This window comes from Pantherophis guttatus, chromosome 1, assembly GCF_059756535.1.
Source record: "Pantherophis guttatus breed Tessera chromosome 1, ASM5975653v1, whole genome shotgun sequence".
Taxonomy (NCBI): Eukaryota; Metazoa; Chordata; class Lepidosauria; order Squamata; family Colubridae; genus Pantherophis; species Pantherophis guttatus.
In genome coordinates this window covers 39,139,223-39,283,401 of record NC_142063.1, presented here as the reverse complement: position 1 = coordinate 39,283,401, position 144,179 = coordinate 39,139,223, and the positions used below count along the sequence as shown (strand labels likewise).

General features: G+C 38.6%; 1 protein-coding gene across 4 annotated transcripts; it reads left to right on the top strand.

The window, feature by feature from the left end:
* The first annotated feature begins 58,370 nt into the window (after positions 1-58,370).
* On the top strand, positions 58,371-143,855 carry TRAF3 (TNF receptor associated factor 3). Of its 4 annotated transcripts, none has more exons than XM_034418522.3 (13): positions 58,371-58,831; positions 60,245-60,299; positions 107,945-108,060; positions 116,260-116,518; positions 119,016-119,067; positions 121,977-122,081; positions 122,789-122,956; positions 124,181-124,261; positions 127,543-127,617; positions 130,365-130,457; positions 133,671-133,811; positions 137,343-137,517; positions 139,728-143,855. In XM_034418522.3, the coding sequence occupies exons 4-13, from the start codon at positions 116,277-116,279 to the stop codon at positions 140,297-140,299; spliced, it is 1,704 nt and encodes a 567-aa protein (XP_034274413.1). In that variant the 5' UTR covers positions 58,371-58,831; positions 60,245-60,299; positions 107,945-108,060; positions 116,260-116,276; the 3' UTR covers positions 140,300-143,855. The 4 variants fall into 4 exon arrangements, with proteins under 4 accessions (XP_034274413.1, XP_034274414.1, XP_034274412.1 ...); XM_034418523.3 differs by having other exon boundaries at positions 58,434-58,764; XM_034418521.3 differs by having other exon boundaries at positions 58,469-59,439.
* Positions 143,856-144,179: the final 324 nt, after the last annotated feature.

The following is a 144,179-nucleotide window of genomic DNA, read 5'->3' as shown; positions in this document are numbered from 1 at the left end:
AAGCTGATCATCTGAAATACCTCAGTTTGTACAGGTAAACTGCAGAGAAGGGCTATTACTGTTCAGTTCAACATGGGGATGTTCCATGTTGTACTTCTAGATGTAACAAGTTGCCATTATATGTCACACAATATAGTATTGGCCTGATTTATCTTGGCTCATATTCTTAGATGCCAGGACAGAGGTGGGTTTCAGCAGGTTCTGACCAGTTCTGGACAACCGGTAGCAGAAATTTTGAGTAGTTTGGAGAACCAGTAAAAACCACCTCTGACTGGCTCCGCCCCCATCTATTCTCTGCCTCCCGAGTCCCAGCTGATCAGGAGGAAATAGGGATTTTGCAGTATCCTTCCCCTGCCACGCTCACCAAACCACACCCACCAAGCAATGCCATGCCTACCAAGTCGCACCCACAGAACCAGTAGTAAAAATTTTTGAAACCCACCACTGTGCCAGGATTAGAATCTGGGTTTTTCTACATACAGAGTATGTGCTCTATCATTGAGTTGTGATCTTTATACATACTTTTTTAATTAATGGTTTTAATTACAATAGTAAAAATGAATATAAATTAAACTTTAAAAAATAGTAAGAAAAATATATAGTAAAATGCAATAAAAAGAATATGGTAAAGAAAAAGAAAAGAAATATATAAAGAAGAGACTTCCAAATTTCATTACGTGTATACAGACATTTAGTAACTCTTTCCCCATTAAGGTTATAAAACAATCTCTCTTCCCTTTAGAGATAAGCTATAAAACACCAATTTTTTAATCTCAGCACCAGCAGAAAGACCATAAAGGGCTGCCAGAACTTTGCAAATAAATATATTATTTTAACCTTGATCAAAGAAATCAACTTTATTTTCCTTTCATTTTTAACTGTCTTAAATTCTAGTTCATTTAATATTGTCATAGAAGTTGATTTCTCTACAATTCTTCTTTATCTCACAATATAGACTTCTTCAAGGATTTAGCAGGTGTCAATCCCCAAGCTCAAAGCAACAAAATGAAATCCAGTTGAGTTCAATCCTTTATGTCCTTGCTCTTAATGGATAAATTCTTGCCAACCTAAAGCTATAACCCAGCAGGCCCCAACCTTTTTGGCTCCAGGGACTTGTTCAATGTAGAGAGTTTTTTTCCGTGGACCAGGGAGTGTGGGGTTGTACAGATGGGGCTTCATTTGTTTGTGTGACCCAGTTTCTGGCACACTGCGGATTGGTAGTGGTCCCTGGCCCAGGGGTTGGAGACCTCCTGTTCTAATCTACTAATTATATCCTAAGAGATTCTAGGGTGTGGCTTCCCTAAACTTCTTCCTCATTCCCTCATTTAGCTTTGGACTGTGCAGTCTCTTAATCTGAGCCTCTTTCTGATTAGATTTACTGCTTCCTTGCTGGGAAACTTCTGTGCTGCCAAAACTCCTAACCACTGATTCTCCAGGTGTACATTCTGTCACATCAAGACTTTTTTGTAGATCCAATCAGAAACCATTTCCAGGTCATTCTTTTGGTTTGTCATTGGTACTTCCCCTTTAATTTTTAAAACTTAAGCTAGTTTCTTTTATGTTTCCAATGCTGTAACATCTTGAGTCATTTTGTAAATCTCACTTAGCCAATATGAAAAGCTGATTTGTATTTTTTTCTTTCTACTTAGAATATTTAGTATTCTCTTCAGTATTCCCAGTTTCTAAAATAATAAATTCAATTGTTATGAGCCAGGATAGCCAAAATAACTCCATAAGAAGCATTTATTTTTCATAGTTAATTCCAAAATCTTATTGTAAAAGTCAATATTCCAAATTTAACTGGACCCTTAATTCATTTGCAATTTCTTTAGTTCAAAATCTTAGCTTGTTGTTTACTTCAAATTCTTTAAGTTCTTCAGTTTAACTTAATTCATTAATTAATTTTCCTTTGTTCAGAGTTGAAGCTAAACTCACCCATGGTTTTTCAAACTTGTCGTTCCAAAGGTCTCTAATAGTTTTTAAATGGTTATAGGCAGTAGTGGGTTTCAATTTCATTCGCTACCAGTTCGGTCATGGACGTGTGGGTGTGTGCACTGCTTCTGCGCATGCACAGAGACTTCCAGGAGGGTGGGCAGAGCCTCCCGCCACCACCACTACCAGTTTGCCCGATCCAGGGTGAACCAGTAGCAACCCACCACTGGTTATAGGCAATTTCCAAAAGTGATCAGAAAGTGAAGCTTTGAAAGACTTAGGGTCTTTTAAAAAGCTCTGCCATGGTTGCAAGCAATGTGGCTGATTGCATCATCTCCTGGCACTCAAACCCACAGAAAAACCACTGTGCTTTGGTCTCCTCATGAGGAGCTGCTGTTCAGAACACATATGAACCATTTCCCCTCCTCTTCTTGTCTGGAAAAGTTCTGAAGAGCCAGTGTACTCACTAGTCCTTTGGTCTTTGCCACGGTTTTTTGGCTGTACTTTCATGGAGATATCTTCATTCATTCTGTCCAGACTTGCTAGAATAATGTGGATCTGCAAGTTCCACAACCTGATACCAGTCTAAAAATACCACAGAAAGAGTTAATAATACAATGATTTAGTGATCTTACTACTGCCATGGCTTGTTATCCATATCTTTTTGCATAATCCTCCTTCCTGTTTTCAAGAATGACTGTTTTACAAAGTAGAAAATGTTATGAGTGAAGATGCCCCAAGATAGAAAATAGCATTTCTATCCAATTCAGGCTTTAAAGGACCCTCCCCACCCAAAAAAAAACAGTTGATCTGGGTTTGTGGCAAAAACCAGTGAACTGCTGCTTAGCTGACATTTTAAGAAATTGAGTTTGAAATAAGACCCATCCTATAAATGATTGTGTTAATTTCATTTTCATGCAGAAAAAATTCATGTGAGTGGACAGCGAAAACATTACAGATCATTGCAAATATAGACTAATGACTTGCAAGTTGTATTATTCCTCTTCACAGTATTTTTAAGTCACTGAAATTGGACTGCATTAATGGTCCAGTTATTGAATGTAAGCAAATGTAATTCTACAAAAGAAAAAAAAACTGATGAAACAATTTCCAGCCAGAAAGGCATGAAATGTACTGCTAGATTCTCCTCCCTTTGGACATTTTGGTAATCCATTTATACTTTTTTGCAGTTTTGCAGCCAATCCTGGTCTGAAGGATTTCCTGATCTCAAGAACTTCCACGGGGATGGTTAAAAAATAAAAGTCAAGATGGTAACCACAACATGGGACTGATGTTTTGCCCAAGAGAGAGACTTACCTGATTTCCTAAACAGAGAATCTCTCTAAGGAGGAGGCTGACTGCCAATGCCATTTTCTGGACTGGATATAAGTAAGAAAGTGGAGAATGTCTCATGTTTATTTCTGGATTTATCAGCAGTAAAGCAGGATGCAATGGACAAGCTCTATGATTGCTCTCTTTATTTATTTTTCCAATCCAAAGAAATGCTAGAAAGAAATTGCATGAAGAAGCTCAGTACTCCATTCATCTGTGCGTCTTTCATTCCGAGTCTCCCCACTTTTCCTTCCTGGTCGTATGTAGGGAACAGAACTGTTACTATTAGAATTCCAAATGCAATGCTCCTTATGCCTTCCCTAATTTCTTTTAAATTAATTTTGGGGAGGCAGTCAAAGACTTACAGGGTGAAGAGATGATGCAGCAATCTCATCCCTTCATGCAGGTGGTCAAGAATTTCCAGGACAGGAAATGATATGTTATGAAGGGATTGATTCCTTGGATGTAGTGAACTTTTAAAAAGCTTGACTATGTTGCCTTTCTACATCCACTTCCTTTGGAGGTGGGAAATTGTTCCTTTACGTCTTGGCATTTTGCTGCAAACATATCGAAACATGTTTTCCAAGTGGGGAATGGACTGAAGAGGCTCTCAGCCTGGAGGTTGCTCCTTCCTATATGGGGACTTTGTGCATAGAGTCTGTGCACAAATATAATTTTGAGGTTGCTATTTTTGGAGTATGATCAGAGAGGTTTTCACTCTGGGTTTTCAAATTCATGAGAAAGTGGTGAGGGTAAAAGAACATATTGCTGAAGCATTATGGATTATCACTACTAAAATAGTGATGCGGGTATTTAGGGGAACAGAGCAGAGGTGGGTTTCAGCAGGTTCTGACCAGATCTGGAGAACTGGTAGTGGAAATTTTGAGTAGTTCGGAAAACCGATAGTAAAAATTCTGACTGGCCCCACCCCAGTCTATTCTCTGTCTCCCAAGTCCCAGGTGATTGGGTAGAAATGGGAATTTTGCAGTATCCTTCCCCTGGAGTGGAGTGTGAAAGGAGATTCTACAGTATCTTTCCCCTGCCATGCCCACCAAGCCATGCCACACCTACCAAGCCACACCGACAGAACCAGTAGTAAAAAAAATTGAAACCCACCACTGGAACAGAGACAGATAGGGCTGTAAATACATAAATGAAATCTTCTCAAAGCTGCTGAATCAAATATATGCTTCAAATATTGACTGGGATCTGACCTCCATCTTGGAGAAGGCTGTCAAAGAAACTTTGCATTAGAGCTGTTCCCTGCTATTCATGCTATCTACCATCACCTGGATGGCCATCATGGAGGCTTAGATTGCCAATGCTAATTTTAAAGCTGTTCAGCTCTGAACCAAATTGACTTTGACATATTGATTTTTCAGCAAAACAGTGAAATTGATATTGATATCTTGCAAGACAACAACACAGAGAGGTGATTTCTTCATAAATAGGCCCCAATCTTCTAAAAATCAGAGGTTATATGTCCATGGGGTTGTGCTATTAATCAGAGCCAAAGCCCATTAAATTTAGTATAATTTCTCTAAAGTGAACGTACTGATAAATCAAGAAAACAAGTCAAGAAAACAAAATTGTTTATCTTTGTTTGGGGAAGGAGTCTTTCTCAGTCCTGTTTCTTCCAAAATAATACTCTGTATTCACAAATCAAAATGATCATTTTCATATCCGAATGGTTGATATATAAGATGCCCACTATGGATTTCTCTGAGACTTGAAGGCAGAATAAAATAGACTTCAAAACAGTAGTTGCACAGCAGCATCGAACAGAATCTACTAACATTTATCTCTGGTTGAAAAAAAAATTACATATCTACATTTGTTGATGAAATATGCATCTGAAAAGAGTGAAAGCAGGATTGAAGGGGGAAAAAAATAAACTAGTTATTTTTTTACAAGCCTGCATGGCAGAACATTACATTAAAGAGATTGTTATCAGGAAATGTCTTAAAACAAAGACATCTTGTTTACATTAAAGCTGTATTTATTAGGAGAGAGCCAGCTTGGTAGTGGTTAGAGCAGTAGGCTAGAAAATGAGATCTGGAATTCTGGTCCCACTTTAGGCACAAAACCAACTGGGTGACCTTGGGCCAGTCACTCTCTCAATTTTAAGAAGAAGGTCAAAGCAAACCACTTCTGAATCTTGCCAACAAAATTGCAGGGACTTGTCGAGACAATTGCCAGGAACCAAGGAGGGAGGGAGGGAGGGAGGGAGGGAAGGACGGAAGGAAGGAAGGAAGGGAAGGAAGGAGGGGGGGAGGGAGGGAGGGAGGGAAGGAAGGAAGGAAGGAAGAAAGGAAGGAAGGAAGGAAGGAAGGGAAGGAGGGAGGGAGGGAGGGAGGGAAGGAGGGAAGGACGGAAGGAAGGAAGGAAGGAAGGAAGGAAGGAAGGAAGGAAGGAAGGAAGGACAAGCATAGAAAGATTTTGCACATTAGGAAAAGTTGTGAATGAGAGCAAATGCAGATTTGTGTTTTAACATCCATTGGAAAAATAATAGACTAAGATAATACTTAGTGACATCTGTATGGAAGAGACCAGAATAAAAAAAAATTGCAATGTGTGGGTAATGATGCAAGACATACCCCTTTCGAATGGGGGTACAATATCAATGCATGTACAAAATGGACTAAGTTTGCATTGCAACACTTTGTCCATCACTGTACTGATTTTGTCACCCTCTGATTCTGCTGATAATGTCTTACTGGGCAACATTAGTTTTATCCTGATCCGGATATCTCTAACCGTAAATTACAGCAAATATTATGAATACTTACCTGCCGTGCCATTCTGTTATGAAATTGAAGGTTATGACTTGAGCAGATTGGGTAGCATTTTCACCTTTTCTCAAATCACAAATGAACGTACAGTAGGAGAAAACCCGATGGATGAAGCTGCTTAATGCCTGTGACGAAGCATCAAGGTTATCAGAATTTAAATCAATTAAACACCTGTGCCAAGGAAAGATACATGCTATTTATTTAATTGTCATTTAATTTATTCAGTTATTAGCTGGAGCTGAAGCAAAAAACAAAAAACCAAAAGCACTGTAGGCTGGCACTAAAACCCAGGAGAGCAAACCTACAGAAACAATTGTTCAGGAGCTAAAAAGCTTAGGTAGAGCTTGAGTAGAAGTGCTTCAAGTAACTTCCATAAACCTCAGCAGATCTTTTTCTTTCTTTCTTTCTTTCTTTCTTTCTTTCTTTCTTTCTTTCTTTCTTTCTTTCTTTCTTTCTTCTTTTCTTTCTTCTACTTTCCTACCTCATTAAGTTACTATGTAAAATATATTAAAATATGAATGTATATATTATATAATAAAATGTAAAAAACCAAGCTTTGAGGATTAAGAAAGATAACACATCAGAACAAGATCCATATAAAAGTAGAAGAAGAATCTGTATATGTTTACTGTATTCTTAATTTTAATTTATATTTCCCTCTTTTTTTTTGTATTCTGTATTTTACTGCATATTACTGCATTGTTAAAACTGAGTACATGTTTGAAAAGACAAGCAGGATTTGCATGGAATAAAATAGAAAAAGCATGCAGTCTTAACTCTGGGTTCAAACTAGCATTAGGGGAATATAACGTTTCATTGCCAGAGAAATGTAACCATGATTTATAAAATAAACCATATTTTGCTAGGTTTCCATAACACACAAAGGCATACTTCAATTTATAAACTGCAGTGGCTAGATTTACACCAGTGGTGGGTTGCTACTGGTTTGCCCCAGATCAGGCGAACTGGTAGCGGCGGCGGTGAGAGGCTCCGCCCACCTGCCCAGACGTCTCTGCGCATGCACAGAAGCGTCGTGCACAAGAGAGCGTCCACGCCACAATCAAACTGGTAGTGGCCAAAATTGAAACCCACTACTGATTTACACAACAAATTATTAAAACTAAAAAAAAAACCATTATGGCAACATACTAAGCCAGTGTTTTTAGGCCTTTAATTACAGCTCACAAACTGACATTTAGGCTATAATCATATGATATACTAAGCCATCAAATTCACTTAATGCTATCCTAAGCCACCTCCATCCACTACCAATCTTGCATAGCTCTTTGATCACAGAGTCATACTTACTATGTCTCTTTAATTGGAATTTGAAGTGGAGACATATAAGAGATTTCCATATAATTTTCCATAAATACCAAATGGTAGCTGCACGGCATGATAACCTTCAGATTCTTATGAAACAAGCCTTTTTGGTTGCCGATATTTAGATACACAGCCTTTGGTGGCGAGCCTTAGATTGACTGAAGTGTTGTGATTCCAGCTTGGGTTTAAATACCCGACAGAAATCTAGAGCATTGTGCAGAGCCAGGCTCAGCAAAAACGAAGCTACAGGTAGCCCTCGCTTACTAATTGATAGTTGGGACCAGGAAGTCTGTCACTAAATCAGGGGTCACCAACCTTTCGAACCTCAGGGACCACTAAATTCATAATTTTAAATGCCGCGGATCACTAATATGATCTGCATAATGACTAGCTGGGTGGGCATGGCCAGCTCCTCGCCTCCCCCATGGGCTCCTTAGGGCCCCAACAGGAAGCAGTTGTTGGAGCTAAGCAGCCGCCACCAGAAAGAGTTGGCAAAACAGCTCAGTTCAAATTGGATCTGACCGAGAAGGAGGCTCAGCAGAAGCACCTCACTGAGGACTACGAGCATAGGCTTTCCAAATAGAGGGAAGACCTGCGGGAGTGCAAGGCCAGGTACCAGCACCCTGAGATGGTCAGCCAGTTCCAGGCCATGATGCTCTCCCACTGGAACAAGGTCCTCCGGCTCTTTGCCACCAGCGACACTTCCCTCCAGCCTTTGCCCAAAGCCCCGCACTAGGAGGCCGAAGCAGACCCCAAGTCAGAATTTCTGCCCCGCTCCAACCAACACAAAAAGACCTCAAAGGGGGAGACTCTCTGTAGCAACACAAATGTTCATTGCACGTATCCATCCCAGGGGCTGTAGTTTGAGGACCGCTGATTTAGTGCAATGTTAAAAATGCAAATAATTTTTCTGTGGACCACCAAAATTTTCTCGCGGACCACCAGTGGTCTATGGACCACCAGTTGGTGACTGCTGCACTAAATGATATAGTTTTAAGGTATGATGTCAGATGACTGCACCAATGTATGGCAGCAGTTCCAGCAGTCCCATTCGCTGTGGTTAGGCAACTCCCATATGGATGCAGCACCCAATAGTCACATGATTGTCATTTGTGATCCCCTGTCCATTTTCACATTCACTTTGCTTGTTGGAACTTGGCAATGAAGGTTGTAAATTGGTGATCATGTGACGGTGGGGCACTGTGATGTTGTAATTGCAAGCTGGTCGCCAAGTACCCAAATCGCAATCACAAGACCAAGGGACACCGTGATGGCTACAACTACGAGGACCTATTGTAAGTAGCCCTTGAACTTTGAATGTTCAAGTTCTGGCAAGAATGGATGTGGAATTTGAAAGTTGCCAAGGTTGAGAATCATTTATCTAGATTTGCATATTGCATTGAGCTTGTGAATCCAGCCAATGGGGTTTATAAATCATAGTCTTTGATTAGTCAACCAAACATAGTTTCTTCTGTTATGCAAATAACAGAAGCATTGTAGCAGTGATTTTCTGTTCTGAAAGAAAGCATCTCCCCTGCATCTCAGACAGAGCTCTTCTTTCTTAGACGTATGCAGTGATGAAATATAAAATTTGTTACTACCAGTTCTGTGGGCGTGGCTTGGTGGTGGTGGTGGTAATGTGATTGATGGGCGTGGCCAACTTTTTGTTAAAAAAACTTTTAAAACCATTTTTTTTACAACCTCTTTGGCTGAAGAGGTTGTAAAAAATGCCTTTAAAAGCCTCTGACGATCCCAGCTGAGTTGCCTGATTGTCAGAGGCTTTTTTTTCTTTTAAAAACATTTTTTCTACAAAAATGCTTTTAAAAGCCTCTGACGATCCCAGCTGAGTTGCCTGATTGTCAGAGGCTTTTTTTTCTTTTAAAAACATTTTTTCTACAAAAATGCTTTTAAAAGCCTCTGACGATCCCAGCTGAGTTGCCTGATCGTCAGAGACTTTTTTTTCTTTTAAAAAGATTTTTTCTACAAAAATGCTTTTAAAAGCCTCTGACGATCCCAGCTGAGCCGCGCGATCATCAGAGGCTTTTTTTTTTACTTTTAAAAGCATTTTTTCGGCAAAAAAGGTTGCAGAAAAAATGCTTTTAAAAATAAATAAAAAAGTCTCTGATGATTGCGCGGCTCAGCTGGGCATGGGAGGGGGGCAGGGATTTTTGCTACCGGTTCTCCAAACCACCCGTTGCCATTGCTACCGGATCGGGCGATCCGGTCCAAACTGGGAGCATTTCACCCCTGGATGTATGTTACCTTTGGACTGAAAACATCCAGCACTGGATTTGACATACTGTATAAACACGACTTTCTCACATCATGGTATTGATATTGGGGCCATGTTCACAGGATTCAGTTGGCTATAAAATCTCAACTAGAGAACATGTGCATGCTACCACTTTTCCATACAGAAATCTAACACGTCAGGTTTGCTGTTTCATGGAGTATGTTGAAACTCTAATGACCTCTATCTTGGATTCCTTTTCCTTGGGTTTTTCTTGCAACTCACAAACCCGAGGGGGTCACTCCTATGCATTCAATAAACAAAGCATTTAAAATAAATTTGCTTAGAGTATTGTAGAAGTTGCTTGGTTACTGTTATTTTCCCCCAGTATCTTTACATTGGATTCGCTGTGTGTGGATGGTGAAGATTAGGACTATTGCTAAGAATGGTGACATTTTCTGCTCACATGTAGAAAAGAAGCTTTGTCACTGTAACTCTTTTTTCTAAATAGCAAAAAACTGTGAACAGCATATTTAATTTCCATAAGCAGCTTTGAAAATATAAAGGGCAGTTTATTTGTTTCTGATTAAAATGATTAATCGGAACAGCCTGAAGCATGAAATAAAGCAATGGAGCTTCTTTTCTAAACAATGCAAACAATTCCATCATTCATGCATTGATTCACTGTGGATAAGGCTGAATGCAACAAAATGTTGGTAGACTCAAATATATAGATACAGGAATTAATTAGTAACCACACAGCAGAAGAATCCTATGGAAGCAAATGAAAAGTATGCACATTGGGACAAAATATTACACACACACACACACAAACACACACACACACAATTCGTGTATACACAACTCTACAGACCTTTTTTTTCCAGTGCAAGGAGATGTTTCCCATAAGTGTCTCAAGGCTGACAACATTGGGGAGATTGCAGTTAAGGGGAATAGGACTGAATTTGTCATTTTTGGGGGGCATTCACAATCACAGGCGTCTATAACTAATTTACAGTGGCATCAAAATGACAATCGTGGCATTCATGAAGTCATGGCACATATGATCCAATCATGTGCTTTAAACAGAAAATCTGGTTGAAAAACATAAGTTGCATCTTTTGCATGATGATATCACGGTGCACATGTATGGGTAGTATTTTGCTCCCTCCCCCTTGCCATTCTATAGATGATGATGAACCCCTGCTTTCTACTAAACAGGCAGATCTCATCATATTGCCATCACAAACACACTTGTCTGTCTCCAGCAACTGAATTTCCAAGAGCTCTCACCTTCTGTGGTGTATCCTTGGCATGGGAAGACAGCCAAGTTCACACTCTGTAGAACAGGCATCGGTAACAAGCTGCAATGACATCAAAATGATGACACAGGCATCATGGTATCATTGCTCACATAATGCAAGTGCGTCCCGGTGTCCTAACATTTGAAACAACCACATAAAAGTAAAGCATGATATGTCCCAAAGGTCCTTTTTCAAGAGGCAACTGGACTTTCTTGTTTTGCTTTGAAGATATTTTGCTTCTCATCCAAGAAGCTTCTTCAGCTCTGACCAGATGGTGGGGAGAGCTGAAGAAACTTCTTGGATGAGAAATGAAACGTCTTCAGAGCAAAACAAGAAAGCCCAGTTGCCTCTTGAAAAAGCACCTTTGGGACAACCATGACCTGGTTGACTGAGAATCTCCATAGACATAAAGCATGACATATGCCACCATTTGTTTCCCCTTCTTCTTCTTTCCCTATGGCATTCTGTGCTTTAATCATATTGTGCTTTGTTTAGTTTGGGCTTAATTGTGTTGTGAAAACCAAAGTAACTGTAACTGTTAGTATGTAAATCATAGCTTAATATGTCGTGTTAGCTGCGGCTTATTCAGTAAAATCATAAAATTAGCTATAACGTAGCACAATGTCTAAACTCAAGACATTTCCACCGAAGTCTGTTCAGCTAATCCAAAATCAGTATCAGATTGGCGTGACTGGTGTATAATCATATCTCATTGACTTTATTTGCAACTGAGCTGATTTATTTCTGGATAAGCTGCAATGCGTCTCAAACAGAACTTTAAGCCATTCTCCTTTTGAAATGCTGAAGGTTGAACAGGATGTGGGAGGGCCAGCTTTCGATTGGCAGGAGCTCTCCTATCACTTTGCCCCCAGGGCTCTTAGTCCTCCACTGAAGAAGAGCCATCAAAGCATCACAGATGACTTGAAAGAGAGAAGAAAGTGTCTGTACAGCTTTGCAGCTCTTCCTCTATAATAACCTTTCTAACTTGGGGGTGGGGAGAGAATAAAGCCCACAGTATGATCTAAAAACTTGACAAGGGTGAAGGACTCTGAATGTTGTTTCTTCCCTCTCCTATTGGTCAGCTGCAGGGAACACTGATTGAGCTGCCTTCAGGATTTAGGAGACTGAATTGTCCAAGAAACAATGAAGATGATCAAGATTGCTTCTGGGGAACTGGGAAGCTGAAATGGGGATAGCGTAAAACTACCTCCAGCCAACATCTGAGATTTTAAGATCTAATATAATTCTACACAGTTCATTCTGTACTCTGAAATAGGACTCCTGTTGCTGATTTTGCTATAAATGTTCTTGACATCATCTGTTCCAGTGGTGAAATCCAAATTTTTTTACTACTGGTTCTGTGGGCGTGGCTTGGTGGGCATGATGTGGCTTGGTGGGTGTGGCAGGGAAGGATACTGCAAAATCCCCATTCCCTCCCCACTCCTGGGGGAAGGATATTGCAAAATCTCCAATCCGACCCCACTCTGGGGCCAGCCAGAAGTGGCATTTGCCAGTTCTCCAAACTACTCAAAATTTCCGCTACCGGTTCTTCGAACTGCTCATAATTTCTGCTACCAGTTCTCCAGAACCTGTCAGAACCTGCTGGATTTCACCCCTGATCTGTTCCTTTCACTTTTTCTATGATCATTTTATGAAAAAACATGTCACTGGAATTAACCTTCTTTATTACAGTTTAGGAGGGTTCTCATTCACTTAGGCCTTTTCATGTTTTCATGTTATTGTTTCAGTTTTTAGTATTTTATATTTTCTTGTTGTTAGTGCACTTCACCACCCCCTTATTTTAATAAAACATCCAGCACCATTAAACCAATAGGGGGTGCATACACTTTTCTAAATCCAATCAATGGGAATTAAACAGGGGGCCCCTTTTCCATCTTCCCAGGAACAACTGCTTCCAGAAATGGCTGATCTTTGCAATCTCTCTCAGAAGGTGGAAGTAGGATATGGCTAACATATTCCTTGCCCATTTCAGCAGTTCCATATTAAGTGTGCTTCAAAAGAATCAGATTTGTATTTAGCTTCTGACTTGCAAGCAAATGTATTGCATACTAGACAATATGCTATGTTAACAACCACGTGGCCCTGTGACTTTTCTCTTTTGTAGCTAATTTTTATTTCTTTTTCAGGGGCTATGTCAGCCCATCTATGGTATGGAATAGAGAAAAATCACCTGTTGTCCTACTTTCCACCTCTCCTCTGCTGCATTTATCTAGACTTGCAATATTCGAACTGGTTTCTCTGGAACCCCAAGGTTGTGGGAAAATCATTCAGAGGTTCATTATGACAATTGCTGTGTTTGTTGTACCATACAAAATATATTATTGCCACATTGATTGTAACATTTTGTTCAAATAAAATGTATTACATTTTCAGACAACAGCTGAAACTTGCCAAGGTTGACAAACACTGATTTAAGTGGAACCTGGCTTGATAAGAAGCAATGCTACAGTTCATCTTGGCTAAAAAATCAAGTAGCATTTTCCTAGGTTTTGAAAACCATCCTGTGTTCAAAGTAAGCATTGTGATAGTTTGCTCATATAGTCTGTCAGAATCTAAAATCTCATTTTCACAAGAAGATTTTGTGTGTGTGTGTGTGCTACGAGCGCAATCTGACTAAGGCTAACGGAAGAGCTACCATTATGGATTTAAGCTGATTAATGAATTGGTAGGAAGCTAGTTTCTCATGGTTATGCAGTTCAGTAATAAATCAGGGTTTCTGGGAATACAGTACTTACTTTTCTTTCTCCCCTGAAGCTCAGAGAAGATTCTAAACAGCCATGTTATTACTGGGAGGCTGGAGGTGAATGAATAAAATCTGCTGCAGAATTCCCACAACCCTGCAGCAGAGATTGCTCTGCCTGCCTCCTGTGCCTTTTCTGATTCAGCGCTTTTCCCTCCTATAGCTCTAAACTTGGCAGCAATGAGGTGTGATTAGAATAAACAGGGCTGCTTTTGGAACAGCATTTCAGAGCATGATTTTCCCTTCATAAAAGCTGCTGCAGAATGATGAGATTGATGGACAACATCGTCTCCGACACCCTATGTTGCGTTCAGCCTTCAAAAGCAGGCTACGAATGGCAAGAACCTTCTCAAAAATTCTTGAATGTTATCAGCTCCCCCTGACAAAGCGAATGTTCTTGGTGGTACTTATTGTGCTTTTATTAAATTTTACAAAACGATAGCCTAGCTGTACGATGAAGCTATGTTAGGGAGGCAATCCATCTCAGCTTTTGAGTCTTACCATATGGAGAACAGAATGTTGTCTCTATGTGTTCTTCGTTCTTTCTCTATTAATACTGTTTGCATAGCAGGATAACCACCAGGCAACCTTCTGTTTTACCCTAGAGCAACAAACGCGGCGTGCTAAAATGAAAATCAACATTTCATCTTTGTCAGTGAAAGGAAATGGCACTGATGTTGCTCAGCCAACTGTTATACGGTTGCCTTAAAATTATCATGAATGGTTGGAAGTTGTCAATGAATGCCATGTTGATGTTATGGCACAGGATATGCTTGTACTGAAAAATCTGATGATGATGCTATTTAGCTCACTTGCTGCTTGGTGCTTGTTCTGGTATACCACCTTCCGCTCAGGTTCAGTACATGTATGAATAGTAGAAATGGCGTGCTTCCAAAATGTTTCGTGCTCCAAGGACTGAACTTAAAGCTTTTTGCAGGCAAAGCTTATGCTCTGCTTCTGAGCAAGGTGTTCTTCTTTTCAGTATAGCACTGAATATTGTCCAAAATTAAACCATCATCACACTGAAGGGCCAGTAACAGAGTATATCATTGTAAAGCCAGTAGTTTTATTTTTCCAATTTGTAGTTTTTTCTAGGTTTGGAGTGTTCATTAATCCAGTGGTTACCAACTGGTGGTCCATTAGAAAATGTTGGTGGTCCGCAGAAAAATTATTTGCATTTTTTTAGATTGCACTAAATACTATTTATCTTTTTTAAAAAATCATATTAGTGGTCCGCGGGATTTAAAATTATGAATTTAGTGGTCCCTGAGGTCCGAAAGGTTGGTGACCCCTGCGGCTAATCTACCATTGGATGGGGCATTATTTTGGAAGGAAACGCGGGGGGGGTGTATGTGTGTGTGTTTAAAAAATTCCCTTCTCACCCCTATGGGTGGTATGTGTCTTCGTCAACCTTGTGTCCTCTACCAGAGGGCTGGGAGTTTGAGGATTCTGCACAGTATCTTAGCCGTTCCTAGCACTGCACTCTTCTGGACAGAGAGCTCTGACATTGTTCCTGGGATTTGTTGGCGCCACTCTTCTAGTTTATGAGTCAATCCCCAAGTGCTTTTTCTACCATTGGGATCTTTACTTCCCACATCCTCTCTAGTTCCTCTGTCAGGCCCTGGCACTTCTCCTGCTTCTCATATTCCTCCCTGATTGTTTTTTTATCAGGGCAACATGGTTTATCCAAATATGGGACGGAGCATACTGCTTCCGCTTGATTGATAAGAAGCAATGCTCATCATTCCTCCCTGATGTTGCTTCACTTGGTACTGCAACTTCCATCACCGCCACTGACTTCTGGTTCTTGTCTATTATCACAATGTCTAGTTGTTTGGCCAGTATTTGTCTGTCTGTCTGGATCTGGAAGTCCCATTGTCAACTTGCAAAGCTTTCAAGTTGCCATGAGCAGGAGGGATTTTATTATTCTCCACAATCTTCTGCAGAATCTACCATCTGGGCCTGCAGAGTCTAGTCCATTTCCTATGCAGATGTTTCTGTATGCAATGCCAGCTACTTAGTTGTGCCATTCAGAGTTGTGCCATTCTGTTCCTGCTTACATCTTATACCATGCCACTATCATATAAGGCTCCAAATAAAAAGCCTTTGGACTGTCTACCACAGCTCCTGTGGAAACGGTTTTAAATACCAAATCTCAGGTCATTTAATTTGAAAGCATCTCTCGGCTATCCTGACAATGTGTAGGCTTTGCTGCTGTTATATCTTGAACGGAGCATGCATGATCACTGATGCACTGGCAGCGGGGGAAATATTGGAAGTTTCTTGCTAATGTCCTGGCCCATTGGAATTCACAAACATAAGCTGAATGTTAAGTTAGAGAAAAATGAATGCATTTATTCTGTTCAAATCCCAGGATTAAGAATGAATTCATCAGCGTTCATCTGAAACATAGTTAGATAATGACAGCCTCAATATCCGGGAAAGAATTATAATGATTCTGATTCAGGAAGATTCCAGAAGATTAGTTGGACTATACAGTGTGGCTGAAATTTGGATTGAAGAGCTGCAAGCATTTCATCTTTTCCACTGTTTGAGGAAACAGGTTTAGTGTTGTGGGAGAGATGGGGGCAAGGAGGTGGACGAGGAAAATAGTTTAGTTGTAAAGAGATAATATAGTCCAGAGGTGAGAGCCACATGACAGCCATTTTAGAGATTCTGTCCCACTAACTCACCATGTAATGAGGAATTTACTTTGACAGGATTAAAGATTATGTTTTTACTTCAGACTAACATTAAAGGCATCTTTCTGAAATTATGGTCCTTGTTTCTTTGGTTTATCAGCTACATGGGGCATGACAAAGGTTGCATCTGGACAGCTTTCTTAATCAGTCTCCCCCCCAAAAGCCATCACTTCGATATGTGTTGGACTACATCTTCCTTCTTCCCAACCTGCACAGAAATGCAGTTCTAAGCAGTAACCACTGTATTTAATTCAGGTTTCATTGGAGGTAATCTCACCACTGCTTTCTTCTAGCTAATAGGAATTTATCCTTGCCTGAAGGAAGCAGTAATAAGGGCTGCGCAGTCCTTTGGATTAAATCTCAAGGAGGTTTTTGGCATGATTTAGCAACCATATCATTTCCCCCCAGGTATACATGGAATCTACCATGTGATTGTGTTACCACTGAAACACCTTTATGAGACCAAACTACTAAGACCTGCCCAGCCTTAGAAGTATTAATCTCTGCTGTTCATACTGTATATGAGCTATTTATGACTTATTTCGCAGGTCAGAGATCAAGAGGTGAAATTTACTGGTAATTCTCCAAGTAGCTGGTTCAGGGTATGTTGGTATGTTCATCTACAATGACATACTTAAATAGCATTCTAGTTACGTCCATTAAAATAATAGTGTCCTTGCTCACACCGACACTAGTAATTTTATTTGCAAAGTATCCAGAAGAATTCTGCATTTTGGTCTTTCCTCACCACTCCACTATTTTCATCGAAAGGCTGAATCTTTGCCTTTGCTGTGTCTCTCTTTAATCAGGGCCCAGCCTTTCCTTATCCTGCCATGCTTAAATTTTCCTGCAGCCCTTCTATAGCCCTTCCTCTTTCACAAAAGAGGGAAATTTATTCTCATCACAAGTCTTTTGACATTTGCTCTTGTCTTTCATTGCTGCCATACTTCTAGGATGGGGTCAGGCGCATTTTGGAAGGGACTAAATTAAGTGCCTGGGTCATTGTGCCATTCCAAGGGAACATCAGAGCCTGCTAATCAAATTGGACATCTAAAACCGTAACATCCAGGAAAAGCATGCCAGAAAGCACATTGCAAACAAGCAAGCAGCCTTTGTGTAAGTTTTCATGCAGATTGTTTAAAAGCCAGTGAGTACTGATGAAATGGAATTATAACATTGTGAATGAGCAAAACACAAATGTAGCATGAATAATTCATACACAAAGTTATTTGTTAATCTTTTCTTGATCACTGATTGAATTAAACTAGCCAGGTATGATGGACAGGGCCTTTATCCATAGGCCATCAGTCTCTCCTGTCTATTTCAGTACCTAATTAAATTAATAAAACAATAACTACAATAATATTTTCTGCGGCTTCGTTTACACGTGGTCTCAGGGAATTTATAGAGTATAAAATTAAAAATATAGACAGAAATAAAAAAAAATATTCATTACCATTACTGAAAAAGCACTGGGTATTATATCCTGTGACAAAATTGACTTCAGTGTTAATTGCAAATATTCAGTAGTTTAACCTTAGTAAAGATGTGTTAATTTTCATAGGTGAGAAAAATTGTTCACATATGTATGCCTCCAAATATTCCTCAGAGCTATTGAGTAACTTGGGAATTTGCTCCTGTGAACCTTGTAGAAATCTAGAATTCCATCAGCCTTGTATACAACCCAAAATTTCTAAAGTAGGATAGTGGAGAATTCAGCAGCCATGGATGGACTCTCCTCATAGTGATCTGGCTGTACAAAATGTTATATATCAGAGAAGTGTCTGGGTTGAAGCTGGACTTGATTTTGGACTGGAGAAGTGGGCCAGAGGATGTGCCATGCCTGTGGACCCAATAGAGATTCTGAAAGTAGCCCATCTGTTCTGTCTTTGGGGAGGGGGGATTGGGGCAAGCCAAAGTATTATGAGGGTGATAGGCATGGCTGATGTCTTATACTGGTTTTCCATTCCAGCTGAGTTTTGGGCCAAGATCACTACATGTAATATGTTACACTACATGTAATAACACTTCATGTAATATGGTATCTAAAGTATCTACAATTTGTTATTAGCAACTCCTTCCCTCTGTGAGGGAGATGGGCAGTTTCTAAATTTGATAAACACACCAACGAACAAACAAATAAAATGCTTCAAAGTCTTTTCTATTTGAATCAATTGGTTCTTTTCTTTATATCTCTAAAATCTGTAATGCTGGAAGCACCTGCTTGTATTGGCAAACAAGAGGTATAGCTATCACTTCACTTCTTGCAAAACTTGCTGTTATTGAATCTTTACTAGACTTGTTAATATTGGGGGGGGGGACTTTTGTTATTTGGCAAATGCTGCTTTAAGTAACAAAATATGTTTTTCCAGTGATTGCATGTTATTTGATTAATACATTATGATATGGTGCTATAATGCTGATTCCTTGGAAACAGAAATTGTCTGCTGACAAATAAAGTATTGCCACAGTGGCGCAGTGGTTAGAGTGCAGTACTGCAGGTCAGGGGTGGTATTCACTTACCTTCGCTACTGGTTCGCAAATGTGAAGGCTCGCACATGACACCTCTGCACATGTGCAGGACCTTCTGCACATGCGCAGAGTGTCAAAAACAGGACGTGATGATGGCTGGGTGGGTGGGTGGAGCCTCCTACAGCCTCTGCTACCGCTTCACCTGAACTGGATAGAACTGGCTGAATACCATCACTGCTGCTGGTTACTTCTGCTGCCTGCCGGCTGCCTGCAATTTGGCAGTTCAAATCTCACTAGGTTCAAGGTTGATTCAGCCTTCCATCCTTCCGAGGTGGGCAAAATGGGGACCCAAATTGTTGGGGGCAATATGCTGACTCTGTAAACTGCTTAGAGGGCTGTAAAGCACTGTAAAGCGATATATAAGTCTAAGTGCTATTGCTATTGCTGAATTTTACCTTCTAATTTTGCGTGTGTGTGTGTGTGGGAGAAATGTAATTTATCTAATTTCTCTTGGAAAACTCTTTTTCCCCCCTACAACTATTCTCTTGCTTTGCCTCTCCAACTTCTGATACTAACCCAGCGATCCTCAATCCATATCATTTGACTTACGTAAATTGCATAAAAAGGTTATTTCTGACTTAAACTCTTCCACTGTGCTGAAAGATGCTGCATACCATTGTGCAACTCTAGTTATTTCTTTGTCAGCGCTATTGCTACTTTGCACTAATTAATAGCAAGTTGTACAACAAGGTGATAGAATTTCATCTTCAATAATTTTCAAAAGTCAGTGGAGGCTTTTAGGGAGTTTGGTACTGATAGAATAGCACCTGCTTGCTTTACTGGTGATTGGAGGGTGATAAAATGCTCCCGCATGCAGAGTAGAGAATGTAAATCACTATGGTGACAGATGTGTAGTAATCAGAGGTTATAATGACACTGGACCTGGGCCTAGGGAAGGGGAAAGGTACTTCCCACCTTGCTTCTTTATTGCTGGCTTTGGGCTGTAATCAGAGGTAGATCCTGTCACTGCCCCCTGTACAGAGCTTCTAGTCTACCTGAGGTGGCCTGAGCAGGTGGGGGAATCAAACCTATCACAGTAAGACTAGGGTGAAAACATGCTCTATCTGCTCCTACCGCCATCACAGCTCTGCCTTGCAACAGCTTGAACAGCCTGGCTCAGTGCCCAGGCAGGGCAGGGCGAGTGGTGATTGCACAGTTAATCCTGCCTTGAGATGTTGACATGGCTTGGGCCATGTCCTGCTCCCATTGCCACTGCTATAAATCCTCTTTGCTACAGAGAAGTACAGCTTTGTGCTCAGGTGACATGCTGAATGCGCCAAGTCAGAGCCTTGATGCGCCGGGAGCCTGTCAGCTTATCTGCCTCGCTTGGGTCCTTTGGGTTGTTTCATTTCCATCCTGCTATTGTATGAGTTGTTGGAAAACTACTGTGGGTACTTTCCAGTTTAGTGGAAAACATATTTCCAGTTGATCCCTGCATCCGGATCAGAGCAAATTCAACTACACAATTAGACCTGATGGTTACTTATTAACATCAGGCAAATAATCAAGTAGAAAACACCCTAATCAAGGAGTTAGGAAGGACAAAACTGTACCCTCACCAACACTGGCAGGGAAAGCTATTATATATAAATAGGGAGCAAACCCCACACCCACTTGCACTGACGATCTAGTTGTGTAAAAAAACATCTGCAAGTAAATAACTCAATTCAGAGAGCACCAAGGACTCCACAGTTCCTAAGCTATATATATTCTCTTTTATTTGGTTACTTATTAAATTTCAGTAAAGATCACAACAAAAGTCAACAAAGGATAAAAGATGGGCAAACCATGTCTTGGGTGGGGGAAGAGATCTATCTATCTATCTATCCAGTGGTGGGATTCAAATAATTTAACAACCGGTTCTCTGCCCTAATGATTTCTTCCAACAACCAGTTCACCAAACTGTTCAGAAAGTTAACAACCGGTTCTCCCGAAGTGGTGCGAACTGGCTGAATCCCACCACTGTATCTATCTATCTATCTATCTATCTATCTATCTATCTATCTATCTATCTTCTCTCTCTCTTTCTTTCTCTCTCATCTATCAATCAATCAATCAATCTATCATTTATCCATCTCTCCTATCTCTCTCTCTCTCACATCTTCATCTATTCATCTCTCTCCTTCCTTCCTTCCTTTCTATCTATCTATCTATCTATCTATCTATCTATCTATCTATCATCTCTTCTATCCATCTCCTATCTATCTATCTATCTATCTATCTATCTATCTATCTATCTATCATCTCTCTCTTTCTCTTTCTCTCTCTCTCATCAATCAATCAATCAATCAATCTATCATCTATCCATCTCTCCTATCTCTTTCTCTATCATCTATCCATCTCCTCTCTCCTTCCTTCCTTCTTCCTTCCTTCCTTCCTCCTTCCTTCCTTCCTATCTATCTATCTATCTATCTATCTATCTATCTATCTATCTACCATCTCTCTTTCTCTTTCTCTCATCTATAAATCAATCAATCTATCTATCATCTATCCATCTCTCCTATCTCTCTCTCTCTATCATCTATCCATCTCCTCTCTCCTTCCTTCCCTCTTCCTTCCTATCTATCTATCTATCTATCTATCTATCTATCTATCTATCTATCATCTCTTCTATCCATCTCTCATCTATCTATCTATCTATCTATCTATCTATCTATCTATCTATCCATCCATCCATCCATCCATCCATCCATCCATAAAAATATAAAAAGTAGTATAAAAGCATAAATAAAAGCAGAGTTAAAACTGGTTTAAGAACAAAGTTAAAACTGCTTGCTCTCTTTGACTCTATGCACTACAACTATCTCCCTCAATATACATGATACAATATATTATCTCATCCTTATTTTTGTACCAATGACTGTATTTACTGCACTTACATGTATATTTCCTCTTTCAAAGGCTCTTTCACTCCATTATGCTACTATTTTCCCCTCCGTTGTTGCCAGAACGTTTGCAGCGTAGTGTATATGGAGATTCTCAAACATCCAGGTCATGGTCGTCCCAAAGATGCTTTTCAAAGGCAACTACACTTTCTTTCTTTCTTTCCCCTTGAAAACATTTTGCTTCTTATCCAAGAAGCTTCTTCCGTTCTTCAATCAAAACTGAAAGAGCTATTGGATGAGAAGTGAATGTTTTCAAGGATAAAAACCAAGAAAGTCTAGTTGCTTTTAGAAAAGCACCTTTGGGATATTTTGCAGCATAGCTACAAATCTTTTTACTCTGATATAAGAGCTTCCACTGCCATTTTCTTTATGTTTGTTTCCCATTGTTTTTATATGGACATTAATCCAACCTATTTTGTTTTTGTACATGACTTGCATTCTCTCTTTCTGCAGTTTTTCTAGTTTTTCCTTTCCTTTCCTTCCCTTCCTCCTTTCCTTCCCTTCCTCCTTCCCTTCCTCCTTTCCCTTCCTCTCCTCTCCTCTCCTCTCTCCCCTCTCTTTTCCTTTCCTTTCCTTTCCTTTCCTTTCCTTTCCTTTCCTTTCCTTTCCTTTCCTTTCCTTTCCTTTCCTTTCCTCTCCTCTCCTCTCCTCTCCTCTCCTCTTTTCTTTCCTTTCACCCCAAAATTCAATTTTGATACTACCAAGACATAGAGTGCCCTACATTCAGAACCTTTCACCACCTTTATATCCCCCCACAAATCCCTTCTATCTAATTCTTTGATTGCCACCATTCACTGGAATGTAGCAAGTATTTATCACCAATCTATATCCTTACCTTCAAATACATCTTCAACAACCCTAGATGATACCATTTCATACTTCCTGACATACATTTTAGCTTTATCTATAATTAAATGTATACCATTACTTCCCTGCTGATATTCCTGAATTCTGTAAGTTCAGACCAACTTAATTCTGCTCTATCATAACTTTCCCCTTTTTCTTAGTTTCATAGACACACACAATCACTGTTCCCCCCCATCATTTCAGTTAATAATCATGCGTTTTACATTTTATTCCTCTTACATTCCAAGTTACGAAGTTCCATACACTATGACAGTTACCAGATGGTCCTACATGTAATCAGAATATTCCTCAAACGTTTTCAGAACAGAAGAAAAAACATCAAAGGCGCATACACATCCAACAGTGTTTGAACATATACTCAAAACAGTGTTTAGGTGGGTTTTTTTTTTTTTTTTTTTTTTTTAGTGACATGAAATGGAGATTAATGACAAGGACTGATGTTCCTTCTGGTATTTTCAAGCTGAAACAGTTGCTTCTTATTGTGTTCTACAAACAATGACCCTGCTGAATTCCAAAGTTTTGTGACATTGTAGGCATGAAATATCTGCCTTTTTGCCTTTTTGCACACTTTTGACCTCCCTCCCTCCTCCCTCCCTTCCTTCATGTTACCTTTTATTTTGTTTGGCATTCATCTTTGCCCGTTGTTTAAAAGAAGAGAAGGCAAATTACCTTTGCTTGATAATGCTATTGATAGAATTGCCACAAATGAGTCTGTATGCTTCCCAGCTCATTAAAGCTGCATTGTTCTTTGCTTTTGTGTTTTCACTGTAGACTGATTTCTGAAAAGCTTGATTGAAAGAAAAAGCAGTATTAGGCTAACATGCTATGAATAACCTTTTATCCAAGATGGAGGGGAGGGAGGTGTCTGAAAATAATAATATCATTTCATTTAGACTGTTGCAAAAACAAAATATTCAAGTTGTAGAATATAGCATTTGAAAAAAAAAAGGTGTTCTTTTATTTTTGGGGGGTTCTCTTACATCATCATCCATTTATATCATTGTGGCAAAGGAACCCCTTAATTGCCCTAAAAACCCCCCAGAAAAGTCCCTCCCATTCATATGTGCCCCACCTTAGGTGTATTGTGTCATAAAGCAAAATCAGATCCAACATATCTAAGGGTTCTAGCTATCTGCTGGATCTTCCCCAATATTAACTTTCTGCCTGTATTTCTTTAAACAGTAAAAACTCTTTTATTAGTCTTTCTGGTCCCTGAGACAACTAATAGATATCCAAAAGCACTGAACAATAAATATTCTGGAAAATCCAAAGAAGAAATGTGGCCATTACCGTCTAGTGCTTCCTGCAAGATGTCCAGATATATTTATTTATTTATTTAGAAAATTTATATTGCTGCCTACTCACTATGTCGCTACTGATTGCTGGAAACAGGATTTTGTATTATCCAGTTGCCATCCCTTCAAGGTAGGCAAGGTTAAAAACGACTAGAACTTTTCACGTATCATATCACAGGGCTGTTAAACTCACAGTCCATGGACTGGATGCATCACATGCTGGCCACGCCCATGCCCAGTTTAGCGAAGGGGGGGAAAGCCGTGATACGTCACGTGATGACGCCATGACAATGCTACTTTGACACCCCTGTCATATCACATCATCATATATCATCGTATTTCTTATCATCATATCACATCACATCATCATATATCATATCATCATAGCATACCACATCATATCATATACCAGGAGTGGGCAACTGTGGCCCTTTTACAACCTGTGGACTTCAACTCCCAGAATTCCTGAGACAGCCAAACTGGCTCAAGAATTCTGGGAGTTGAAGTCCACAGGTCATAAAGAGGCCATATTTGCCCACCCCTGTCATATGATATGATGTGGTATGCTATGATGATATGATATATGATGATGTGATGTGATATGATGATAAGAAATACGATGATATATGATGATGTGATATGACAGGGGTGTCAAAGTAGCATTGTCATGGCGTCATCACGTGACGTATCACGGCTTTCCCCCCCTTCGCTAAACTCCTCCTCCAGGGGAGGAGACGGGGGCAGGTCTTGAGAGCGTTATCTGGGAAGAGTTTGACTCTGTGGCTCCTGAGGACGTGGACAGGATTCTGGGCAAGCTTAATGCTGCCACATGTTTATTGGACCCGTGTCCCTCCTGGTTGGTACTGGCCTCCCGGGAGGTTACACGAGGCTGGCTCCAGGGGATTATAAATGCTTCTCTGAGTGAGGGTGTCTTTCCCGCCACCTTGAAAGAGGCGGTTGTGAAGCCCCTCCTCAAGAAGCCTTCCCTGGACCCGGCTATATTATCAAATTATCGTCCAGTCTCCAATCTTCGCTTTGTTGCGAAGGTTGTTGAGAGTGTGGTGGCGCGACAACTACCCCGATACCTGGATGAAGTTGTCTATCTGGATCCGTTCCAGTCGGGTTTCAGGTCACGATACAGCACGGAAAGGCATTGGTCGCATTGGTGGATGATCTCTGGAGGGCTCAGGACAGAGGTTGCTCCTCTATCCTGGTCCTATTAGAACTCTCAGCGGCTTTTGATACCATCGACCATGGTATCTTACTGCACCGGCTGGAGGGGTTAGGAATAGGGGGCACCGTGCTTCGGTGGTTCTCCTCCTTCCTCTCTGACCGTTTGCAGTTTGTGTTGGCAGGGGGGCAGAGGTCGACCTCGAGGCACCTTATTTGTGGGGTGCCGCAAGGGTCAGTCCTCTCACCCCTTCTGTTCAACATTTATGTAAAACCGCTAGGCGAGATCATCCGTGGTTTTGGGGTGAGTGTTCATCAGTATGCTGATGACACACAGCTATACATCTCCACCCCAGACCACCCCAATGATGCCCTTGCTGTGATGTCCCGTTGCCTGGAGGCCGTGCGGATCTGGATGGGGAGAAACAAGCTCAGACTCAACCCCTCCAAGACCGAGTGGCTGTGGCTTCTGGCGTCCTGGTATAGTCAGCTAGTACCATCACTGACAATAGGGGATGAGATCTTGCTCCCCACAGAGAGGGCCCGCAACTTGGGTGTCCTCCTGGATTCACGGTTATTTTTGGAAGATCATTTGATGGCCGTGGCCAGGGGTGCCTTTTATCAGGTTCGCCTGATCCGCCAGTTGCGTCCCTTTCTGGATCGGGATGCCTTGCGCATGGTCACTCATGCCCTAGTTACTTCCCGTATGGACTACTGTAATGCTCTCTACATGGGGCTCCCCTTGAAAAGCACCCAGAGGCTCCAACTGGTCCAGAACGTAGCCGCGCGGGTGATTATGGGCGCAGTTCATTACGCCCATGTAACACCTCTCCTACGCGAGCTGCACTGGCTCCCGGTGGTCTTCCGGGTGCGATTCAAGGTGTTAGTTATCACCTTTAAAGCGCTCCATGGCTTAGGACCTGGGTACCTACGAGACCGTCTTTTGCCACCAATAGCCTCCCACCGACCAGTTCGTTCTCACAGGGAGGGACTACTCAGGGTACCGTCAGTCAAATTATGTTGACTGGCGACTCCCAGGGGGAGGGCCTTCTCTGTGGGGGCTCCAACCCTTTGGAATGAACTGCCCCCGGAAATACGGAATATCCCTGATCTCCGTGCTTTCCGCCGTGCCCTCAAGACCCTGATGTTCCAACAGGCGGGGCTAAACATACGAACATGTGAATGATTTTTTAAATGTTATCTAATTCTGGGTTTTATTTAATTGACCAAACTAAGTAATAATTTTAATTAGCAATTTTATGATGTTTGTGTGTCTATATTTTTCTTGACTGTACACCGCCTTGAGTCCTACGGGAGAAAGGCGGTATAGAAATATAATAAATAAATAAATAAATAAATAAAATATACTATCATATCATATTGCTATAGGCTAAAATAGCAAAATATTGAAAAAATCAACAGAATTGTCCTCTCTCTCTCTTTCATACCTGAAGGTATCAAGGCAGGGTCACTTTCTATCTTTTTCTGTCCTGGGCTTAAATCATGTTTTGTTAACTGCCACTACATACCTTCTCCAAAGTAATCTTTGTGCTCTTTACACCAATCTCTTAATGCTTCATTGGTGCTTCCCCAGATATAATGGACATCAACTTCTTTAAATCTTATTTGGGCTGGCGCACCACGGGAACTGAAATATAGCAACACATCTGGAAGAGGGTTGGGAAGTCTGTTTTCATCCTTAGTGAGGGAAGGAGCCTTTGGAAATGGGCTAAATGCAGTGGTGGGATGCAACCGGTTTAACAACCAATTCGGTGAGCGTGCGCTTTGCATGCTTGTGCGCGGTGTTCAAAATACAGCAATTTGAAGCTCAGCTGCTTACCTTCTAAGGCAGCCCCTGTAAGTAGAACAGCGGAGACGTGGAAATCAGCTGTGCCACGCGAATCAGCAGAGCCAGAAAGAAGGAAATATAGGACAGGATAGTGCGGTGGCAGGTGGGTGGGGCCAGCTGATCGTCAAAACTACCGGTTTATCCGAACTGGTCCGAACTGGCTGAATCCCACCCCTGACTAAATGATATTTGACATGATAGGTTCGTCTCTCCCTTTCTCTTTTTCTCCCTCTGCTAGGAATCTAAAGGGAGAAAATTATGAGTGAAAGCCCTAGTTGAATCAAATGGCATTACAAATAGGTTCAATGAAGGAAAATCCCTATCTTAATGACAAAGTCTGTCCTTAGTCTTTTCTTCTGAATCCTCTGGGATGCATCAAACAAAAGTCAGAGATGTACTGGACGTGCTTCATTCCTAAGCATTTCTGGGAATTCAATGTCCCTCTCAAAAGTTGTTTCAGATACAGCTAAGATTATTGATTTTCCTGCTGCATGAGTAAAAACCAAACAACAGCTTTCTAATTTGGGGAAGAAGTTAAAGGATGTTGTATACTAGAAGTAATGAGCACAGAAGGGCTGCATAGACTAAAGTTAAAGTGAATTAATTGCCAGCTTTTTTAATCTAACTGAGATGTATCTACTGGCTCAGATGCCTGTCCAAGAGCGCATTTATCACTGCATTACTATCAAACCTTCTGCAAGTATTCTTGGATATGGATAGAGATTTGTAGTTTTGCAGAACAATGGGAAATTCCTTCCGCTATTTTTTTTTTACGTTTTTCCAGCTGTCCACCCTTCTGACCAACTGTAGCTCTATTCATTCTAATTCAGTGTGCAATTTGAGGAGCCTTCTGAACTCAGAACTCCTGCTTGAAGAGGTGGGGGTCTGTAGCATTGTGTTTATTTGTGTGTACGCAGATTCAGCTTATGCACCAACTGCGCCTATTTCTGAATTGAGCGGTCTTGCTCATATGACTCATGCCTTAATCACCTCCCCCTTGTGCAACACCTTTCTGACATTCATGAGGGATGTGAGCATGATGACAGACCTCTCTATGACAATTTCCCCATAAACTCCTTTGTGGAAGTCTTTTCTCAGCAGAGGTCAAAGTAGTCCCTATTTTGTTACATTTTCGTGGTACTCTTTCTCTTTAATGGTTCATAAGTGAGAGAATTCACCTTGACATTTTATATTTTGCGTGTTGTGCATCATTTTATTTTATATTTTTAATAGGTAGATAGACTTTATTTTTTATTTCATTTTATTTTATTTCTGATGGCTTCCCAGGGCATTCTTGCCAACAGAATTGTAGTCCATTTCTTTCAATATATATACAGAAGAGCAATTCATGAATGGTTTTGCAGACGAATCTAAATCTAGTCCATGGCATGACTGCATGTATTGACTGTATTCTGTTCCCTCAGCAAGTCTTCTTGCTTTCTTTTAAAGTCATGAAAATCCATTTCCTTTCAGCTGAAACTTGTTAACACATATCTTTTATATATATGTATGCAAGTCATTTTAATCAATTCAGTTTCATTTGCAACTTCTCTCAGTTTTTAATACAGCTACACAATTGGCTGTATGTACCTGCATCTAATTGTTTTCTCAAATAATTAACCTTTAAAATGGGAATGTTTCTTAGGATAGTGGAGAATATACAACTGGAGGCAGAAAAGTGGGGGTTTCTAATCTTCCTTTAACAGAAGTTGCCCTAAATTTGGGGTTACTCTCTTTTTGGGTAAACAGAATATGTTCTTTTTTTTATTGACAAAGCTGTCCATGATACATATATTTAAAACGTAATTGTAATAAACCTCTTTATACACAACTTTCCTCAGTCTAAAATGTTTTGTATGACTTTTAACTGAAAACGACGTCCCCTAGATTGGTTGTGAATGTATTTACATGGGCTTGATTTATTTTGACCTAAGTTTGCTTGGGGTTAGCATTTGCAATACAGCCTGTCTGGCTAGTTTAAAATGTAGCACAGTTTTCAAATCCAGAAAATGATTTGGATTCAATTCAATAATCTGGTTAAGGTTTGCATGAAAGCAGTCACTGCCAACTGGGGGAAAAGGTGTGGATACTTTTAAAAAATGGCAATACTTTGGCATTCCTTGCCTGGAAGATGGGAACAAAGAATCCAACAAGTCAGAGGTGGTATTCAGCAGGTTCTGACCAGTTCTGGAGAACCGGTAGCGGAAATTTTGAGTAGTTCGGAGAACTGATAAATACCACTTCTGACTGGTCCCGCCCCCATCTATTCTCTGCCTCCCAAGTCTCAGCTGATCAGGAGGAAATGGAGATTTTGCAGTAACCTTCCCTTGGAGTGGGGTGGGAATGGAGATTTTACAGTATCCTTTCCCTGCCACGCCCACCAAGCCACGCCCACCAAGCCATGCCATGCCCACCAAGCCATGCCCACAGAACTGATAGTAAAAAGTTTTGAAACCCACCACTGCAACAAGTGTATCCATGGGCTATGTAGAGGATGCCAGAAGCCTTAGGGGTGATCTCCTGAGACATCTAAAAATGGTTACCAAACTGTGTTGTAACAGAAGAAGAAAACCATTTGAATTATTTTCAGTAAGAAAATAAATCTTACACTTAACACCAAAAAAACTAAAGAACTTATAATTGACTTCAGGAGGAAGAGAGGTGTACATTTACCATTGTACATAAATAGTGAGGAGGTGGAGAGGGTGGGTAGTTTTAGATTCTGGGCATTTATATCTCGGAGGACCTCTCATGGACTATGAATGCTAACATGCTTGTGAAGAAGGCACAGAAGAGGATGTACTTTTTCCCCCCCGGTTTCTCAGTTACCACACAGATAGGGGGAGGATAGAGTTTTGGAATGCTATGCTACGAGGTGCTAGACATAACATAGGCAAAGGCTGGTAAAGCCAAGGTCATCTCAACAAGGGCTGAGCACGAAAGGAGGGGAGTGCCTGAAGAGTTTGCCATTTATCCAGTTGGGCAATGTGATCTGTGACACTTGGGGGAGGGAATCATTTACTCTTTAATTATAGTGAACCACAGGAAATATTTAGAGTTGGCTTCACATCTGAACGTGCGGATATGATGTACTCAATAAGGAGAATCTTTGAGAGTGGAAATGATACTTCGACATCATGCAACATTGCAGAAAAGATATTAGGACAGGGATGTCAAAGTCGCTTCATCACGTGACATAACCCATCGCTAAACTAGGCCTGGGTGTGGCTGGCATGTGATGCATCCAGCCTGCGGGCCACAAGTTTGACAGCCCTCTATTAGGAGGTTCATGTTAAGACCGCCACTCATTGTATTGAGATTGATTTGAATAGAAATAGATAATGCTAGAATTCTAGGGGTTGAAGTCCCCACATCTTAAAGTTGCTGAGGTTGAGAAACACCGTACAGTACTAGACTGAGAGCACAATAAAAAAAGGGAAAGGCTGCAGCTTAGTGATAATGTGTGCACTTTCCACACAGAGAAAAAAAGATTCAGTCTTTAAGAACTTTAAGTGTGACTAGAAAGATTCACTCCCGGTCAGTACAAAATATTAAACTGTGTAGAGCAATGATTGCAGGAGATTAAGTGAATTTCTTCTTATTTTTTTTTGTCACTAGCATCCTAGCATTTTTTTGTTCTTTGTGATTGCTCCAAGAAGAAATGCAGGCTCAGGTAAGGTGTTTCAACTGAGTGATTTGGAGCCAAATTCAAATTTATTTATTTATTTATTTATTTGTTTAAATTTCTATACCGCCCTTCTCCAATATAGGACTCAGGGCGGTGAACAGCCAAAATAAAAACAAGACATACATACAAAACATACAAAATCTAAAAACTGATTAAAATAATTAAATCTTTTGGCCGTAATTAAAACAATTCCAATTTAAAATCAGTTTAAAATTTGACTCAAGCCAGCCCAGCTAGTTGAAATAAATGGGTTTTCAGGGCCCAACGAAAAATCCGGAGGTCTGTTATTGTACGTAACTCTAATACTCAAATAAAAATGATTCCCTCCCCCAAGTGTCACAGATCACATTGCCCAACTGGATAAATGGCAAACTCTTCAGGCACTCCCCTCCTTTCGTGCTCAGCCCTTGTTGAGACGACCTTGGCTTTACCAGCCTTTGCCTATGTTATGTTTAGCACCTCGTAGCATAGCATTCCAAAACTCTATCCTCCCCCCATCTGTGTGGTAACTGAGAAACCGGGAAAAAAATGCCTCAGCCATTTTGAAAGTTGACATCCACCTACTATGAGTGATTTAGGAAAAATTTATAAAATTTGGCAGGTTTGGGATAAAAAGAAATTTTTAAAGAATGGCCTGATCAAAATGTTGTCCAACTCTGGATTAGAAGACAGAAATGCCAGTTATTAAATCCATTTTCTGCTTCAGTATTTCCCAAATAAGAAAAGTAAATACGTGTTTTGGTTCTGTTTTGTTTAGAGCACACAGCAGTTTCCTTTCCGCTGCTCCTGAAGCTTAAGGAAGATTCAGTTTTAGTTCTGATTCCTTCAGGGAAAAAAAAACAGAGCCAATGGGTCTTACCAAATAATCAAATTGGATTCACAGTATTATGAGGTCTGGCACTTATGTTTAATTATAGCACTGGATATGCATCAATAAAATATAAGACAGGTTTTATAGCCTGACTAGGTCCTCTTTCCTTTGCAAGTTGAATCAAATATACAAGATAAGAATGTTTCAACATTCCCGAATTAAGCCTTCTTTAACGTATAATTTGTGGGACTCTGATTTAGAATCTGGAATTTGCTATTGTAATGTTGGGCCAGGCCGGTTTGTTATGGTACAGAGTTAACTTTGGACAGCTAAACTGGAAAAACACAGTCTGGATTTATCAATAGGAAATGTTCAAGAATGACAGGGAAGCTGTAGCTTACTGTCTTCTGGGAAAAACAACATAGCCAGTCATAGAAGAAGCTGCAGGGAACGTTTCTTCTTTTCTCTTGGTTTTTACTATTTTATTTTATTTTATTTTATTTTATTTTATTTTATTTTATTTTATTTTATTTTATTTTATTTTATTTTATTTATTTTATTTTATTTTAGTATCTATGTATGTATGTATTTATTGGCCACTCTTCTTACCACTCTTCTTCTGGGTGGCTTATAAATTAATTCATAAATTAAAATCACATACATTAAAATCTAAGGACCTGTGGGGATGGTGGGGACGGAGTGGAAGGGAGAGATGGTATCTGTTGTTAGTCAATCAACCACCTCCACTGTGCTGTTGCCCCACTGGGGCCTTAAGCCAATTGACAGCATCATGTCTTTAGGCCCTTATGAAAGGATAGGAGGCTGGGGGCCAACCTCCCAATGGGAGAGGCAAGATGTTCCAGTATGTTATTGGCTTAATGGGGCACTAGATTAAGGGTGCTTGCTTTATTTTGATGTTCCTTGAAATGATGGCAAGATCATTCACAAAAGATCCAGTGTTGAATAGTAGTTAAAGAGCCTTGGTGGTGCAGTGGTTAGAATGCAGTATTGCAAGCAAATTCTGCCCACAGCCTAGAGTTGGATCCTAACAGGACTCAAAGTTGACTCAGCCTTTCATCCTTCCGAGATCAATAAAATGAAGATCCAGATTGTTGGGGGAAACATGCCGACATTGTAAACCGCCTAATACTGTAAAGCACTACAGGGAGGTATATAAATCTAAGTGCTGTTGCTAAATGCTAATGCTATTAATGAACCAGGACTCATGAGAAAATCCATCCTCAGCCATTGAAGTTTATAGGAAGATTTTGAGTCAACCACTGTCTCATCCCAAACGTCTACACAAGATTGTTGCTGAAGTGGGAGGTGAAATGAACAACAGCAACAAATGTTGCGAATATAAGATAGCAATCTTTTAGAAAATAACATTGAAGGGTGTTTAGCGCTCTGCATGTATATCTGCCTGTTCGGGAGAGCTCTCCTGATTTTGTGTCGCCTATTTTTTATGAGATCTCATAATTTGAACCAGAAAGTTCTGATTTCTGAAATTCTAAATTGAGATTTTGCTTAATAGCATAACCATGTATATTGTATTCTATATGGTATTACAGTACAGGCAGTCCTCGACTTATGACCACAATTGAGCCCAACATTTCTGTTGCTAAGCGAGACAGTTGCTAAGCGAATTTTGCCCCATTTCCCAGCTTGTCTTGCCACGTTTCTTATAAGTGAATCACTGCAGTTACTCAGTTAGTAACACGGTTGTTGAATCTGGCTTCCCCATTGAGTTTGCTTATCAGAAGGTTGCAAAAGGTGGTCACATGACCCTGGGACACAGCAATCATCATAAATATGAGTCAGTTGCCAGGTGTCTGAATTTTGATCATATGATCACAGGGACACTGCAAGGGTCATAAGTGTGAAACACAGTCACAAGTCACTTTTTTCAGTGCCATTGTAACTTCAAATGGTCACTCAACGAACTGCTGTAAGTTGAGAACTCGACGTATACAATATTTTAAGTGACAATACATGACACAGTTACTAGTGCATTCTGCTGGGCTTTGTGGACTTGCTTTTAGCCATGTACAGATTTTTTTAAAAAAATTTGATTTATATGCCGCCCTTCTCCGGAGACTCAGGGCGGCTTACAATGCGTTAAGCAATAGCCTTCATACTTTTGTATATTTTATACAAAGTCAGCTTATTGCCCCCACAAACTGGGTCCTCAATTTACCTACCTTAGAAAGGATGGAAGGCTGAGTCAACCTTGAGCCTGGTGAGATTTGAATTTACAGTAATTGCAGACAGCTGGTGTTAATCGCAATGCTATCAGTCTGCTGATCCACCAGGCCCTGTATTTTACTGTGGATGTTCTTCCTTCGGAAGGTAGGAGAGGTGCATTTGACTTGGATGCAGTGGTGAAATGTAAAATTTGTTACTACCAGTTCTGTGGGCATGGCTTGGTGGTGGTGGGGGTAATATGACTAAGTGGGTGTGGCCAACTTTTTTTTTGTTACTTTACTTTTAAAACCATTTTTTCTACAACCTCTTCGGCTGAAGAGGTTGTAAAAAAAAGGCTTTTAAAGCCTCTGACGATCCCAGCTGACTTGCCTGATCGGCAGAGGCTTTTTTTCCTTTTAAAAACATTTTTTTCTATAACCTCTTCGGCCGAAGAGGTTGTAGAAAAAATGCTTTTAAAAGCCTCTGATGATCCCAGCTGAGCTGCGCGATCATCAGAGACTTTTTTTTTACTTTTAAAAGCATTTTTCTGGCCAAAGAGGTTGTAGAAAAAATGCTTTTAAAAATTAAAAAAAGCCTCTGATGATTGCGTGGCTCAGGTGGGCAATGGGGGGGAGGGATTTTTGCTACCAGTTCTCTGAACCACCCGCCTCCATCTCTACCGGATCGGGCAATCCAGTCCAAACCGATAGCATTTCACCCCTGCTTGGATGCTATTTGCATCAGATAATTCATCACTTAAATTGCGTATTTATTACCATAATTAGTTATTATAGTAACTAATAAAATAGCAACGCTAATATTTTACAGCTGTGTCTTGACCTGCTGCAATGTGAGTAAAAAACATGTCGTAGAGTGACAGCAAGCAGTGAATAAGGAGCGTTTTTAATATTGTTGGGTTCTACCAGTGACCTTTCGTCAAAGAAGCTTGCTTATTCCTCTCTCCTGCTCACATCAAAGCAAGTGCATCTATTTTGTGAAATGCTAGAGGTCGTGGATATTTGTTTATTTTTAAGCAGACTTAGAGGCACCCAGACACTGTCAGGGGTCTCTATATAAACTTGCAGCCTTTTTTTCTTTCTTGTAAATTCTATGAATTACTTCATGAAATCAAAGCTAGTATTGTGAAAAGCAAGAACAGTAAAATCAGTAAATAATTATACACCCAAACTGGCCAATTAAGAAAAAGTAACAAATATAAGAACAGTTTGATTTATAAACAGTTCAAGTTGAGCCTTCCTTTTCATATACAGATGATGAAATCAGGCTAAGATAGGAACTTAATATACTATTATCCCCTTCATGAAATATTTATATATATAAAATTATTTTTGGATTGTCTAGTCTGGTGCCACTTAGCAATTAATTTAAGCTTAGCCAAGCAGGACAGCTTCCTATACATAGAATGGCAGTATAAACATTACAGTTAAAATTAAATATGAATCTGCATTGCAGTTTAACATAGCTGCATCTGGCGAGGCAGGATTAATACTTCTCACACTGTATTATGAGATGGCTGAATATGTATTGATATGTATAATCTGAAAACAAGAAATATTTAACCATGTGTTTTATAACAATGACTCTTGGTAGAATATAGATGGTTAACATCAAAAAAAGGCAGGCTGTCACAAAGAAGAGGGATCAACCTATTCTCTAGAGCAACTGAGGGCAGGACAAGAAGTACTGTAACAGATGGGAATTTATTAAGGAGAGATCCAACCTACAAATAATGAGAAATTTCCTGACAGTGAGAACAATTAACCAGTGGAATGGCTTACCTCCAGAAATTGTGGGTGCTCCATCACTGGAGGTTTTTGAGGAGACGTTGGACAGCTATTTTCTGAAATGGTATAGGATTGTGATGGCGAACTTACGGCATGTGTGCCACAGGTGGCACACGTAGCCATATCAGTGGGCACGCAAGCTCAGCTCCGGTGCACATGCGCGCGCCAGCCAGCTGATTTTCGGGCCTTCTGGGCCCATCAAAAGTAGAGAAACAGGCTGTTTCCTGCCTCCGGAGGGCCTGGTGGGTGGTGGGGAAGGCCTGTTTTTCTCTCTCACCTGGCTCCAGAGCCTCTATAGGAGTCTCTGGAGGCTGGGGACAGCAAAAAAGTCACTTCCTGTCCAACTGGAAGTTGGGAAACAGGCCATTTCTGATCTCTGGAGGGCCTCCGGGGTGGGTGGGGAAGCCTGTTTTCGCCCTCCCCAGACTCATAAAGAGGCTCTGGAGCCAGGTGAGAGAGAAAAACAGGCCTACCAGGCCATCGCGTGCCAAGAGCGAGGGGGCGCGCGCATGCATGCGTGGGGCGCATAGAATTATGGGTGTGGGCATGTGTGTGCACAACCCCCCCTCCTGGCCCATGATGGCAAATAAGTTAGCCATCACTGGTATAGGATCTCCTGCTTAAGCAGGGGGTTGGACTAGAAGACCTCGAAGATCCCTTCCAACTCTGTTATTCTGTATTCTGTAAATAAACATCCAAAATGTCAAGCCCAGTGTAAGAATGATGTAGAACAATCCAGCCAAAGTACAGTTCTTTTTTGCTTACAGCAAATAGGCAAAATCTTGTCAGACTAAACCTTTACTAAACCTTTAATCTTCACTCCAACAGATGTACCCTGGGAGATCCTAACTCTCTTCCTCTATGTCTGATCCAGCTCTGGGCTGTGTTGTTTCTTGTCTTGCCCCCACTTGGAAGGTGCTCCCTCCTTTCCATCATATCACCTGCCCATCGGTAGACATCACCCTCACACAAAATAGGAACACACAGTAACATACACCGGAGGTTTAAAAATCATCCCATTTTCAGTTAGAAAAGACAGAGCCCAATTCTTAGTCCAAATGCCTCCAAGTGCATCTGAGTTTACAATGCCTTACCGAAAACAAAAAAAGCTGGGGCCATCTCAAGTGCACACTGTTCCATAGTGCGAGACCTGCAATAGAGAAGGCATGACTCCTAGTTTCCACTAAAGGACATTTTCTAATAAAAGAGACCTGGACATGTCAACCCTGCCAATTCTGATGGAGCAAGCAGAAATGATAGAAACAGGCAGGCCCACATATATTGTGGCTTTGTGCCCTGTAGGGCATTATAGGTGACAAGCAGCAGCTTGGAAGTCCATTGGGAGACTCTGCAGCTTGTAAAGTAGAGGTGACAAGAGGATGCATTGCAGAGCATCCAATATTGCCCATCCTATTGCATTTGGGATGAATTGCAGCTTCCAAAGGCTCTTCGAGAACAGTCGTAGGTACAACCCATTACAATGATCCAACTGGATGGTGACATGAGTTATTGTGCTTAAGGTAGTTACAAGTTTAGTTGTAGTAGAACAAGACTTATAACCTTCTTTGAATATTAACTTTGCCTTTGCATAGCATATGAGGGGCCATAATTTAAAAAGAAGAGAGTGCAGCTAGACAAATTTGAATTTTTGTTGTACTGACATTTAAATTTAACTAAGGCTGTACAGCGATGTAGATAGATATAGATACATATTCAATCAGGCATTTAATAATTTTCTCAGTATGTCACATTAAAAATGTTAGGTTGGCAACAATTTTTGGAATTGTTCAAGAGCTTTTTTGTTCAGCTGTGCTGCTTTTAAATGATTCAGCAGTCTGAAATTGTAAATTTTACACATTATATAATGTGATGGTTTAATGGATGCTTACTATAAGCTTCTTTGAGTAAAAAAATAGCAAGGAACAAAAGGGAATATTCAGAGGTGCACAAATTGAGGCCACATCTGGCTCCTGAAATGTTTTGGTGTTGCTAAGTATAAGGAAAGTATTAGAGTAGAAAGTATTCATTACAATCCTGGTGTTGGAGAAAACTCCTTGGACAGGCAAGAAAACAAACAATTCAACCTAGAGCTCTGATTCAAGCCACAAATGTCCAGACTCAAATTATTCTACTTCAGACACATGCAAATATGCAGCTCCCTGGAGAAAGCTCTGATGCTAGGAAAAGTGGAAGGAAAGAGAAGAGAATGACTAGCAGCAAAGTGGATGGATTCAGGTCAGGTCTTCCCCATTGGAAGACCTGAAAGACCAGCTTAGAAATAGTTCATCATGGAGAAAATATTTCTATGTGTTCATTAGAAGTCAAAAATGATTTGATGGCACTTAATCACTCCTTCAATCATTACAAGCCCTAATTCAATTCTGCCCAGTTTCTGCTTCTATCTACGTATTTAAAAACAAATACCATGCTCACATTTATTACTAAATGTACAATATTTCATAATTTGCCATATTTATATGCCATTTTAACCAAGAATTATCATGAAGTTGAATAAGAAGACAAAGGATAACTTTGATTTGATCTGCTTGGTTTCAGTGTGTGCATGTTTCTGTATGTATGTTATTATATAGATAGTACAAATAAAAAAGAAAAGCAAAAGATAATTAAAGAAGCAACTTCCAATCTTCTTTACCCCAGCTACAGACCAAGTTATTATTCCTTCACCCTCTTTAAGATTACATCACACAGCTCCTCTGTATCCTGTTTTCAACCTTTTTAATCAGCAAATCCAAAAATTACCATTTCATTTCCTCACATTTTTAGTAAAAAGTCCATGAAACACTAGTCTTTGGGAAAAGTACTTGTGGTTCTGATATAATAAAGTTAAATTACTTTGCCTAAAATGTGGATTCTGTTGAATTCTGCTCCATTTGTGTTATGGAATATCACATTATATTTTATGTGCTGTAGATGGATATCAACATCTCTTTGGTAAGAGAACAGCAGCACTTTAACCTATTTATTAGTGGAAGTAGTATTTTTATTTTAAACAGTACTATAGAAGGAGCATAGGTGAAAACTATATGAAAAGTATGGTGGTGAAATGGCATCTATGATAAAGAGATAAACACAATATCTATTGTAAAAAGGAAATGTGTCACCCCAAAAAGAAGTGAAAGGAAGATACATATCTGAATAAAATATGCACCCACTAAGTGATGGCTATAGATATAAATAGGGAAATTATTTGAATATTTTAATCAGAAAACAATAAAGCAGAGGTTTTTGACCTGCTGACATGTGTGCCCTAGCAGTGGTGGGTTGCTCCCGGTTCAGACTGGTTCGCAAGAACCAGTAGTAAAACTGGTGAGAGGCTCTGCCCAGTGACCCGGATGTCATCAAAGTTGATCTGCACATGTGCAGAAGAGTGCGCGCGTGAGCGAGCGAAGCGACCATGCGCGCAGGGGCGTGATGCGAACTGGTAGTAAAGGTAAGTAGAACCCACCCCTGTGCCCTAGGGTTGATTTTTCAGTCAAGGTGTTAATTATTCATGTACAATTTCAAAACCCCTGCTTTCCCTCCTAATGGTCTTTTAAATCATTAAGTTTGACTTGGATTGGGACCCCTTCCAAATGAGAATATTTTAAACAGAGAACTGCCCTCTGCTAAGTACTACATGTGTCCAGCCTATGGCAAACATGGTCTTTTCAAGTATTTTTGCATCATTGTTTTGCATCACACTTGCACGAGACATGTTCATCTCGGGATGGATATAAGGACATACAAGGGCACAAATTATTTCCCCTCCCCTATTGTGAATAAAAGTAATAGGCATGGAGAAATAGGCAGAGTGAACCCAAGACAAGGTTACTCTAAAATTGCTGCACTGAGTTAAACTTGTGCTGATTCCAGACAGTTGGAATGGAGAGAGCATTTGGCAGAGGTACAACTTATCCAAAGCTTATCCCCATAAGATTGAGCTTGTGAGTCTCACTCTTCCTATTGCATCCCAGCCTTCCATCCTTGTAGTCCTCTGCCCATTAGTGGGTTCACTTCTGTATTGGGAGCCTTTTCTTCTAATATAGTCTTATGGCATGATTTTCTTTGGATCCTGGAGTCCAACAATACCCCTGAGGCTGAAAAGCTTGTCGTATTGGTGAAGAGAAATGTAGTTTCCAAGGCAACAACAGAACTATAGACCTCTAAGATGACTGAATAACAGTATTACCAGGTTTGTCATTACTGAGCCTGAATCCAAATGGAGACCAGTGTCTGCAGCTTCCAGGCCTGAGCTCAGTAACAACCACCAAGGGCTACAGAACATAGACAGCCTGCCCAGGATAAGCTCAACAACAACAACAACAACAACAACAACAACAACTTTTATTGTCATTGTACGTGTATACACAGTATATCCATACAACGAAATTCCCCTAACACAAAGACCAGGTCCAACACACATAACAATCCCCAAACACACTCCCACCCCCACAATTCCCCACCCCTAAACCACCCAAACATCCACACAACAGACCAAGTAATGCTGTCCAACAGCTCACTGATGGTGGCCCTTTAGTTCATTGTTGAGTGCAATTATAATTCTGGGATAAAAACTATTCAGAAAATGTGTGGTCCGAGTTTTAATTGTTTTAATTGTTCTGTATCTTCTGCCAGAAGGCAACAGTCCAAAAAGATTGTAAGCAGGATGGGAAGAGTCTCTGAGAATGTTATGCAACTTCCTCAAGCAGCGAGATTCGAAGATGTCGTAATAATCATTATTGCATACCAAGCCCTTGATTAATTGACACATTTTATATATTCTCCATGTTTCCATTAACAATTGTATGTCTGACGGTTTTCATTTCTCAGGAAACGGGTGGAGGCTGGGAAGGATGGTCAGGCTCAAGAAGCATAGAAGAGCTCAGTTCAAAAAGAGGCTGGGATTGGAATAAATTGCTGCTGCCTTGCCTCTGTCCAGGGTCCTGAAAAATTTGCAAATGCCCACTTATCTATTGTATCATCTTCATTTGTCCCTAGCTATATACTAGATTTGTACCTTTCTGCCATTTGGTTCTTCATTACAGATTGGGGAATGATTGATTGAAGAGCTGAGCCTTGACTGGGCAAATTCAAATTCAAGTCAGCCTCTAAAAATGAAAGCTCATTTGGTGACTTTGAGCCAATCAGTATCTCTCAGCAAAACCTTTAGCATAAGTTTATTGGTCTGGGGGAAATAAGAGGCTATAAATCGAATAAATAACGGAATGCAGAGTATCTAACTCTTCACTTGAAACATTCAGCCATCAATATGTGGAAGACACTGGTTTGGGGTGATGAAGGGACCATAGAGCAAAAAGTTTCAATGGAGAAACTTTTTACATGTAAGCTCAACTATGCACTCATATATCAATGTTCAGATTTGTGCATGCAACAGAAGAAGAATTGATTTTAAAAAATCCTAGAATGTGCCGAGATGGATAAATTAACAAAAGAGCTCAAAGAAAAGGAAGATACGGAATATTACATAATCTGGCACAAATGGTATAAATTGTTATAGAAATAATGAATAATAAAAATAGGGGAAAGTTGAAAATGGAAAGAATGAATATGATAATGTATAGAATGTATAAAATCAATATGATTGTTAAGAAGTACAATGTAATTAAAAGAGAAAGGGACAAGAAGAAAATGGAATAGTATAAAGGGAAACAGGGGAGAATGATTCTTGAGCTGAAAATTTTGCCCATCCCTGGACTATATTTTTTTAAAATGATACAGTCCTGCCATTTTAAAACATACGCCTGTGGTGTGTAGATCCACTTCAAAAGAAGTGAGCCTTAGATCATGTCTCCCTATCTATACTGAACAACCAGGGAATTGCAAATGCCTATATACTTATTTACATGCAATATTAGCTTCCTTCAACATGGCTTACCACAGTAGCATGACAATCTAGCCACAGTATAATACAGTTTTAGCATAATAATAAAGCATTAATGAAGTCCATAAATAGCACAGTTAAATCATTTGCTTCATTCTTAAAATTAGACCTATAACAGTTTAAAAACTTAGAACAGAGTAATAAACCTGTTCAAGAAAGACTCAATACTTCCCCAGTATCAACCAGTTCATACACCCAAGCCTGCCAGGAAGGCTGCCTAGATATAAAACCTATGTTCACAGGCTGATTCATCATATAAAACAGTAGCCATGAGTTAGACCTTCTTGGAAGAAGCAGCCCAACTATAGATCTCCCATTTAAGGGAAAAAGCTATGTTCTCTTAGATAACATTTATGTTCATTCAGGCATTTGTAGAATAACAATTTATTCCAAGATCAAACTATCTTTTAGATGATGATGTTGATGATGATGATGTGGTGGTGATGAAGATGACGATTCCTCCCCTTTTGCATTTATTGATAATTTTGCTTTTTTATTTTATTTATTAAACAAATTTATTTTAGTTAAATTATGTTGTTTTATAAATTCATCTGGACTTCACCAGGAGTCATAGGAGTGGTGTAAAAAATAATTGAGCAAACAGACAGACAGATAGATGATAGCGATAGATAGATAACAGACAGAAAGGCAGGTAGATAGAAAGAAGAAATTTTAATAAAAAACAGAGGGAATAAGGCATTACAGAATTAAGTATAACTTTTTTAAAGAAAATGAGACAAAGAAGGAAAATTTTAAAATAGTAGGAACATGCTGCACTTGTAAAATTGTACAGTTATCTTAATCATGTGCAGAATTAATGTGCAGTGTAAATATCTAAAGCTGACTAGTTGCTGGCCTAAAGAGAAGCAGCTTTAACTAAAAGCAGGCTTCATTTTCTATGCATTAAAGTGTTTTCTCTCTGTCAGTTGTGTGCAGATATAACCATAACCCAGTTGTTCAGTCCCACCTACTAAATATTCCAGGAAAAAAAAGAGAGAAGGGATATAGATGGCACTATAGGAAGTTTAACATTCAGAAAACAGCACTGAGGTGAGATATGGCTGAGCTATTTATGGAGTCCACAAAAGAAGACCATGACCTTTTCTCTATTACCCACAATGTAGGATTTGAAATAATGGATTTAAGTTACAGGAAGGGACATTGCCGTTGGTGATAGTGGGAAACTGCTCACACCAAGGTCAAGACACAAGGAAAACCAAACAACCTTCAGCCCTGTAAAAGGGGTGAGTGCAGGCCTTTAACTGAAAAAAAAAAAGCAGGCAAAACATTCATAGGGAAAGACCTGAAGGTTTGAAATTTCAAAACCGCACCTCCTCCGTGTCTTGCAAGCTGCAGGAGGAAGCTACCTGCCAATTGCTGAAAACAACTAACAGAGCTTTGAAATAAGGGAGACACAGAACAGCGACTTTGGAGGACATTGCAAGAGACCTATTACACTTTGGGTGGGGAACCTACTTAAATGGATATGAAAATCAAAATAATTTAAATAATTTTTTTAAAAAAATTAAAAAGTGTTTTTTAAAATTTCAACAGTAAGAATGATACAAACATTGGAAAAATGTCTCAGAATTAATGCCTTTTTCTTACAGAAGGTGCTCAAACTGTCTGGTTATTGCATTTAGAATAGAAACTATACTAGTGAAAGGCCTGTGAGTGGCAAAATTTAAAAGACCACTAGAGGGCAGCACATTAGAGTTGCCTGTATTTCTGCAGTTATCTATTGCAGCCTGTGTCTGGCAGCCCTACTCCATAGCCTAAATGTCCTTCCTAACTATTCTATCACTACTAACTCTAGATTCTATTACTATAATCAAGGTTATTAGATAATCTTTCACATTTTTCTTCTGGGAGGGCTATCTATGATGCATCTGCTCAAGGTGTTTCTGGTTTATTGTTTTTCTTATTTGATATCTCTCTAGATACAGCCCCAGTTTGGGGGCTAAATCTTATTTTTTTGTTACCCTGTTACATGGTGGTGTTCTAAGCTTGTTAAAATTCAACTGTTACATATCTTGTTGACATACATACTAAAAAGCAAATACCAAATTAAAGTGACTTATTATGCCTGCTGTGAATACCAGTCCAAATGCAAAAGTTTACAACTCTCATGTGAAGTGGATAGACTCAGATTCTGTTAGAAGATTTATTCGGGAAGGTGATTTGATGACTGCAGGGGCAGCTGCTGAGCACCTTCAGGCAGTTTTCATTATTGATCTCTTGTAAGAGATTCTTTGAAACAGTGTTAAGAGAGCAGGGAAAGTAGAGATAGGAGCAAAATAGGAGAACTTCTGAACATATTGATAAGTGTTTTTCATGATTGAGCTTCTCTTGTTTTATGAATGCAAAACACCGATCATTATCCACGTCAACTAAGTATTCAAAATGTAAGTAAAAAGAGTGTAAGCACTTATACTTTAGTTCAGGGCTGTCAAACTCCCAGCCCACGGGCCGGATGCATCACATTCTGGCCACTCCCACGTCCGGTTTAGCAAAGGGGAAAAAAGTGCCCATATGTCATGTGACACCACCGTGATGACATGAGTTTGACACCCCTGCTTCATTTTCTGTGTGATTGGAATGGCACTGAGACAATAGCAGGGTTGGCTCAGGTTTCCCCCACCTGTTTCAAATATTTTGTTTGTTTGTTTACATTGTTCAGTGCCATTCATGTTTACAATAAGATCAATTTGCAGAACCCTTTCCCCTCCTTGTAATTTATTTATTTGTTTGTTTGTTTGTCAAACATGTACAAGGTAACAAGTATACGTATGAACATAAACATGAACTAAGGAAGTAAATCCCGATAAATGGGGACAGTAAGACAGGAACGGTAGGCACACGGGTGCGCTTATGCACGCCTCCTTTAAGGACCTCTTAAAAATGCAGTGAGGTCCATGATAGACAGTTTGAGATTGAAGCTGTGAAGGGTTGAGACTGTAACAATGGAGTTGGGTAGGGCGTTCCAGGCATTGACCACTCTGTTGCTGAAGTTGTATTTTCTGCAATTGAGTTTGGAGTGGCTACTCTCTACTCTATTTTTTACTCTTTTTTTTTTTGTTAATTTTTGCAGTCTCTAGCTTGTCTTCACTGAGTGAGCATTATAGCCCAGAATGTGGCCTTTGTCTCTGGGCTATCACCTGTCCTTAGGTAAATACTTAAGAACATGAAAACTTAAGCAGTGCCCTGCTGGATTGGACCCTTGGCTGGCCAAGTTCAGCAGTCTGTTCTCACAATGACCAGGCAACTGTATAAGGAAGCTCACTAGTCTCCTAGCAGATGGCCTTCAAAGCAGTAATACTGACATCTAGGCTAATAGTCATTGACTCCCATGATTGCCTTGAACATTTTTTTTTTAAGCCAGCCAACCCTGATAGCTAACACCTCATCTTGAGAGAGACAGCAAAATGGATAATTTCTTGTTAAAGTCAGGCCCTGTATCTCTAGATATTAATGCTGTATTAGCCTTTTTCCAGCTGTCAGGAATCCTAATATTTTTTAAAAATAAAAGTTGTAAAGGTTCATTTTCAAACATTTATAGTAAGAGTTCAATAGACCATCTGGACCAGGGATTTCCCTGTTTTAGTCTTTTTAAAAAAGCTTCTCTTAATGTTATAGGTCCAACTTTCAAAATTTGTCTCTGACTCTCTGTAATATTCAGTAAATTCTGCTTATGTAAATATTGACCACTTTTTCCAAAGAAATTTCCGGACCCTTGTGCAAAGGGTGAAACACTTTTTGCTTATTTACATTTTTTGTTATTACAGTTATTACAGTTATTACTGTTCCTTCTTGGAACTTTAGCATCACTTTCTTTTCTTTTCCTTTTCACAATTTATATGCCAATCATTTCCCTCGTTTATTTGCCCATTCAAAACTTCTTGGTTTTGCATAATTCATCTTTATTTCCATCTCTCTCACTGCTAACATAGATAATTGCTTTTATAGAAGTTTAATTTGGTGGGTAATGGTTGTCCTCTATTAAACTCTTCTTCCTTTTCAAATCTCATCAAAATAACTTGTGTTTTCTCTTGCCCTTTCTTTTAAAATTCACTGCTACATGTTGTATAAGATATCCTCTTATAAAAGCGTTGCTTGTATCACAAACCATTTTTACTTCTGTGACTTTATTAAGATTATTCTCAAAAAATTCCAACTTCTTTTTGCAGTCCTTCACTAATGTTTCCTTTTGCAACAACATCTCATTCAATCTCCATTTGAAAAAAGCCATTTTTCCTTTTAGAAGTTAAAGTAAAGCGGTGTGAGAAAATCTTTAAGAATATATCCACTCTATGTATTATTAATAGCCAAATTCTTAGATATCAAAATTGTATCTATTCTTGAAAAAGGTCCATGTCTTTTAGAAAAATCAGTATATTATTTTGAATTACCATTTTTCTATCTCCATACCAGAGGTGGGTTGCTCCCGGTTCGCACCGGTTCACAAGAACCGGTAGTAAAAAAATTTAGTAGTTCGGAGAACCGGTAATAAGATTGGCTGGCCACGCCCCCGAACCGGTTCCCGGCCCGGTCGCCGCTCACTTACCCCGTCCACTGTCATTGCCCACATGCAGCCCCGGGACTCCGCCCTTTGCCAGCCAGGAGCGCTGCCGCCAGTCACTCCCATGCACCCTTCTGCCTGCCTGCCTGCCTGCCTCATCACCGCCACCATGAGGAAAGGCCCCAAAGTTGTACTGCCTGGGATCCACGCCACAGGAAAAAGCCAGGTATGGCTGGGGGGACCCTGCTCGGAGCTGAGCTCGAGGCTGGCAGGAGGAGGAACATTGCCTCTTAGCCGGCTCAAACTGTCTGCTGCCGAAGCCTGCCGCCATCCCCTCGTGGTAAGGTGCGGTAAGAAATGCGTGAGCCAGGAAGCGGTTATGCTCCCTGGCCGGAGAGGGTTGCACGTTCACTCCAGCAAAGGTTTGTGCAACCCTCTCTGGCCAGGGAGCATAACCGTTTCCTGGCTCATGCATTTCTTACCGCGCCTACTTCCCCACCGGTAGATCTCCATGAGTGAGAAGCTGCGCTCTCCTCCGATCCTCCTGGTGCAGCTCGCCTCCCCACTGGCAGCTTCTCCTTCTCCTGGCTGCTCCAGGAGCAGCCTGTCTGTTACCTGGCAAGAACGGCCTGCCACCACAGCCTGCCCTGCCCTCTCTGACCCAGCAGTTGCTCCTGGTGCTGCCGGAGAAGCGGCAGCATGAGAACCGCTCTTGCTGGGGGCAAGGTGTGGCGGCGGCAGGAGCAGCAGGCCAGGGCTTCCCTCCCTCCCTCCCTCCCTCCCTCCCTCCCTCCAGAGGCCTGGGGCTATCTTTAGCTTCGCTCAGCTGGCGTGGGAGGAAAGGGTCCTGGCGGATCCCCGGGGGAGGGATGGAAGGAAGGAGGCCTGATTGGCTGACAAAAGTGTCCATGGAGGAGTGGAGGATGTGCCTATCCCTGACCCCGCTTAGTGCCTTTTTTCTTCCTAAAACCAGGGACCACTCCGCTCTCGCAAGGTGCAGGGACTTCCCATCCCACTCTCTCCGTTGGGACTGAGGAAGACGCACCAAACTTCTCTTCGAGGGGTTGCTAAGGGGGGGAGAAGGGCGGCTGACAGAAAGAGCGCCTTGGGGGGGCATAGGATGTGGGGGTTCACCTCGGCGCCTTGACACCCTCGGTCCCAGACAAGCGCTTCCATCACAGCGGCTATGGAGCTTGGGAGGGAAGGCCGGCTGGGGTTTCCATTCGATGCTCACCAAGAGCTGAGTGAGCTTCCTTTCAGTACACAAACTCAGGGCACCAGATAAAAGGCAGGCTGGCAGCTCTGGCGCTGCTTTGATGGAGCCGGGTAAACCGAGGGGAGAAAGGAGAAGGAACTGATGGGCAGGCTAGAGTAGCTCGCTTTCCCCTCAGCGGGGCTTCCCTGTCGGAGCAGCAGCAGCAGGAGGAGGAGGAAGCGGCAGGAGAGGCTTTGCTGGCTGCCCGGCCGGGACCCAGAGGCGCTGGGTACGCAGAGGGGGGAGAAAGAAGGGCAGGCGATTAAATGTCTTCTGAGTGTATCTATGGATTTTTTTTGCATTTTTTTCTGCAACCTCTTAAGGTTGTAGAAAAAAATGCTTTTAAAAGTAAAAAAAAAAGTTGGCCACGCCCACCCAGTCACATTATCCCCACAAGCCATGCCCACAAAATAAGCCACGCCCACAGAAACGGTAGTAAAAAAATTTAGAACCCACCCCTGCTCCATACATTAGTAAATTCCAAATTCTCCATTAATGGAGTGGCGCAGTGGTTAGAGTGCTGTACCGCAGGCAACATCAGCTGACTGCTAGCTGCAGTTCGGCAGTTCAAATCTCACTGGCTCAAGGTTGACTCACCTTTCCATCCTTCCAAGGTGGATAAAATGAGGACCCAGATTGTTGGGGGCAATACGCTAACTCTGTAAACCGCTTAGAGAGGGCTGTAAAAGCACTATGAAGTGGTATAGAAGTCTGCTATTGCTATTGCTAAATCAAAGAAAACCTTTGGTAGTTTGCCTTGGGTATTTTTAACATTTTTCTCAGACATTCTATCCATTTGTGGGAAATTCCACCATTACAATCTTCCAGGAGACACCAATTTTCACAGAGAAAGCCCAATCGTTAATCCACGATTGGATTAACTGTTTTTAGTTTCATTTTTTCATTCAATTTCATTCCTAAAGTCTTTACCCTTCAGCCAAATTTTTGTGACTCAAATATTTTATATCCTTTTTCCTAATGTTTTTCATGTAAGCAAATCACATTTTAACTTTTTCAAATATCAGAACTCCCCCCCCCTATTTTGAGGACCATTTGCACCATTTATACTTCCTGTTAATCTTTTATAATCAATAGTTATGCCAAAATTAGAGAAAATTGAATATCTGTAGCAGGGGTGGGTTCTACTTACCTTTACTACCAGTTTGCAATGGGGCTGTGCGCATGCGGTTGCTTCGCTCGTGCGCACCCTCTTCTGCCCAAGCGCAGAAGATTTTCATGACATCAGGGTCAGTGGGCGGGGCCTCACGCTAGTTTTACTACTGGTTCTATAGAACCGGTGTGAACTGGGGGCAACCCACCACTGATCTGTAGCATCCATAGTGGTAGCATCTTCACTGTCCTGCTGTATCTATTGTGGCATTTGTTTAGTTACATCTTTATTGTGACTTTCCTTTGCATTTCCTCTAATTCTTCTTAAAAATTTCCCAACAAATATCTTGCTTTCTTCAGTTTGAATCTCTACTGCTGAAAAGTAAAAATTACCCTTCCAAATAGATAGAATCCCATCTAAATAGAATTATTTCTGTTTTAAGTTTGTGGGGAAAAACCCACCCTATTTTTTCTTGTGCACTATTTCATTTGGAATTTCCTTAAGTACAATTTATATTATCTATATTATCAATCCTCAGTTTAGTATTAAAATGCTGCTGCAAAATCTGTTCTCTAGTCTTCTTGCAGATGGAATGCAGAAGGACATCCTTTGGAATATTTCTTAATTTTGCAAATTGAGGATTCATCCCAATCCAAAAATTAGACAGACACTTAAAAATCTTTTCTCCGATATCTTCCTCTTGATCATTTAATTGTTCCAAAAATCTAGAATTGCTCAAAAATCTTAAACATTTTCTCTCTCTCTCAGTAATACCAAGTTATCCAAATATTTATTCATCTCTTTATTATAAATTCTATCTTACTTTCAAAAACGTTCATTTGATCATTAATTTGTTTAACTTTTCTAGCCAATTGTCCTACAGATTCTTCAACCTTCTTAACTTCTTTCATATTTTATCCCTGCAAAACCTTCTTCCATTTCTTTTTAAAAGTTTCCAAAGTATTGGCAACTATTTCAGTCACTCTCTTACCAAATTCTTCAAACATTTTCTGCAATAAATCTAGTGATGTCCTTCTGTATGTTTTTCTAGTATTGCCTCTTTTCTTTTCCCATTTTTACTGCTTTTTTGTGTGATTACCACTGTAATAAATTATACACATTTCTATTACTAGGGTGAAAGTAAAAGTCAAGCTTCTCTTTTTTTTACCTATTTTGCTTTTCTTTGTCTAATACCTTAATCCCAGTCAGTTGTCCATAGCTACATTCACACAGTCTGTTTACTTATTTTGTAAAATCCGCCAATTATCTATTTTCCTTAATAATAAATAATTGAAATTTCCACAAAGGTCTGGTCTGTTTGTCTAGTTAATTTTACTACTTTCAAGGGAACCTTTATAAAATTATTTTTTCCGTTTTCTAAAATTGTCCCTTTACACATTTAAAACTTTCTTAAATCATAATATTGTGAAGCTTTTTGCTTGTAAGTCAAAATCCATTATGATAGTATTTTTTCTGTTCTTTTTTAAAAAGAAGGCAACTCAAGTTCTTTCCTGCTGATTGGAAAATCACTCTTAAATTGTAAATTAATTGTACCTAAAAATGTTTTAACAGAGTGTGTCTTTTATAAGCCATGTATCCATAAATGCTGCACAGCAGTTTTGATGGATGGATAATCCCTCAGCATCTAAGACACCGAATTCATGATTGACTGCAAGAAATTCAATTCCTGTGGTCTTATCACAAGGTGCAGCTATCCAGAGCACAAGTGAGCAATATCCCAATTTTTCCTTCTCTGGAGAGAATTTGATGCCTGGCTGCTGATTTTTGCTGTGATGTTGTATCTGCACATGGAGATCCTTACAGATAATTCTAACCAATAGGTCCTCACCTGGAAGTCCTGAATGGAAGAAACTTAAGCTGCCTGTGCAACTAAATTGGGCAACGCTTGATAAGGGGAATGTGTGCTCCAAGATGAGGAAGATGTTGTGACCCAGGCCCAAGTAGGTAGTAGTCAATGCAAACAGTTCCAAAACAAACAGATTTTATTAGAACAGCTGAGAATTAACTTATTCTCAGTGTAGTCCAAACTAAATCAAAACAAACTCTTCATAACACAAATTCTTCAGTCTAATCACCAACCTTGGTATAATTAGGCAAACTGCCAAAGGCTTCTCTTGGCAAAAGCCGACCAGAGATAAGTGCAGCAAGATAAGAACAAGTCTATCAACGTTGTTTTCTGACAAAGAGCCCAAGAGCCATTGCTGGTCTTTTCAGCCTTATGGGAGGGCCCCATCTCTGCCTCCGACACAGAGCCCTCATCTGGGCCTTCCCCAGCCTCCAGGACTGGCCCATGTTCTTCCTCAGCCTCATCGCTGTCTGACTCCACAGGCTGCTGACAGACCACAACAGAAGACTAGAACTCCACTCCAATATACACTATATATAAGTACATACGTGCTGTCTTGGGGTCCCATTAATTTGTCATTTATGCATCATACTATTATGTTATGCAAAGACTAGCACTTTGGTTTTTCGTACAATGTTATTTTAGGCAATAGGAAGCCAATGTCCTCAATGCCCTTCTCTGACAAAATGTACTACATCAACCACATATAGCAAAGCTGGAATTGCATAATGTTGTAACGTTGGAGAGTGATAATGATCAGATGAAAGAGACTGAATTATTGAATTAATGGACATATGAAAAGGGGCTAGAATCCATCCTTGCCTCACCCTACTCAAAGAAGATGCCCCCCGGGAAGCACCTGACTCTCAATGAATAGCAATAGCAATAGCACTTAGACTTATATACTGCTTCACAGTGCTTTACAGCCCTCTCTAAGTGGTTTACAGAGTCAAGATATTGCCCCCAACAATCTGGGTCCTCATTTTACCCACCTCAGAAGGATGGAAGGCTGAGTCAACCTTGTGAGATTCAACCTGCCAAACTGCTGGCAGCCAGTGATCAGCAGAAGTAGCCTGCAATACTGCACTCTAACCACTGCACCACCATGGCTCTTTATGTTAGAATAAACAGTCTGGATATGTACAAAGGAGCAAATTTGTCCATTGAGGATTCCTGCAGTTTCTCCCATAGTTCTTTCTTGGAATCAGACTAAAAGATGATTTGAAATCCATAAATGTTGCCAAAAGGTGGCTTTGGACAGTAAGGCATATTTTTCAGCTAAATGGTATAGGACTGGACAATGGTCTAGAGTTGAACTGTCCCCTCTAAATCCTGGTTGTTTTTAAACATGACTATTTTCATTTTGGACTCAATTCTATAGTTGTAAGTAAAGATATTTTACATATAGCTGATTGTACTAAGCAAGCTAATAGGTCTGTAATTAGCAAGGTGAAGTCTATTTCTTGGATTCTTACGGAGAGGGATAACTAAGGCCTCCTTCCCTCAAATGGAAAATATGTTGTGCTGTTAATATAGGTAAAGGGAGCAGCCAGCATTGCACCAATTGCCCACCAATCTTTATTTTTTAAAAGATAAAATAAAAACATTTCCAGAAGCTTTCCCAGATTTCAGTTGAACAAAGAAATCTTAGCCTCAGCTATAGAAGCAAGAGGGCATGTAGGAGGAGTCATCACTGAGTAGATGACCACTTGATTATTTGATCGTTCTGTGTTGAAAATCTTTTGAAAGTAATTCTCCCAAATATCTGCAGGTATTTGGCAGACAGAACCTAAGCAACTACCCATAGGAGAGCAGATAAGTGGGCTCCAGAACCCAGCAGGGTCCTTAAAATTAGGCTGCTGCAAATAATTGACACTGACATCAGTTAGAAAGTAATGCAGAGAAAAGCAGGGATGAGGTATAGAGAAATAACAACTGAGGTTTTTTAGTAGTGAACACTAGAGAGAAATAGCAATAGCAATAGCACTTAGACTTATATACCGCTTCACAGTGCTTTACAGCCCTCTGTAAAGTGTTTACAGAGTCAGCATATTGCCTCCAATAATCTGGGTCCTCATTTTACCAACCTTGGAAGATGGAAAGCTGAGTCAACATTGAGCTGAATTGAACTGCCGAATTGCTGGCAGCCGGCAGTTAGAAGAAGTAGCCTGCAGTACTGCATTCTAACCATTGTGCCACCACGGATCATGAAATAGTATTAATGATATAATTTGTTAACACCTGGTGATGTCACAGATTTGCTAATACCTCAAATATGTGCTACAATAATTGCTTCAATCAGCCATTGAGTTGAGTTAAAATGGTATCTGTGCAAGAAAAGGGAGAAAATCCGAACACTTTTTTGACTGATGAATGTAACTTTACTCTGTGCTGATATGAGATATATAACTGTTTTTAATAGCATATGTACATATACATATATAAATACATGTGTTTGGGGGTGGGAGTTGTGGGTTTATCTAAATTGCTTTGTGTTTATATTTTATCCTTTTATTTTCTTCTTAGGGATTATTCTAATGATAAGTGATTTGGAAATATATTAAAGTAAGCAATTAAATGGATATGGTTACTTTCTGAATGGCCTATTCCAGACAAGACAATTTATTATTTGTGTGTGTGTATGCATGTGTATGTGCGCTATGCATACCTGTCAGTTAAACTAAGGGAATTGCTAGAGAATATTAATAAACCCACTAAACCATCATTAAACCAGAGTGCGGAGAGCACTGAAGCTTGCAGCAGACCTTACTAAAGCATCTGAGGGTAGATTCTCACTCCTGACCAACATTGACTAGTTTTGATTTCTTAGGAAGGAAGCATACTGTGTTATCCCCTCCAATTCCTGGAGTCAATTCAGAAGAATACCATGATTGATGGCTGTGAAAGTCACTGAGAAGTCAAGGAGAGCCAGGATGTGAAAGTCACTGAGAGGTCAAGGAAAGCCAGGATTTACATTACTGATTACATTGTGAATTTAATTGTTGCTTTCTTTGTTCTTTAACTTTTCTCTGCTTCAGTGTGTGATTTGAGGCAAATCTGCCCTCAATAGTTCCTTGTTTTTCCTCTTAGCTAGAAACATTATTTAACCCAACACATTAATTTATATTTCCCTGGGCATTCTCTGAATTTTTCTTCTTTCTTTTTATTTAAAATCCCAGTTTTAACAGCTGGGATCATCAATATAATATTTTATTATTCTGGGTAGCAGAATACAATGTAGGTTTGGGTATGAGCTTAGCTTTGAATTCATTGTGCACCACCACCTGAAATTGAAGAGGGAGGAAGTTTGATATAGACTATACATATAATTTTTGATATACAAGTTACTCTGGGCTGAAATCAGATTGTCTCAGATGGAATGAAGCTTTCATTTAGATAATATCTTTGATTATTCTAATCTAAGCCAATTTAAAACAATTCACACATAGTGATATTTCAGGCCAGTCTTTAATACATCTGGGGTGTAGAGCGGAGATTAAATTCCCAGAATAATTACAATTTTCAAAATTCTGAACTAGCCTCCATGATCTGATGTCTTTCAAACATGCATACTTTTAGCTAAATGTCTGTGGAGATTCTCAGTCATCCAGGTCATGGTTGTCCCAAAGGTGCTTTTTCAAGAGGCAACTGGACTTTCTGGGTTTTTTTTTTTTTTAAAGAAGTTTCACTTCTTATCCAAGAAGCTTCTTTAACTCTGAAAGTCCAGTTACCTCTTGAAAAAAAAAACTTTGGGATATGCATACTTTTAGTTTCTATCATACTCTATCAGTGCAGATTATGACAATTTGGTTGGGATTATTACAGTATTTTTTTCTAATTAGTGGACAGTATTGCATGACATTGCACCAAAAAAATAATAATGCAAAGAAGAATGAAAAATTATTTACAATCCTGCAAAGTATTGCACATGAGCAATAAAGCCACATAACACTTCAGGGTTCCCATCTTAAATTTAAATTATGGGAATTACAAGTTTGGAGGTATTTTGTTTAATAACTTGTTTAATCTGAGAGTTTCATTAACTTTATATGCCAGCTAAATGTGCCACATTGCTTACCTTCTTGATTATAGAAATCTTACACCTTAGGAACATGACATATTATAGGAAAAAGTGATCTAACTATAAACTCAACAGTTTCTTCTATTAGCTATTATTCATTTCACAAGCCTCCCTGCATTCAATTCATACCTCTTTCTTAACCTCATGAATTAAGAAGTCCCATCTTGATCATGCTGTAATTATCTTTTTCTTGCCTCAAGTCTTGAATGATAGATTCCTAGTTGTAGGATCATATTTTTCTTAATTTCTAACTAGTATGATTACCAGTTCTTCAATTGTCTCCGACCACCAATAAAAGCTAAATTGCAAAACAGTGACTAATCATTCCATTTTACAATACCAATTCAGTCAATCTCCATTGACTGAATGGAGTTGACTCATTGACTCATAAACCAGAGCACAACACTATATGATTTTTCTCTTCCATAGATTATCAATTTAAAATAAACAATTTCAACTGACAATATTCATGTCACTATCCATGGTTTACTTATCTAGAACTTGTTTATATTTGATGGCATTTTCCATTGAGAAAATCAATAGATATAATAAACAAGGTTTGGAGTAAATTTTTTTACAATAAATATTAGCATATTATTAATATAATTTAGTATTATAGTTTTATTAGTATTAGCATTTCACTTGGCTAAAATAGACTAGATTTGTATTTTCTAGCTTCTTGCTGACCTATTCTGCCCTTTAGCTGAGCCAAGTTTGGATTTATGCTCAGCTCTGTTATATTTCTCACAAATAATTTTAAAATAACCCAGCAGTCCATTTTTCCCTCTAGGAAATTATTTTGGGCCCATAAAAAATGTAATGTATCTTTGCCCTTCCCATCCCCACACCACTTCTTTCCTTCAATTTTCATCAAAGGGGTGAACTACTTCTATATTTTGTAATCTTGCCATAACTGTGTGTTTTATACTACTTGAACAAATATGCTCTTCAGCATGATCCATATTGTATATTAAATGATAAGTTAATAATTTACAGAATCAAATTTATAATAATGTATAAACATGCATATTACTCACTATCGTTTTCCTAGTCTTGGCTATTGCTATATAAAGGTTCTAGAAACATTTGTGAATTGTGAAATTTACAATGGCAATAGCAACTTTAGGCAAAATAGTTGTTACTGGTTCTTTTTTAATAATGAGAAGGTCAATGGATAGAATCAGATTGTTTCTTGGCCATTAAATGCCACTGACAATAAGAGATAAGAAGACATAAATGGCATAAAAGTACCAAGCTTAATTTTCACTCATTGTAGGAAACAACTGGAGAGACGCAAGTCCTGACTGACTAGACTTCACATATCAGAAAAACAGCACCTGTAGCATCACATAAACCATATTAAAGCTGTTTCATATAGATAGCTTGTCATGCTAAGAAAACTGCAAGAAGCAGAATTTAGGCATTTAAAAGAAAATATAGGCTTTGGCAGCTCTCCAAGAAATGGGAATTCGTAAACTGGAATCCTGACAACCAATTTGGTGTAGCTGTTAAAGTTGCCAGGCTAAAAATTGGGAGACTATGAGTTCTAGTACTGCCTTAGACATGAAATCAGCTGGGTGAATTTGGGCCAGTCACTTCCTAAAATGTTGCCAGAAAACTCCTAGGAATTGTACAGGCAGTGACTAGGATTTAAGATTGACCAGAGGGCACCATAAATAGATAACCTAACTATCACACATACCCCAAAGCAAACCTCCGCATAATCACTCCACGTTTGAATCCTAAAGCAGTTTCAAATAATGGTTTGCAATCATTTTGGGATTAGCTCCAAACCAGATTGATTTCATGCTATCATTTATTTTCAGATGCAAAATTGTTTTGTTCTGAGTCTAATCCAAATTCTTTGGAATCATTACAAAACTAATATTTTACATAGAATTGCTTAACACTGTAAATCTCGTGAGTGGTTCATTTTCTCATTGGCTGGAATCCTCTCCTCACCCTGCTTCCTAGAATTTAACTTACACTAGACCTCCAAGGTCCCTTCTAGTCCTATCATTCTATGATTCCACCCCCCACCCCACATAAACACTTTTTAAATTCAGCATCTTGTTCTCAGAGCTTGACTTTTCCTGTATGTATCATTTAAAATTTCTTATTTTCCCCAGTCCAGCAAAGGTAACCATGGTCACAGTTGTAAGGAAAAGTATCCACTTGAACAATTGCCAAGACAGTGAGGTTTTTCAGTGCTTTGAGGCTGGTAGAAGTAATAACATTTATTGGTTGGACTTGGAATCACACTGCTTTATGAGGGATTAAAGGGGTGGAAACACTGATGCTGTGGAAGTGACTCTAATTCGCATGAGAGCTTCTTTCTTCCTGACAGGCTTTGCCATGGCTGCCAGTCTCTAACAGCATGCTCAATTGTATGATCAACATGGATTGTGTTGGATAAGCATCTCGGTTGCACCAAATTATCCAGATGTGGCAAAGATCTGGTAAGAAGAGACAACCTCTCAAAGGGATAAACTAGGATCCAGTTATTTGCTTGCTTTTTCAGCTGGAGAAGGGGTTTGTCATAGCCTAAATATGAGCATTTCTTCAAAATGATTTTAAGTATTTATTCTTCCTTTGTAGACATTTCAGAATAAAGAGCTATAACCATAAAGCAGCTTTAATGTGGGTCTAATGACTTTCAAACGTACCAGTTTAATTCTATTTCTCTGATCTCTAATATCACCCAAAACATGCAAATGACATTTTCTAAGTATGCACTCCTAGAATAACCTTAAGATAAAAATAGTTTTTTCTATGAATTAACTTATGATGGCAAATAGATAATATTTGCTAAGAGTGAATATGAATACACCTATGTTGCCTCTGTTGGCTGGGTTTTGATAGCTCCCACAAATCTTGGGCTCTGAATGTTTTCTTGCCATCTGAAGTTGTGTTTTACATTTTGTTTATTCTTATTCTTCACATCGATTTGACCCTTGACTTTGGAGTGAAATGAGCTTACTTTCTTGAATTGGTTATTTGGCCTTGTGATGACTCTTGATTTCCCTTCATTTTCACTTGTCATGTTGTTTCTTTTCCTTCTTCATTCTCTGCTTCTCTAGTGATTTCACACAAGGCTGACTGAAAACCTCTTTACGTGAGAAGTGTGTTCTTTGGTAGCAGAGACAGTTGCTTGGCTGTGTCCAAAGCAGCCTTCCCCAATTTGATGCCCTCACCAGTGCCATCCCAACACATCTGGAAGGCATCATGTTAAGAAAAGATTTATAGGGAGCCAGGCTTTTAATTCTTTTTACCCGTTTCCCTGTGTATTTTGTTTTAGAAATACTGCACCTCATAATTACAAACACCGAATGGGGTGAGGTGACCATCTTGTCTCATGCTTTTATTTCAACGGTGTATGTTTTTTTAATATTGTGTCCTGTACATACCAAAAGATCTGACTTGTGCAGTTTTCCCCGTGACATGGAACTGAAAGTTGGACTTTGAAGAAGCAGAATAGAGAGAGTATAGATGCTTTTGAAGTTTGGTGTTGAAGAATGCCTTTATGACTTTTTTTTTTAAAAAAAAAACATTATATATTTGTGGAAATTCTTAATTTGTAACTTGCATTAAAATGCTTTTAATGAATTATTCTGTTTTAAAACCGTGTCAGATACATTTCAGCACCAGTGAAATGGAGGGGGGTACTGATCTTCTCCATAAATTTTTTAAAACTATGAAATAATTATGAATGCTATCTTGCCCTACTGTGAAAATCATAAAGGGCCCTTCTATAAAGGAAAAGGGCGACCCCTGACAAAACGATTTAAGCAAAATGCTCCTTCCCTCCCCACCAACTGTGGAAAATCGAAGTTTTAATTCCCTATGAACTTTATGATGGAAGTCAGCGCTCGCACAGATACGGGACTTAGAAGTGGAAGGAGAGGACAGCCCTCAGCCCATGCTCAGAGAGAGAGAGAGAGACTTCATTTAATCATTTCACCACACGAACAAGTGCTAGAATTCCAGCGGGACTCCCGATATAAGCGCAACCCCAATTACGCACGAATGAAAGAGCGCCATCTCTGTCACTTCTTCCTCAGAACTACGGCTAGGGGTCGGTCGTTCCTTTTTTCCTCCTGAATGAAATGTGTGCGGAAATAGCGCCCCCCCCCACAACCCCCGCTTTTTCCTCTTTTCCGTTCGGCCACGCAAGGAGAGCCAACCAGCCTGCGGCTGGCGAATGAGCGGGGCGGGGACTGAGCTCCGCGGAGGCCCGTCCCTCGTTCAACCCGCCTCGCCTGTGCCGAGAAGCCAGTCTGGAGGCGCGCTTGGTGGTGGTGGTGGTGGTGGTGGTGGTGGTGTGCTGGTTGTAAGAAAGAGCCCGGCAGCGCGCGAGCGAGCGAGCGAGCGACGAGCGCGAGCAAAGAAAGGAACGCGGCGGGGATTTCCAGACTGGGCTCGAGGGCGGGAGAGGAAGTGCCGGGCGGGCGGGGAAAGAAAAAGAAAAAAAAAAAAAAAAAGAACCAGCCGGGGCAGCGTACCAGGGACTTTCCAGCCGGGGCAAGGCAAAGACGTTTGGCTGAACTGCTGCAAGAAACAGCAGCGGGTCGGTAGTGCTGGTGGCCGCGGTTCTTTTGCCCCCCCCACCCCTCCTTCTTTTCCTCAGGCGCAGAGTAAGTAGTACGGGGAAGAACCGGAGAAGGTTGGCCGGCCGTTGCTCGCCTCCAGGCAAGAGGCGGAATCCGGAGCTGGTGGGGAGGAAGAGGGAGCGTTTCCCAAAGCCCGAGGCAGAGCCGGTCGGTCTCTCTCCCCCCCTCCCCCCCCCACACGTTCCTGCTGCTTTGCTAAGTCAGGGGCGGTGTAGCTGGCTGGAAGGGAAAGCCGTCGTGTGCCGTGAGGTCCCCCTTCGGAAGAGCCCACCGAGGGGCGGCTGCCCGAACCGTGGACCTGCTGTGGGGATTGGGCTGGCGCCGCGGCTAGTCGGAGGGAAAGGCGGGAGAGGTCCGCCGCTGCTCAGTTAAGCGCGTGTCTCGAGTGGTGGGAGCTCGCCTAGAACTGGGTAGGGGGCTGCATCTCCCCGCTCCCCCGAGCTGTTGCTTCGCTCTCTGGCCTCTTTTGTTGTTTTTTTTGTTTTTCCCAATTAAGGCAGCCGCCCGGAAAGAAGGCTGCTGCTTGGGGAGTATGCGGGGAGTCTGTTGGTGCCGCCGCCGCCACTGCTGCTGCTGCTTGCCCGGAGGCATTCGGATTCAGCCTCCATGCGCCTCAAAACTGCCTCTCCGAGGTAGATTTGTTCTGCTGTTCTTGCTGCTGCTGCTGCTGCCGCCAAGAATCACTACTGGCTGCTTTGCTCGCACATTCATCACCCTTCAAGCTGTTGCTGCTATTGTTGCTCCTCTCCCTCCTCCTCCTTTTCCCTCCTGCTCCTCCTCCTCCCACTATATGGCTTTGGAAGAAGAGAGAGGTGGTGTGTCTGGCTGCTTTAAGAGACGCGGTGTGCCTTTTCACCCCCCTTTTTTTCTGCCCTGAAGCTTGTGGCGAGGCCGAAACCTCTTGTAACGTTTCAGGATCGGATCAGCAGGACGCGGGGTCTGATAGCTGCCGGCGGGGAAGAAAAGCATGCCGGTTTTCTTTTCCCTTCGGCCGCTGCTGCTGCTGCTGCGCTATAAAGGTGTCTGCCTGCATGCATTTGATGTGTGTGAATGCAGAACGCTCTCTTAATTCCTGGCTCCCTCCATATGCAGTCGATGTGGGCGGACCGAAGGGTTTTTCAAAGGGGAAAGCGTCTGCCTTGGTAAAAAACGGGGGTGGGGGGAATGCTGCTTTTAATTCACTTGTGGCAAACTCTGGTTGTACGTACCAACTTTGTATCTTCCCCGAACACTTGTTTTGCTTGATCACTTTGCAGTCAGTCACTGAAGGATGCTCAGGCAGCTGCATTTTGAATTTGTATCAGTAGTAGTAGTCATGCAGGATTAAGGACTGTTGCAGGTGCAACTGAAGAGGAGGGAGGACACTTGTAAAAGATGTGGGATGAATGAAATGTGATGGAGATTTCTTTATTGTGTGCTTTTGTTTTTGTTTTATAGGGATAGCTTTATAGCAAGTGCAGAAGAAGGAGCAGTTAAAGGATACAACATGAAGGTATTACGGGCGTTGGGTTACAAATTGTTTTGCTGTTGTCACCACAGTAGTACTTTAAACGTGCCTCTATTTTAAGAAGTAGAAAAGCTTGAATTATACAAGATTACGTCATTTTATAGTGCCGTGAAGAATTTGCTTAAAAGTTTATACTGAGTCATGCCTCTGCAGATAAATCTTACTGATTTTTAAAGCTGATTGTAATGCTTTTTATTGGTTTGTCTGTTTTAAATGAGGAAGGGAAGTTGGCAACAAATCAGTTTACAAAATGTGTATTAGAAAAAGATAGGATTTAATTTAAGAAAATCATAGTTGCATTTGTCAGTCTAGTCATGTCTACATAGTGTTTTACTAAGATGATGTTGAAATATTCAGATGTTATTGTCAATAGCATGGGTTTCTGTCCTTTCAGTCATCTAAATGTATTTTGGAAAGCTTTGTTCTTTATATTATGTTGTGCTAGAAAATTAAACAGATGTGGATTGTAGGACCTTGTGGGTTTTTATATGTGCTGACAATGGGAGGAGTAACCCTCAAGCTAGTAAGGATGAATGTTCTGCATTTTGATCAAAGATTGTAAAAAAGGATGCATGTTAAAGATTTTATGGATAAATGTAATATTTTTTAGAGCTCAATTCTCCCACTTATTGAACTCGATGACTAAACATGTCTCTGAGATCAGGACTGCACCAGTAGTACTGTATGCTTCAGGCATGTCTGTGGAGAGAAGCAGTCTGCTCTAGCCTATGCAATCGAATGCTATAATGTGAATGACTTTGACTTTTTAATTGATCTCTATATAGGCTATTTAGAAAAATGCATTATTACAATTGTTACGGGCTGCATGTAGTAAATAAATTATAACATTCTGACATTTTTAGTCCATATACTATCTTGTTTTTCTTTTTTAATCTTTCCATTCTAATTTGCTGAAGGCTAATGGTTGGTTTTGAAACTGCATGTATTTGGCTATCTAAAATAATAGAAGATAGATTTATGAAACCATAGTCGGGTTTAAAATATTTGGGAAGCAAAAGCTGGATTTTAGTGTTTATAGCAAAGATGTTCCATGTATGAAAGAATTGTTTTTAGTATATGGTAGTGAGATTGTAGGGTCATTTTGGGAAACGGCTTTTATTAGCGAGGAATGAAAAGAGTGTTAGGTTAAACAAATGAAATAATATTTGCATGTGTCCTTAAAAATAAGTTGTGTTGTTATATATATTCCTTATGTACAATTACAAGGATCTAATCCCAAATCAATGAAGGTGTTAAGAAAATTGTAAACCATGCTTTTTCTAGAATCTATAAGTAAGAAACAAATATTTATGACAGTTTGTCATTTAGATTTAGCGGTGAAGAGCAGACAATTTTGACATTCTAAAGAAAACATTAGACTAACTTATTGCATATGTACATTATTTTTGTCTGCAGTGGACATATGCAGCATTCCATGAAGCTAAAATCAGGAATTATGACATTTCTCGAAATGTAAAGTGTATACTTAAGAACATGACTGACCTGCTGGATCAGACCAAAGTCCTCCCTAATGTGGCATCCTGTTTCCTGTAGTAGCCAAGCAGCTGTCCCTGGGAAGCCTGCAAGTAGGATGTAAGAATCATAACCCGATATTGCTGTTCTCCAGCAACTGGTATTCAGGTTCATGCTGCTTTTCATATTAGAGATAATACGTAGTTATCACAATTGCTGCCCATTGATGCCTATGTTCTGCCTATGGTCATTAATAAGGAATAGCTTCAGTGAATTTCCAATGTTTCAGAGGGTTCAGAGAATGAGGTTTCCATGCTGATAAGAATTCTTAATTCTTGGTTTCATGTCAGTTCTGCACAAAGATCTCTGCTTTTAAATAATATTTACACAAGTATGTTTCAAGATGGAAAGAAACTACATATAATTTGGAGATGATGAAATGAAATAATTGAAGTATGTATATGATACTGGCTAGCATAATATGCTGTACAGTTGCTTTTTTTTTCTTCCTATTTTATTCTGAACTTGGATTCCATCTATAAAATCAATGGAAGTCTACATAAGAAATAAACAGTTCATTTTATAACTCTCTTCTGAAACTTTCGATACAGTCTTTTCTTAAAATGACTCAGTGGGGCAATACAGCAAGATAGCCATCTAGTTCTCTTGACAAGTTTGCTCAGTTTTTCAGAAAATGAAAAATTAGTTTATATTCTAAATATTCATTTCAAGTGAATGGATCAGAAAGATATAAATAGGATAGAAGCAAGATGATGCTTGTCCTCCAGTGGCCATTGAGATCTGGGTACACTATTTCCATAGCCGTGGATAAAGAGCAATGCATGCAGTTCTGTTTTGTGCAGTCATGAGGAATTTCATAAACATCACATTGCCAATATTTAGTGGACACAAAAATATGACTGAACCCCCCAACTACAGAGTTACTTTTGTATGCTGAAATAAATTTGGACAGCCCAAAACTTACAGCAGAACTTATTTTTGCAGTGGAGGAAGCTACATTTTTTGATGTTTGCATTTGCTACCAGCTTTCAATGGCATGGAATAGTGTGTTTGTGTGTGTGCATTCAGAAAGTATTCAGACCCCATCACTTCTGTTATGCTGCAGCCTGATTCTACAGTAGTTGATTTTTTTCCTCATTAATCTACACTCGCTACCCCATAATGACAAAGTGAAAAACAGAAGTTTACAAATATCTGTAAATTTAAAAAGGAAAAAAAAACACCCCTGAAATATCACATTAACATAATAAGTATTCAGACCCTTTGCGACAACACTTGATGCCTCCCATTTCTCTTGATTATTGCTGACATGTTTCTACACCTTGATTGGAGTCTACATTTGGAAAATTACATTGATGGGACATGATTTGGAAAGGCACACAACTCTCTATAGAAGGCCTCACACCTGATAATGCACACTGTAGCAGAGCAAAAGCCATGAGGTTGAAGGAACTACTTGCAGAGCTCAGAGACAGAATTATTGCAAGGCACAGATCTGGGGAAGGGTACAATAAAATTTCTGCTGCACTGAAGTTTCCTAAGAGTACAGTGGCCTCCATAATTCTCAAATGGAAGATTTGGCATAACCAGGACTCTTCCAATAAATGGTTGCCCAGTAAAACTGAGCAATTGGGGGAGAAGGGCCTTAATAAGAGAGGTGACCAAGAACCCAATGGTCACTGACTGAGCTCCAGACATCTTGTGTAGATGGGACAGAATTCCAGAAGGACAACCATCACAGCAGTTTTCCACTGATCTGGGCTTTAGGGCAGAGTGGCTAGATGGAAACCTCTCCTCAGTGTAAAACACATAAAAGCCTACTTGGAGTTTGCGCAAAAGCACCTGAAGAACCCTCAGACTGTGAGGAACAAGATTGTCTGGTCTGATGAAACCAAGATTGAACTGCTTGGCCTCAATTTTAAATGTTATGTCTGGAGGAAACCAGACACCACCGATCACCTGCCCAATATCATCCCAACAGTGAAGCATGGTGGTGGCAGAATCATGCTGTGGGGTTGTTTTTCAGCAGCAGGAACTGGGAGATTGGTCAGGGTTGAGTGGAAACTGAATGGAGTAAAGTACAGAGATATCCTCAATGAAAACCTGTTCTACAGTGTCCAGGACCTCGGACTGGACCGAAGGTTCACTTTGCAACATGACAACGATCCTAAGACAAGACAACACAGGAGTGGCTTAGGGACAACTCTGTGAATGTCCTAGAGTGGCCCAGCCAGAGCCCTGATTTGAACCCTATTGAACATCTCTGGAGGGATCTGAAAATGGCTGTCTATTGATGGTCGCCATCCAACTTGATTGAGCTTGAGAGGATTTGCAAGGAAGAATGGCAGAAAATCTCCCAATCCAGTCATACCCAAAAAGACTCAAGGCTGTAAGTGCTGCCAAAGGTGCTTCAACAAAGTAGTGAATGAAGGGTATGAATATCCTATTTGATATTTCAGTTTTTTCTTTTTAATAAATTTACATATATTTCTAAATTTCTGTTTTCACTTTGTCATTATGGGGTACTGAGTGTAGATTAATAAGAAAAATGAATTTCAACAACTGTAGAATCAGTCTGAGGCATAACAAAATTGACTAAAGTGAAGGGTTTTTTTCTGATATGTGTGTGTGTATGTATGTATGCATGTATATATATTCACACACAATATACAATAAATACAATACAATATAATATATATATATATATAAAATACACACACACACACGTTTCAATCAGAAAAATAATAAGCCCTTAATCTCTTTTAATGGGTAATATGACATACCAGCAGAAACATTTGTTATCACTGTAGATCCAGTTAACACATTTGAATGAAATAGACGGATTTTATCATTTGAATTAAATTTAAGTATCTGTGGCCCAAAAACTTTATTAAGATATAAAGAAGCAACTTTTAGAATAATTTGTATAATAACTTAGTAAATATTTACTAAAGCAAAAATAATCACACTAATTTTCCTTTCCCTCCTCTTCCTATCCTTCTCTAGCTACCAAACTAGATGAAATAAAATGCTCTATGGTACTTAAATATTGTAGGGTCTTCAAAAGAGAAACATTCCACAATTCTAGATATGTCTGGACTACTGTAATGTGTTCTACAAGGGGTTGCCCTTGAAGATATCCAGAAGCTTCAGTTGGTTCCGAATGCAGCAGCCTGAACAATTTTGTGCAAGCCTAGATTTGTGCACCTCTTTTGCTGGAGCTTTTACTGGCTGCCAGTTTTGTTTCCAGGTACAATTAAAGGTGCATGGTTGTCACCTTTAAAAGCCCACATGACCTTACCCTGTTTCATCCCATTTGCCCAATAGTCAGGGTATGTTGTGGATGCCATCTATTAAGGAATGTACATCTGGTGAGATCATAAAAAGGGTCTTCTCAGTGGTTGTCTCTTTGGAACATTTCCCTTGAAGTATGATTGGCCCCTATCTTGTTGCCTTTCCAAAAGAGTCTGACAACAGGATTTTCTCAGTGGGTCTGGGGACCACAAATGGAGCCGATCAACTGTTGCTGCTGCCATGGGGGATGGTGGGGGATGTTGTTGGATTTTAATATTGTGGATTTTTAATATAATCTGTCCAGAGTCATCTTTGTGTAAGTTGGCTGGCTGGCAATATAAATTTGGCTATATAAATCAATAAATAAATTGAAATGTTTTGTTGCTGATGCAAATATCCTCCCCTACAACCTACAGGTGGAGATAGTAATCCAGAATTGGTATGGGCAGAGCAATTGCAATATGAGCAATAGCAATGTTGCTAAATAGATTTTTTTACAAAAGCTAAATATGAAGCAGCATCTTCTCAGTCTAGAACTGATTCAAAAACGTACTAGCTATTCCTCAGTGTGAAAATGGAATCTGGATCCAAGTACACTGTAATACTCTACTCAGAGAATCTGACAGAAAATATGTGCAATGGCAGCATGGAATACATAATAATCAGTCTCTTAAGAATTGCATAGACTAAGGTGAGCCATTCCTGCAACAGAATGGGAAATGCATTTGGGTGCTTTCTGCATCCCAATGGCTCTCTTTTATTTATATAAGCAATATTTATATCTTCCTTCCAAGCAAATCTAGGCATACCTATAACTTTTCCAAAAGTATTTGTAAAACATTAATCTTTAAGTTGTTTCCTAAATCCATAAGCAATTAAACTAGATAACTGGTTTTTATAAAAGGAAGAACCTCAGAACCACAACTGAAAAGGCTCTTCTTTTATTGATAAATTTTATAGTTATGCTATTCTTCCTCTGTTTACATTTCTGACTCATTCAGTGCCTTTTCATACATTTCAAACCGCAAAGGAAGGAGAAGGTGAAAAACTGCAGAATCCATGCTTTCAAAGGAATATCTTCCAAAAATGGCTATTGCTTTTCATAGATTATTGTTTAGAATTAATAGAAGCAAACCTGTTTTAGAAGTCTTAATAGAGATAGTCCTTGACTTGAGACAGGTCACTTTGCAACCATTTGATGTTCCAGAGGATCTACTTATGACCAGCTTTGAAATTCCAACAGTCATGACCCCCATGGTTATGTGTGACGGTACTTGGGGCACTCAGTAACTGGCCCATGATTGTAGTGTCCTGCAATAATGTGATCATGTTTTATGACAGTTTTGCTAAAAATTGGCATTTGCTTCTGAATTTTGGCAAAACTATACCCATAGCCAACTATTGGTTTGCTTAATGAATGTGGCATTCGCTTAGTGACAGTGGTGATTCATTTAATGATTGCCACAATAAAGTCATAAATCGGGAGATCATATGACCTCATTTTATGAGTTACAACCATGATAGGCAGGCTCCATTATGTTTGGAACACAAGAACAATCTGTAAATACACTCAGTAAATGGGATTTACAACTTAAATGAGCTATTGTACAGCTTACATTTTTAATGTAAGAATTTTTAATGAGGTTACCAGATACAAAGATAAAAAACCAATACAAACTAAGAAAGTACAAACAGTAAAAAATGTGAGAAAAAACACAATAAAATATTAGTAAAGAAAAGATATATATATATGGCTTCTTCATCAAGAAAGTACAAACCACTTCAATAACTTATCACCTTCTCTGATAATTACTATAAATCATATCTACTTCCTGTATCTCATCTCTTATCTATAAACAAAAATCTCAACATTCAGTCCCAATCAGCAAAAATCCATTAAGAATTACCAGAAACAACAACATACACATTTTAACTTTAAATAAACCAACTTTATATTCCTTCCCTTTGTTTTTAAGAATCTTTAATTCCTTTAAATAGTGTTCCAAAAGATGATTTCATTTTCTCTTTGTTGCTTCTCAGAAACTCCTTCATAAGTTTAACATGTCTCTTTTGTAAATCTAAAATAAAGTTATTCAAGTTACTTTTCTGGTTTGTTATATATATATTCCTTCTAATTAGCAAAACAAGTGGTTTCATTTGTAAATTCAGTGTAACATCTTTTTCCATATCATTCTTGTAACTGTCATTTTTACAAAACATCCTCTTCTATCACCTCTTAAATCTTAAGATTTAAGATTTTACCTCTTAATTTTTATGATAGCGTCAATTTATTAAAGTAATGCGAGTTCATTGCTCCTAAATAACATTGGATTCTTCCAAAGTTAGAATACATTGATCCATTCTATACTAATGGATCACTTCTCTTTTAATTATAATCTTTCGGTTTCTCTAATGTCCAACCTTTAAAGTCCCTTCTTATCCTTTTTTGAATGAACAGCATTTTCCATGGGAGGATACTTACATTAAATTTCAAAATGTTCATACTTCATAAAGGAAGCAAGAAACCCAGTGTCCTTTTGAAGGTGCTAAATCATGGCTTGGGTAAAGATGGCGGTTCCTCCAGAGCTCTAAAATGAGCCAATGACCATTGTTTTACTATCTTCTAGATTGAGCACTTGTGGGCTCCATCTTCTCCCCTTGAGCAGAGAGAAATTCTGAGAGCCAGTCTACTTGTCAGCTCCTTGTTCCATTATTCATTGGCTCTGGTCTCAGTGTAACTTGCTGGGAAATCGATTTAAAATTGAGATTCAGATGGCAACTAGGAGAAAATTCCAAGCATGGAGTATCTGTTATTTTTGGAGGTATGCCTTTGAATCAGTGTTGACTCCTGGCAACTGGACTAGTCCCTGAAGTTTTTTGGCAAGGTTTCACAATCAATCTTGTAATTTGCCATTGTCTCCTTTCAAGTCCTGAGGGAAAATGATTGGCTTAAGGTCACCGATGGTTTAAGGTCACCCAGCTGTCTTTGTACCTATGACAGGCCTAGGACTCATGATCTCCCAGTTTCTAGTCTCCTACCTTAACTATACCAAGCTGTCTCTCAGTAATTTAGTGATTTAGTACTATCTCTACTTGTAGAATCCAGACAAGCAGGAATTACATACTATTTTGAATTACCAAGGGCTTTCACTGTTTTTTCAATCTTTATATTGCTCTTTCTCCTAAAATTCAGGGTAGCATTTTACTTTTGCAAACATGAATTTGCAGAAGTCCCAATTTGCTACATATATGAATAGGCTTTCAATTTGTCTCCAACCTAAAGCTCAGTTCATTGTACCATGCTAGTTTGTGCAGTTTTCCCTTCTCCCTCCTAATATACATAATTAATCACCATTAACTTCAAACTTTAATTACATATTAAACTTTGGTTGGTGTTACCAATGTTGCTAGGCTAAAATGTGGTTGTCTAATTTGTGACTAATTTTGCAAGTTCAAGCAGTTGAGCTAATAAACCATGGATCAATTAACTATGATTGTAGTGTACAAACACAAGTTTTTCAGCCATTTCCAGTTAATGTGGAAGAGCAGGCAGTTCCTGGACATGGCAGTCTTCAATTTGTTAGTAGAATTTGTTAGTAAAAAAAAATAACCACATTTGAAATTTAAATTTGAAAGAAATATGTCAATAAATATGGATCTTCTAGAATGTATCTATTTATTTATTGAAACAATTTATATGGCTACCCATGTCACTATTGTTACTCTGGGCAGCAAACAAGAAATTAAAACAAACAAACAAACAAAAAAAGAACAATGCAAATAATTCAAAAGAAATGTCAACCACAAACAATATATTGTATAACATGACAGACATTTAAAAAAAATTCCATTTTACAATCAATAAAAAACCCTACAGCCATAAACAAATCAACCAGCAAGACTCACTTAACATCTTGACCCAAATGCCTAAGGGAGCATGGCTTTGTTTGAAGCAATTCTTCCATATTAATGCATTAAATATGATAAGTTCCAAATTATAGTAATTAGGAAAGCAGAAAAAGTATTTTTCTAACACTCCTCTTACACATGAATTGCTGTGCCATCTTACCTGAAAGAAGCCTTTCCAATTAACATCTTTATTAACAAGATGTTAATAAAGAAATATTAATTATAAATAAATTATTATGATCATGTAGCTGACAACATCAACAAATTTTAAATCATTTATCATTAAATGATAAATCATTTATATCTGGTTAATATAAATCTTTAAGTCTTCCATTGATGGCCTGAAAATGGAAAAGAGTAAGCAATTAAAAGCTGAATTTGTCCCTATTGTCATCTGACCAGCGCAGGATGCCTTTGTCTGGTTCCTAAGTACAGTGCTTGGCCATGGACATAATATCCTTGTGTTGAAGCAAGTGAATTGGCTCCCAGTTAGCTACTGGACCTGAAGTAGCACGAGATCAGGCAGATTCCTTTTCATTACAGATTTGCAAAATTGCTAGGATTGTTAAATAATTTTTGTTGGTATAAATTGTGGATCATCATTCTGCGGTCACTGAGAATGGTCTTGTTCATAATATCTGCCCTTTGGAAACTTTTCTCAGTTGATAAGCAAAAGGCAACTATTAGTACATTTAGAAATATACTAATTTGTCATTGTGACTGATAGAGCTGGATTTTAATTTTTTCTCTCCCATTCATTTTTAATGTATATCATATATGGAGTGCTTTAACTTAACGGTTTTATTGTTCTTAAAAGTAATTGTAAACAACTTGGAAATGCAGTATACATGGCAATATGTAAATGGTTTTAATGAATTTCTATCATGTTAAACTTGTAATATGGCCTTTGGATTGGATACTCTTATTTGAACTATCCAATAATTCTGGCTTTCAAAAAAGTGTAAATATATTGTAACATCTCCATCTTGCATCTTGTTACTTGTTGAAATTATATTGATTAATCTTTCTACTACTATGATTTCTGTAAGTAAAAGATTTTTCTTGCAGATATAAACCACATTCAAATTAGTGATTTTCAAGACATGTTGAATATGAGCAATCTGATGTTGACTTTCTTGTAACTTACTTACTGGACCAATTTATTAACATCTATCCATTGATTTTTTAAATACATTTCATTAAACTTTTACAAAACACATAAAAACTAATATAGACCAATAAAGAACAGAATCAGTAGAGAAAGAAAGAACAAAAGCAAAAGTGCAGGAAGAAAAATCAAAGAAAAATTTGGATGAAGAAGCTTCTGATTTTCTTTACAGCAAATATAAATGATATTACAGAATTATCTCTTACACTGATTACAAAAAACACTCAGTTTTTTTCTCTTCAATTCCCCCCCTCCCCCCCGATCATCAAAACTACAAATCCTAAGTGCATTTGTCCTGTAAGGGGTCAGCCATAAATGTAGATACAAGTTTTTCTCTGACCAAATCAGTTAATTTGGTCATCTCTGCAAATTCAATCATCTTCACCAAACAATTCTCTGTTGCAGGTAATGGTGAGCCTTTCCACTTTAAGCATATTGTCATACCGTATAAAACTAAGTTCCCCAATTTTTTCCTAGTTATTTGTCTATTAGTCCCAAAATCTCCGGTTTCAGTTGTACTTTAATCCTTAAAATCTTTTGAATTTATTCATGTATTTATACACAAAATTATTTTGAATTTTAACCGGTCCATCAAACATGATAGAATGTCACTAACATTCTAGACAATTTTTCTGATGACAAGCACTAATGATATATTATTTTATAAAATTTCTCTTTAAGGCTACAATATAATGTAAATTTCAGTCTTTTCAACCACATATTTTCCCATTAGTCCATTTGCATGTTATAATCAAAAGTTTAGCCCATTTTATCATACATTCTTTCACTTATTCTCTGTCTCCTATTTCAACAAAAGTTTATCCATTTTAGCAATAACACGCTCATCATTAGTGTATCATTCTATTTCAAATTCATTATTACCTTGTTCAAAATCATAACTTTTATCCACTTTAAACTTTTCTGTTAATTTTTCATAAGAAAACTATTGACAGGAATACCCTTCTGTTATCAAATCTCTTGTTTTTATTTTACAGTACCCTTGAAAAAATTCTAGTATATCTTGGTAGGTTAGCCATTTATTTTATTAATTTATTGTCCATAAAATGCTTTTGTTGCTGAAAATCATAAAGATGTTTTCAGCATCTGTTGCTAATTAATCTCGGTGCTCCTTGTTTACCTTAAGCCTGGGGTATTCAGACATCCTTTTGTATTGCTGGACCTTGCAGTTCCTGGAATGAAATATATCACCAAGTACATTTGATGAGGAAGTTATAAATATGTCCTTCAACTCAGTTGTGACCTAACTCATTGTGACTTTCAAGAAGATGATTTAAAAGCTATTTTGGGACAAAATATGTGGAACATCCTCCCTCTGGAGATTAAAATGGCCCCAACTCTGTTAGCCTTTTGTAATGCCTTAACACTGAATATGCCCCCAGGCCTGGGGTGCTAAATGTATTAAATACCCTGTTTCCTGAATGTATTGCTACCTGGCCAAATATCTTCTTCCTATTGTATGTATATTTAATAAATCCGGAAATTTTTAGGGTGTTTATTATTATTGTTTTTAAATGTTTTTAACATTTTTAATTGTAATACACACACACACACACACACACACACAGAGAGAGAGAGAGAGAGAGAGAGAGAGAGAGAGAGAGAGAGAGAGAGAGAGAGAGAAAATGAGAATATATATATTTTAAGCCTCCCATGGTAATTGATTGTGAATGGGGAAGAAAGCAAGGAATCTGCTGGGGCTACAACAGTGGTGGGTTGCTACTGGTTCACCCTGGATTGGGCAAAGCTGTAACGGCAGTGGTAGGAGGCTCCGCCCACCCACCTGGACGTCTCTGCGCATGCGCAGAAGTAATGCGTGTACATACCCACGAGCAAACCGGTAGCGAACAAAATTGAAACCCACTACGGGGCCACAAGGATGCTGAAACTGAACTCTATCAGGGAGAAAGGAACTCTCCCTTTTTACAACCCTTAATTTGGGTTGACTGGATGGATCAGGGAGAAAGGAACTAATGTAGATAAATATTCACAAAGAAGAAACTAGATGGAGTAAAGTGCTTGACAGATAATGAAGACTAAAGAAGAAGCTTCTGATATGTGGCAATATATTATTTGTGGAGCAATAGCGTAAACATAACAATTAGTAAATTTGCAAATTTAGGAGTATCTGAATTTCAAAGGTTTTAAAATATATTAAAATATTCATATTTAATATTTTTTTTAAAAAATGTCTTGCTTTAAGGCAGGGGTGTCACACTGGCGGCCCATGGGCCGGCTGCGTCACGTGCAGGCCACGCCCACCCCAGCTCTGCAAAGGGAAAAAAATGTTGCGATACGTGATGGCAAGATGATGTGGCAAGTTTGATACTGTGCTTTAAGGAATGGAATTATATTGATATCCACAATTTAAAAGCCCAAACTGAGTACCAAGATGGAAATCCATTAAATCAGAAAGAGAAAAAACTGAATGAGAAAAGAAGAGAACTAAGCAAAAAATTATTTTTAGGAGTAGCCAACTGCCTAAATGTATTTATCCTACTGGCTAAATAAAATGGAGAGAGAATATTTGGATATCTGAGGATAGTATTGCATGCTATTTCTCAAAAAAGGACTTTCACACTAATGACTCTTCTTTAATAAGTATTACTGTCATTGTGCTGGGGATGAGGCTGTTTGGTGTGTTTTGTAGCTGGTAAGTATCCTTAAAACAGCAACTTTGTTTTGCAATAGGAAAGTAATTGGTGTTTTCACTGGTTTGTCTTAATCTTTTGATAACCATGCATCTCCTCTCACCTGCTGTTAGTTTGTTTGTGTGTCTCTGTGTATATTAGAATATGTAGAAAAAGTTGCAGTTGTAAATTCTTGCTCAGAATTGTGTCAACACATCACCTTTGCCCATTTTAGTGATCTCAGCCCTCATACATGGCTGAAATAGAAAGCTTTCCTCTAGTGTGGGGTCTGTTTTGTATGTGTACAGCCTGAAGGTGGTTTCGAAACCACAGCAGACAAGTGGCAGAAATGGAAACCAAGACATTAGTTAAAAATAACAGAATGGCAATCTGGTCTCAGCCTTTCCAAAAATGGGTTTTAATCAATACTGTAGTATAAATATAGAAGGCTGTTCAGTTTTTTTAAAGAATTGTAAGTCTAGCATGTGGTGATTTGTGATGTTTTTATTTTACTTTTTACTAAACTAGTACTCAAACTAAAATTTTATTTACAATAAAAGAATCTTCTGTCTCTCCACATCCAATCCCATCAGGCCAAGTGAGAAAAATAAATCCATTTGTTTGAACTAGAAGTTCAAATCAGACTCAACTTTCTGCAGATTATCTATGTAGAAAAGAGGGACGACTTGAAATCTAATAGACCCCCAACTTATTTCTTCACAAATAGATCTACTGCTGTTTTATTGTACACTTTACAATTATAAAGCTTGTACAGTAGCCTTCAACTTATGACTGTAATTAAGGTCATAAATTATACTGGTCATTAAGAAGGTCAATCACATGACCGAACCTGATTTTATGAGCTTTTTGTGATATTTAATCACTGTGGTCGTTAAACAAAACCATTTCCCTCAATGGGTGTTTTTTGTCATAAAGTGGAAGTAAACACCAGTGTGTAGCACAAAACATAAAACACAGTTGCCTGACCACAGGACAGTGTAAACGGCCATTAATGCAGGCCCGTTGCCAAGTGCCCAAAATGAGATCACTTGACCGTAGGAAGGGATGTTTGGGCCATCGGAACTTTGAATCTGGGTCATAAGTGTCCCTGGGGAGATCTGTGATAAATTTGACCAGTTGTTAAGTAACTGGTTGCAAGTTGAGGACTACCTGTATGCTTAGATCTATTTTTTATAATGGTGCTCTATAGAGTACAATGATGCTCTTCCCCAACTCCTAGAATTATCAGCAATGGGAAAAGCCCAGGTTTGGGGAGACTGACTTATTTGTCAAAGTATCCAGTACCATTGTTTCCATTATCATGAAAGCTTAACGTTATGAACCTGTTTTATTAGAGTCTAATCTTTAATAATTTAGTATTTGCATGTGTTTAATCAGTTTGGATTGTAAGTGATTAGTCTTCTGTTATTTTTCATCCAAATGGATGAAATGGTATCCTCATAGGATAAATTATATCTTTTAACTTTTGTATCTATGTATTTTATTTTGTGCCTGTTCACCACCCTGAGTCCTTCGGGAGTAGGGCGGTATATAAATCTAATAAAAGAAAAGAAAGAAAGAAAAAGAAAGAAATTGGCAAAGGATAAGAATGGACTGGAAAGATCTATATTCTGATTGAATATAACTCAGAATAGATAGATGAAAATAGGTCTAAAAATGCATTCAATTTAGTACAGGTTTTCTGGAATCAGTTTTGGTAAAAAGTTGGTAGAAAATAAGTTAAAGGCTCGGTTCTGATAGGATCCAGAGCAAAGGGCAAAGCTCTAATAAGAGCTTTTTTCAAAGTCATACCTGAATAGTTTGTTGTTATTTGCTGAGTCATAGGTTTTGCAGACTAGGATACAGACTTATGGAGTTTAAGCATAAGACAGCAAGAGTTTATAAAATGTATAGGCTGCCATGGATTAATCTGGAAAAAGCAAAATCTTTTCATGTAACCTAACGCCAGAATGTGAGCAGTTTAGTTTTTTCTGTTTTATAATGTGTCAAACAAAGCATTTTAGTACTTTGCATCCCTTCTTAGATTAAAAATCCAGTTCTGTCTTCCTCAGCCTGATGCATCTATACAAATGCATAGACCAATTCCCAGAATTTTCAGCAATGGCTATTCTGACTGGGAAATTATAGGAATTGAAGACTATAAACCAACTGGATGCCCAGGTTGGGTAAGGCTGATCTAGTTTTTCATGAGAATTTTAAGATGGTGAGGCTACAGATAACCATTTTTATAGCATAGAAGGCAGAAACCTGCATCCTTATATGAAGATATGTTAAGAGATGAGAAGGCTATCATTACTAAAAGTCACACAAGCGTCAAATTATGACTTTCTTATCTCCACTATAAATTTGACCATGAAAAAAAAAATACAAAGATCTAACAATAAAAGTATGTAAGGTAGAAAACAGTATTAACTAACTTAGCCTATTGATGTAGAAAATGCATTATTTGATGATTTTATAACATCTTAATTCATCATTCCATTTTTCAAAAGCAAAATTAACTCGGGGCTGGTTGTTAACAAAACCTTTTATGTTCCAATACAGAAATCTTTACATCAATGTTTTGAGCTGGAATTCTTGTGCTCAGTATCAAAGCCAGATTCTTGATATACGCAATGCAAATAATACATACCTGGCCAATATTTTTCAGGAAAGTTGGGAATGAGCCTGGTTCAGAGCCACCCTTTCTTAAATTATTAGAATAACAGTTGGAAGGGTCCTTGCAGGTCATCTAGTCTAGCCCCTTGCTCAAGCAGGAGATCCTATACCATTTCTGACAAGTGGCGTCCAGTCTCTTCTTGAAAGCCTTGAGTTACTGCCAGAAAAGTTCTCTTTATTTCTAGGCTAAATCTCTCATTGATCAGTTTCCATCCATTGTTACTTGTCTGACCTTCTGGTGCTTTGGAAAATACATTGTCCCCCTCCTCTCCATGACAGCCCCTCAAATATTGGAACGCTGCTATCATGTCACCCCTGGTCCTTCTCTTCATTAGACTAGCCATGCCCAATTATTCTAACCGTTCTTCATGTTTTAGCCCAGGGGTCTGCAACCTTAAACACTAAAAGAGCCATTTGGACCAGTTTCCCACAGAAAGGAAAACACCGGGAGCCACAAAACCCTCCTGTGCCTGACTTTCTTGAGTGGCCACAAAACTCGCATATGTAGTTGAATTAAATGTTCCGTTTTCTTCTGAAACTTTTCTTGGATTTATCCATGGTTGGCCTACCGGGGGTTGAAAAGCTCAATAAACCTGTGTGACGGTGGGTGTTGCACATTGGCAGTTATGATGCATATTTTGAATAACAGGGAGCCGCAGTAGAGGGGTGAAAGAGCCACATGCGGCTCCAGAGCCTCAGGTTGCTGAGCCCTATTTTAGCCTCCAGGCCCCTAATCATTTTTGTTGTCTGTACTCTTTCTAGGGTCTCAACATCTTTTTTATTGTGTGGTGACCAAAACTGGATGCAGTATTCTATGTGTGGCCTTATTGTAGAATAGTATAGTAAATAATATAGTCGATAATATAAAATAGAAATTAAGTTACAAGATACAAGAGTTTTTGTTGTTATTTTTCAGCTACCTTGACTTTTTGGTGAAAATTTGGAATATAAATTTAAAGAAAAAATATTAAATCACTTGAAAGTTAATGATATTAAAAATTAAAGTAGGGAAGCACATTAACAAGGGAGAAGAACCAAAACTATTAAAAATCTTTAAGAGCTCATGAGACTGTATTTCTATGAGAATGAGATAATCTGGAACAAACCTGAAATGAATACATAGTTTGTAGAGCTAAATTTCCTGTTTGAGAAATAATCTGCTAGTTTCAGATGATAGAAGCTTTCATGGGACACTGAATGTTCCATGAAACGTTGTGTATTTATATTGTATTATTACTCTGAATAGATATGTGAATTCACACAGTCATGGCAACTCATTAGGAAAGGGCCCATTCTTAGACCTTGAACTTCCTAGCTTGAAGCCATAGACTCCATGGTGTAGGATAAATTCATAAATATAGAGCATCAGAAACTTTTTTACTCCAAGCCAAACTTTTTGTTCAACTAGTACAGTACTGTTTACTCTGATAAACAACAGCTGTTTGAGATTCCTGTCAAAGAAATTCTTTCTCATTAGCCATTGCTTGGCCTTTTTTTTTTATTGGAAATGCCAGAGATTAATTCTAAGCCCTTTTGCAAGCATACCAAGTGCTCTACCGTCATTTGACCTGAATTTTGTGTTTGAAGATGCTAATTGTTTCATTGGAAGTTAAACGGTATTCTGAGAAGACATGTTTTAGAGGCAGTGCCTGGAAACAATTTATTTCTTCTGTTCTTTCAGTATACTGTTTGTCTCACCTTTCAAAACAAACATTTGTACTTTATCAAAAAACATTTTCAACTAATATTCAGTTCAATGGATTCAATTAATATTCATTCAGTTAGACTGGAATCCCAGTGGATGGAAAAGAATGGAGTAAACTGAAATAAAATAAAATCCAACTTAAAATAAGTGGGAGTTAGACACTACTTCTAGAAGTGGTGCCACCACTGAAAATGATGTTCCTTGCAACTCTAATTTATCTTAAATAAGAGCAGAGTTTCTGTGATTAATGGTAAAGCTTAGAGGATTCTTATGAAATAAAGTGACCCTTTGTACAATCTGGTTTTAAAGCTTGGCAAACTGAAAGCACTGAGAGAAAAAAATATGTGTGGTACTGAGGTTTTGGTATCAGCCATTACTGAAAAGAATTGGAAAATAAATAAGGAAAGGGTGACTAGCAAGTTATTCAAATGGAAATTTATTTGGAACTTTAGAGAGTGTGTTCTGCTTAATGCCATTAATCAAAGCTTGCATTGATACAGGAGTATATATTTATAAAAAATATTTGAATTGAAAATACATATTATAAAGTAAAATTGGACCAAATTTATTCTAGATATTTTGGCATTATTTTTTCAAACTAGGTTTTCATAAGAGTGTCAATTTACTGATGACACCAGGCTGCAAACAGAGAGACTATGAGTTCTAGTCCTACTTTAGGAATGAAACCAGCTGGGTGACCTTGGGCCAGTCACCCACTCTCAGCCCTAGGAAACAGGCAAAAATCTAAATAGGCATTTAGATTTATATACCGCTTTATAATGCTTTACTGTCCTCTCTAAGCAGTTTTCAGAATCAGCATATTGCCCCCAATAATCTGGGTCCCCATTTTACTGATCTCAGAAGGATGGAAGGCTGAATAAACCTTGAGTCAGTCAGGATTGAATTGCTGGCAATCAGCAGAATTAGCCTGCAATACTGCATTTTAACCATTGCGCCACCATGGCTCTATGGCGAACAATGGCAGTGGCAAACCACTTTGAAAATCTTGCCAAGAAAATTTCAGGAACTAGTCCAGGTGGCAGCCAAGGGTCAATGCTGACTCAAAATATATACAGTAAATCACTTTAGTTGTTAAGATTATGAAATGAATCTGGCTTCCTCCATTGATTTTGCTTGTCAGAAGATCGCAAAAAGAGGTCACATGACCTTGGAACATTGCAACCATCATAAATATGAACCAGTTGCCTGGCACCTAAATTTTAATCGTGTGGTTGATGCAATGGTTGTAAGTGTGAATGCTCACTAAGTGAAAGATTGTAAGTCAAGGACTACCTGTAGTCCAAGTGGAATATATGTTGACTCTAGACCAATTTGAATTGTCCTAATTGTTTGCAAATTTTAAAATTGGACTAGTAGATTAATTTCTTCATTTTAATTGCCATTGTAAGTCAAGGGCTACTTGAACAATCAGAAGCTTTCACTTCCAGAAGGTATAGTTTGGTTAAATTGGAGGAAATGCATAGCACACAGTTTCATAGCACCTTGAAACTTCCTTGATTCTATATGCTGTTTAGAGTTCTCTGTCACACTTCTGCTGGATTCCCACATGAAACTTCCTTACTTGCTCCCCTGTTTGCTTGCTCAGTGAGTTTGCTCTCTCAGGAAGTGGATTCCATATATGGACCCTGAAACTATGTCATCTAGGTTAACAGTAAGCAGTCCTCCAAACATACACTGTGCACAATCAGCAACCTTCAGAAAATAGCCAGCTACTAGCAATTAGTCAGCAATTTTCCTCCTCTTTCTTTTCCCTCCTCAGCTTATCCCACTTGTGGAACCCTTCTGTTTTCTCTCCATTTCTTCACTCAGGAACATACTCATCTGTATGCACTTGATAAAGAATATTCACTCAACCACATAAAGAAAAAACACTAGAAGCAAGAAAAAAAAACATATTGTCATGTACAATATGAAGGGCGGCATATAAATAAATAAAAAAAAACCAGTATACCTCGGGAAAACCCAAAAGACCAGGTTGTGGATAGATCATTTTGGAGAAAATTGACATCAATTTAATAGCACATAATTGATCAATATTGATGTAGACTTTTGTGGTTAGCATTAAGGAGGGATGAGCTTTCAGGCTGAATGGCTGTAGTGCGGTTTTCTGATATCCTGACGCTTCGCTGGTAGTTCTAGTTGACATCTTCAGAGGCAGAGTAAGCTACTCTGTAGTCTTACTAGCAGCTGAGAGGCACAGGCAGCTGAACTGACTAGATTCTTGTATTTGTATCTGGATTTGTCCAAGTTATAGGAATCCAAGAAAGCTGGTTTCTCTTTGGTCCTCATTTTGCTAGACTAGGTAGCTATTTATTTATTACATATCTTAAAGATGTAAGAGATAACATTAAATCTATGAAATGTTATAAAACACATGTTGTTTTTTTTTTACTTGAATATTGTTGGATACTCTATATCAATGTGTCAAACTCGATCGGGTTGCGGGCCAGATCATGACGTTTCACGATGTTTTCTGCCTTTGGGGATCTGGGATAGGGTGGATATGGCCTGCGGGCCACCAGTTTGACAGGCCTGCTCTATATCATGATGTTTAATGATACTTCTTTGAATTAAAAAAAAAATCAAGCTTCCTTTAATTAAGGTCATGTATATGTGATCTTGAATATTTGGCTGATTACAAAGTTACACATACAATACATATACATTCATATATACATCTATATTTATATAGATGTATATTTACATGCATTTATATATATGCAAGTAGTTAGATGAAAACTTATCAAAGAGATATCCAACTAAGGAGAAATTTCTTTACACAGAACAACAATCAGTAGAATGGTTTGCCTTCAGAAGTTGTGAGTACTTCACTCCTAGAGATTTCTAAGAAGAGATTGGGCAGCCATTTGTCTGGAATGGCATAGGGTCTTCTGCTTGGACAAAGGGTTGAATTAGAAGACCTCCAAGGTCCATTCCAACTCTGTTGTTCTGTAATATTTAATTTCCTTGTTAAATTTGGATCTCAGAATTTTGGCAGTGAGCCAGACTTGTATACAAAATTGTCTTAGAAATCAGAAACGGCCTCAGAACAACAGTCTAGACCTGTAGATCTCTCTCTCTTTCCCTGAAGTCAGTGTTTATGACTCTACTATCAGAAAAACATTAGATTAAAAACAGGTTCATAGGAAACTAGCTAGTTGAACCATTCCTTATTAAGAACATTGATGCTCACCTCAAATTTGCCGAAATACCTGGATCACCCTCTAGACTTCCAAATGAAAATTCTATGGACAAATGAGTCAAAAGTGGAAATTTTTGAGTTACCTTGAAATTATTTTGTCTGGTGGAAATTAAACATTGCACTTCACAATAAGAACTTCATACCAGCTATTAATTAGTATCATGCCTTGGAAAAGCTTCACTGCTTCAGGACCTGGAGTATTCACCATATTTGAAGGAAGCATAAATTCTGGTTTAACAGAAATATGGTATAACAGAAATCTGTAGGAGAATATCAAGACTTGCAGCTGACGTGCTTGTAGCTCATGCAGCAGGACAGTGATTCCAAATAGTGGCTGGTCAAAAGAACAAATTTAGTGCTTTGGAATGGCCAATCTCTGGATCCAAGCCAGACTTGATATTGTGTGCCAAGTCTTGAAATAAAAAGTTCATGATAGAATACCCTCAAAATTTACTGAGCTGAAACAGATTGTCATGGATAAATTAATCAAACTTCCTACATAGCAGTGCAAGAGACTGCTTTGTTATTGGTTGCGTTGTTGTAGGTAAAGGTGTAACCACTGACTGTATCTATGGGTTATGTTTCTCATGAGTAGATTGCATATTAAATGACTTTGGTTATGAAATTGAACACCAAATTTTGGTGCTGTTATTTATTTACTCAGATTCCATTTAGTATAATGTAGACCTATATGAAGCTATGATAATATTTAATAGCAAAGATATACAAACATTCAAAGCATTAAAAAAAGGTGATTTAAAAAAAAAGAAAATTATAAGTTGGGAGATATTTCAGGATTGTAATTGACTCCTAATCGGGGTATGTTGCTTTTCAGAAATGATAATACAGGCATCCCTCAACTTACAACCACAATTGGGACCAGAATTTCAGTTGCTAAGCAAAGTGGTTGTTAAATGAGTCACACTTGATTTTGTTTTTGGCCATGGTTAAGCAAAACATTGCAGTTGTTAAGTGAAACATGCAGTTCTTAAACAAATTTGGCTTTTCCTATTGATTTTGCTTATCAGAAAAGCCAGTTGGGAAATTTGCAAATGGTCATCACGTGACCCAAGGATGCTGTAATCATCATAAAACATGCCATTTGCCAATATTCTTTTTTAGTTTGTAATGCACAGTACAAGTGAAATAGCATTATCAATGGCACTTAGACTTATATACTGCTTCATAATATTTTACATCGCATTCCAAGCAGTTTACAGAGTCAGCATATTGTCCCCAACAATCTGAGTCTTCATTTTGCTGACCTCGGAAGGATGGAAAACTGAGTCAAGCTTGAGCCAGTCAGGATCGATTTCCTGGCAGTGAGCAGAGTTAGCCTGCAATACTGCATTCTAACCACTGCGCCAACACAGCTCGTACTACCAGTTATTCAGTCTTCCTTCAAATTTTGTCCACCTGCATTAGGGTAAATTGCCCTGTGAAATAAAATAATTCACTCCTGAATATGTGCTACTTAAAGATATATTGTCTTCCAAGATATGCATACTTATTCAACTGTTTCAATTGTTTTTCAGTTCATCATTCATAAATCATAAATCAACAGCAACCTATGGCCTATTGCTCTTAAATCCTAATATCTTATTCCTTTTTGATAAACTCTATAATATGGAGAACTGCGGAGGACAGTGAGAACGCTGTCATTTTCAAGAGCAGTTTTTCTTTTTTTAAAAAAAATATATATTTATTGTGAATTTTATATAAAGTAAAAGACAAATCTAAAAAAAAAACAAAAAAAGGGAAATAATTATGAAATATTATGACTTCTGACCTATTCCTCAACAGTTACTATGAAACCTGGTTACCTTTTTATCTCTGACAGATATTCTTCAATCCTTTATTTAATTCTCAACTGTTTCAATCATTAAATCCATAAATCATTCTACTTTTTTCCTTTTTTTAGCAAAAAAATCCATAAAACAGACTTATTTTTCGATGAGCAGCAAAGCTTCTAGAATTGAAATCTTTGTTCATTCTGAAGAATCCCCTGATAGTTCACTTGGGGTATACCTGAGGAGAAACTCTGAATTTGAAAACATGATCTGAAAAACTTCACACATTGACATTTTCACCTTCTTGAATATATACCAGTGCTTAATGAGAAATTCATATCTTAATGACAAATTAGTATTTCTGTTCAAAATTAAACAACTCATTTACATATATGATTAGCATTTACAATCCCTCGGAGTTGACCCAGAAGTATCATAAGAAAAAAAGGGAAGCATCAAAATTATAAACAAGAAATCAGGTATCCCAATAGTAGAATAATTTAACACTTCTGCAAGCAAGGTTTAAAAAGCTAAACCACTTTAGGTTGTGACCCTGATATATATCTAAGGAGTAGTCATTTTCAAGTGTTTCCAAAATTTCATCACTATATTTGTTTTTTGCCTTGGGAGCTTGATTTAATTGCTTGTGCTTATTAATAGTAGGAACCTAAAATAAAGTTCACCAGTCTTTCTCCCAGCAGGATGTACCTGTCTATTGAGGCTTCCAACCACAATAATGGGATCAACTCAACCAGCTCTAATCTGTTCAAAATGCAGAGTGGGATTTTGCATCTTGTTCTGCCATTTTCTTTTAATTCTTACCTTTATCCCATATATATTGGAAAAATCCTATTAGAGTTATTTCACTTTTAGATATTGCAGAAGTCTGATCTTTGTGTATATGGCTTTTTGTATTCTTTGGCTGCTCAGTAAAATAATTAATCTGGTACTATCATGTCTGTAAATTTCTGCTATAATCAAATTTCTTAAATTATTTAAAGAGACAAGATTTATTGCTATACTTTGAGTAAAGCTTGACTCTCACTCTGTCAGGTTGAATATGTTTTGGCCTTCCAATTACATTTCACAGTCTGTTGCCTAAAATTTATATTCCATTTTAGCTTTTGCTTTTCCCCTTTCTGGGAGAGGGGAACCAACTGGTAAAATATTTTATGAAGAGATTGTGGAGATACCTCCATCTAGTAGTATCTCCACAACCTCTAGTTCGAAGTCTGTCCTTTTTTCCTCTCCCTGTTAATGATCAAGCAGTATTTGTCCATGGTGACTTCCCCTTTCACCTATCATGGAAGAGAACTTTTAACTCACTGAGTAGGAGTGTACACTGTGTACAGAACCTTGCAAAATAACTTTTTTATTTTTTATAAAGATAAAATAATTTTTTCACACTGTTGTCTTTTTCCAGATTCCTTCTCTGTGTTTCACTTGAGTCAATAGATACAGTTCCAAGATGTAAAGTTTGTGTCTCTTCAAATATTGTATAAATGGGTAACAGCAACTACCAGGCATTATTATTATGCATTGACAAAGACACTGTGCCCCTTTTACCAGGATGACAGCAGCATCTACAGCTTTTCTTCAAAGAATCCCCTTTACTGATTCTATGGAGGGCTGCAATATGGACACAATTCACCACGTTCACCTAGTGCAGGGGTGTCAAACTCATGTTGTCACGGCGTTGTCACGTGATGTATCAGGACTTTCCTTTGCTAAACTGGGAAGGGGTGGGGCCAGCATGTGACACATCCGGCCCGCGGGCTGCGAGTTTGACACCCCTGACATAGTGCTACAGACTGGATTTAGAATAGAATAGAATAACAGAGTTCGGAGGTGACCTTGGAGGTCTTCTAACCCCCTGCCCAGGCAGGAAACCCTACACTACTTCAGACAGATGGTTAGCCAACATCTTAAAAATTTCCAGTGTTGGAGCATTCACAACTTCTGCAGGCAAGTTGTTCCACTTATTAATTGTTCTAACTGTCAGGAAATTTCTCCTTAGTTCTAAATTGCTTCTCTCCTTGATTAGTTTCTTCCCGTTGCTTCTTGTTCTACCCTCAGGTGCGTTGAAGAATAGTTTGACTCCCTCTTTGTGGCAACACCTGAGATATTGGAACACTGCTATCATGTCTCCCCTAATCCTTCTCTTCTGTAAACTAGACATACCCAGTTCCTGCAACCGTTCTTCATATGTTTCCAGTCCCCTAATCATCTTTGTTGCTCTTCTCTGCACTCTTTCTAGAGTCTCAACATCTTTTTTACATCGTGGCAACCAAAACTGAATGCAATATTCCAAGTGTGGCCTTACTAAGGCATTATAAAGTGGTATTAACACTTCATGTGATCTTGATTCTATCCCTCTGTTTATGCAGCCCAGAACTGTGTTGGCTTTTTTGGCACCTGCTGCACATTGCTGGCTCATATCTAAATGGTTGTCCACTAGGACTCCAAGATCCCTCTCACAGTTACTACTATTGAGCAAGGTACCACATATCCTGTACCTGTGCATTTTGTTTTTCTTGCCTAAATGTAGAACCTTACTTTTTTCACTGTTGAATTTCATTTTGTTAGATAGCGCCCAATGTTCAAGTCTGTCAAGATCCTTCTGTATCTTGAGCCTATCTTCTGGAGTGTTGGCTATTCCTGCCAGCTTGGTGTCATCTGCAAATTTGATGAGTTCCCCATCATGGATTTCCATTTTTGGAGATACTGTCTTTGAAACAGAAGTCCTTTCTTTTGCTATTTTATGTCAATCAGACCTTCTTCCAAGTTACTTCCAAGTATGTATGAATCACAAAGACTACAGGGAAGATGTCTAATTAGAATTTACATGAACTTCCAGTTGAACTTCCGGTGCTTTCGGTGCGAGAACTGCGACCTCTGCGAGTCCATTCTGAGCTCTCCCTGTTGGGGGCTTCACTAGAAGCCATAGCCATCTTGGAGGGGTGGTGAAGCAAAGGGAGACTGCCTTGCAGGTCAAGGGGAGCCGCATCTCCCCTCCCTGACTCGGAAAACCCCCTCATCCGAAGATTGGGAGCAGCGGCAGTCAAAATGGCTGCCATGAAGCCAGGGAACAGCCAGAACCATAAGTTTGTGCAGGAGTAGAGAAATGCTGAGTGGTGTGTCGTCTGGGTAAGAAAAGATTTACAGTTGGACCCCACAAAAAATTTAAGGGGAATACCTTTTAGATCAATTTGCTACAGCGGTATACAACTATTGTGGAAAAAAAGCATATTGGAAATTTAAAGAAGTAAGTATCTGTTTAAAAAGATAATTAAGTGGGAAATGGAACCCCCCCAAAATAAAAGGCATGATATTAAGAAGGCATATTAAGATGCTGGAACTATAAACCTACCTTTTCTTCAAATAACAGAGCTATAAGATAAACTAAGCAAGAGAAATAAACTGGGTGTGTCAAAATAAAAGTAGAACAGCAAGAGCGACAATAAAAGCAGAGGAAGCAAAGTGAAGTAAAGAGCGCCATCTGCTGATGATAGTAAATTTTTATGACTCGGGAGCAAATATTGAAATGGAGGGAAATAACTGCTGAGCGATGTATATTTACTTTCTAACCACTGGAGACTGGAATATTAAAAAAAAAGAATTGGTGTCTGGACCCCTAAATACGTTTGAATATACAAAAACGACTTGAGGAGTGACGGATCTCTGAAGTAACTAACTGATTTGATTGGACATTGATGAGACATTTAAACTTGATTAGGAGGTCTGGTTTCTAAATGGAAGATTGAGGAGACCTAAACGAAATGGAGTTAATAACTCAAAATAACAAAAACATTAAGGACCTTATCCTGGAACTGCACAAAGACATGGTAGAAATATTGGATTGTATAGATAGAAGACTGGAAAATTGTATACAAGAGATGAAGAGCAAATATCAGGACAAGAAGGAAAAAATGGAATTATCAACTGGAATAGAAGGAGAATTAGAACTGAGAAACCAGCAAACGGAAGATAACAAGGATGAGACACTATTAAAATTAATAAGAATTGAGGAATTAAAACAAGGGGAAAACACTTTAAAAGATTTAAAAAAGAAATGGGAGGAACAAGAAGAGGCTTGGGAGGAAATGATAGAATTTAGAACAGAAAGCTCTCAAATTAAACAGTGGGGAAAGACAGGGCAAGGAGGAAAAATTGAATTATGGATTCAGAATATAAACCTTGAAGTAAATGGAATGAAAGACTTAAGAGGAAAACGGGGGAGACAAGTTAAAAAAAAAGGTAGGATTAAAGGAAGGGATGTGGAAAAGAGATAATGGTTAAGAGGAGAAAAAGAGTTAAAGATATGTCATGACTATATGGTAATAATTGTATTAATGTTAGAATGATATGGTTGAATGATGATATTAAAAGTGTATAAATATGATTGTCGTGTAGGTAAAGTGAAAGTAGATATATTTATGTGTATTAAATAAATTTTAAAATATATAGAAAGGAAGAGTTAGAGAATGGGAATATGAATGATAAAACAGTATCATGTCTTTGAATGTAATAATATGGAGGGGGGAAAATATTAGTGGAAGTTTAGAATGGAAGGGTGTAAAGCAATGTATCACAAAGTCAAATAAGGGAAAGAAATATGAAAAATAGACACAAAGAATGAAAATAGTGGTAAGCTGGAAATGTGAGGATGTAAGAAACTGATAATTAGTATGTTTGATTAATGAAGTGATGTTAGTATTAAAAGAATAACATTGCAGTTGCATATATATATATATGAAAAGAAAAGAAAACAGATGGACAATTTTGGTGTTTTTTTTTCTTGAGGGTTATACTATTGAAACTATAACGGAAGATAATACGGATGCTAAAGCACATTGGTTTAGATGTTATTGCATACTAGTTAATATTTATATGAAAATTAAAATTTTGTGTAAAAGGTAGGAGTAAATAATATGAAATAAGGAAAATGGAATGCAATAATTAGGAATGTGTTTATATATATTGAAATGTATGATACTCAAACATCGCGCCATTCACACAATGATATGTATAATTTTTTTAAAAAATAATAAAAACTTGATTAAAAAAGAAAAAGAATTTACACCATCCACTCTTGTATCCTACTTTGTATCAGGTGATTTCACTGTTCTTCCTGATATCTACTCTGTCAGCCTCAAGAGATTCAGCAAAAACCTTGCCTTGTTGCAAACTGTGCTCAAAGAGAAGGATTCCCACCAAAGAATTCTCTCATCTCTAAAATGTTTCAGACAGGCCTCTCCACAGGTGCATAATCCATATGTGTGAATTCATAAATGTCTAATTGAAGAACTTCATAATAAATAGTACTTTCATATATATTATGGGTATGATCATGATCAGTCAGGTTTAGTATATAAATACTCAACTTTATATTCCAGAGCTCACAGTATTTTCTGTGGGGTAAAAATACAGATAGTTTGCAGAGCCCAGTATAGTATTAAATGGTGTTTGCCAATAACTGGCAAAAAAAGTTGTGAGTTGTGGTTATATGACCACAGAACCACACAATCAGTTATAAAGACAACCTGCTGTCAAGCACCTGACATGCGGTCACATGAACATGGAAGAAGCAGTATAATCATTTACAATGGCTGGAGAAAGCTTTGTGGGTTGTAAAGCATCCATTCCATGGCAGTCATAATTCCAAAGCGGCTGGTCGTAAATTGAGAACTACCTGTATTGTGTTTGAGAATGCTTGTTTAGTTCTTGCTAAATAAATTCAGCATCTTCATAATACGAAAGCTCAGAAAAATGTTTCTCTTCATAAGTGATCTCTCTTTCTCCCTGCCTTCAGCCACCCATTCATAGAATATTCTCTTTTGTTGGATATGATGTTCTTTTTGAAGAACAGATAAGATAAATGCAGTAATATGTATTTTTGGAGCAGTTCTTTAATCTGGCTATGTTTAATCCACCTTTTTAAGGCTGCCCATCTGAACTCCTGGAGTGTGCAGGATAATGTCTTTTGTGGATAGATTTTTTTTTCCCTGTTTAATTTAGCTAATCAAGATTGAATATCTGTCAAGTGCTAGTTTTTAATCCCAGTAATGTTTTATGGTGTCAGGGAGCCTCTCCACATTCTTTTTTTTTTTAGAAAAGCAAATTTACAGTGATGCTTATTGTTCAACAGCATGATAGAGAAAGGAAAATCCATAAATTACATTTCCTTAAATTATTTTTTTTACTCTTCTCACAATGCATATGAACCAGTTAAGTTCCAATTAAGTTTCTCTAAGCATTTTTAGCTGTGTGACTTCAAAACTCCTTATGTGCACTCATCCAGAACTAAATAGCATGTTCAGTGTGAAAACTCAATGTTCTTGTTATTTTTAAAATTTAAACGTTACTTGAAAAATATTAGAAATAATATGTAAAAGTAAGCAACAAGGGAAGAACAAAACTGCAATTGTGTTTAATTGGTTGGCAGCATAGTTCTGAAGTAAATTCTTACAAATATTAAAAACGCTGGGCTGCTAGATTGTATATTTAGAGTTGGCTGTTAAAAACTGAACTGGGGGGCAAACTGATCTTTTTTCCCCATTACTGCAACTGATGGTGGAGTAGTCCGCTTTACTGATTGTACATGCTTAACAAGTTATATATGCTCATAGTTTTGTCATACTGTAAACAGCTATGTCCATTCACCTTAAATTCTGCCATACCTGAAATACTTGTAAAATGTTTCTCATGCCATAAGATATAATTTAACAAGTCTCAGTATTTCATCATTTGGGGGCAGGGTGGATTTGATTTAAATCGAGTCGATTTAAATCATGATTTAAATCACTAGTAAAAAGACTTGGTTTAAATCAACTCGATTTAAATCATAATTTTTAAAGAGCAACTGTCATCTCTGCTACTCCTTTGACCCGCTGTTGACTCACCGATAGTCCCAGTGTTGCAGAATATACAGCCTTGTGTTACATAACTAAGCTCCATTTCATGCTGAATAAACTAAATTATTTATGTATCTTAAATAGAAAACTATTTTACGATAGATTTTTTACCCCAAAAGTTTTTTATTAAAATAAATTCAATAAAAATAAAAAAAATCTGATTTAAATAAAAAAATCCGATTTAAATCAAAAAAATCTGATTTTTTTGATGTTTTTAAAAAAATCATTGATTTTTATCCACCCTGTTTGGGGGACAAAGAGCAAATCTATATATAAATTAGTTGTAGTGACTGTGGAGATTCTCAATCATTCACGTCAAGGTGCTTTTCAAAAGGCAACTGGACTTCCTTAGTTTTTTTCCTTGAAAATGTTTCGCTTCTCATCCAAGAATGAACTGAAGAAGCTTCATGGATGAGAAGTGAAATGTTTTCAAAGAAAAACCAAGAAAGTCCAGTTGCCTTTTGAAAAGCACCATTGGGCTAGTTGTAGTGAGTACTGATAGTAATGAATGTATTGTGATGCTGCTATTGTTCAGTAATGATCAACCTGACATCCTTTAGCTATGGAAATCTCCAATTCTCATAATTCCCAGTCAATGTAGACAAGATAGGGGACTTTCAGCAATGGCAGATTGAACAGAACTCTACTTTTTGCAGAACCGGTAACCATGGTGATAATAGGAGCCAATGAATGTATTGGCCCCTTGGAATGGACAAGGATCGCCAAGTTTGCCCCATACAGAATCTTCCTGTGAATAGCGATTTCTAGCAGGTCTGAAGTCTCTGGGAGCAAGGAGCAAAATTCATCCTGCTTAAGCCACCATTTGGCACTTTTCAAACAGATACTATTTCCTCATCTAACTATTTTAGGATACTGCTTATAGCAGAATAATAGAGTTGGAAGGGACCTTGTAGGTCATCTAATCCAATCCCCTGGTCAAGCAGGAGACTCTATAACATTTCTGACAAGTGTCTGTCCAGTCTCTTCTTGAAATCCTCCAGTGATGAAGCACCCACAACTTCTGAAGGCAAGCTGTTCCATTGAATTTTCTTACTGTCAGAAATTTTTTCCTTATTTCTAGGTTGACTCTCACCTTGATCAGTTTCCATCCATTGTTCCTTGTCTGGCCTTCAGGTGCTTTGGAAAATAGGTTGTCCCCTTCCTCTCTGTGACAGCCCCTCAAATATAGGAACACTGCTATCATATTATCCCTGGTCCTTCTCTTCACTAGAGTAGCCATGCTTATTATTAACTTCCTAGAACCGTAATGGCAAACATATGGGCATGCAAGCTGTTGCCCTAGCTCAGCTCCAGTGTGCATGCACGTGCTGGCCAGCTGATATTTGACTGGCCCCGCCCACACCTGCCCTCCCCTCCCAGGAATCTCCAAGCGGCCCGTTTTGGATGCCAGGTAGGTACATGGCTCACGTGGAGGCTCTGGGAGGGCGTTTTTGGTCTCCAGGAGGGGGGGAGGCCGTTTTTGCCCTCCCCAGCCTCCAGGAAAGCTTTTAATCATGGGGAGGGTGAAAAACGGGCCTACTGGGCCCACCGGAAGTTGGGAAATAGGCCGCTTCTGGCCTCCGGAGGGCCTCCTGGGGGGTGGGGGAGGCCATTTTCGCCTTCTGGAGGCTTCAGGTAGGCCTGCTAGGCCCAAAATGTGGCACGGGGGGGTTGTGCGCGCATGCGTGAGGGGGTTGTGCACATGGGGCATTGAATTATGGGTGTGGGCACATGTACGCGCAACCCCCCCACACTCTTCCCCACTTTTGGCACACAATGGCAAAAAGGTTAGCCATCACTGTCCTAGAAGTTAAGAATTTTCTGAAGGACCAGGAGAATCCACTTCTACTGTTGATGAGAGAACTTTTATGTAAATTTAAGGATTAAAAAAGTAAACAGTAAGAACTGTAAGAAACAGTAAAATAGGGACTAGACTGTGGATTTTGGAAACTTAAGTGGTTATGTGGACTTGAAAGAATATTCCCTGTGGGATGTTTAAACATTTGTAAAAGAATTTAATAATAATAATAATAATAATAATAATAATAATAATAATAATAATAATTATTATTATTATTATTATTATTATTATTATTATTTTATTTCTATATCACCCTTCTCCCAAAGGACTCAGGGCGGTGTACAGCCTATAAAAACACAAAACAACATCAGTTAAAATAGTTTAAAATTATTAAATAAATTCGGCTAAATTTTAAAACCCCAGAAATTTAAAAACCCAATTTAAAATTGTTATGTTGATAGCCCAGCCTGGCAGAACAACAGGGTCTTGAGTGCGCAACGAAATACCCGGAGGTCAGAGATCTTACGTATTTCCGGGGGCAGTTCATTCCACAGGGCTGGGGCACCCACAGAGAAGGCCCTCCCCTGGGTGTCGCCAGCCGACATAACTTGGCCGATGGCACCCTGAGGAGGCCCTCTCTGTGGGAGCGAACTGGCCGGTGGGAGGCTATTGGTGGCAGAAGTCGGTCTCGAAGGTACCCGGGTCCTATGCCATGGAGCGCTTTAAAGGTGGTGACCAGCACCCTGAATCGCACCCGGAAGACCACTGGGAGCCAGTGCAGCTCGCGCAGGAGGGGTGTCACGTGGGCGCAATGAGTTGCGCCCATAACCATCCGCGCGGCCGCTTTCTGGACCAGCTGGAACCTCCGAGTGCTCTTCAAGGGGAGCCCCATGTAGAGAGCATTACAATAGTCCAGCCGGGAGGTGACAAGGGCATGAGTGACCGTGCACAAGGCGTCCCGGTCCAGAAAGGGCTGCAACTGGCGAATCAGGCGAACCTGATAAAAGGCCCCCCTGGCCACGGCCGTCATATGCTCTTCTAAAGACAGCCGTGCATCCAGGAGACACCCAGATTGCGAGCCCTCTCTGTGGGGGGCAAGGATTCACCCCCAATAGTCAGCGATGGTACCTGCTGACTATATCGGGACGCCGGGAGCCACAGCCACTCAGTCTTGGAAGGGTTGAGTCTGAGCCTGTTCCTCCCCATCCAGACCCGCACGGCCTCCAGGCAGTGAGACATCACTTCAAGGGCATCGTTGGGGTGGTCAGGGGTGGAGATGTACAGCTGAGTATCATCAGCGTACAGATGACACTTCACCTCAAAACCACGGATGATCTTACCCAGCGGCTTCACATAAATGTTGAACAGAAGGGGCGAGAGGACCAACCCTTGCGGCACTCCCCATGCGAGGTGCCTCGAGGTCGACCTCTGCCCCCTTGCCAACACAAACTGCGAGCGGTCAGAGAGGAAGGAGGAGAACCACTGCAGAATGGTGCCCCCTATTCCTAACCCTCTCAACCGCTGCAGCATGATACCATGGTCAATGGTATCAAAAGCCGCTGAGAGATCTAATAGGACTAGGACAGAGGAGCAACCCCTGTCCCGAGCCCTCCAGAGATCATCCACCAATGCGACCAATGCCGTTTCAGTGCTGTACCCCTGCCTGAAGCCCGACTGGTACGGGTCCAGATAGATAGCTTCATCCAGGTGCCGGGGAAGCTGTCGTACCACCACGCTCTCAACAACCTTTGCCACAAAACGAAGGTTGGAGACTGGACGGTAGTTGGCTAATTTAGCCGGGTCCAGGGAAGGCTTCTTGAGGAGGGGCCTCACTACCGCCTCTTTCAAGGCGGCAGGAAAGGCGCCCTCACTCAGAGAAGCACTTATAATTCCCTGGAGCCAGCCTCGTGTAACCTCCTGGGAGGACAGTACCAACCAGGAGGGACACGGGTCCAATAAACACGTGGTGGCACTAATCTTACCCAGAACCCTGTCCACATCCTCGGGAGCCACAGGATCAAACTCCTCCCAGATAATATGCTCAAGACCTTCCCTTGTCTCCTCCCCTGGACACATCCAACCAGAGTCCAAGCCATCCCGAATCCGAGCGACTTTATCATGCAGGAATTGCACAAAATCCTCAGCATGACCCTGCAAGGGATCTTCCCGCACTCCCCCCTGAAGAAGGGAGTGGGTCACCCTAAACAAAGCGGCTGGGCGGTTCTCTGCAGATGCGATAAGAGCGGAAAAATGGTTAGATTTTGCCGCTTTTATCGCCACTAGGTAGGTCTTGATATAAGACCTTCATAATTTATGAAGATTTTGGAATTAATTGTAAAAAATCCTCACATGCGAAAGTTTTCTTGATTGGAAAATAAACGGAAGATAAGAGGGGACTTCAAAGCTGACTAAAGGAAACCAGAAAAAATAAGTGATTACAATTAAGGGAGGAGAGTTACTATTTAACTATAGAAAAAAATCTAGGCTGTTTAAGAACAATGTAAGATTGTTTTGGAGCAAAGAATAATCTTCCTCACTATAGAATAATGGAGTTCAAATTGTTTGGAAATGGCCTTATAACTCTTCCCAGATTGATGGGCAACAACAATTGCTTCTCTAAGACCTATTTACTCTTTGGCATTGTGTTAACATATACCTAAATGCTGGAGACCAGTAAAGTCCTAAAGCTTTGGCTTTTTAGAGATAGTTACACTTGCTGATGATCAATTGATCCAGGGCACTTGATTAGTAGCACCTGACTACTTAGCCTCTTCATACCTATGGAAGCATAGGTGTTAGTTTTTCACACATGGCTTCTCCATTTTGGCTTTCTTTTTGTAATAAATAATGACATGGTGTAATATGTCATGAGCAGGGGTGAAATGCTCCCGGTTTGGACCGGATCGCCCAATCAGGTAGCAATTGAGGTGGGTGGTTCGGAGAACCAATAGCAAAAATCCCCCCCACGCCCAGCTGAGCTGCACAATCATCAGAGGCTTTTTTTTTTTAACTTTTAAAAGCATTTTTTCTACAACCTCTTCGGCAGAATGCTTCGGCGGAATTCTGTTAAATGCCTCTGACGATCCAAGCTGAGTTGCCTGAAGTGGCAGCCACAAGCCTCATGGGTGTGGAGTTTTTCGGCGCCAGAGCAGCTGACAGAAGGGCTTTACTAAAAGTCTCTCATGGACAGCTGAAGACCAGCTGAAGACCCTTGGGAAAGAGCATGAAGGGCCATTGGTCTGACCCTGCTCAGTAGACTAGTCGTCCTTGATGGTTTAAATTGGCACCAGAACAAGCGGCTGTCAGGAGACTCCCTCCTTGACAGCGCATGCCATTTTGGAAGCGAGTGTGAAGGGTCAGTGGCCCAAACCCGCTCTTCGACGCTTCTCCTGGCACAAGAGCCACGGATTGAGCGCACCAATGTGCCAAGCAGCAAAAGGCAGAACGGCCGCTTTTAAAGCATGCTGCAGCTTATTCTTTTCCGGAGCGAAAGGGCTTGAATTTCACGCGCTCAGAGCAGAGTGCAGCAGCGGCTAGGCACGCACCTCCGAATCGCTTCTCTCGGCTGTTTGCCCTATTGGGAGTGCAGACCCAGGGTAACAAGCGACAGGTGACAAAGGCTTCCTTTCTCTTACCTTCAGTTCTGTTCGGAGAGCAGCCTAGGAGCTACAGTTTGCTGTATTCAGGCAGAAATCTGGTCCAAGGCTTCAGACGATGGAGTGGTGAGTTACAAGGGCTATTCCAGCAATATCAACTGCTGTGGCCAGATAGAGTTTGACAGACTACCGGCCTTACAAAACCATATTTCGGTTAGGGACCTAACTGAGCCTTTTCAGTCTCCTTGCAGGATCTCTACTGGTAGGCTGTTCTTAAAATGGTGTCTCCCACTTCTCCTAATGAACACATAGAGCTGGGGGCAGGCTCTCACACTCATAGGGCTACTGGGTGGGGCTCCAGGCATAGCTATACTAAATCTAAAAGTGGAGCAAGCTGCAGCCAAAATAAAGGCCAAGGCAATCTCCATGAGGAGACCCTCTAAGGCCCAAGAAAGAGCGGAGAACAGGCTGGAAAAGGCCTTAGAGAAGCAGGTGGCAAAAGGGGCTAAAGAAGCTGAGAAGTGCAAGCACCTTAGTCCCCTACGAGAAAAAGAGGCCAGAGCTATATCCAGTCCTGCTCAGACAGCAGCTGCTGCTGAGACAGATCTAGGCCTGTCGGATGAACCAGGAGCCTCCACTGGGTTCATGCCTCCACAGTCCCTATCACCATTGCCTCAGGATAGAGAGACAGGCATGGGTGCTAGGCCTCCACCAGAAACTTTGTTCAACCCAACTGCGGCAGGAACCCGCCAGTCAGGGAATTGTAAGGTGGAGATGCCATTGATGGTTCAAAAATGGATCTCTGAGGTGGTACAATGCGGCTTTGAGGCCGGCATGCACCACAACTGGCAACCAGTTTCGGTGAGGCCAGAGGTACCTACTCAGGGGAGATACCAGCATTTTCCAGACCCTAAGGACCTCGAGTCTCAGCAAAGTCCCAGCTCTCCGGCCCCCTCTTCTAGGAGCGATGACTCTCTGTCCATGGAAAAAGGACAGCTAGACCAGGAATTGTTGGATGAAGAGGGCCTGATGCCTGACCAACCGGTCTTTAAGGGGTTATTCAGTTCTCATTTGTTTAAGGTCTTGCTTTTCAAGGCTGAGTTCAATGAGGTTGGGCACGACCTCCACAAGGCTAGATAGTTCAACTGCAGAGCAAGATCCCACTGAGTTGCTCTTTTCTGAGCCTATGACTGAAGCTGAGACCATTCCAGTGCCCCAGCTATTTATGGATGTGATTCAAAGACAGTGGGCTTCCCCAGAGGCATATCCAACCGCCATGTCGTTTGACAAGAAGTTTTATAACGCTACCCTGGACTTCAACGAGCTCCTCCAGACCTCTGAGGTTGATGAGCTGGTGATGGTGTTAGCATCCCCGTCGGCTACCCTTGCAGAGGCGGAGGATGTTTTAAAGCTGGACAAGAGAAAGCTGGAGTTAGCGCTCCACAAAGCTCACCAGGCGATTGCTTGGGGAATCAAAGCGGCCATAGCTGCATCCTTTTTTACCAGAGCCTCACTGCTTTGGTTGAAGCTGATGCAGGACAGGGTGCCGGTCAGTGATCTTAGAGCACATCAGGATTTTAATAAGGTGGTGGTGGCCGCCAGGGGTGAAATGTAAAATTTGTTACTATCGGTTCTGTGGGCATGGCTTGGTGGGGGGGGGGGGTTAAATGTGACTGGGTGGGCATGGTCAACTTTTTTTTTTTAACTTTTCAAAGCATTTTTTCTAATGCTTTGAAAAGCCTCTGCCAATCAGGCAACTCAGCTGGGATTGTCGGAGGGGCATTTTAAAAAATACCTCTCTGCTGATCAGGCAACTTAGCTGGGATCGTCAGAGAGGCATTTTAAAAAATACCTCTCTGCCGATCAGGCAACTCAGCTGGGAGTTGCCAGAGACTTTTCAAAGTATTTTTTTAACCACCTCTTTGGCCAAAAGGTTGCAGAAACAAATGCTTTGAAAAGCCTCTGATGATCCCAGCTGAGCCGCAGGATCATCAGAGGCTTTTTTTTTTACTTTTAAAAGCATTTTTTCTTCGGAAGAGGTTGTAGAAAAAAATGCTTTTAAGAGTAAAAAAAAAGCCTCTGATGATCCTGCGGCTCAGCTGGGCATGATGGGGGGGAGCGCAGGGATTTTTGCTACCGGTTCTCCAAACCACCCACTGCCATCGCTACTGGATCGGGTGATCCAGTCCGAATCGGGAGCATTTCACCCCTGGTGGCCGCAGAGATTACTGCGAATGCCATGCTGACTTCTGCTAAGTTTGGGGCATGGGCCATTGCCTCATCAGTCATGCCCAGATGCCTCCTTTGGCTCAGGCACTGGCAAGCAGACACCAAGAGGAAGTGGAGGTTGGTGTCTGCCCCATTCAAAGGCACAAAATTGTTTGGCACGTCCCTGGACCCAATTTTGGTGGAAGCCAGGGACAAAAGGAAAATTGTGCCATCTCTCTCCTGGCGGTTTGACCGCCACCCTTCACCTCCTTTCTGGAAGCCTTATTTTCGTCAATATGGGGGGTCAAGTTTCAACTGTTCCCAGAGAGGGTTCACCCAAAGGCAGTACTATCAGCCAGGACAGGGGTTCGCAGACAGGAACAGGTCACGTTCCCAGAATAAGCGGCCCTTTGGAGGGGGGAGCAATCACTCCTTTGGCTGCTCCCGCAGACTCCAGGGACAGGGCTCCCATTGGTGGCTGGCTAGGTCTTTTTGTAGACCAATGGGAGCAAACGACTACAGATGTGTGGGTGAGAAAGACCATACGGTCTGGTCTCTCCATAGAATTTATTGCTACTCTGCCGAGGTTTTTTATCCGTTGTCCCAGAACAAGAGACAAGGCCAAGAGAAAGATCATGGACACTGCCATCCAGCATTTGTTGGAGATATGGGCGGTGGAGGCAGTCCCAGAAGAACAGAAGGGATACATATATTATTCCATTCTATTCGTGATTCAAAAAGCCTCGGGGTGTGTGTGTTGTGACCAGTTCTCAATCTCAAGGGCCTAAACAAGTATCTGAGGTATTGGAGGTTCAAGATACATTCTCTACAATTGGTCTTCGAGAATGTCAGGGAGATTTCTTGACCTTCATCAACCTCAGGAAAGTGTACCTACACGTCCCGATTCTTCTGCTTCACTGGCAGTACCTGAGATTTTGTTACAAAGGCAGACATTTGCAATACAGGGCCCTCCCATTTGGACTGGCATCAGCACCCAGAGTGTTCACCAAACTCTTGGCAGTGCTGGGGGCTTATCTTAGGACCAGACCAGTCCGGATACAGTGTTATCTGGATGACATTCTGGTACAATCGGCCTCACACAGCTGGGTGGAGGAAGGCTTATGGGCCATGGTACAATGTCTGCAAGAACATGGCGCCATCAATGTGGAGAAGAGCCATCTCATGCCTGTTACCCGCCTATTACATCTGGGTGCGGTAATCAACACTTTACACTGTCAGGTGTTCCTGTCCCCAGAATGCCTGGAGAGCATCAAGACTTTAATGAAGCTGATTCGCTCGGCCAAAGTGGTGCTCCTAGCCTTACTGTCCATGCTCTTAGTCAAGATGATTTCTTGCATAAGCATAGTTCCTTGGGCACAGCTCCACGCAAGACCTCTGCAGTGGTTTCTGCTCCCATTTCAGAAGTCAGGCAGGAGCACTTCCCCTGCCAGGGTTCAGGTCCCAGCAGCGGTATCCTTCCACTGGTGGGCATCTGATCGCATGGAAAGGGGTGTTTTTTCAAGGACCAGAAGCATCTACTTGTCACCACGGACTCCAGCCTAAAGGGCTGGGGTGCCCATTGCCAGAGCCTAGTGGCCCAGGGGAAATGGTCAAGGACAAAGTTACGCCAAAGCATAAATTGGTTAGAACGGAGGGTGGCCCGCTTGGCCCTAAGGGAATTCAAGGAGAAGATTGCAGGCCATCATGTGCTCCTTCTCACCGACAACGTCGCCACCAAGGGCTCGAACAATCTGCAGGTAGATTGGCTGAGCAGGGTCACCATAGACCATTCAGAGTGGCGCCTGCAGCCAGAGTTGTTCAGGGAGATATTGATTTGCTTGGGCCAGCCAATCCTGGATCTTTTTGCTTCCCCAGCGAACAGCCATCTGCCTTCTCCAGGTTTCCAGCACTGGGTTGTGGAGGGAGTCAACACCCTTCGTTGCCCATGGCCCCGGGGATTACTATATGCAATCCCACCCCTGGCATTGATCCCAAGGGTGGTCAGCAGGATCTTGCATGAGAGGCCAGAGGTAATACTCATAGTGCCTCACTGGCCCAGACATCCGTGGTTTGCGGATCTGGTCAGCCTGTCGATTGCCAGACTGTGGAGGATTTCTCCCGACAGGGTGTCCCTCAGCCAGGGTCCCATCTACCACCTGGATCCACCATGGCTGCACGTGACTGCGTGGTGGTTGAGCGGAGACTTCTGACAGAGCAGAACTTATACGGACAATCAAAGCTGCCAGACGACCCTCCACCACACAGATATATAATGCTACTTGGAGGATGTTTTCTGAGTGGTGCACCAAACAGACCATTGAGCCCACGATGGTATCAGTCCCTCAATTATTAGACTTCCTTCAGGATGGCCTAGACAGAGGATTAGCTCCGGCTACTCTCCGCAGACAGGTAGCGGCATTAGCTCCGGTTCTGTCCTGTGGGGCGTGAGAGTCTGTGGCATACCACCCGGAGGTGCGGAGATTCCTTAGGGGTGCCACCAATTTAAAACCACCGGTGGTTCACCGATACCCCACCTGGGATCTCTCTAAGGTGTTGCAGGGTCTCACCAAGGCACCCTTCGAGCCTATTAGAACTATTCGCCTAAGTTTTCTAGCATATAAGGTGGTCTTTATAGTGGCCATAACATCGACCAGGAGGATATTGGAGCTAGCTGCACTCTCCATAAGGGAAGATTTATGCATTTTCCACACGGATAGGGTAGTGTTGAGGCTGGACCCAGCCTTTATGCCCAAGATCAACTCTTGGTTTCATTGAGTTGATTTTGCTGGATTTCTGTCCCAATCCATCTCAGAAAGGGACTGGCACACTCTGGATGTGAGGAGGGCCTTATGTATCTATATAAAAAGGACGAAGGTATTCCGGAAAATGGAGGCACTTTTTGTGTGTTCCAACCAGCTATGATGGGGCAAAAGGTTTCGGCATCGACGGTGGGCAGGTGGCTTCGTGCAACCATTGCATATGACTTGCAGACCCTGCTGAGACCCAGGGCGCTTACAGCACACTCTACCAGGAGTGCTGCTACTATGGCAGCCTGGGCGATGCAGGCTTCGGTGGAGGAAATTTGTCGGGCGGCAACAGTGCCTGATAAAAGGCATCGCCGTCGCCTTTTATCAGGCACTACCGGCTGGACTCTTTCATCTCGGCCGAAGGGCAGGAGGGCCCTTCAGCAAGTACTGGGGATGACCGGTGAGCAGGACCAGACAGGTACCCACCCGTGAGGTACCTGTTTGGTACCAGATTGTACCAGAATGTCATGCTTGGAGTCTCAAGTCACCTAACTGGAAAAGGGGCATTGGTCCTACCTGATATGCCCATTTTCAGGAGGTGACAAGGGACTCTAGCCCCACCCTAAGAGGGGTCTGGTCCGGGGTATCCTTGGGGTGTCGTTGCAGGTACTACGTCCCAAGACCTCGCTGTGACATCGTCGAAACTGGGAGCGTCAGCAGAGGGCGTCTCTTCAGTTTAAACTCAGTCTATAGAGCTATAGGTCAACCCATGCCTGGAGTCTCTCGTCACCTCCTGAAAATGGGTGTATCAGGTAGGACCAACGCCCCTTTCCATTTGTTCAGTATTAACAATGAATAGCTGCTTTTAAAAAAAATAATTGATTATGTATCAAGGGAGACATGTTGGAAAAAAGACAAGCCTTCCTGAATTTATGAAGTCTGTTTTGGGATCTTAGTTCAATTATGGGTTATTTCCTTTTCTTTATTTAAGCTAAACATGCTTTAGAATATCTTATTTATTAGAACATCAAATTATTGCTCCTGAATCTCCTCAGAACTGGACACTATTTGAGAAGGATTCAGTTGAATGCTAAGTAAATTGGAAATAATATTTCCCATGACTTGAAAATATTTCTGTTGATAGAGTCCAAAATTGCAATTGCCTTTTTTTTTTGCAACCATGTTACACTGATGACTAATACCAAGTTTGTAATTGGATTTTCACAAGTACTTTTGATGGAACATGATGAAACAGGCTAGTCCAGAATGGCAAAGAAGTGAGACAAAACTATATAGTCTCTCCTTATGTATTCAACCAACATGCTGAATACATATTGAGGAAGGTCTGGATTGGAGGATGCACATGGTTTTTAAATTGGAGGAAGATGTATCAATAACCTGTGATATTCTGATGACATTTCTCTGATGCAAGTGATCTACAAGCTCTAGTAAGAAAAATCAAGGAGAACAGTGGGTCTAAGATTAAGACCAAAGTAATAACAAGTTTAACAACCAGCTTTTAGGACTGTCAATGAAGATACTGAAGAGGTAGATAGCTTCTGCTTTTTTTAGGATTGACTACTAACAGTAAAGGATCCAAGAATCAATAAATATGCCTCAGATTAGGACTTGGTAGAATAGTATTGAAGGCCTTAGAAAATATAACTGTGGAATGTGTATACCCATATGCATCAAAATTGTTCTGGCAGTGATTTTTCCTTTGACAATAGTTGGACTTTAAAGAATTGGATAGAAAGAGTGTTGACAGTTTTCAATGTTGCTGTTGGAGAAAGCTTTTTGAGAGTATAAATAGTCAAGTAAAAAAGAAAAAACAAATGGAATACAGAAAAAATCAATCTAGAGTTGTCACTTGAACTACAAATCATCAGACTCAAATGATCATATTTAGGACACATGAAAATCCAGTTCCTTTGAGAAATCTGTAAAGCTAGGGAGGGTAATAGGCAGGAAAAGAAAAGGACAGCAACAGGATGGATGAACTCAATATAGTGGTGATGTGTGTACTGTTGGGAGACTTATGAGACTGGGGACAGAAGTTCCTGGAGAAGGTCCATCTCTGCTAAGAGATCACACTGATTTGGTTGCACGTAATTAAGTTATCAACAACATCGTCAAAGGAATACAATTCATAAGGGAAAAAGAAAACAACATGCTGCCCTACTCACAAGAGAATGTGTGTAAGAACACAGATGAGCACAAACAACTTGCAGTAATCCCTGGACATTACAAAAAGGAATCAGATGATTTATACAACATCTTCCAACAAAATGGATACCCATACAACTTTATCAAAAAGTGCTTGATCACTCAACCTACTACAGTACAACCAACACAAGCTGAGAAAAGGATAACACTGCCATACATTCAAACCATCTCAGAAACCACCAACAGTTACAACAACATGGTATCACTGTAGCACACAAACCAACTAAAGCTCTCCAAAACATCCTAAGTAAACCAAGGATGTAGCAGCCCCAGAAGAAAAAACTGGAATCATCTACAACACACAATGTAAGGATTGTAATATCCACTATGTAGGACAAACAGGCAGAAGACTAGCAAAATGCATCCATGAATACCAATTAGCAGTTAGAAGATGAAAACATCTTTCACAACACATGAACAGACTTAATTATAGTTTCAACTAGGAACTACTGTATGAGCATCCTAGACCAAACCAAATTCAGAAATGCTAGAGAATTCCTGGAAGCCTGGCACTCAGACAAATCAGCAGTCAACAGGCACAGGAGATAAACAACAACTACATACTATACAAAAAAGACACTAGGTAGGAAAGGGGGGAAAAAACCCAAAACACCTTACCAACTATCATTAAGCAGAGAAGCAGAGATTAACACCAAGATTAATACAAGACTAACAATCAAGAAATGAACAATACCCCAATTAAGGAACTACTAACTCAGACTTACAAGCTAAAAGTAAACAACAGCCTAAACAAGAAACTACTATCAACACTGATAGGGCAAGTCATTAATATATAAATAGATAGCAAACCCCACTCTCTTCTAGCCCTGAGATACCTAGTTTGGTAATGAAACATCTGCAAAAAAACAACCAAGCTGAGAGAGCACCAAGGACCACACACTATTAATTTCACAAATAACTGTTGCCAAGCTAGATATTCCTCTTACATCTGAACCCTTTCTATGATTTTACTTTCTATTTTTTAAGTGAAGAACTTTGCATTTATTTTTGATCAATTTCATTCTGTTATTTTTAGCCCTTTTCTCTAATTTACCAAGTAATCATAGATAAAATCTTTTTAAGAGATCACACTGATATAATGACTCATAATAAATATAAAAATAAATATGAACCTTATACCATCTAAAGGTTGATAAATGCTTCTTTACACTTAACCTACTGGGCCAGTATAATTGACTTGTTGACCAGGGAAGCCTCAAAATGGGCAGTCCCATCTTTTGGAGATCAACCATTTTTTATAGTTAATTATATTAAAATTTATGGCCTGACTGAGAGCTGCTTTTGATGAACAGGCTAGACAAGAAATAACTTAGCATAAGATTGAACAACAGTGACAAGGTAAGCCCAAAGTATAATTGTGGAGTTCAACTGGATTGAGGAAGTGTATACATACATACATACATTGCTCCTAGAAGCACGAAGCTGAGAACACCAGCCTGAAGATGACGAATGATACTTGGTCGAAACGTTGCCAAAAAACCTCCAATTTTACATGGGAGAAAACCCGAATAACCAAAGACCTACATACAAATACCCACGAAAACCTCAGAAAACAAATACATACATACATACATACATACATACATACATACATACATACATACAACAAACAAATAAATAAGTGACACACATCTTCTAGTCCAGGATGTGAAATGGAATGAGATGACATAGATTGACCAGTTTAAAGGAGCCTATCTAATAAACCAGTGTTTCCCAAACTTTTGACATATGTGTACCCCTTCTATAATTTTCGTAACGCTGAGTATCCCTCATAAAAAACATATGGTACCCCTGGGGGTACGCATACCACACTTTGGGAAACACTTAGATAACACTGCAATTCTCCGGCGTTTAAACAGCTCCGCGGCTCAACGTCAACTGTTAATGTTCCCGCAGTTTAAAAATGGCCGAACCCGAGCTGCGCGAAGGATGCGCAGAAGTTCCCGCCATAATGAGTTGCAATACGACGTACGATGGCCCCAGTTCCCGTGTAAAAACTGCAATACGCGCCTATTTCTTTCCTTGTTCTGTGGGCGCAGCTAAGCACGGTGCAGTGGATATTCCCATGTGATCCCCACCAAACTCCGGTGCAACGCGTACCCCCACCAAACTCTTCCCGTACCCCTGGAGGTACGCGTACCACACTTTGGAAAACACTGTAATAAACTATAAAATGATTTAATTGAACAGGGCACTGCAGAATCTTTAGAAACATTCCTTCAGTGCTTCAGGAACTGGACACACTGGATGGGAAAGATAATATCTGATTTTCCCTTCCATTTCCATCCATCTAATACATGCAGCAAAGCACCAGCAGAATCTTGGTGGTAGAAAAGCAGTGCAACACATGAATAACCTTTGTTATGTATTGTGGGACTTTGGGACATTTTGTAGTATTGATAACTTTTCCTGCTCTGAATCAGCTGTGAAATCCTGCACATAGGCATTGTGAGGGCATTTGGCCATCATCTGGCCTAGATGCTGTAAGCTTGGCTCTATGGTGAAGGAACATGGCCTCTACTCCAGGGGTTTAGAGGGAGGAACATCTGACAGTTAATACTGAAACTCACCATGTACAAAATCAACACTTATGCATAGAAAGGTAAAGAGATTCACTGTAGAAACAGAGATCCTTTGGATTGGCTATCTGAGGGGTTGGTGGGGGGATGGAAGCACCAGGCTTCTGCAGGAATGAGGGAAGGGGTATTTTGAAAAGGAAGTAGCATGAGAACACATTCTCCTAAGATCACCAGCAAATATCAGATGTACACAGCAGTCAGTGGAATTCTTTTGTAATAATTTAATTAACTTTGCTATTTATCAGAGCTTTTCCATTCTTGGAAGTCTTGTTTCTGCAGTTTCTTATCTAACTGCCCCGAGAAGTCTGATACCTCTTTTTTTAAAAGCAAGTTCTTATTCTTTCTCGAGTTCTTTTTCTGAATAGCTTCTCTTGCCATAGGAGGCTACTTAAGATTGTTATTTATAATTAAGGTTTCTAGCTTTCTGATTAATAATCAGAACATGGCTCATAAAGTTCATGGCCTTTGTTGTCTGTACACGAATGCTTAGAATATGGGGAATAAACAAGGTGAATTTGATTTTTTAAAGTAAGAAAATATTAATCCTCCATTTAATAATGATTATCATAAATGTATAAACTCAAAAAATTATAAGCAGTACAAGGCAGTCTTAGTGTGTTTATATTTTCATATCCTTATAGATATATACATTATTTATATCTGCTCACAGGTCTAAGAAAATGAACCTGGAAATACTGTAGAGCAGTGGTTCTCAACCTGTGGGTCGGGACCCCTTTGGGGGTCGAACGACCCTTTCACAGGGGTCGCCTAAGACCATCGGAAAACACATATTTTCAATGGTTTTAGGAATAATTTTATGGTTGGGGGTCACCACAACATGAGGACCTGTATTAAAGGGTCGTGGTATTAGGAAGGTTGAGAACCACTGCTGTAGAGTGTCTGGATTAAAATAAATACAGGAACAAATAAATATATAAGTAATCCACAGTTAATGGCCACTGACTTTGCAGTGACATGGAACAAGTAATACTTAACACTGGTCCTCAGAGTTCTGGCCATCTGACCGTCCCCAATGTCATGTGATTGCTGGTGGTTCGCTTGGCAATCAGGAGTTCCAGAATTCTTTGCTAAATGACACAGTCATGTGATGTCACACTTTACGACTGCATCACTTATCAATGACAATTTTTATTGTTATTGCTTCTGTCATTTTAAATGTGAGCTTCCCAGAGTCACATTTGTGAAATAGGTGGTTACACAATGTGATAAATGAAAATAAGGAAGACTTGGTAGAAAAGTACCAGACATTTTAGGGAAAAGTGATCATGTACTGCTGACTTTCTTGATTCTATAAAAAGGTACAATAAAAAATGCACCTTCGATTTAAAAACAAATAATAATAAGTAGGTGGAAAACCTCATGAGCCTCAGTTTTCAGATTCTTGAACTTCCTTCCTAGATTTTTAAATAGATGATTTTGCAAAAAGTAATTGTCCCCCTGTGCTTGAGCAAGAGGAGATATTAACTAATAGATATGATAAATCTTGGAAATTCCATTGCACTCCTGATCCTTGCATATGGCAAACTACATTGAGATGATCGATTCTGTTCTGCACATATTTATTTCATTTCTCATGGTAGTGAGACACCATCTACCAGAACTCCTTGTGTCCTTGTGCTTACAATGCAACCCTAGGCACTGAAATAGACTTTGTCTTAAAGGAAAGTTGCAAAAGCTCTTTATTGCATAATATAGGTATGGAAATAGAGAATTAAAATAAATAGTTGAGCATAGAGGTGAGCTGCTACCAACACAGCAACTCCTAGTGGAGAAATATGAAGTGCAGCTTTTAAGACAAGTTTCAGCAAAACAGCAAAATGGATGTTTTATGAAATCATGATGTAGCAAAAGCTGTATTAGTGATTGCTGTCCTATAGCTTTATTTTCTAAGAGCACTTCCATATTTTTCACTGTTTATACCGTGTTTCCCGGAAAATAAGACGCTGTCTTATATTTGTTTGAACCCTGAAATAAGCGCTTGGCCTTATTGCCATGTGCTCAAAAGCCCGATTGGGCTTATTATCAGGGGATGTCTGATAATAAAACAGGGTAGCTAAGGACTTTGTTTTCAGATGCTGCAGTTGCAGAGTTCATAAAATCAGTTGGATGAGCTCTTTCATGGAAATTATTTCTGTAATCAATAGATTTCTTATCCAGTTCCTGAATATGATAAATCATTTCTCTAATACTAAGATATGCTGACTTCAAACATAGTATTTTCTTGTTTAATCAAACTTATTCTTTCCTTTTTCTGAAATGTAACTTTGCTTTACATTTAAGATTTGCTCCCTTTTTATGATTGCCCAAAATTAGAGAATAATTATGTAACTAACAATAATTCTATTTCATTGTGGGAAAACTGAAAATATTCATTTATTTATAAAATTTATTGGCCACCCATCTTACCACAGGGTAACTGTCTCCTAGAAAAATGTATCTTTGAGCTACAAAAATTAATTTCTTATTGTAAATAACCAGTAAAGTTACCAAGATTAGGGTGTAGCTGTTTATTTTGCAGGCCTTATTTTGCACTTATTTTTTCAAATTAAAGGGGATGATGGTGGAAATGTTTATGTTTGATTAGATATATTTGCTAACCTGTGACTGTAGGCAGATTTAAATCTGAGATTAAAAACTCATAAACAGTCTTATGGTAAAATATATCTGTGGTTGAAAGCAATAGTAATTAGTTACATATAATCAAACGGCATTGTTTAAAAGCATATATTTGATCCTACCTATTTCTCTATTTTTTCCTATACTTGCATTCAAATCAATTCAAATAATTATAATTATAATTAAAAATTTGCATGGTAGTACATTCATCTTATAAAGATTTCTGGGTTTGTTTGTTTGTTTTCTGTGCTTACTTGGGGAAAAATACCACTAGTTTGGAAGAGTAGAAATTGAAATGTACATGTAACATTACAAATACTGAAAGCCAAATGAAAATGAAAACAGGATAAGATGGGAAAATAAATTTTAAAAGATTTCTGCTGGATAAGCAATATGGAAAAGAAATCTTAGATAAGTAAAAAGAGACACACTTAAAATTTTGTGGCAAGAATGACACGAGGAAAGTCATTTTGTATGATTCTGTATACACATGGCATAGGGCCTAGCTATCTCCGAGACCGCCTGCTGCCACCGACGACCTCCCATCGACCTGTGCGCTCCCACAGAGAGGGCCTCCTCGGGGTGCCATCAGCCAAACAATGCAGGCTGGTGACCCCCAGGGGGAGGGCCTTCTCTGTGGGGGCTCCCACCCTCTGGAATCAGTTGCCCCCTGAGATAAGGAGAATCCATGACCTCAGTGCCTTCCGCCGTGCCCTTAAAACCTTCCTTTTCCAACAAGCCGGGCTGGCCTAATTCTTTTTAAGTGTTTTTAATTGTTTGGTTTATTGTTTTAACTAATGGGGCCAAATTTATATATATATTTTTAACTGTATTTTAATATTTGTATTTGATGTTTTTATTTGGCTGTTCACCGCCCTGAGTCCTCAGGGAGAAGGGCGGTATACAAATTCAAAAATAAAATAAAATAAAATAAAATAAAATAAATCTATATTTTGGATGTGGTCTTAAAGATGTTTGTCTGTATCTTTAGGTTAAAAGAATCCACATTTGATGACATCAACTTGGAGTAGCCTGAGTGTTCATTTTTCTTTGACGTTTTCCTCTAATCAAATTTAGATGTTCTTATCCTTTTCATCTTTCATACAGGTAAGCTATTTTATTCTGGGAAAGAAATATTATTAACATTTAAGAACAGAAGTGATGTTATGAGGGCCAGCATATTGTATGGTTAAGACTTGGACTCTAAGGAGGGAGATCTGTATTCTAGTCCTCCATTGAGGTAAGCTGTGTCACCTTGGGCAGTCAGTGAAAGATAGGGCCAAGGAATGGTAGATCAGATTAAAAAAACAAGATTAACTGGTGGTGAATTTGGTTCGGCCTCTACAAAGAGTTGCAGTGGAAAAGCCATCTTCCTCAGGTAGCAAAGGAGGTATGGCAGAGGTGAACTGTGCTGGCAGTATGTCCAGCTTAAAAAGTCAGGAGAGTAGTGCAGCTTGCCTTCATTAACCCCTGATTTAGAAGACCAAATTGGGAGATTGGACCTCAGCTCCAAAACTGGAGAGGCCGGTGAGACAGATAGCAGCAGAGTCAGAGACTTGGACTCTGATAAGGAGATTAACTTGCAGAAACCAGTGAAAGGGAAAGAGAGATAAATACCAGTCTGATCAGGTATTTTATAGCTAGAGTGGGGTTTCACATAGGAAGTAAGGCAATATCACATGTCCAGTGCACAAATTGGAAAGTACTGAGGAAGTCTCCTACTCCACAGTGAGAAAATTGTGGCAGGGAGGCACTGCTGTCTGGTAGATACTGAAAGTGCACAGATAAGAGGGGGAGTTCCTAGGACTTATTGAAGGGTAAAGGCTAATGGGACTAATTACAAGTTAGGCAGAAGGTGAAATGAGTTAGGGTTGATATATTACATGCCAGTCTAAACCCATAGAAATGTCCTGTAATGATGTTGATGAGATAGGTAGATAGCCAGTGCAGGTAAGATAAGAAAGGGAAGTGTATATTTTGATGTTAGGGGTGATTTGATTGGGGTTCAATTGGACAGATGTAGATATAGCAGGAGGTGCTAGGGATTGTTATAAGGTTTTTGGAGCGATAAGGCAGTCCATGGAGAAAAGGTGGTTTTCTTTCCTCCTAGTGCAGTAGAGAAATTAATATTCTGTTATTCTGCTCTGTTATTCTGTTAAAAATAAAGGTATGCTTTACAAATAGAATTGTGGGCTTTTTAAAAACTTATTCTTCAGACTTATCTGTTATTTTTGGGCTTCTTATTTTTAAGATTCTTTTATTTCCATATTATTTCTAAAAGTATATTTTTCTATCTAATTATATTGTAATTATATTTCTCAATCATTTTATTTTCACTTATCCAATTTTTATTATTATTTTTCTCCAAAATTTTACACCTTGTTTTATATACTTCCTATTATATTTTTGTAATAATTTAATTATTATTAAATAATTGAATTGAATTGAATTGAACCTTCTTCACATCGAGCATAACTTAATTTATTGTACTAATATACACCCAAGTTAAAAAAAAATTTAAAAATCTCCCCATAGCTTAACCTTTATTTCTCAGTCTAGTAATTATCTTTTTTAAATTAGCTCAGCAAAAAGTCCATTTGGCATTAACAGAAATATCAAATCAATAATTTCTCCATGGTCAAATAGTCCAACTTTATATTCCTTCTTTTTGCTCTGCACAATCTTGATCTTTAAATCATTCCTTTGGCATGACAAGAGTTGATCATTTATTACTGTTTGTATAGAAGAATAGGCAGAGCGGAGTTAAGCATGTCATCAGTTTAGAATTCTTATGTGGCCAAAAATGATCTAAGTCCAACGACTCCTAAATTCCATTGACATTTATTTGGTGCCAATTTAGTGTTGAACTTTAGTTGACTAGATTCTTGGTAGGCTTGAAAAAAAATCTCCTATGCTGCAGTCTAACAGAAAGGAGTTTTCAAAGCTTCCACCAACCTTTGTAAATCTCATAAAGAGACATCACCTAGAATTTCTTGTTGCAGCTGTTCCATGTCCAAATATTTTTCTTGATTTGTGTTTTGTATTTCCATTTTGGTAATCTCAATTTTGTTGTCTTCCATGCTTTCAAACTCTAAAATGTCTATGTCAAAGTCTATCCATTGAAATATGTATTCTTTCTGAGATACTAATATTTCAATCTGTGTTTCAAAATACTTATTTTAGATAAGAAAAAGATAATTAGCTTAGGCATTTTAACTCTTTTTTCTGCCTTGTCCTTTAGTTCCCTCTAGTATCTACTTGCAATCTTCATCAAATCTTGGTTCCTAGCATGGTTCCTTTCAGTCATTTCCCATGAGGGTATATTATTTAATTATGATATAATCTCATGGGAAATGACTGAAAGGAAATAGTTAATTATTTAAATAATTATTATTTAATTATAAATATGTTTTTCAAATAAACATATTTATAATTCAATAATAAACAATGCCCCATATCTCCCTAGTCTTTAAATCCATTTAATTAAAAAAAAAATTAAACTCCTTTTATAAAAAGCTTTTTGCCAATTCTTTAAAATTTCTAAAGAATGTAAAACTCACCGGATGTCAAATTAAGCTCACTGTTTTGAAGGTCTCTAATATTCCTAAAGTGATGGAATTGAATATTTTTAAATGTGATTAGAAAATAAATTCAGCTGGCTTAGTGTCCTTACTAAAAGCTCTGCTGCTATTGAGAGCAAAGTTGTTATCTTCCTCCATTTCTGGGGCTTGAACCTGCATGAAACCACTGGAGGAGCTACCATTCGTAGCACTCATTGGCAGTCTTCTTCTCCAGAGAGATTCAGAGGACTGGTCTACTTGCTGGTCTTTCTTTATAGCTCTTTTGCCAAGATATCTTTAGTCAGCCCCTACTCACTGCAAGCTACTCATTACTGTATTTTTATTATAATCTCTTTCATTAAATTTTCATTCTTTCTAAAGGTCTGTCAATTCCAGACCTTTACTGACCTTTCTCCTGGCTGTTTGCCATCTCTCTTGTGCATGTGTGGCTGGCATCATTGTAGATCTTGATTGCCTCTAGTACTGCTGTAGCCTTAACTTATTTTCTATCTCCACTGACCTTCTCTGACATAAGCTGCTATTATGCTAGGACCACTTGGCTCTAGTGCTGGCTCTCATCACCTTGTCCCTGGCTTTCTGGTACTAATGGTCTAGCACTAGCTCTTTTTGATTGATACTGTCCGGCATTTGATACTTCTAGCCTATTCTGGTATGAACCTCTCTGATCACTGGTTTATCCTGTTACTCCGATTCAATCCTCTCTGGCATGCCTTCTTCTGGTTTGTCTTTCTCTGGCAATTTGTGTGTCTAATATGCTCCAATTTGACTCTCTCTGTCACCTGGTGCTGTTGTTATTGTTGCTCTGTGCTGCTTCCAGCTTCATCTACAGCTTCTGCCTGGCTTGAATAAGTAAAAATGCTGGGGGCTGAAAAGCTAACTTTTTCTGGCCTCAGCCCCTCCCAGAGTTCAGCCTAGTACTCCAGTGCTTTCCAGTTCCTTGTGACTGGAAAAACCCCTTTCCAAGGGACTTGCCCTCTCAGACTTTCCCTGGCACCACTTCCTTTTTTTAAAAAGTTCTCTTTAACACTTGAGCTCCTTTATCTCTCTCTCTCCTTTGTGATACTGCACTGCAGAGCCAAGCTTTCCTGTGCCTGCTCCAACTATATCATTGTTTAAACGACTGGTTCCTCAAAATGGTAATGGTGCAAACCTTTTAAACCATTGGACCAAAGTACAGCTATCCTGGTGTCCTCTCACAGAGAGATTGTTGCAGGGAAAAGAACATATTACTTCAAAGCCAGCTGTTCATCCCTTGACATAGGGACCAGAGTTCTTAGGTACCCAGGGTTCCAGCTGCTGCTAGTAAACACCAGATCTTTATGAAATAAGACCATATCCATATATGATGGAAAAATGCATGGATGTGGTGTAACTGAGATCTTGTTGGGCAGCTATGGGAACATTTGCTCTCCTAGATTTCAGGTCTTGCTCAGTTATGATGTAAGATCAAGGAGGTGATGCAACCAGGGTTGCGCCTATGCCTTTTGCAGTGATTGGAGTTCAATTTCTCCAATTCATCTAGATAGGGAAAGCATTTGGACTTTGGCATGGAATGTTGGCAACTCTTCCAGATTGTTCTGTTTCTGAATGTGACTCTTTGCCTTTTGTAAATAAACATTTAAAAAAAAACCCAAATAATGAAGTAAAAATATCAATATTCTATCATTTCCTCCATAATATCTAGTATTTCAATTCCAGTTTCCAAATTGTGCTAATAAAAGGACCCTTTTGAGACTATACTGCAATTCTGCTTTTATGTTTATTATGCCCTACCCCAAAGAATCTGGAATACTTCACATCTGCTAATGAATGTGCATTTTCTGTGTTCCTATGGTTTCCTGTGCTAATGCACCTTAAATGGTAAATTATTCCTCACTAGTCTTTTTAAATTGGTGTATATAGAGTTAGTAATTTTGTAAAGCTTATACTTACTTTTCCTGCTGATCTCATCAATGAAAATGAATTTTTAGGAACATCCTGTGATGACTAAACCAACTGTTGATTCCCTAACACCTCTTAGGACTCAGCAAAGATCGGATACAAAATTCTATATCTTTTCCATCTCATTATTTAAAATGTAAAGCAAGTTTGAAAGACTGCTGTTGGGCTTGGAAAAAATGAAGGGTTGATTAAGCTGCTCTTTTCGCTCTTCAATGCTTTCTAAAATATAAATTATGCAAAGGAGAAAAATGCTGACACTGACTCTTCCTGAGCATAGAGTTACTCAAAAGACTTCTCTTCACTATAAGAGTTTTCTGTGACTGTCAGTCAAAAATATTAGTTCATTAGTCCTGCAGGTCCTAATTGATAACAACATAGCAGAAAGCTATTAATCATAAAATTACACACAACTATTCACATGGAAAAACTCAGTGTCTCATCTTACTTCTCTTCTAGACTTCATATATTCATATTCATAATCTTCGGAGCACTGGGACTCATCAGGCACTACTTTTCCAGAATTGGTTTCTTACCTAGTCTGAAAATCTAGGGAGTTGTATTTAAGAATCCTCCCATCTCATGAGGTTCTGGAATTGGGGGTGAAACAACAGGCATTTTCCTACACCCATTCTCCATGGTCACTCCCACTCCCATATCCTGGAGACATGCTGGGCCCCTTCCTTCCTCAAATTCTTAAGTATTTTATTTCACTGTGCCTTTGATTCTTATTGATTCTAGTTCATCATTATACTTATGTTTTTTTTTATTGTTGTATTTTACTTTTGCTTTCCTTTTTTTTTCTTTTTCTTTTTTCATTTCTGCTTTTTGTAACATGGCCCAGGTCTGCATGGATTGGAATAGTCAACAAATACTAAATCTATGACTAAACATACAGACATTTTAAAATATCATGTTGCAGATCATAGTGAATGATTAGAAAGTCAGTGAAGTTTAGAATGTTTGTTTCACATGCAGGAAAAAATAAACTGGAAGAACTGAATGTAGGATAGAACATTAAAGTTTAAGAATATATTTTAGTTCTGATGTACTGATAAATAGTAAACCAATGAATGTCATAATGAGCAATTTTAAGGATGTGATTACCATACCATTGTTCCTCTAACTATTTCCATGTTGTAACCATGTTTTAACTTTTTGCTCCTCTTATTATGTATTACAAGTTAAATCCAAGACTTTTGATAACAATGATAACTTTTAATCCAATTCATTTCAAATACATATACATTATAAATACTTCCTATTAGAGTATGAAATTGTGCCAATATGTCCCATTGTACAACTGGTTTTAGTAAATGGTGCACCATTTACTGCTCGTAAAAGCACCTTCAAAAACAAGGAAGAGAAAGGACGGTCTCATCAACAAGTGTCAAGAATTGATGACAAGAGCTTTATGCCTGCAACAAAAAGACCCAACCTCCTAAGGATGATGAAGAAAGGGAAGCAGAAATAGGATCAGACATCCTTTAGGAAGAAGTCATGTGGGCAATGAGCCAGTTGCCAAACAAGAAGGCCCTTCAGAATTGCTGAGGCCTGCACTATCCACATCCATCATAGCTTTGTGCCAGAAATTTGGGAAATGAACACATGGCCACAGATTGGAAATGATCAGTATTCATCCATTGCCCAAAACCAGTGACTCTAAGGATTACTCTAATTACCACACAATTGCCCTTATCAGATATACTAGCCAGATTCACCTTAAGATCATACAACAATATCTGGCACTATAGAGTATCTGAGCATCAAAAGGGAATTACCTGAAGCTCAAACTGGTTTCAGTATCCATATTGCAAATCTATGCTGGAGCATGGAAAAATCTCAAGAATATCAAAAGAACATCTACATCTGCTTTATTGACTAAAAGAAAGCCTTTGATTGTGCTGACCATGACAAGCTGTTGAGAGCCCTAGAAGACCTGGGGTGCCATCACATGTGATCAAGTTGGTGCAGTTGCTGAACACAAATCAGGAAGTCATTGTGTGAACATCATATGGACACACTGACTGATTCAAGAAAGAAGGAGTGCTTCAAGGTTGCATTTTTTCACCTTTTTTATTCAACCTGTATGTCAAAATTATCATGATAAAGCTGGAACTTGAAGAATCAAAAATCGGAGCAAAGATTGGAGGAAGGAACATCAACAATCTTTAATATTATAAATATAATAATATCTTCAGAAACCAAAGAAGGCCAGGAATATTTGATCAAAAAGATTAAAGAAGAAAGCAAGACATTTGCTGATGCTCTTATGCTCTTCCTGAACATAAAAAAGACTAAACTCATGACCACTATAAAAACTAGAAATGTGTAAATAACAGTTGACAGTGAAAAGATTGAATGTATGCAAGAATTCACTTTCCTAGGATCACTGATTGATCAAAGTAGGGAATGAAGTCCAGAAATAAAGTATATAATTGCATTGTGTCACCCAACATTGATGAATATAAATTGAGTATGGAAAAGCAAGGACATCAGGCTGGCAAATAAATGCAGATTAATATGCATTGTTGTGCGCTCCATAACTACTTATTGTTGCGAAAGCTGGACCATGGAAAAACTAGACAGGAGGAAATTCGACTCAGTCAAGCTATAATGTTTGGAAAGTTCCTGTACATTCCTTAGACAGAAAGGTGACAAACAAGCAAGCACAGGAGTGTATAAAATCAGACATCTCACTGGAAGGCAAAATCAAAATTCCATCTTACTTATTTTTGCCATGACACAATTCACTGGAAAAGGCAGTTATGCTCAGAATGGTCAATGGTAAAAGAAAAGAAGCTGCCAAAAACATGGCTAGACACCATCAAAGCTGATAGCAGAGCCTAAAACAATTGAAAGAAACTATACAAGATTTGAAAATGTGGAGAGAGTTGGTCCATAGATTTGCCAAGAATCAGAAAACGATTTAACAGAAAGCATCAGTACAACTGGTTTTACAGAACTATTGTGTACGTGTTCGATACAGCAAATATTGTTTTGAATATACTTATGGTTATAGTACAAAATAAGACATGACATGTCTGAAGGAAAGCTGTGGATACATTAGTTTCCCCTTTTGCTTTTACTAAGATGGCTACACGGTCTGAAATGTGATTTAAAGTACAATTGGGAAAGTTTACCTAATGCTGTTGAGAAGGATGAGATGGCAGCAGATGTAATACATGCTCTTTAGCTGCCAGTTATAAGAAACACCATTATGTTGCCTTTGAGGAGCTGGCTAGTCTGGATCTAAGAGTAAGGTATTTTGAGTTGATGAAGTGCAGAAATAGGACAAAAGAAAAGGATTAAGCTTTTTCACAAATATAAAGAGGTAACCAGGTCACACTTAGTTCACTGAGAGCTAAAATGTTCCAGTTCCTTAACGTCATTGATTTATTCTCAGTGCAGATATGCAAGATTAGTGAGAGCATTGCTCCTCTCTCTGACTATTAATGACCCTAATACTTAGAAGCTGTAAGGATGAACAAGCTGAAAAAATATTGGTATTCATTATGTCTACTAGAAATTATATTTCAACATGTTGGTATGAATGAACCCAATTGAAAAATATTAAGTTTGAGGTGATAGGTGGTTACTTGATGATGAATCATTGAGGATTAAGCCTTATCCATGGATTGGTCCATAGGAGGGAGTAGTATGATTTCAAGCAAATGCAAGCATGATCTGTGGATTCATTTTCATATGAATTTCATGCATAAAAGATTATGCTTTATTTTACTCTTAATATGTTTAATTATTGAGCATACATATGTTTTCTTTATAGTATTTATTAATTCCAACATGGATGCAAGCAAGAAAGCAGACCCTCCAGTCTTAGTGGAAACAATACAGCAGAAGGCAAATCCTGATCGCCACCCTATCCCATCCATTTATGTACCAGAACAAGGTGGTTACAAGGAAAAATTTGTGAATGCAGTCGAAGACAAATACAAATGTGAAAAATGTCATCTCATTTTGTGCAATCCAAGACAGACAGAATGTGGGCATCGCTATTGTGAGACCTGCATGAGTTCTCTGTTCAGGTTAGTCATTCTTTTTATATATGAACTGGACTTAAAAAAAAAAAAAAACTTAGGATTTTTAAACCTGTATCTCAATTCTTTCTTCCAACTGACACATTAAATAATAATACTGTATGCATTAGGTAGTTGCAGAAAGTCTTAGACACAATTCAGAGTAAACATAGGTTAGGTTTGTATTGAGCTATCCATTACTCATATGAATTTAATATAATTAATTAATTAATAAGGTCACAATTTTTAAGCCAGAAAAAGATGAGTAGATCTTTCCCTCTAATGCAGAGATTCTCAATCATGGCAACTTTTAAGAGGTATGGATTTAATTCTCAGAATTTTCCATAACTAGCTGGAGAATTCTGGAAGTAGAAGTCCATATACTTTATATTTGCCAAGGATGAGAAACATTGTTCTAATATTATGCTACACTTCAAAACATTTCTAATTCCTGTTGCTTCCAGAACGCCTTAGAAAAAGCATATGTGTTATTATAAATAGAAGCTGCTGCTCTTCCATGAATTGGGAGATGATTAGGATTGCATTGACCATTCTGATTATCTGTATCTATAATACAATATTCAAAGAGTGTTATCTGCAAAAGAACATTTAAGCTCTTCCCCCCACCCTTACCCCAAAAGTAGGATAGCAATGAAGTATCCAAGAAATAATTTATTTTTAAATTGCATCTGTGTGATTGTTGATACAAAACTTACAGGAATTTGAAATAATGCAGTAAGACTGCAAAATTAAAATATCTATAATTGCTGAATGAACAGAAAACAACAGTGTGACTTTTACAGATGTGTAGAAAAAAAGAAATTGAAGGCTTTTACAGTAGCTCTGGTTGAATTATTGTTCTTGGTAGTTCCTAATTACAAATTTCTGCCATTAAGTTCACTGCACAGATTTTAGATACTTTGTCCTCCTTGATCCATCCTTAAATATGCAGATATCAGAAATGTATCTTCCTGATTTTCCCGATTAAAGTGATTATGTATTAACTTTCTAGCTGATCGTTTTCTGATATAAAATGTTTAGCATTGGTATATTACTAAAATATTTTCTGTCGGGAAATAATAAATGAATGTAAATTTAAATATATAAAATCTGAAAAGAACAAAAGGCATTTTAGTATCTAGCATTCTCCTGCATTGTTGCTTTACATGCAGTAGCCTTCCTGAACAGTGGTTTTCAAAATACTATTTTCGATGATAGTATTTTTTTTTTCCTTTTGCAACTATTAAAATAAATGAAAGATGTGTCATAATGATGATTTTCAGAATAGTTTTTTCTCCCATGTCTGGCGTACATGTTAGCATTCAGTGATGAAGCTGTGAAGCTTTAGTACTTCTTTGGGTCATTTGAGGATACAAATACAAGAGCTACTGATGATTTCTCAGTGACGATTACTGCTCAGTAATCTCTACGACATAGCAGTTCAAGAGAACAAACAAGCCGCTCGAGTAGATTCAGCACGGACTAGAAAACGATGAGACCTTTCTGCTATTTGGTCTGCTGCAGAATGTAGTTTGTAGCATTGTGCTTCTACCGGAGGAACAAACAATAAAGAAAAAAAAATACAGCCAGTGCAGAACTGTTGCTTTTTAAAAATAAAGTTTCAGATGGACTAAAAATGGTCAAGAACTGTAAAGATGGTAGCTGTATTTCAAATGCTGGACAAACAATTCAGTGTAGTATTGTAACAATTATTGCTCTATTTTAAACAAATGCCATGGCAAAACCTTGGTTGTCCACACACTGCAAGAATTTAAAAAATAGGCATGACAATCATAAAAAAAATCTATGTAGCAGAAGGCAAACTAGATTACTTCTTCTAATCTCTTCTGCTGATATCTATCACCTCAGCTTAATTCTCTTTCTTTCCAGACCAATGGCATGTTTTTCAGCTAAAATACTGCTCTACATTTTTATTTTATTTTCCAAGAATAGACCTCTCTGGGTCTCAAAGATATTGCTGCGGATACAGATTGTATTTGAGATTGATGTTTTGCTTCCTATTTATTTACTTTTAAATAAAGAATGTAGAAAATTGGTGGAACAGATACCCTGGCAGAAGATGCCAACAAACATATACCTAAGCCTATGGGCTCCCATAGCATCACAAACTGAACCCCTGATCTATGTGTTGGCACACAAGAACAATGAAGCAGTTGTGTGTATAACAATGTATCCTGAATTGCATAAATCAAAATTTACATTAACAATAATATTGCTCCAGTCTAGTCTTTCTTGACTTTGTGTCTGTCTCCTTGGTCTCTCTGTCAACATATATCTGAATGTCATTAATATTAATGCACTCATCTCTACATCATTTCTTCCATTTTCTGATTTGTCTGTCTGTCTGTCTGTCTGTCTGTCTGTCTGTCTGTCTCTCTCTCTCTCTCTCTCTCTCTCTCTCTCTCTCTCTCTCTCTCTAGTTATCGCTAATTATATCTCTATAAAAATTTATAATCTAAAATCAAGGGTTTTTTTTCTCTTCTAGTTCCACAAGTCCAAAATGTACAGCATGTCAAGAAACAATAGTGAAGGATAAGGTATAATTTTCCCCCATAATTTTGCAATTTTGCGGTTGCTGCTGTTACCATTATTAGTGTAACAATACTTTGGTTTGGTTATATTTTGAAAATCCATTTAACAATATAGCTCGAATTAGAAAAGGGTTTTGTGCTATGTAAATGAATCTCTGCATTTCTTAACTGCAGAGTTTTTATCAATGCTGTTCTTGAATGAACAGATCTTTTTGATTTTTTCTGGCTTTCCCTAAAGCTTCACCCATTCAGTGGGCTGGAAATAGTACTTGCTATTTTATTTTTATAATGGTGTACACAAATAAATAATAACAAGGTTGGCTACAGACTTCTTTTTGAACAAATACAGGTGGTCTTTGACTTATCATAATTGAGCCCACAATTTTGGTTGTTAAGTCGTGATGGACATAACGTGGGTCCCCTTGTGACCGCATCCAATCTTTTCTGTGGTGGGCATTAAGCAAATCCATTGTTCGCAATAGGGTGCTTTTTTTTTTTTTGCCAGAAGCTGGAAGTAAGTGCCAGGGGCGGGGGGTGGACTGAGTAAATCATTGTCATGTGACCATGAAATGCAGCAAATGGCCATAAAGGCAGGCTGGCTGCTGGGCACCAAAAATGCAGTCACATGACACGGGGGTGTGTGTGAAATTGGAACTTCAAATCTAGGTCATAAATCCCTTTTTTTGAGATATTTTATAACATTGAATGGTGCTCAGTTGTCTACAACTACATATACAAACATTTCCTCTGACAATGCCCATTAAGAGAAGCTGTTCTTTATAAATACACATGCATGCAGATAGCCAAAGATAAATGTCCAATCTCCAGAGGTAGCAGAGAGAAAACATTTAACGCTAGGGCCTCCAAAAATAGATATACATTTGCTCTTCCACAAGGAAGCTGCTTTGCATTATGAGAATATAGATATGGCATGCACACATGACTGGGAAAATACTGAAAAATTAAAAATGAGGAAGCATACAGTCCAGTATCCTTGCCCATTTGGTGCCCTTAGTTGTACTGCGTATATACTCCACAGAACCTGAAGTGTTGGGAATCCTGGCATTTGTACCCTTAACATATTTAGAGAATAGATTGGGGTGGCTGCAGTTCAGTTTGCTCTTTGCAATATTGGCCAACCAAATTCTATCAGAAAACTCGCTGACAGATGCAAAGAAAGGTATTATATATTTCCTGTGATATCTTCCAGCTGAAATTCAGAAGGTGATTGAGAGTTCCATTGAGCAGACATGACCAATTGCATTTTGCACTAGTAAAAATGTGTATTTTTCATTTTAAAGAAGAGTTAAAATCAGATTCTGGCAATTGAAAGTTAATACCATTTAGCTCATGTTTCTTTACTGAAAAAAAACAAGTCCAAATGTTCTACTACTGAATAACAAAATAATAGGGTGCTTTAGAGGTTGTACTACCTCTTTAGTGCCTGAACTGTTCTTCTATGATATTAATTCTGATTTTACCTGCTAGAGCTCTTCCTTTATATACTTTTTTTATCTGGATTTCAAATTGAGCTGGTTGTGTAGCATTTATCATATAGAACATTGCTTAGTGCACAGTCCTGTTATCTTATTCATTTCTCTGCTCCTTAGTCACTTGTGACAGATCCTTATTACTCTTTATAGATGTTTTTATTGCCTCATAAAATCTACTTTAAAACCAGTAAGCATTGACATAAGGTCTGCTTTTCTATAGATAGTCTAAACTCACCTTATAAATTTTGTGTCCATATGTGTTCCAATAAGAAGAGGATAGACAATCCTGGGAAATGTACTTTGCTTCAGCTGTATAAGTGACAGCTATGAATCTAGAGAACAATTGGAACAATTCAAAATCAGTCTGTAGCTATATAAATAATGCATGGCAGGGATCCCCAACCCCCGGGCAATGGTCTGTTGGGAACCGGGCCACATGATTGGTTGGCCGGCAGACATGCGTATACATAGCTCTACTTGCATGATCAGTGGGCGGGCGCACATGCACGCAGCTCGACTTGCAAAAGTGGTAGGCCAGTTCCCTTCTCCCCACTCCCCACCAGGCCACCAAGCCTTAAAGGTTGGGGACCGCTGGTGTATGATCGGGCAGTTAATCCTTGTGTGAACACAAAAAGATTAGAGTTGAAAGATGTGTTACTTTTATCACCCAACTCCTTGATGGGTCATAAGCAGGTAGGAGAGGAGAGGTAGTATTTCCAATTTCTATTGAATTATGGTTCTCTACTATAGTTGATATTAATAAAAGTTGGAAGTACACAGAAAGTCCTAAAGGTTACTGAAAATTTCCTTGGACTGCAAATTTTTTTTGTTTAAAGACAAATCTGTACCAACCAATCTTTAATGTGGGAAAAATATAATTGCAATTTTCTGTGGCTAAAATGGGATATTTGTTCATTTTCTCACCTTTTGGACTGAGTCAAAAATTATAGCTCAACATTTTTTATTTAACTTATTTATTTATCATATTTAGGAACTGCCCATCTTCCTCCTTTTATTACAAAATGAAGAACTATTCTTATGTATAATTTTCTAGATACTGCTAATAAAAAATGATCAGGGCAAATACCGTGTACTCTATAGTGCAATGTGATCTATACGAGTCTTTTTTCAAACTAATTCAGACTTTACACAATACATCTTGCTGTGCAAAGAAAAGTGAAGAAGTTCTTGTATTGTCAGTTTGTAGCAGTATAGCAATTGCCTTCAAAATTTTTTACTCTTAAAAATGTTCTAAAATAGTTTGTCAGATTTCATGTGAATTTATGTTTATATATTTTAATTCTCTAAGAGAAGTTTATTTATCAGAATGTAGTTATTTACATCAAGCGGATTAGTGCCAAAGTGATAAACTTTTAGATCATCACTAAAATTATAACTCTATTAAATGTCTGTTAATTCTAGATATTTAAAGATAATTGCTGCCGAAGGGAGCTTCTAGCCCTTCAGATATTCTGCAGAAATGAAAACAAAGGTTGTCGAGATCAATTGACCTTGGGACAGTTGCTGGTAAGTAGCTGAAAACCTTCAAATATGTTTTTGTCTCTCCCTCTCCTTTGATCATTGAATGGTGATTATATGATTTGTGGTGTTAATTGAACCTAAATTACACATTGTTTTAACAAAAACCCCACATCAAAGTTGTAATGTATGAAGTAAGTTAAGTCTGTAGACCAGGGGTGTCAAACTAGCGACAGATTAAGTGAATCTGTCTCCCCCATTGACTTTGCTTGTCAGGCGGTTGCAAAAGATGAATACATGACCATGGAACATTGCAACTGTCATAAATATGAGTCAGCTGTCAAGCATCTGAATTCTTATCATATGACTGTGAGGATGCTGCAATGGTTGTAAGTATAAAAAATGGTCATAAGTCACTTTTTTCAGTGCTGTTGTAACTTGGATCACTAAATGAACTGTTGTAGTCAGGGACTATCTTTATCATATTTTAGCACTGCTACTGCAAGAAGATTCAGATGTTTCAAACTTCTGGGTGGCAATCTCAAATTTATTGGCAACCAGGCTTTTGTGTTTTTTCTCAGCTCTTAATATAATATTAACTTATATTTATGCCCAAGGAAAAACAAGGGGGAAGAATATTTTGAATTTCTTGCAATCACTAAATAAAGTTAACAAGATACATTATCTTTAAATTGATAAATAAACTAAATGTATTACCTTTCATGTATTGGTGACCTGGTGTTTGTTGGTTTCAGACACATCTAAGAAATGACTGTCTCTTTGAAGAACTTCCATGTCCTCGTACTGATTGTAAAGAAAAAATACTGAGAAAAGATTTACCAGATCATATAGAAAAAAACTGTAACTATCGTGAAACAACATGTAAATACTGTAAAAGCCAAGTACCCATCATTATGATACAAGTAAGTATGCCTTCTTAGAGGGCAAAACAACTTTTCAGGAAACTATCTATGGTGAACAAGGTCTTTTGAAGAATCTGGGAGCCTTTAAGACAGACAGCTCATTCAATGCCATATGCACTCTCTTAATATAATAATAATGCACATTTTCTCTGATTCATTACAATTAGCAGCCTTGTAAATGGAAAAAGTCCAAAAGGCTGAAGTCTCCTAAAGTCACTTTTATTGCCTTGATTGAAGCAGTATTAAAACCTTGTTTCTTTAGAGGTTCCTTTGCAGATTTCGGGATTTAGTGGGACAAAATGCATGCCTGTAGCCTTCTAAAGTCTATATTTTGTACTTAAATTCTCAGATATGAAAAATAAGCCCAGTTGTGTTTTGCTTCAAGCTTGAAACAAAACCCTGTTTGAAACATTCTGTGCTGCCTGTATCCTATTGAAAAAGAACTTGAAACAGCTGAAGGGTTCATGTATTTGTTCGAGCCAAATATGGAATGTTTCAAGCTCTGAATGAAATAGTAGGAAGTGGTTGTGACTGCCTTGCAATCTTCTTTTTATCATAGAAATAGGTAGGATGCACAGTTGCAGAAAAATCAGCCAGTGTTTTAAAATTATCTGACAGAGGATGAATAGAACCATTTCTAGGGAGGCGGGGCAGTGGTAGAGAGAGGGAGAGAGAAAATAGATGAGAGAGAGAGAGAGATGGAGATGGTAAGATAGTTGTTAGGAGTAGGATACTTAATGGATTATTACTGAGTATCCACTTTATTTTTGCTCTATAAAACATTACTGTGCTGCAATCAAATGTTGTGCTTACAACATACAGACATGCACATACACTTTAAAAAGTGATATGTATATATATCATACATCATCACATGTGCATACACACACACACCTTGCTGCACAACTAACAAGCAAAATGCATTCCTAGAAAATTATGTCATCATAAAATGATTTGTGCACATTTACTTCCAGATAATAGAACTGAAGATAATGTACATTTTGTTCAAACTTGGAACACTTGAAATGGGAGGTTGGAGGAAGAAATATTTTGTGCATCTCTAAAAGGCAGATATTTCAGTCCTAAAAATAAATTATATTGACAGGTTATAAATTCATGTTATTTTTTTGAAGAAACAACTTCTTCACCATTTTATTTTTTGTCCAAGATAAGTGATTATGAATGTACAAGTACATGACATGACTTTTCCTATTGTTTTCTTAGAAACATGAAGATGCAGACTGTCCTTGTGTTATGGTTACATGTCCTCATCAGTGCAGTGTTTCAGCACTCCTCAGAAAAGAGGTAAAAAATCATATTGCAGAGCTGTTTATAAAATCAGATAACATGCTGCATTATATTAGTTGCTACAGAATGTTTTTTGTTGAAATAGTATGCAAGTAATTTTCCAGAAGCAGCTCCAATACATTTGAAAAACAAGGGAACCTTTCTGTTGCTGAAATTAACTTTAAAGGTATTCCTAAATTCCCAGAATACAATGCTGCAATTTTCTTAAATAAATAAGTAAACAAGCATCTGCAGTGATTGCAACAATTTTTTCCCTTTACCCTTATTATACGCTGCATTAAAACTCTTTAATTGTCGCAGGTATCAGAAAAACTTGTTTGTGATTTGTAATTAATGTGTAGTATAGGAGATTTTAAGAATTGTGTAATTGCTTGGTAAGGTTAGAGCCATTGGACTGTTAGGCTGACATGAACAACTGAGTTCATAATCTGTAGTTTTTGTCTTATAATTTACATTATAAGGGCACCATATTTCTAAGAAAGCAGCATACAAGCTTTTATTTATTTCCGCCAATACTCTCTTTGATTTGAGAATCTATTTGTACTGGGAGCTAAAGTAATATACATGTAATGTAATATCTAGCCCAAATACCTACAACCTACATTAAAGATGATTCAGTCATACAGGATGAAAATTCTGCCTGAAATGAAATTTAAAAACTACCTTTAGAGATAGAGGAGGATTTGTTTGTTTGTTTGTTTGTTTGTTTGTTTGTTTGTTTGTTTGTTTGTTTGTTTTGGTCTGTCTGAGCAAAAATAAGTGCAGAAAATACATTAATCATTCCTTGGCAATACTTCTCCAGTCCTTTTTAGTCATTTTATTTCCAAAGTTCTTTTCCAAATGAACTCCAAAACTGTCTTGGGTTTAAAAAAAGCCCTGGAGGAGAAATTTAGGTAGATGATTTAGCATTCCATATCCTGCCAAGCAATTTTTCTTCATAGTTCAAATGAATGGTAATGTCTTGCATTACTATACAACTGATTGAAGTAATGTGATGCTTCACCTTCAGTGTGTATAACTATAATCATATTCATTGACCCTAATTAGAAAAAAATTATCGTATGATGAGTGTATTTATTGGTCTGATTAATATGGATGTCTTCTTTTGATAGAACATTTATTAGAGGTCTATTGACCCAATGGAAACAGGTTTGAATCAGGGAAGGAACTAACTATTCAGAAGATGTATTTGAATTAACTGTAGAATAAACATCCCAAAATGCTTAGTATTTACACTGAACTTAATAAGGTTTGGTGGTTTCAGTACTGACTGGGAAATAGATTTGGGTCAGAAATAGACTTGTGGGTTTGTGAAATAGACTTGTGGACTTCAGCTTCCAAAATTCATCAGCCAAACCCCTACAAATGATTGATCAGGTTTTGTAATAAGCAAATAATGTCTAGATTATTTAATAAATTCAGAAAAATCATTACAGTTGAATAAAGCTTATATATCGATATCATAGTTGGGGTTATACTTTTGTGGGATAATTTTATTGAGTTTAAATTATAAACAAAGTTTATCCAAAATTTTCTGAAATGGCAAAAATAGCTATTTTACATGGTTCTATCTTATTGCTTAAGTCATCTGATTTGCCAACAGTGAATTAGTAATCTCTTCCACTGCCTTGAAAATCTCCCACTAATATGAACATTTCAACCAAAAAATAAGTGTAGTACAGAGGGCAAGAATGCATAAAAAAATGAAGGTAGCTTTCTTTCTACGAAGCTGACCAAGTAAAATTGTGAGGTCTGGGAGGAAAAATAATGTTCAGGAAAATGAATTTGTGCCATTCTCTTTACACTGAATAGATTTTTCTCTAGGATGATATTATTCAATTTTAAAGAATTACTTCTTGAGAAGTATGGATTGGCTGTTGTTCTTTATTTAAAAATTACTGTAGGAAGTTGAGTTTCTTGGACTCCCCCCCCCCAACTTCTATAGCATCTTTTTTAAAAAAATTAATTTTTACAAAAATGGAAGCATATCCTATGTTACCTGCAGTTATTCTTATTCTGATGCTGTAAAGTGAAGCTAAAACTGTTTTTTGTCATGCATCTATTATATGCCATAAACAAGAAGTTGAGCTGTAGCGATTTTACAGACTCCATGATCTTGAGTCAAATATCCATTAGTTGCAAGCAGAGGGCTGAGGAACAAGACCACTGACATTGTATCAAGTAGCCATGGTTTCAGTGTAGTCAGTATTCAGTGATGCTGTAGAGCAGGGGTCTCAAACTCAAGGCGTGCTTAGAACTGGCCCTTGGGCCTGTCCTGGAAACAGCGAAGGGCTGGCCTGCAGTGCCTCTGCCAGCAAAAACCGAGCTTGGGAGGGCCGCACGCAGCCCTGCCCAGATTCCGTTTTTGGCTGCAATGGCCTCCTGGAGCCCTCTGCCAGCAAAAATGGAGTGGCCTCCCCGGGCTCTGTGTTCACTGGCAGAGGGTTCCAGGTGGCCGTCATGGCCGAAAATGGAGCCTTGAGTGACATTGAGCTGGCCCACCCAACCTGCCCCCCCTCCCGAGGTCAAACACAACCCTGATGTGGCCCTCAATGAAGTGGAGTTTGACACACCTGCTTCAGAGGATCCAAAAGCTTTTTGTGGAATAATGAAGACTATTCCTTTATTTACTTTTTCCTGTCTCATATCTACTTTAGTCTCCATTAAGATAGTTTAATATATATATATATACATGCAGTGTGAAACAACATGTAGTTACTTAAACAACTTTTATTTCTATGTGCTGTTTTAGTAAATACAAAATTTAATTTACAAATGTACATGTTTGTTTCATGCGATATTTGTTTAAAGTCTCTTGTCAAAATGTTCTATTTTCTTATCACTGGAATTTTGCATGAAAATCTGTTTTGAATTAAAAATTTGGGAAGCGGCCTGAGGGGGAAGGATGTGCATTAATACAGTGAAACCTCTATCCAGAATGATTGTCCCATTCAGGTTACTTAATGTGACTTTTGAAAAATTGGCTTTTCGATAAAAACACACTGAAATCCTTTTGAAATTAGCTGAAATGATTATTTGATTAGGTTTCACTGTAAATGTGTCAATTTGTATATTCTACTGGAATGTTCCTGTGATTACATGTGTATGTGTATACTCTCAAGTACAACTGGAGGTAATATGAACACATGGTTTTAAAATAAAAATAAAACCAATCAACCACAATACAAACTTGTATTGCATCCCCTATATATTTTTAATCTTATTATGCATACATTTTCCATCCCCCCAAAAAAACTCACATTTTTTTCCTATTACAGTTGAATGCACATTTGTCAGAATGTATTAATGCCCCAAGTACCTGTAGTTTTAAGCGTTATGGCTGCACTTTTCAGGTCAGTATATAATGATTTATATACTTGATGAAAGTCTGCAATAAGAAAATATTATTAATAACTCTCTGGACTGGATTTGATGTCTCTTGTTATCCATGAAGAGAGAATGCATCCAGTTGCTTGAGTGATTAAAAGCTTCGTATTGGATTTACAGTAATGTCCTTTTTCTTTTCTTTTTTCATACTTTAGAAATTTAAATGGTTTCAAGAGTTTTGAATATCAAATTTAGAATATGCAAGACACATTTTTAAATTCAAGAAAGCAGACTGCAATTATTTCAGCTGTTTCAGCAATACATTTTTTTTCGTTAGAAAAGAAACATTTCAATTCTTCCTGTTTGAGTGGAATGAAATCCATAGCAGGCTAAAAACTTGTATAACTTCCGCTGTTGTGAATTTCGCTTGGATATGTATTCCACATAGATTCAGAATTTAGTGGAATGTGTTCAAGAAAACTAAACATATTAGTCCAGTACAAATCTGTTAGAAATATTATTGTAAGTGCTAACATACTTGTCTCTTTTGACAATGAGAATTAAATCGGCAAAAACAAATTAGTATAGTAGAAGATGGGCTTTTTTTTTTTAGCAAGGCTATGTTATTTTAAGTTGTGCAGTACATGTTTTTCTGTAAATTGCTTATTTGATATCAGTGTTAAGTTCCAACAAAAGAGCTATATTAAAAAGGATAAGGGTAAAGAGTAGCTCACTGAAATAAAATCCCTGCATGTTTTTTTTCTCTCTAATCTATCTTGTAGACGTGTGACCTGTGACTTAATTTTATTTATTTGAATATTAACTGCCCCTTTGAAAATCTAATGTTGAATCCACAAAATCCTTTGTCCCCCATAGTTTAACACTTTGCAATATTTTGGAAAAGAAGGGTAGTGTAATCCAAGTTCCATACAGAGCTATCATTCTCACTGTTTAAAATGGGGCTATATTTCCATGTAATGATGTTATAAGATCAGTAAGAAGTAACAAGACAAATAAACTATTTTCTTCTAAAAAAGTCTCTAGACACCAAATGGCAAATTAAATGGTTTGCATATAACACATTTGCTCTAAGAAGAAATAGACTCTCATGTTAGGATTGCTTCCTGTTCCTTCTTTATTTTTATGTTGTGTGTTTGAATATATATGTGTTTTACATATAGTTTGAATATATGAAACACAATGTACATATTGACATAAGGATACTACATTTGCAACTTATTCTACATAATAATACCTTTATCAAAATGACATGTGTACTAAAAATATGACAAAAAGGAATGGCAAATACAGTCTTTTCCTTAAGTACTCCATATTATAATTTCTTCTTCAATTATATAAGATGCAGAACTATATTGTGTCTACTATATTGTGTTCTGTACATTCTTTAGAGTAGGGAATTTTATTTTATTAAAGCAGGCAGTGCTGCTATTTCTGGGGGGTAGATGAATTGGGTCTGACTGTTTTCATTTCAGTCTATTCAGCTGAAACGGCATGTCTCTGTACAAAAGCATTTTGATAACCTAGAAATTTTGATCTAGTCCACCAAGTTTTGTTCCTGTGGAATTTTAATATAACTAAGAAAATGACTCCTACAACTGTTGCCCTCAAAACCACACTGTTGATAATATCCAACTGCCTGTCCTTTCTTTCTTCTGTCATGGATAGAAGGTAATTGAGTTGAAACTCAATTTTTATAACTTCATGGACATATCCATGTAGTTTTCTTAACAACAGTAGTGATATAATTTGCCATTGCCTTCTCCCTCCAAGCTTATAGGTCTCAGATCTGCTAGTGATCAGTAGCAGCCCATATGACCTTCACCAATCTTAACTGATTAATATTTTGAGATTGGTGCTGCCACAGAAATTTAAAATCATGCAGACATCTCAGAGCCAATAGTCTTGTCATATCATCACTCCATAATCAACTAGATTTTTCTAGAAAAAAAATCGTATTTTCCTTTTCTTCCACGGAAGGTGGTATAATTATCATTGATAACTTTATTAACTGTGAATTTGTCTAGACTCCTTTTATGTTGATGTCTGTCATATCATATAACTGTAGGTCTGTAAAACATTTTTGGTTTGTCTGATTGAATCTCTTGTAAATTATCTTGATTGGATAACTCCAGTTTTACTAGGATGAGAAAGAGAAAAATGTCATTTCCCTTATTCATTTCTATATAACCATGTACAAAGATGGAAGCACCAGCACCCATTATTTGGCTCTAATATAGGATGCTTTCCCAGGGGAGTTTGCTATAAAGATAAGGGAACTTAACATTTGCATGGTAAAACAGTGAAAGGAAGAGATGGTTTAATTGAGAATGAATGGATGGTCATGATTAATCCTTTAAAGAAAAAGGCAGAGTTTTTGCCACTTTTTGAGGTAATTATTTGCTATAGAGCAGCATTTGTGGAACATTTTACTGTTAAAAAATATACTGCGTAATCTTCAGTTAGATAAATGTTTCTGAAATGTGATTTGAAATAACGATAACATAGTTGTTACGTTTTAAAATTTTTAAGAAGAATTTTTGGTGCATCACTAATTATTAGAAAGTTGAATCTGTGTTGTTATTTGTACTGTTTTTTTTTTTTTTATTAAAATAGGTCTCCAGTAATATGTTTGAAAAATGCATCAGTCAGTGGGTTAATATATAATACTGTTCAATTGTAGATGGGCAAATGCTATACTTTAGTGTAGGTTTGCTAAGAAATGAAGCTGGCTAAAATATATTCTTTGTCACAGGGAACAAACCAGCAAGTTAAAGCACACGAAGCCACCTCAGCAGTGCAGCATGTAGACTTATTGAAAGAGTGGAGTAATTGTCTAGAAAATAAGGTACATCTCCTGCTCACATTATCTTTCATACTTAATATATTTTTATTAATGGAGCACAGGTAAAATTCTGGAATTTAGAGTGGTTATCTAAGTACTCTTCAGTTTTAAAGGCAATGAAATGACTTAAATTTAAGAGCAAATCCAAACCAAACTCATAGTTAAAAATAAACATTGAAGTAGTTTTTTCATGAATCAGTGGCATATTCATATTGTGTTTTTAGCTGGATGCTTCTCATAAAATATTTCCCATTGGGTTCATCTCATAAAGAAAGGAGTTGGGGACTTTTAATAATAGAGCTGAAGGCTTTTATCATTTACAACTGATTAACTATCTCTGACAGAGGCTGTGCCAGAAAATGTTACTGCATTTCTGGGTTTTTTTTATTGCTCATAGAACTGTAATGCATCATTCACAGAATTAATTTCTGTTATATTTTATTGCAAAGTAAGGTTTATTCTACTTGTTGGATCATGAAATTGTATACTTAAACTTATCTATAATAGTTCCAACTCCAGTCTTTTTCCTTCTTGTTCTTTCTTCTTTATTCCCCTTACATAACAAATATAATAATAAATATAGTACACTCCAGCATATACATTTTTAACATTAGACTTCCTGAAATATACATTATCAGTATTCCCATGTTATATAACAATGAAATAAACCCACCAGTCATGATGCTAGCTTTCTTGCATCCCAATAACAGAAGTCAGTATTTGCTATTGTAGCATTCAAGATGTTAGCTAAACCAATTTAATGTTTATTTGTACACTTCTCAAAATCATTAATGCCCTTGCAGATGTCTGAGATATTTGTGTGTGTTCTCACAATACCTTAAGTATTTCAGAGAGAAGGAATGAGCATCACTGCTGATACTGGAATTCTCTTTTCTACGCCATCTCTATCCCCAGAGAGGGAAATGCCAGAGAACATTCATGTTTTAGAGTTGTGCTTCTATTCTGTTATTTCTGATTAAATAGTTTGTCTGTGTTCCAAGAAAAACAGGCAAAATGGAGAGATGGCATAAGAGATCTTCTTCATGTACAATATTAACAATTCTTCTGGAATATTAACAATATTATGCAATATTAGTAATTCTTCTGGAAGTAGTCAAAGTTCTCAGCTATCTCACCAAAGTACAGTTTCTGTTCTAGTATTCTGTAAACCTAGAAGAATATCTCAGTAACATAATAGGAAATATATAAAAACACTGTTTTCTGTTCAAGGTGGCTCAAAGGTAGAAGTGATATCTAACACAGCTGTTCAGATGAAAGGCAAGTACATGGTTTAGAGTGCATGAGGATACCCCTGCCATATCCATCTGCAGTAGCTTAAAGCAGATTTATCTTTTCCCAGTAGTCCGTAGTTGTTCCTTCACAATCCTGAGAAAAGATGTGCTTAGTTTAAGGAGTTGCAGATACATATTCTGAAACGGTTTTTGTCTTTGAATCTCAAAAGAACAACCCTAGGATTTGACATACTTAACTTGCAATTAAACAATAGTTTCTTCAGAAACGTGGGGTTTGCCATTTTTGTTGGAAAACTGTTTCGTATGGGTAGAAACAAGTTACAAATTCAAGCCTTATTTTTTTCAGAAGTGTGATGCTAGTGCCTTGTTAAAAGAAAATTAGACTGGCTTTCAAGTGTCAATATTGAAAATCTAAAGTGAAATTTGAACCTGATTCTTATCTTTAATAAAGCTTTATGTAATATTTCTTTCAAAATACTTTTGTTTTGATTTAGTTATGTTGGATTTCAACTCCAAAATGATTCTCAGGTAACATGGTCTTTGATGAGAATTGGTCAAATATCTGGAAAGCACCAGTTTGGGAAAAATGTTATTATGTGAGAAGTTTGAAACATTCTGTTATCCGGGTTGTCTTAATAAATAGAAAGAATATGAAAAAAGACATAGGTTATTATGTTATGGTATTCTTATTTAGATTTAGATTCTAAGGGCCAGCTGTCCTAGGCAATAGAGTCCAGTAATCAGTAAAAAACATATGAAGGGCTACAGATTCCAGCACCATATTACATGCAACAAGTACCAATGCAGAATCTGAATATCTTTATATGCATCTTTTCTAAAATAGCCAGGAATCATCTCATCTCTTGCAAATTGTATTGCCTTTGATATTGTATTGTAGCTTTGTCATCTTAAACTAGAATATGTGAACAGGTATACTGGGTGTTCCCTGAGAGAATTCTAGGATAAACACTTATTCATAGAACTGAGATTAGCAGGGGAATTTAGTATGAATATAAAGCAGTACTTCTGGGATGGTGAATGCTACTTGTGGTGATACCACCTTGGAAGGTTACCTAATCTGCCTGAGGCTGGTTCTGAAATGGTAGGAAGTAAGATAAATAACGTTTTTAGAGTTTTGCTATGCCTGGGCATACATCTTCATTGTGTGTCTGTGTTTTTTAAAGTTCAACATTCTGCAAATACTGTTCGGGTTCCAGAGCAAGGTGTTGGGAGAGCATCCTCTTTAAAAAAAACAAAAACAAAGAAGGGTTAGTTGATCTTACACAGTTTAATTACTAATGGTAGAAAAATGAATGTTTGTCTATCTTGATGTATTTTTACTGTTATTGATAGTCAGGGCCAGATTGGATGGATCATAGATGCTTATCCTTAGCAGTTTTCAATAAGGTTTGCTTTACATGAACATTTTTCCTAGTTGCTCTCAGTTTCAAATATATAGAATGTGCCTTTGGCAAGACAAGAAGGCTGAATTCCAGATGCAAAATATTTTTAGGGACAGAAATACAGTGATGAACCATGTGCAAGTTCTCATGGGTGACACATGCTGTGAATAAAATATACTAGTTAGCCATCTTTTATGAAACTGTTCAAAAGTCTAGAAAGTTGGCTGAGAATTTTAAGGAAACAAAAGCATGGATTGATTACTTTCAGGGAATATCAACAAAGCTTTTCCCTCTTTCATTTTTTCCTTTGTGTGATTTCATTCATAAAATTATTACAGGCTGATTTTGGCTTTCATCACTTGTAGTTTCACTTAATTACTACATATATAATAGCTTCAGTCCTGGCCACAAAACACATCCCCAGTAGGTTTATTTTGTTTAAGAGACAAAGCAGGATGACACAATTATCCTCATCTTACTTCTTTTGTAATTCATTGACCATGAAAGATAGCTGAAGCTTTTCCACATTTGGAGAAATAATTTTAGGATTTTTTTTTCAGGTGGCCATGCTCCAAAATGAAAGTTTGGAAAAGAACAAGAGCATACAAACTTTACATAATCAAATTTGTAGCTTTGAAATAGAAATTGAGAGACAGAAGGAAATGCTGCGAAGTAATGAAACTAAAATACATCACTTGCAGGTAAGATTCTGGCTTTCCTTCTGTAAAAACAAAACAAAACCAGAAACCATCTCCTTAGGTATTGGTTTTCATGTTGAAGACTGGTCAAGTCTGCAAACTTAAACACTTCCCCAGGAATCCCCAGCAATGTAGATGCATGTTAATAGCTCCTTCTTGGTTATCTTGGTTGAAGTTATATGAAAACACACAAGTACAGCTTTTATGGTGAGAATGTATATCATTATTTGTAAATCCAAATGTGTTTAAATGTCACTTTTCTACCTCAAATAGCGGCATTCATATATTAATGTAAATTGTACACGTATACATGTTAGGCTGATGATTATTGTTTATGACTTTCTTTTTCCCAAAACAGTGGGTTAAAATAATAAAGGTACAGCTCTCTACATATTTTAGTACTGCAGAACTAATTGATTCTTTTTGTTAAAGAAAATACATTCTGGGCAACTTTTTTAAAATGTTTTTTTTGGGCAGAAAGACAGGGCATAGACCAATTTAGGTATGGCTGTGTGATTTAACAATCTATTTAGGTCATATTTTAGAGCAGTGGTGGTGAACATTTTAGACACTGAATGTCCAAGCTGCGCGGGTGCATGCCCAAACTAAAAGGTGCATGAGCGAATGCATGGACATGCGTGAATGTGCAAATGCGCAGACATGTACACATGTGCAGGCATGCGCAGCAGACACCCGAAAACCAGCTGGCCGGTGGGAAGTGAAGCATCCCAACACCAGCAGCGCAGCAAGAGGTAAGGTCTTTTTCTTTCGTGAGCTTTCGTTGTTTGCAGGGAAACAGAAGTTCATGAAAGAAACACCACGGAGATCTGACCTGGGGCGATAGTGCACATACCAGCAGAGTGGGCTCGGCATGCCACCTCTGGCATGCATGCCATAGGTTCACCATCATGGTTCTAGAGCAATTTTGTATCTTTTTAAAAAAATATGAGAAAATGCAATATTTTCACTGAATTTTCAAATGTTGTAATTATGGAAGGAAAGTCATTCTGAAATGCCACTGGGTTACAGTAGATACTTTTCAGTATGGTTTTTCCGTGTTACAATGAAACTGAAAGAATTTGAGAGCATCTTTCCTTTTTTTTAAATAATGGGTGAATAATTGAGAAAATATTGTCTATACCATTAACCCTAAATTTCACGATTTCTGCCTGAGCTTTGAGCTCGTGTGTGTGTGTGTGTGTGTGTGTGTGTGTACTAAAATTCCTCCTCACTGGCTTGTTTGAATTTACAAATAAAGCATAATGAAGCCACATAGAAGACAAAATGTTTCTTCTTGTTCTCCTTCTAGAGCAAGATGAAATTAACTATCCTGGCCAGTTATTTTGCAACTCATGGGTACAAAAATGAAATAAATGAATTGTTTGCTTAAAAATCTTAACCAAATATTAATATGGCCTGGAAATACTATAATTTGAAACTGATTAGGAGTTATCATTAGTGGTGGGAACTGATAAAGAATGATTCAGAAATCACTTGCAATTTTCTTTTGCCTGTTGTAATAATATAGATCCCATAGAGAACATTATAGCTGGAGTAAATATTCTATTTAAGTTGGGTTTGAATAGTAATACTTGTCACTTCAAATTCTGTGATTGCAATTGCTTCCAGTTAAAATTTTTGCTTTTTCAAATTGTATGGGGCAATGTATTGTATTAGAAAATACAATAGAGCTGTGGTAGTGCAGTGGTTAAAATGCAGTATTGTAGCCTAACTCTACTCATACCTTGGAATTTGATCCTGATGGGGCTCAAGGTTGACTCAGCCTTCCATCCTTCCAAGGTTGGTAAAATGAGGACCTGGATTGTTGCAGGCAATACGCTGACACCGTAAATCACTTAGAGACTGCTGTATAGCACCATAGAGTGATATATAAGTAAGGTGCAAAAGTCCTATTGATATGCCTTGTCCCACTAAACACTAGGAATCGGACCTTCTTTCTGGTTGCATAATACATTTATATTTTGCAGTGATGGAGCTAGTACAGTTGGAGAGTAACAGAGACCAAGCTTTGTAGTGATTTTTCACCCCAAGATTTTACTCAGTCACATACTGTATTTTCCGGCGTATAAGACGACTGGGCGTATAAGACGACCCCCCACTTTTCCTGTTAAAATATAGGGTTTGGGATATACTCGCCGTATAAGACTACCCCTCTTTCAACGCACACCAAATAAAAATTAAAAAAACATCAACTGGATCACCCAGAATGTAAAAGCAGCTGTGCTAGACCCAAAATGGCCCCTGCAACAAGCAGGAACCTCACACAGCCACAACAAGCCCAAAAAACAACTTTCACACTTTATACACACACAACACAACACAGCTGGCTCACCCACAATGTAAAAGCAGCTGTGCTAGACCCAGAATGGCCCCTGCAACAAGCAGGAACCTCACACAGCCACAAAAAGCCCCCAAAAACAACTTTCACACTTTACACACACAAAATTCCACATACAGCTTTGTGAGATTTTGTGTGTTTGTGTAGTTAGAGTGAAACACTACAGAAACACACTAAATCTCAGAAAACTGCACAAATATTATTTTATTTTATTTTATTTTTATTTTTATATGAAAGCTAAATTTAAAACTTCCTAAACTTTAAATGGCTAGGTCTAAAAAAGAACAACTAAAAAAAACCCCAATTAACTATTTTTTAAAGTTCCCAAAGGGGGAAAAAACTTACCCAATAGAACAGGGGTCTCCAACCTTGGCAACTTTAAGACTTGTAGACTTCAACTCCCAGAATTCCTCAGCCAGCTTTGCTTTGCTGGCTGAGGAATTCTGGGAGTTGAAGTCCACAACTCCCTGCCTGCTTGATTGCAGGCAGGGAGTTGCTTGCTGATGGAATGGATTCAGGCAAACGAAGCAAGGCAAGTGTTGCGACTAGCAGCTAAGGTAAGCAAGCTGGAGAGGGAAAACTTTTTTCCTTTTACATGGCTCTGGCGATCCCAGCTGAGTTGCCTGATTAGCAGGCAACTCAGCTGGGATGGTCAGAGCTTGCCTCATCAGAGCCTTTCGGGCTGGTCTTCCTGGTTACAGGAGAATGACATCTGGCGTATAAGACAACCCCCGACTTTTGAGAAGATTTTAATGTGTTAAAAAGTTGTCTTATACACCGGAAAATACGGTACTTGCTATTTCTCACATCTCTGTTGATTTTGCCTGGCCAAAAAGAATATAGCAATATATTTCTTTTTCACATTGCAACTGTAATAGTAGTATTGTGCTACACAAATGTTTCAGTAAACTTCCTTCCACAACTAAATGGATGCCAAAGATATTTGTTTGTTCAAAATCGATTGAAAAGACTTGTCCAGATTTGTAAGTTTCCTTAAATTTTATTTTCACTTAATTGTTTTGCATTTAATAAGGTTTATTAGATGGGTAAGTACCAGAGTATGGCACTAGGCAGTCATGTCTGGTTTATTTGAAATTCTTATATAATTACTATGTAATTACTATTATTTTCCTTGAGGTTCTTCTATATTTATGCAATTTACTTTTTTCTAAAAGCGGGTAATAGATAGTCAAGCTGAGAAGCTGAAAGAACTAGACAAGGAGATTCGACCTTTCCGACAGAACTGGGAAGAAGCAGACAGCATGAAGAGTAGTGTTGAGTCCCTCCAGAATAGGGTGACTGAATTGGAAAGCATTGATAAAAATACTGGACAAGGAGCTAGAAATACAGGTAAGTTTGAACATGAGATGGTGAAGGAATGGCAGATTCTGGCAAATTAGACATTCTGAAATGCGGCTGCCCTGTAACCTCTTGCAAGATATCTATTTATTTAACCTGATTCTTTTATTAATTTGCATAATGTTTATTTTAGAGTGTTTATGCTGCTAAATCAACTGAGGCATTGTCCTGTCAAGCCCCATTAGAGCAAAGTGGTATATATAGTTTGCTAAGAGCCACATAATTGATAATGCTATGAGTTACCTTTTGATTGTTTAGGGGGGAAAAGGGTTTTCAGAATTCCAAAGGAGTTTCATTTCTTGAACTACAGTATATAAAGTATGTATTCAGAAAACGAATAGCAATTGTCTTCTAAAGGAAGAAGAAAACCGTATTTAATTACATTATATTTGGCTTGATACATTCCCCATTTATAGCTTGAGGTTACTTCTACTATAAGGCTTAACATCATACATGTTTAGTTCAGAGGAATCTTTCTTCTGAGCAGCACAATGGGATCAGATAAAATAAAAAGGTCATTGCCTCATTTGAATGAAGCAATAAAGCCACCAATTAGCAGTATGACATGTACTTTTCTAAGAGGCTCACACAATACTGTTTAGTCAATTGAAAGACAAATTAGCATATAAAAGGATTGCCATCTGTTAAAGCACCTTGAATTACTCTTCATTCATTACAGAGCAGTACTATAGTCATTCAGAGCTTGAAGTTCAGGTAGGATTCTCCTTGCTTCTGCTGGTGATTGAAATTTCACAAGCTCCCATCCCAAAAAGAGGAAAGTGACTCTGGTAAGCATGGAGAATTAATTTACTGAGGAGAATTCTGAGAGAGATTAAAGCCCCCTATAATACTAAAAAAAAATTCAACTAGAGCAGTAGAACATTTAAACCACAGAAAATATGATTTCAGTTTCTGCATATGTATGCAAATATACCTGCACACACCTATCTCCCCCACATATACAAATTTGTATTTACCTTTGGAGTATCTTTCCTCAACATGGTTGTGTCACTGAGCTTGGAGATCCAGATGGGGTCTATGACAATTTGCCCTGGCAAACACACCACAGCTAACTTGCCACTGCCAATTCACCACAGAATAACTCACTGCAGGACTAATATCAAAGAAACAGTGGACTCGAATCATTAAAGAAAGGATGCAAAACGAGAGACAGAATAAAATGTGAATGACAAAAATTAGAATATTTTCTAATTTATTTTAAATAATTAAATTGAATTGTTAGATTGTCCCACATGAGTTGTTCTGTGGCAAATTGGCTGTGGTGAGTTGGCCACAGGGAGTTCGCTGTGGCAAGTAAAACTGGAGCAAGTTGGCTTCAGCAAGTTGTCCCATTCCATCCAGATGTGTGGTAGAGGCTGTGATGTGGCATTGATTTGTTTGCTGGTTCTTTTGGGGGTTTTTTTAACTTTAGTTGCTGATTACTTATTTAATTCAACTTCTATGGTCATCTCAGTCAATGACTCTGGGCAGCTTGCCATTCAATATATATAATTGTTATCTTATTTTATGGTGTTTTTCAATGCTGTTAGCTGCCCAGAATCATTCATTTGAGATGGGTGGCCAAATAAATTGAAATAAAAAGTATAAGTACATGAACAGTCAATACTTAGTCACGCTGCAGGAAGGAAGCCTTTTATTTGTGTAATTTTGCAGATGTGTGATTGATTCACAAAATTATTTCTGAAGACTCTTATTTAATGTGATCAAAGTATTAATTTGAAGATGTTTTTCACTAATTTCACCCTAAGCTTTTTGCATGTTTTATACTATGGAAACATCTTTTGCAAAGATCCAACAAGTTTGGGTGTTCTTCGCACTGAATTCTCAAGTATATATAGTTATTTATTGTTAAGTAACTGCCTTGGTCAGCTACCATTCACAAATACGATGGTAATAAAATATTAATTTTGCAACCAATACATACACTGATGACCAAATTCTGTGTTTCTGATACTGCCCGCTGGAGTGAGAATAACACTGGTGTAGCTGTACAAGAGAACTTTATTTGAATTAGATGGCAGCAACCAGTAATCTTTGCAGCAAGGCTCACATGTTCACTTAGCGATCATATTGCTTAAAGACCTGGTGGGTGTAAATGAAGAAAGAAGTGCGGCACAATGGGAAAATCCATTTGTCATTTTTTAAAATTTAAAAAAGTCCCTTGTTTGTTTTCTTTCTAGGTCTTCTAGAATCACAGTTATCTAGGCATGATCAAATGCTAAGTGTTCATGACATCCGTCTGGCTGACATGGACCTCCGATTTCAAGTCCTGGAAACAGCAAGTTACAATGGAGTATTAATCTGGAAAATTCGAGATTATAAACGTCGAAAGCAAGAGGCTGTTATGGGGAAGACTTTGTCCTTATATAGCCAACCATTTTATACAGGATACTTTGGCTATAAGATGTGTGCCAGGGTTTACCTCAATGGAGATGGGATGGGCAAAGGGACGCACTTGTCTTTGTTCTTTGTTATAATGCGGGGAGAATATGATGCATTGCTTCCTTGGCCATTCAAGCAAAAGGTCACCCTTATGTTGATGGATCAAGGACCTTCTCGGCGCCACTTAGGAGATGCATTCAAGCCAGACCCCAACAGCAGTAGTTTCAAGAAACCCACTGGGGAAATGAATATTGCATCTGGTTGTCCAGTCTTTGTTGCACAAACTGTTCTAGAAAATGGAACATATATTAAAGATGATACTATTTTTATTAAAGTCATAGTGGATACTTCGGATCTACCAGACCCCTGACATATAGCAGAAAGGCAGATTCAACAGAAGACAACTCCATTTGGGGCTCTTTTTTATATCTGTCTTCAATGAGAGGTCCTTAAAGCTCAGAGAGGACCACTTTATGTTAACAGAGGAAGAGTTTGGAGGTATAACTTGCATAGGGTCCAATGGCAAACATAGCAACCCATTAAGAAACCATAACTGTGGTGTATTTTCTAAACTAATAGGAACACTTCAAGTTCTGACAAGTTACTTAATCCTCATGAAGACAAAGATCACTGTCAGAAAAGCTTTTTGTAATTTATTGACAATAATTTGGGAGAGGAAAAAAAAGTATCATGCTGAATACGACATCAGACTTTACTTTCATTTTAACTAGAAAATAAAAGTTCACATGTGGGTTAGCTAGAAACTGTCAGCATGTTAAGTAAAAAAAAATTATGAAGTATTGTTGCAGTTAAAGATATTATTACTTTGAACATCTAAGTGCAATGTTGTCTGAAATACAGTATATTGTCTATTTTTAAGGCCTCATCTGGTCTCTGTTTTAAAAATTACTTTGTCAGAAGACCTTGACAAAAATGTCTAGATCTTCTTAAAAGTGTCTAAATCAGAGTCATATTTTTGTTTAGAGTTCTATTAATTGCTACAGAAAACATTTTATTTTAAAACTGTTGATAGACTGATATTTCTTGGAAGAAAAAAAAGATCAAATGCAGGTTATCACTTGTGATATGAAAAGAAACTATTCAATACTGCTGTTATTTCTCTTTAGAAATGTAAACCTACAATATATGTCGTAGTTAATGACACTATTTCAAAATTAAGAAAAAAAATCACTCATGGATGCTGTGCATCATTATCAGATTTATAATTTTCACCCTAAAATAGGGCATTTGTTGAACTTTGGAGTTCTAAATGGAATCCTGTATGTTTTTAAAGTTCTGCCTCATGCGCTCAGACCAAGCTCTATAAAATAGATGTGTGTATATAAACATATTATATTATATTTTTTGCTAAAGCATAAATGTGCAACATATTTTTTGGGTTTGAGAGGAGGCGTAGTGCTGAGTAATACCTATATGGGAAACTGCTAATTAATCCTCTAGGTAGAAATTTTTTCTACCGTTTCTTACAGAGGATATCCGTTAGGAGAAAGCAGTGTCTTAATGGAAATACGGTGGCGTGCATGCATTCATGTGCCTTAGCTGTGACGTGCTGCTTTATAGCTCATAGTTTTGTATTCTGACTTTAATTTCAGATTCTTAGAATACTTGTTTTAACTGGACTTTAGGCATAATGTGCTGACTGATCTGTAAAACCCACCAATATTTTGCAGCATACAAAAATGGAAACCCAGATGTGTGTCTGGCTTGCCAGTGTTTCCATCAATGAAATACTACTTATTCAGGTGCTATATTTTTGTTCACAGTGCTCCTATGGAGCTAAGACTTCTGACAGTGCCCCTTCCCTTCAGTTTCCAAAGCAGTAGTGAAACTGCTGCAAGATAAAATGCCTCAAAGTAGCAGAGCTAATCATTTCAATTTGGCTCAATTCAGAATTGTGAGAGAATAGATTTGCTAGCCAATTCACAGTGATGGTTTTCTGGCAAACTGACACCTATCCCTGCAGGGAAACCCACAGGAGCCTCCTACTTAAACAACTACCTGAGCTTTACTAGAAAGCATTCTCCAGCCTTTAAATCATGCTGATTGCAACCCACAGAATTTACTGACTTCTGTTTTAATAGTCCTTTGTGAGACTAGTAAGTCTAATGGCATAGCTTGAGCGTACACCAACCATGTGGGTGCTGCTTAATTGCATGGGTGCTGTGTAACCTGAATGCTCCCCTAGAACAAACTGATGTGGACCTGGAAAAAGGAATTGTGTGGCCTGTTGTCTAGCCAGTGATGTTACATCCATTGAGCTTTCCTCTTAGGTTGGGCATTATAGACAGAGTTCATGTCTAGGACTCAGTTGAATTGTCATGTTTCATTGTTGTGTTTCTTGCCCTTGCCATTGGTCTTTATGGCTGTGCCTTCCTACCCAGTGCCTGCAAGAGGTATTTTTCTGTTAATAAATATACAGTGCATGCTGAGTGGTTTTCATGGGTTTTCAAGCCACCTGCTTGAATAGGGCCTGCTATTTGGCAGCCAGAGCATTTTGTAGCAATATGTCTTCCTATTCTTGCCTTCCATTATTCAGGTACTGTATTCTGTCTTTCTTATGGTTCTTAGGTGTCAACTGGTACAAATCAATGTAAGAAGGCAAGCGTTACCATTCTAGTTCTGATACAAAAGGAAGACTTCTTACTCAAGATCTATATGCCACAGTTTTACGCAGGCTGATGTAAACCCATCACCTTTTCTTAGGGGAAAGAATTAACCTGGCTTCTCATACTATTCTAATAGTCATGAGTATAGGTAGCTGAGCTTTTGTATATGCATTACAGAATTTTACTGAAAACAGGATTCCCTAGTGAAGATGTCCAAAGGGCTCAGTACCCATAGCTTCTGCATCATGCAGTTAATGTCCAATTGAAATGTGTTAATTGTGTTCTAAAAATCTAGACTGTTCTAATCTGGCATTGTTCTTTCAAAAATAACCCTTATTCCAAAAACATCTGAAAATACAAATTGAGTAAAAAAAAAATCAATTCTAATTCTTTTTCTTAAATCTACAAATTGCCAATAACAATTTTGGCTTATATATTCCAATTACTCTGATGTGCAACAGTTTGAAAGCTTTTTTAAAATATATATGTACACATTTAAAACACAAATTACTTGACTTCTCTTATTGGGCTATAAAATTAGAACTTGTGCACTTTATTAAAATTTCCTTGTTAATAAATAAGACCAGATATCAGCATATTTACGGCAGCTGTTATGGCTCCATTGCTGTAGCTATTTTTCCCACCATTATGTGAAGTTTTTCTTCTTGCCACACTCCTGTAGATTAATGCAAATGCTGGAATCTCTGCTGCAGAGTCTGATAGCTGATAAAAATAACTTGTTTCCCCAAAGCACAAAAGAATAAGCTCATGGTTCTTTTTTAAACCAGCACCCAGAAAGTAGGAGCATGAGGGATGAGAAAACTCCCATTCAAAACAAAACATACTGTTCAGAAGATTAACTTGAGGTTATCTTCTCATATATTTTGGTGTTGTCTTTTAGAAACAAATGCTTTCTTCTTCAAAATGATCCAATTTTAATGCTGTGAACATACTCTTTGTCATCCACTTTGGCTCACTAATGCTTTTAATATAGCACAGCAAGCTAGCTAGACAATTATTGACAAAATTATTTAGTTCAGACAACCTTAACATGTTCTGAAGTAAGTTTTGTAGGATGGCTGTAAAGTTACATGTTCTTGATGATAACACATTCTTTGATAAAGATATTTATTCAAAAAGACTGAAAGAACGATAGCTTATATAGTATGTATCTCTAGTACTCTTCACAGGATGTTTGTTTAGTCTATCATGAATAGCCCCAGTTTGTGGAAGAAATTGTATCCTGAAATGTAGATACAGTAAATTGAATATGACATATAAATAGGATTAGAATTTGCATTTATATGATTTACTTTATTTTATGTATTTTACCTCCCTTAAGATTATAAAAGTATTTGTCCACATTAACCCAATCCATATAGAGGATATATAATTTAAATTATAATAAAACATAACAAATATTGCTGCAAAATATCACCAAGTTGTTTTGATTGCCAAAAGTTAACCCATTTAAAAATTAAAATTATTTCAAAAACCAATTTTTAATTTTGTAAATTTTTTATGGAAAGTGATTCTATAGTGGGAAGAAGAAAAGTCCAGTCACTGCCCCAAATAATAACTTTCATGATTGATTTGATCATATAAGCTTATATCATTGCTTGG

Coding starts and splice junctions, on each gene's coding strand:
- TRAF3 (XM_034418522.3), top strand. CDS start 116,277: ATGGATGCAAGCAAGAAAGCAGACCCTCCAGTCTTAGTGGAAACAATA. Junction 122,082..122,788: donor TGACCTTGGGACAGTTGCTG/GTAAGTAGCTGA, acceptor TGTTGGTTTCAG/ACACATCTAAGAAATGACTG. Junction 133,812..137,342: donor CTAAAATACATCACTTGCAG/GTAAGATTCTGG, acceptor TTTTTCTAAAAG/CGGGTAATAGATAGTCAAGC.